Source organism: Juglans microcarpa x Juglans regia, chromosome 3D (genome assembly GCF_004785595.1).
Source record: "Juglans microcarpa x Juglans regia isolate MS1-56 chromosome 3D, Jm3101_v1.0, whole genome shotgun sequence".
NCBI lineage: Eukaryota > Viridiplantae > Streptophyta > Magnoliopsida > Fagales > Juglandaceae > Juglans > Juglans microcarpa x Juglans regia.
In genome coordinates, this window is record NC_054598.1 from 35070973 (window position 1) to 35214980 (window position 144008).

The following is a 144008-nucleotide window of genomic DNA, read 5'->3' on the forward strand; positions in this document are numbered from 1 at the left end:
TTTGTTTTGAGATTTGAACAAGGTGAATTATTTATTACATTTTGTGTAGGAGTTTGAAAAAACTGTAATGATTATATGAAATGAGATGAGATGGTTTGATTTTGTGTAACCAAACCAAACCTTAATGACGTTGTTTTATATGTCTATATATATATATATATATATATATATATATATATATTTAAAAGGATAATATAATATATTTTATATATATATAATAAATATATGGGTGGGCAGGGATCCACACCTAGTACTCTCTAGTTCGATACAAGGCCCAGGGAAGGGTGCCGGGCAGGCCAAATGCAAGTCCCAGCCCAACAACCCTAATTTACATTGAGAAAAAGATTCCACTCCCAACCACTCGAAGTATTAGGATAACATCCTCATATAGAAAGATCTTAAAGCGTTTCTCTAAAGACTCATTTCTTACTATCTTAATAAATTTTTATAGGTATGTTAGATTGTGGTTCATGTTAATTACGTTGACGAGGCCAAGAAGTCTTTCAAGCGTAACTTCAAAAACAAGGGCCAAGGGGTGTGAATCGGCCGAATTTTGCCAGGCTTGTTGTCATGGCCTCATTGTAGGAGAAGGAGATCAGCACGGCATGGAGACTAGGGTTCGTGGCTGAGAGATGAAGTGATGAAGTCGAAGCCAACAGAAGCAACTTGAAGTGTTTAACTCAACTGGGAATGCACCGTTTTGCTGAGGATGAAGCACACTATTTCATCAATTGGAGTTAATCGAAACACACCTTTTCGAGCAATTACTTTATTTCTAAAACATTTCATTTCTGAGTTTGTTATTTTATGTCTGAGTCTATTATTTTAAGGGACACATGTCATTCTTTTATTTGTTTAATTTTCATCCCTACGTGGATATGTAGTGGAACGGAAGGAAAGAAAATCATCTGAACATTGACACTTAAATTTTACTGGAACGTTGGAGGTCAAGGGATCCCTCGAAAGAACCATTTTATCTTTTATTTCAATCAAATTGGCTCTGCTATTTTCACAAATAGTTTTTGCGCATCTTGCAATTCATTACAGACTTACATCCATTTACATTCTCGCCCAACCATTTACAAACACAAGAAGCAGAGTCATTACAATTGGTATCAAGAGCCTAATGTCCTAATGGCTGAGAATATCCGCACCAAACAGCAACAACAAGATATGCTACTTCAACATGTTCAAGCCATTCATGACATTAGAAAGCATCAAATGTCTGATATGCTAAGAACAATTTTAGCGAATCAGACTCAAAACCCCAACCATGAACATCAACAGCGACAAGAAGCAAACCAGGATGAACCAGATGGGGAGCAATGTAGACAGGGACCCAGAGGAGTCAAGCTAGACTTCCTTCATTTTCGTGGGGATAACCCAGCAAGGTGGGTTTTTAAGATGAACGATTACTTTGCATTTTATCAAACACCGATTGCACAAAAATTATTAATGGCCTCATACCACATGGAGGTGGAGGCTCTCACGTGATACCAAGATGCTATAGACACGGCGCAGTTTACAAACTGGCAAACCTTCATTGAAGCACTCCAACTACGCTTTGGTTCTGCAGTGTATGATAATCCGATTAAGGGTGTAAATTCAAATCAGAAAACCGGTTCGGACCTGACCGGATCGGTTTTACCGGTTTTGAACCGGTCCGGTCTAGAACCGGTTCTTAGAATGTGAAAACCGGCCGGTTCCGATTTTACGATTTTTCGGACCGGACTGGTTGATAAAAAATATATATAAAAAATAATATTTGTATTATTGCATATATAAGTTTTATACAAAATATTATATATTTATTAATATATATAAGTTTTATATATTATGTATAATTATAAATTTTTATGTTAAATTTTTATATATAATATATATAATTATATATATTCATATATGAAATAATTTCTTATTATAATTTATAAATTATTAAATAAAATGTTAATACTAAATCATTAAAAGTTTATAACTAATACTAATATTAAATATATAATTTATAACTAATACTAATATTAAATATATTGTTTATAACTAATACTAATATATAACTTATAACTATACCAATAGTCTAATATTAATACACTATTATATAGTCTAATATATTAATAAAAGTATAAAACAGATTTTTTTAAATCAATTTTTTTTATAAACAAATTTTTAATCAAAAATTGTAAAACTTACATTTTAAAAAAACTGAAAAACCGGACCGAAAACCGGTAAAATCGGAAGTACCGGTTTAGGTAGGTAACCGGTGCGTAATCGGTTTTGAAAAATACAAAATCGGTACATATGGGTTCGGTCCTAGATTTTGTCCAAAACCAGACCAAACCGGACCGGTTACACCCCTAGATCCAATGAAGGCTTTCACCTGACTAAAACAAACATCGACTGTGGCTGGTTACAAAGGTCAGTTTGAGGTGCTCTCCTACCGACTCGAGAGATTGTCCAAAAGCCACAAATTGAGCTACTTTCTTAGCAGACTCAAAGACGAGATCTGTTTTCCCATTCGATTGTTGAATCCAGTGAGCCTCAACACAGCTTATGGCCTTGCAAAAATACAAGAGGAATATTGTGTTAGTACCAAAAGAAATGTTAGATCATGGGGAGAAAGAAACAGCTCACAACAGACCACTAGAAGTCAATTGTCAGCTCCTAACATCAATGCATCACAAAATACAAATTCCTCCACTCCCATACGGAAGGTTTATTCTAACCAAATGGATGAGAAGCGTAAATGTGGGTTATGTTATCATTGTGAAGAAAAATGGAATCCAAATCATGTGTGCAAGTCTCCAAAAATATACTTCTTAAAGGCCAGTAACCAAGTTGGTGAAGATCAGGGAGAAGAAGTGTTTTATGACTCGACAGATTTGGGCGAGCCAACTTCACCCACAACACCAGCCGATGAGCCAGACATTTCACTCAATGCCTTAACAAGTACTCTTGCCCAAAAACTATAAGGTTACATGGACACATTGGTGTTGCATCTGTGATTATTTTAGTGGATTCAGAAAGTACCCACAACTTCCTAGACCTGTCTATTATTAAAGAAACCCAAATGAAAGTAAATGGGGATGTGCACCTTAAGGTGCAAGTAGCAAATGGAGATGTGGTGACTACCTTAGGATCTTGTTGTGAAGTGCTCACTAAGATCCAAGGGAGTCGGGACTTGTTTTAAGCCCTCTTTTTTTGTGTTACCCTTAGCGGGCTGTGATGTGGTGTTATGGGTACAATGGTTGGAAACCTTAGGGCCTATTGTGTGGGATTTCTCTAATTCTTCTATGAAGTTTCAGTTTCAAGGGAAATCAGTGAGTTTAAAGAGCCTTAAACTTGATGAAACCACTTTTTGGGATTCCAATAAACTGTTTTTCAGTTCTTGGGTTAAAGGGAAGGGGTTACTATTACAAGTAACAACCTCAAACACACCAATAAATTGTGAGGTGTCGTGTTTACTTATCAAAAAAGAGATTGTGAGATGCAGTGCCCTGAGATTAGACAGATTCTAAACAAATTTCGGCATGTTTTTAATGAGTCAACTAGACTGCCACCAATAAGGTCTCATGATCACAGAATCATACTCAAAGAAGGGACAAGCCCAATTTCTACTCGACCCTATAGATACCCGTATTACCAAAAAATAGAAATTGAGAAAATAGTGGTGGAATTGCTTCAAACAGGGGTTGTTAGGCCTAGTTCAAGCCATTTTTCTTCACTCGTCCTCTTGGTGAGAAAAGTGGATGGAAGTTGGCAGTTATGTGTTGATTATTGCGCTCTTAATTAGGAAATAGTTAAAGCTAAATTTCCTATACCCGTGATTGATGAACTGCTAGATGAGTTACACGGAGCAGCAATGTTTTCCAAATCAGACCTTCGATCCGAATATCACCAAATAAGGGTGGTACCCGAGGATGTTCTTAAAACAGTCTTTCGAACCCATGAAGGCCAGTATGAATTTTTGGTAATGCCCTCCGGGCTTACCAACGCCCCTGCCACTTTTTAAAGGCTGATGAACACCATTTCAGACCATTCCTACGAAGGCTTGTCTTCGTTTTTTTTATGACATCCTTGTGTATAGTGACACTATGGAGCAACATGTGGGGCATTTACAACAGGTTTTGACAACCTTATCACATCACACATTGTATGCAAAGCTGTCAAAATGTCAGTTTCGGATTAAGGAAGTTGACTATTTGGGTCACATTGTGTCGGGCCACGGAGTTAAGGCAGATCCTAAAAATGTGGCAGCTATGATTGAGTGGCCCATTCCCACTACTACTAAATCCTTGAGGGGGTTTCTTGGGTTGACAGGATATTATCGCAAATTTATCAAAGGTTATAGTCTTCTAGCAGCCTCATTAACCAATTTATTGAGAAAAAATGCCTTCACTTGGGATGCCACAACCACAGAGGCATTCCAGGCACTTAAGGTGGCTATAACCAATCCTCCCGTACTCACCCTTCCAAATTTTTCCCAAGTTTTTACCATTGAATGTGATACAAGTGGGCATGGTGTGGGTGTCGTGTTAATGCAAAGGGGACAGCCTATTGCATATCTTAGCAAGTCCTTGAAAGGATGGGCTATTTCCCTTTCTACATATGAAAAAGAGTTGTTGGCACTTGTAACAGCTGTCCAAAAATGGAGACCCTACTTGTTCACCCATCTATTGTTAAAACGGATCAGCAAGCGTGGAAGTTCTTACTTGAACAAAAGGTAGGCACTACCTCACAACAGAAATGGGTCACAAGGTTGATGGGCTATGACTTCCGGATTAAATATAAGAAGGGAAAGGAGAATAGAGTGGAGGATGCACTCTTTAGGAAGCATGAACCAGATTTGGTTCAAGAGGGATTTTTGGTCCTGATTACTTTTCCTACTCCTGTCTGAATAGAGGAATTGAAGGCTACCTACACCTCTTCACCTGAGCTTCAAGACACCTTACAGAAACTGCAAAACAACCAGCAAGGTCCTAAGGGGTATGCGCTGCAACAGGGCTTAATTCTAAAAAAGGGAAGAATAGTAATTGACCCCCAATCACAGTTTAAAGCTAAAGAACTAAGTTTCATCCACTTGGATCCTCAAGCAGGCCATTCAACGTACCTACGGACTTATCAAAGAGCTAAGAGAGATTTTTATTGGAAGGGCATGAAGAAGGATATAAAAAAATTGGTTCGGGAATGTGGCATCTGCCAGGTAAACAAAACTGAAAATGTTTTGTCCCCAGACCTCCTCCAACCACTTCCAATTCCAACACAAGTATGGGAGGTCATTTCTCTAGATTTTGTGGAAGGGATTCCTTCGTCACAAGGAGCCAATGTGATTCTGGTAATTATTGACAGACTGACCAAGTATGGTCATTTTGTGGCCTTAGCATACCCTTACACAACTACAAAAGTAGCTCAACTTTTCTTAAAGGAGATTTTAAACTACATGGGTTGCCAAAGGTAATTGTTTCTGATCGTGATCGAGTATTTTTAAGCTTATTTTGGAATGACTTGTTTGAATTACATGGTTCTACTCTCAATTACACTCCTCTTACCATCCTAAGACTGATGGTCAAACAGAAGCCCTTAACAAGACACTAGAGGGTTATTTGAGATGCTATGCAGGCGCTAAACCTAAAGGGTGGGGACAGTGGCTACCTATGGCTGAATGATGGTATAATACTTCTTACCACACATCGACCAAAACAACCCCTTTCGAGGTCCTCTATGGATACTCTCCTCCTAGACTTATCAGTTACATACCAAGCACAGCAGCTAATAAGGTAGTTAATCAGTTGTTGTGCCAAAGAGATCATATCAAGGCTATACTAAAATAGAATCTTGAAGCATCACAACAAAGGATGAAATTCTATGCAGATAAAAAAAGATCCGAAAGGGAATTTGAAGAGAACGACTATGTATACCTCAAATTGCAGCCCTGCAGACAGAGTTCTATCTCTGCTCATCACAACCTCAAGTTTTCACCGAGGTTTTATGGCCCATTTCGAATCCTTCAGCGTGTGGGTAAGGTTGCTATAAGTTAGATCTACCACTCACTTCCCGTATTCACCCCGTATTTCATGTCTCTTGCTTGAAAAAGAAATTAGGGGCTCATATATGTCCACTTCCAACGCTGCCACCAATGAACTCAGAGGGAGAAGTCCAACCAGAACCTAAAGCGTGGTGGATCGACTCCTTAAGAGGCAAGGAGAGCAGGCAGTGATCGAGGTTTTAATCAAATGAGTTGGGACTTCATAAGAAAATAACAGTTGGGAACTATTATGGAGGTTGAAGGAAAAGTACTCGCACCTTGTGGACAAGATCATTTAAGGGGTGGAGATTGTCATGGTCTCACTGTAGGAGAAAGAGATAAGCACGGCATGGAGGCTAGGGTTCGTGGCTGAGAGATGAAGTCGAAGCCAACAGAAGCAACTAAAGTGTTTAACTCAACTGGGAACACACCGTTTTGCTGAGGATAAAGCATACCATTTTATCAATTGGAGTTAACCGCAACACACCGTTTCAAGCAACTACTTTATTTCTAGAACATTTCCTTTTTGAGTTTGTTATTTTATGTTTGAGTATGTTGTTTTAAGGGACACATGTCATCCTTTTATTCGTTTAGTTTTCATCCCAGCGTGGATATGTAATGGAACGGAAGGAAAGGAAATCATCTAAACATTGATACTAAAATTATACTGGAACATTGGAGGTCAAGGGATCCTTCGAAAGAACCCTTTTATCTTTTATTTCAATCAAATTGGCTCTGCCGTTTTCACAAACAGTTTCTGTGCGTCTTGCAATTCATTACAGATTTACATCTATTTAGATTCTCGCCCAGCCATTTACAAACACAAGAAGCAGAGTCATTACACTTATTTTCTATGGACTGATTTTTGTGTATTATTCAACTCGATCGCAGAACTTTTTCTTTTATATGTAAGATGCTCTTTTTTTAATATGAATATATAAGAAAATATTCTTAGCAAAAATAAAAAAGAAAAAAAAAATCACATTCTTAACAAAACTATTTGAAATTATATTATATTCTTATTAAAGCTAGTCAATGAATTCATATTTAAAACTCATTAATATATGAGATTAAATCTTGAATTGCATTATATATATTTTTTTTATATAAGTAAAATGCATTATATATATATACATATATTTTTATATATCCTTATTAATACCTTGTCTTAACCTATTCAAAGTTTTTGGTTTTATTTTTTACCACTTTTATTTGAAAATAATAATAATAACAATAACTGTTTCAAAAAAAAAATATAAAAATAACTGAGACAAAGCAGAATGTACAAACTTTTCAACAAATACAGCCTACAGGTGTGCCATTTTGTCAATTAAGAGATGAGTGGGCTACTATGACGCCCACCTTTACCGCTGGGCAGTACGCCCAAAGTTTTTTTTTTTTTTTCTTTTCACATTTTTTTAATACATTTAAATATTTTTAAAAAAAAAAAAAAAAAATACACCAATACACTTAAAATCACTTCCTTAATCACTAAATAAAAATTAAAAATTTTGACCAACAGTCAACTTGAGCGGTCAAATGAGGGAGGCAAAATAGCTTTTCTCTTAAGAGATATATACAAGATTGTGTAAGTTGTCTGAAGATTACAGCAATGATCCCTCACACCTTTGCGCCCCTAAAATCTTTCAACCCCTAAAATTTTGAATTCTATAGAAAAGAAATGAAGACTAGCAACAACATTTTACATCAAACACCGCATCAATGAAACCATTTTTCTTTTTCCCACAACAGCTAAATAAATAATGAAATAAATAAGGATCTGCGTGTTCTGAATATACTACCTTTTCTGCAGTGATAGATCCGTGTATGTGACCAAACCAGTGGTTGAAAAATGATTTATCCCATAACCTAAACAGACTCGAGGTGTCCACTGTCTGCAGCATGAGCAAAATTTAATGTCTGCAACACTGGTTCCCAGAGCACTATACCCAACTTGAGGATATCATGCGACAAATTTTTCTGCACGTCGAAAGAAGAATCAAGCTGCTCACGAGAGCAAAGATATTGTATCAGTGATTGTAATTATAGAACTCACCCAAACTGCAGAGGAATGTTCTGATCTTTTGTTAGATGAATGGAAATGTTTGAACTTACACAGATTGTGGTGATTATATAGAACTTATTAGAGAAAGATATGGGAACTTGACCAACCTATTTCAGATAGATCCATAGGTTTTTTCTGTTCTATTCCTTTTCAGCTTAATCAGTCTAATCATCTGACGATGAAAGGACAGTTTAAACCTATTTCCCAGCTCAAGACATGCATGTAAGATATGCATCACAATGTTCAAAAGTAGGTGAAAATTCAGGCACCTAAACAAAACAAATAGGAAAGAATTTCAGGTGTCCTGAGGTTCTCATGTCATGACAAGGATGGAGACCCACGTCACTGTACTAATATGGATGAACAACAGTTATTCATGTTTCAACAAGAAGCAAAGGTATCATTCATGTTTCACTTCTCCAATTCTTTTGGTTTCCACTGCCATCGAGTGTCAGGTATAGAGAGCAGGATTATAAAGAAGTGAAGTGAGTCTTAGTTTTCACCTAATTATCTTTCATGACGATCCTGAGGATGTGGAAAGTCGTCTCCATACAAATGGATGCTCTAAGAGCTTAGCAGCAGTAGGACGAGCATCCGGCTTAGCTTGAAGGCATTGAAGGATAAAATCCCGTGCATCTATTGAGAGAGTATCAGGAACAGGAGGTGGTTCACCCTTTCCAATTTTAAACAATGCTGACACCTGCCAAGTTACAAAAGTAGATGATGCTTTTAACCCCCAAACCAACAGACTCAGATAAATTGTATGCAAGCAAAATGGCAAAAAGCATCTCATGCAGGTTCCATTCAGGGTTTTGCATGAGTAAAGAGAATTATATTTAGAAAAACCTAGAGAAATTGACTATATAAGAAAAATGACCTCCTTGCACTGAATGTACTATATACCATAGAATTTTCTTAAAACCAACCAAAACTAGTAATACACACACACACACACACACACACACACACACACACACATACACACACACACAAGTACTCTAGAAATCACATCAGCATCACCATAACAATAAATCAAGATTGCTTTGGATTGCTCTGGTTCCCCACAGTGGAATGTTTGTTTTAGTAGAGCTGCTCATGATTGGGAAATTGGAGTAATTTTTTATTTTTACAGTTTATTGTATACTTTGAATTTTGGTAATAATGTGGTGGACAGGTTGCTTTGGATGAAGACAGGGAGTAGGAAGTTTACTGTGCGATCATTGTACAAAGTTTTGTCAAGTCAAAATTATACTTCATTCCCATGAAAGTGTATTTGGAAAAGTAAGGTGACGCCTAAGATTGTTTTCTTTGGTTGGACAGCATCCCTTGGGAAAATTTTGACCATGCATAATTTGAGAAAGTCGTTGTAATGGATTGGTGTTATATGTCTAAGAAGAGTGGGGAGTCGGCGGATCACCTTTTACTTCACTTCGAGGTGGCAAGGATGTTATGGGTGGAGATCTTTAATAGAACAGGTATTGCTTGGGTGATGCCCAAGAGAGTGGTTGATTTGTTTGCTTGTTGGCAAAGGTGCAAGGCCAACTCACAAATTGCGGATGTATGGACATGGATTCCTCTATGTATCATGCAGTATCCATGGATTGAAAGTAATGGTTGAAGCTTTGAAGATAAGGAGCGTTCTCCGGATGAGCTTAGAAGTTTCTTCTTCCATAAATTATTTCTTTGGGCCTCATCTTGTGTCCTTAATGGAGCTTGCTTAAATAACTTTTTTGTATCACTTTCTAGCTCCATATTATAACTAGGTGTATGATGTTTGTATACCTCCTGTGCACTTGGGCTATGCTATTTACTACTATCAATAAAATGTTATTTTAATTCTACAAAAAAAACAATAAATCAAGAAGAAGAATATGACACACATTTTCCAAACCAGAATATGGAATTTGACGGGTTAACATCTCCAATACAGTGCATCCAAGGCTCCATATGTCAGCTGGAAGTCCATACCCTTGGTTTTTTCTATTAACAACCTGTTCATGCACAGCTTGATAATCAGAAAAACTGTGTAGAATTTACAAGCCGGGACATACTCCATACAATCAATATGCAATCTCCCCAACATCAAACTGGAGAATTTTAAAATGGTCATATCTTGTAAGTTCAATTTTTTCAAAGGTAAAGAAATGTCCACTACGTATTTTCCCAAAGGAAAGCATTGGAGCATCTAATTACTGCATAAAAAAACTCAGGCTGAAGATTTAAAAAGGCTGGCATTGACTCTAAGTTTGTGATACTTCACCAAGCATGCAGCAGTATCAACCTGTCATCATTGTTAATATTCAAAACACACGTTTCCTCCAGTATTTGAAGCTGGGCATAAAATACATTCAATATTACTGGAACTATTCGTTAGCTTATCTTTCAAACAAAAGGATAAAAGCAAACCTCAGGGGCCATCCAGAATGCAGTCCCCTTGCAAGATAAAAGATCATTCAATTTGGTAGCCTGAAAACAATACAACCATCAATATTTGGAAAGTACACAACCATTTTGGGAAGTCATTTACGACGAGGGAAAAATATCATAATAGAGGAAAGGCAAAAACCTTAGCCAATCCAAAATCTGCAAGCTTCACAGACCCACTAGTATCCACTAGTATATTTGCACATTTGATATCCCTTCAATACAATAAAGAAAGAGATAAGACTTAAAAGATGAATTACAAACAGTAAATATGTTCATGTCTGTCCATATCTCTGCATTATAAGTCAAGATTTCATGCTCAAAACAATTATCAAGGAAACAATTTAAGGTTCAAAAAGGCAATTTAAACAATCTAGTTTCTATCCAAAAAAAAGGCTAGTCAATGGCATAGTGAAGCAAAATTAATATTAAGAAAATCCCCAGAGAAGAACTAGAGAAAATTACACTTTGCACCCCAAATTATCACCATTTTTGCAATATGCATCCTAAGTTACCAAACTGACAATTGAACACCCTACACAACCAAATTTTGACATTTTGCACCCTACATTAAGATCTTACCATTTAAATTGCACTATAAGTCCCCATTTCTCATCGAATAGCGGTGGGGGCTGGGTACCCGCACCTGGCCTGCCCAGACCCCGCCTGAGGCAGGTGGGGCAGTCCGCCCGCATCTGGCAAGTGGGCGCCAACCCCCTGGGAGAACAGGGGCAAGTGTCGGGTGGGGTACTGCCCCACCCGGGTTTATATATATTATATTGCATATATTTTTAAAAAAATTAATGAAACGACATCGTTTTATTTTAGGATAAAATAAAAAGTCCCCCCAGGGTTGTGCACACCCTTGTCTCAACTCTCTCTCTTTCACCTCATCCTCTCTCGCCTGCTTGGACTCTCAAACTCTCTCTATAATGCCCCAAGGGATGCCCAAGCCACATTTAAGCCTATAGTCCAAAAGGACTAGTCAACGATACAATTGAAGTGCCATTAAAACCATTATAAAGAGAAAGAGTTTCTTATTCCCAAGCAATGTGGGATTCCATACCCCATATTGAGTGGTTTTAAGTACCATATTGAGTGATAACGATAGGTGGTGTATTGAATCTCACATTGCTTGGGGCGTTACAAATTGTATGACTAGTCATTTTGGAGTATAGGCCCAAATATGGCTTGGGCCTCCCTTGGGTATTACAAATGGTATCAGAGGCTATATCAACCAAAAATGTGGGACTTAAATCGTGCTACTTACAACGGACTGATTCGACAAGGACGTCGGGAACTTAAGGGGGGAAATTGTGATACCCCATATTGAGTGGTAAAGGTAGGTGGTGTATGGAATCTCACATTACTTGGAAATGAGAAGTTTTTACTCTTCACAATGGTTCCAATGTGGCTCCAGTTGTATCATTAACTATTCCTTTTAGAATATAGATCCAGATGTGGCTTGGGCTTCCCTAGGGGCATTATAAAAGATGTGGCTTGGGCCTCCCATGGGGCGTTACACTCTCCCTCCCCTCGTCACCCCCAGGTATGGACATTGGAGGATCTCAAAGTTTTCCATTTTACATTCTCTCTTCCTTTGAACAGCTCTAAAGATTTTAATGGTCTTAATTTTCATGATTTTCTTGTATCTTTCTAGATAGGCGTTTCTCTTGTCTACATCCTACGTACTTGGTTGCACCCCTTAACACTCTTTTAGTGAAAATTTTTTCTTCTTAGAAAAAGATCTAAATTCCATACTATTGAGACCAAGTTTGGAAAGAGATAGACTAGAGCCAACAAAAATGTGCATAAAGTACATCAATCACTCGATTCAAAGGCCTCAGATGCAAAGGCTAACTGAAAACATGCTTGAAGATCAAAGAAATATAACCAAGTTTTTAATGATATATGAGGCCTAATTCATGATATCCAAGAGATAAGAAATTCTTCTCTCTGCTCTCGGGAGGGAGTATGAGGTGAAGCTCAGGGGGGGACCACTTAAGAGTTCCTAACGGATTTGTAGTGGGAGGCAGGTGGTTCGTAGCTGGGGTGAGGCGGAGGGTACGGTGCTCACGGTGGTTGTAGCAGGAGGAAAGGAACGGGGACATTGCTGGTACCTAGAAACGTGGTGGTAGAACGGAAAAGCTCGGAGGAATTCTGGTAGAAACGTATCGAAGGAGTAGGGTGGCAGAAAATGAATGAGGTAAAGGAGAAATGGGAGAGATTCTGTTTGACGGAGGAGGAAAGGGTAGAAATAGACATTGATGAATCGGTTACAGAGGAAATCCAATATAAAGGGGAGTGTAGTTTGGTTGGTAAAATCTGTGTGGAGCGAAGTATTAGGAAGGAAGTTTTAGAATCAACAATGATGAAAGTTTGGAGAATCAGTAAGCCAACAAAGTTAACTGAGGTGGGGAATAACTTGTTCACCCTGACTTTTGCAAACCATGCAGATAAGCAAAGGGTATGGAGTAGGAGACCGTGGTTATTTGATTCGCACCTACTTGCATTGAAGATGTTCGAGGAATTTACACCACCACAGAGCCTGAAGTTTGAGTAAGAGAGCTTCTAGGTCCAAATGCATGATATTCCTCTTGGCTGTATGAATGAGGACCATGGGAAGAAGATAGGGAATACTATTGGCAAGGTGGAGGAAGTTGACGTGAACTCACATGGCAGTGGATGGGGTAGATTCCTGCGAGTCCAAATCAGGTTAGAAATCCACAAACCTTTGGCTCGAGGTAGATTTATTAATCTTAAAGGAGAAAAAATGCGGATTCCTTTAAAGTATGAAAAATTGCCTAGAATCTGTCTGGCTTGTGGATGTATGGTTCATGGTAAATTTGGATGTGGAGGGGAAGGGGAAGGAAAGAAGCAATATGGGTCGTGGTTAAGGGCTGAGGCTAAATCAGGATTTAGAGGGAAGGATAAAGAAGGTTTTTATGACAGAAGGAAGGGGGATAGTAGTGCTCATACAAATGTGGGAGTTGGGGGGGATGGGAAGGGAGATAAAAAAGATAGAAGGGAGGAAGTCAGTGGGGATTTGTTACCTAGAATGGGAGAAGGGGTTGGATTGGGGGAGAGGGTAGTGTAAGGGGAAGAAGAGGATGTTGTAAAAGACACTCAGGTGGTAGAAGGGGAGAAGAAGCAGGGGCCTAAAGTCGTGGGGATTGGGGGTGGACCAGAACTGTTAGCTGGGAAACCATTGACAAGAGGGTGGAAGAGGAAAGCTTGAGAGAAGAAGCAGGTAGTTGTTAAGAAGGATGATTTGTTGTCTAGAAAAAGATTAAAAGATAAGGTAGAAGAAAGAGAAGGGGAGAGTGGGAAGCATAAGAAAGGCAGATTTAATAATGAAAGTAGAGGGATGGAATTTCACCAAGAGTTGGCAAAGGCTGTTCAACAGCCCTGCCAATCCCAATGAAAATTCTAAGTTGGAATGCCGAAGGCTTGGGAACCCTAGGACAGTTCAGGACCTTTACCATTTGGTGGAGGATAAGAGACCCGATTTAGTCTTTTTGATGGAGACTAAACTAAGAGCAGAAAGATTTGACTATTTGAAGAAAAAATTAAAATGTGAAGGGTGTTTTGTTGTGGAGTCAGTAGGGAGAAGGGGTGGTTTAGCTTTATTATGGAACAATGTGGTTAAAGTTGAAGTTGTTAACTACACACAAAGGCATATAAATGTGAATATTGTAGAGGAAGAAGAAAAGGATAGTTGGATTCTTACATGTTATTATGGGCAGCCAGAAACTGTTAAAAGGGCTGAAGCCTGGGATTTTTTTGAGTCCTAAAAGCCTAAGGCAAATCAAGGGTAGTGTGTAATTGGTGACTTTAATGAAATTGCAACCAATGATGAGAAGGAACCCAAGACAGGAAAAGCTGATGGAGAGATTTAGGGTGGCGTTGGAGAATGGGAATCTTTCTAACCTTGGATGGAGAGGGAACAAGTTCACATGGAGTAATAAACATGAGGATGACACTTTTACTAAAGAAAGGTTGGATAGGGCAGTGGCCAATCCAAGTTGGGCACGTTTGCATAAAGATTACTGGGTGGAGGTTTTAGCAGGAAGATGCTTAGATCATAGGCCTTTGCTACTGACATTGAGTAAGAGAGGTAGAAAAATCTGGAGAGGCAAGAACGTATTTAGATATGAAGTTGGTTGGGCCAAAGATGAAGAATGGGAAGAAGTTATTAGAAGAGAGTGGAAAAGAAGGGAGGAGAGGGGTGAGCTGACTATGAACTTCATGAATCTGTTGGATAATTGCAATAAGGCACTTGGGATGTGGAATAACCAGAACAAAGTGAACAGGGTGAAAGATATTAAAGAGAAAACTGAATACCTTAAGAAGCTACAAGATGATGAGGGAAGGCACAACTCAGCAGAGATTAAAAGGGTGAAAAGGGAGGTTGGGATTTTGCTTGAGCAGGAGGACCTGAAGTGGAAGCAAAGGGCCAAAAGGAACTGGTATGCCTCGGGTGACAGGAATACAAAATTTTTCCATGCTTGTGCAAATCAGAGAAGAAGGAAGAATAGCATCAGTAAAGTGAGGGATGATCAAGGTAGAGTTTTCAGGGGTCAGGTGGAAGTTGATGAAGCTTTCAGATCTTACTTTGAGAGGTTATTCTCTACCTCAAATCCTAGCACAGCTGCTATAGAGGAGTGTCTACAGAATATAGCACCTCGGGTGACAAGTGAGATGAATGAAAAATTAAGAAGACCTTTTAGCAAGTTGGAGATAGAAGATGTTATTAAAAGTATGGCTACCCTGAAGTCACTAGGCCCTGATGGTTTTGGTGCTTGTTTTTACCAAAATCATTGGGCAACAGTGGGGGATAAGGTGTGCACGACAGTTTTAGATCTGCTGAATGGTAAAACCGCTTTCTCTTTAGTTAATCACACGTTTATCGCTTTGATTCCCAAGTCTAAGGAACCTAAGTTGGTTACTGAATATAGGCTTATTAGCCTATGTAATGTAATCTACAAAATGGCTTCCAAAGTGATAGCAAACAGACTCAAAGAAGTGCTGTCAGCAGTTATTTCAGCCAATCAAAGTGCTTTTATCCCTGGTAGGATCATAACTGATAATGTTATGGTGGCTTATGAGGTCTTACATTCGATGAAGGTGAGGAAGAAGGGTATAAAAGGCAGTATGGCTATCAAGCTGGATATGTCTAAGGCCTACGATAGGATTGAGTGGCCTTATGTGAATGCTGTTTTGAAAAGGCTTGGGTTCTGTGATGAGTGGACAGACTTAATTCTGCAGTGTATTAGCTCAGTTTCCTTTTCTGTGTTAATAAATGGTATACCAAGAGAAGTTCTATTTCCCTCAAGGGGTCTTAGACAAGGGGATCCTCTATCCCCTTATCTATTCATTTTATGTGCAGAGGGTTTGAGTTCCTTATTCAACATTTCAGACCTTAGGGGGAACACAAAAGGAATCTCAGTAGTGAGGCACGGATTAAGGGTAAATCATCTGCTCTTTGCAGATGATTGTATTCTATTTGGAAGAGCCTGTGTGGAAGAATGGAGGAAGATGCAGGATTTATTGCTCATTTATGAAAAAGCCTCGGGTCAATTTCTGAATAAGGATAAGACAGCAGTGTTTTTCAGTTCTAATACTCCTTTGGAAGATAAAAAGAAGATTCTATTGGAAGGTGGAGCTATTGTGCAAGGAAGCTATGATAAGTACTTGAGTCTACCTACTATGGTAGGTAAATCAAAGTATAACACATTTAGAAGCTTAAAAGAAAGAATTTGGCAAAAGATTAGCAGTTGGAAGAATTTTTTCCTCTCGGGGGTAGGAAAGGAAGTAATGATCGAAGCTGTTCTACAAGCAATTCCCTCATACACTATGAGTGTCTTCATGTCTAAAAGGCTGTGCAAAGAGATCAATGTAATGCTGTCCAGGTTTTGGCAGAAAAGCCAGCAGAATTCCAGTAGTATACTGTGGAGAAGTTGGGAGAGAATGAGCCAGCCAAAAGGGTGTGGAGGTTTGGGTTTTAGAAATCTTGCCAGTTTTAATACAACACTGTTGGCTAAGCAAGCATGGAGAATACTTCAAAACCCTTTTTCGATGGCAGCCACTATTTTTAAAGAAAAATATTTTAGAAGTTCTTCTCTGCTGGAAGCAAAGTTAGGTAGAGCTCCATCTCAAATACGGAAATGTATATGGAGTTCTCTGGACCTGCTTAATGAAGGACTAAGATGGAGGGTGGGGGATGGCCAAAAGATTAATATATGGGGTCTAAGGTGGTTGCCAACACCATCTTCTTTCAGAGTCCAAACACCTAATCCTTTTCTGAACACTTGTGTTGAGGTCAAGGACCTAATGATTAAGGACAGGAAGGAATGGAATGAGGGCCTTATAAAATCAACTTTTTCTAAGGAAGAGGCTGATCTGATAAGCAGCATCCCTTTAAGTAAGAGGGTCGTGGAGGATAGACTGATTTGGGCCTTCAAAGAAAGGTATTTTTAGTGACAAATCTGCCTACTACTTGGAGGAATCAAGATCAAGAGCCTAAATAGGTGAACCCTCAGAGCATAATGGTCTGGGAAAGTTTTGGAAGAGTATATGGGGCCTGAATATTCCTGGCATTACAAAAAATTTCTTATGGAAGGCAGGGAATAATCTCTTAGCTACCAGGAAAAATTTGATGTCTAAGAGGATTGTTGAAAATGCTAGATGCCCTATATGCTTGCAAGAGGAAGAAACAGTCCTTCATGTACTATGGCAGTGTCCTGCTGCAAACGATGTCTGGTCAGATTCTGTTAAATCAGTTCAGAAATGGAGGGTGGGAGAAGGGGATCTACTTGGTTTGCTGGAAGTGCTAGCATAGAAGCTCTCACATTCTGATATGGAGGAAATTGCAGTAGTGATGAGAGGGCTATGGCTTCGGAGGAACACTTTTGTTTTTGAAAGCAAGCTTCTAAGCCATAAATATGTGATTAGTGCAGCTAGAGACAGCCTGGAAGAGTATCAGACATCAAATTGAAGATAACAGATAACAGACAGCAAGCCAATACAGTAGGTTTGGTTCAAAGTTGGAGCCCACCTGGTGTGAATTGTTTTAAGGACAATTGGGATGCAGCTTTAGATGTGAAGTTAAGAAAGGTGGGTTTAGGGGTGGTAATCAGGAATGATAGGGGGGAGGTGATGGCAGCTTGTTGTGAGTCGAAAAGTTTTGTGGAACAACCTGCTATAGATGAGGGCTGAGCACTAAGGAAAGCAATGGAGTTATGCGAGGATCTAAGGTTTAACAAAGTGATAATGGAGGGAGATGCTCAGGTTGTTGTTAATGCAGTGAACAGCCAGATTGAAGACTTATCTTATTTTGGTAGCATTATTGAAGACTTGAAGGTTCAGTTGAAGGAGTGGCCTAACTGGACAGTGAAGTTTGCAAATAGAAATACTAATGCAGTAGCACATACTCTTGCTAAAGAAGCATTACATATAGGGATAGAAAAGATATGGATAGAAGATATACCAGTTTGTATCTCAGATTGTTTACTGAGAGATTCTTGCAATGTAAACAATGATATTTGAATGAATGAGGAGGTTCTATTTCAAAAAAAAAAAAAATCTGTGTTTATTGTTATACCACTATACTTTTTTGATAGGTACTGCTATACTAGATTATACTTGTGGCATCTAGATTGATAATTGATTTATAATTAAATAGACGATATTTTTATTAAGATTTAAAATTGATTACATTTGTTATTTGGAGTCTAAATTCGTGATTTTTCACCAATGACATAAAAAGGACACTTTTATCACCTGTGAACCACATTTCTGTCATGAAGATACTTCAAACCATGCAGAATCTGTCTTGTATATGTGGAGACTTGGGAATCTCGAAGATGATACCTCTCATAGAGCTTTAAAAGGGAGCCTTTTACAAGCTCTAGAAAGATATAAAGCTTTGACTCATCCTGCAACCACCACAAAGCAAAACATAAGATATGCTTGATTGATGAGAAACTTTATGCAAAACAGGAAGCTATAGCAAAGCATAACCGTTTAAAGTTTAAACCAACTATACAAAAGATCGGGCAAGGTGCCAAGTGCTTGATAATGCAACATCATCCTTTTACAACAAGAATCCTGATATTTGTGGATACAAACACCATAATAGGGTGACATAGAGAACACAGCTGACATGGAAATAACCCTGAAACTAGATGTCAGGCTACAGCTATACGTGCATGTGAAGTCACTATATTGCATGTATATTTACCATTGTTTTAATTGGTAAGCAAATAAGAAAGAGGGTGAAATTACACAATCATAACTGAATGATGAATTGCATATCAGAAAGGAGTACATGTTATTATTTTGTACTTTTAGCATATAAAGCAGTGCACTTTTATAAACATGCAGACAGGAACCAGTGGCCATTAGGCATGAGTATCATGCCAAGAAGTGCCAAACAAATCATTGTGAAGAAGTTACCCTACATATCATGAAATTAATAGGAGAAATTTAAATTTGAAATAATGATTTTGGCCAGCTTAAATACTTCCTAAAGTGGTAAAAGTGGGCAATGCAATATTTTATCATGGGGTCTAGACATGGAACTTAAAAACAACATGAAAAGATCTTGGGGAAAAAAAAAAGTACCTTAGATGTGCCATAATATTGAACTATGTTCTCATGTTCAAATTGACTTAGAAGAGCAATCTCCTGGAAAGGAAGCACAGGAAGAGGAAATGAGAAAGGAAAAAAAACAATAGGATACTTTCCAGTCCCAAAATGATATCTAAATTGTACAGAATATCAGATAATATCAGTGGTCATAAACAAAATATTACACCAGAACAAAACATAAACCTGACTCACCTGTTCAAGTTGAGAAACACTTTGCTTTCCCTGGCTTCCCTGATCAAGTAGTGAAACTTCCTTCACGGCAAAAAAGATTCCATCACTGCAGAGCAGAAGGAAAAAACAAAAATAAGCATCTTGACAAAGGAAAAAAAATAGTGTTGCAATGACTGGTCTTAAGGTGGACCACCAGCTCCTAACCAACCACAGCCAGTAATAGGAACAATTATCCATATTAAGATTAAGGAATTCCAATAAGGAGACAACCAATGATCTCACTACTTCACCGTTCAAAACAATATAATACCAAAATTCGGTTTTTTCTAACATCTAAGATCTACAACACCTTAGTTCCACATCAATTAATGTCAGCATCAGAGATCACTTTAGGCATGATACCAGAATGAGCACCAATATCTGGAGAGTGAAATCTAAATGGAAATAGGGAAAATTCTTTGTCACTGAAAAATCAAAGGTACAAAACATCATCAAAATGCCCAATGAACGGCAATCAACCAGAGTCATGCTCTTAATGCTAAGACACTCATAATAAGAACACTAAACGCACTAATGAACACAAATGGAAAAAAGGTAATCAGGCGCCCTTTTAGGTTTTCAAGCAGATTTTGGATGTGGCATTCTTAAATAAGAAATATACAGCTGTTAGGAAAATCCAATGAACTATACTAAAATGTAAACCCAAAATGAACTGGAAAAAAAAAAACTAAAAAAACACGAATACATACTGTCTGCACTTGCATAATTTTTTTATTTTTTGATAGGTAAGAATAAAATTTTGTTCATAGTGAGAGAGGGTGTTATTCCAATACACAGGAAGTTACTACATGAATCCTCTTAAAAACAAAAGAAAAAAGTGCTAGAAAATCCTGAAAATTAGAAATAGAAAGCGCAACACCATGGTGAGCAGTTATCAATGATACAATGTGTTATAAAAAAAGACTAGACTTCGCTATTGTTTTTTAGTCCACAAAAGTATGCTAGTTTCTTTCTCTCCATTGACCCCATAGTAGGTACAATGGGATCATCTTCCACCAAGGTGCTCACTGATGGTGGCTCAAATCTCAATTGCCCTTTACAACATGTTAGAAGCTCCACCATCGGAGAGGGCATCACCCAATCCCAAAGGCATGCCCATTCACAAAATCAATTTTGCCTTTAGTTCAAAATCAATTATTGCGACAACCATTCTCATTATAATCTTTAGGCACCATGATGGCATCAAAGATTTACTCATAGCTTATAGAGATTTTAGCAAGGAAATGACAACATCGAGATGTGGCGCAGGTCAGAGTAGGGAAATCTATCGATCTCTGCTTGTGGTGGGTTTAGGATTGTGGAAAGAAATGTTAAGGGTTTGCAGTTTGAACGCAGCACAGAAAGATTGAAATCAAGGGGTGAGAAGGGGGTGGAACGCCGGATGACAAGTTGCAGAATTCATTGAATTCCCTAATGGGGCTGGGGTCTAAACCGCAGCTTAAACCCGAGTTGGGGGAGCACCTGCGGCTTCTCGCCATCTAGGCCCCTCCTATCCAGTTCCCAGCACAGGTAGGGTGCTACTATGGACACGTTCAGGTAGGGAAGGCACATCTGGTTGCCCCCTCCTACCCTTTGTACTCAAGCAAAAAACAAATATGTAGCAGCAGCAAATTTAGGTATTTTATGGCTTACTTTGATGGGTCATTTGTTTATTAAATGTGCAGAAAAATACATGGGATTCTACAGTTTTGATATGTAAGGCTAAAGGCCTGATTTGAGGTAGAAAGAAAGGAAGAAAATAAAAGTTTTGGACTGTGACCTGCCAGAGAATTAGAAATTCAAATCTAAGTTGTCTGTAACTTCTTTGAATCTAATCATCTTTTTTATAAGTAACAGGAATTTCATCTCATAGTGCAAAGGCACAATCCAAGTACATAGGATGTATACAAGAAAGACGCCTATCTAGGAAGTAAAAAATCATCCTTTTTGAACGTTAATGTGGATCTCTAACTGTTAGGGTTGCAAAAAGATAATGCCTTAACTGGAATTAGGGTAAACCCCATAGATAGGTTGCTCTGATATTAGCCTTACCCTTTAACAAGGAGGAAAGCATCAATACTTTTTGGACTGCTAAGTTACCGACACACACCAAATTCAATAGATCCTGAACCCACTTCTTCACCTCCTCGCCATTTTTAAAGGAGGAGAAGAGGTGGAATTTGAGCTAGAATACTAATAAAATACTTGCTGCTAGGCATTTCAACTCTATCAAACCCATCCCCACCCCAATAAAAAAGAAGGAAAATTTACATCATTGCTAATAATGTATTATGGCAGAAAACTTACTGAGAGATTCCTTCATACACTGATCCAAAAGACCCGCGTCCCAGAAGCTCACCCTTTTCCCAACACGTGATAGAAGGCCTAACTCTCCCATTTGGAGAAATATTCGACATACGCTCCGTGCTACTGCTAGAACAATCGTCATCATTCGACGTGGTAAACGAACACGACTCCGACAGCGCAGCCATCTCCCCAACGCTTATCACATTCTCCACCTTTCCCTTTTTCCTTTCCACCTCAACTACTTCTTCCTCTTCTTCATCCTTCTCCACTTCTTCATCGGAAGAACTATGGCCACCATGGAAAATTCCCGAAAGACCTTTCTCGGCATCCGGCGCCAAGTCCTTCAAAAGGTCCCAAGTAGAGCACGCATCATCGATGACCGGAAGCCTCATTGCAGGCGGCGGCTTAAGGACCGGTGGCGGCCGAATTCCTTTAATTCCACTTCCTCCAACACCGCTGTCACAACCGCCGCTTAAAGAACACCCAGTTAACTCGGCGGGGTCTGCCCGAGTCAACTCAGCTACATCCCCAATTCTAGTACCATCCACAGCTCTCACACGCAATTCAGCTACAGCTTCACTTTTCGCCGTGTATTTCACGTCCTCTCTTTTCGGACTCTCCAAGTCGAGAGCTCCCCACCTAGGTAGAACATCCGAAGAAGAACGGATCTTTAGCGCATCCCACTCCACCGCGGGTATCTCAAATTCTTCGGGCCCGGATAGTCCCAACCTCCGGCATATGACATCGATATCGCCGTCGTTTCCTTCCACTCTGAAGCTCGTACGGTCCGTTAAGTCGAGAGATCTAGTGTGGAGAGAAGAAGACGTAGAGTCTTCGAGTGAGGAAGACGAGGAAGCAGCGTCGTAGTCTATGTGCTTTGCCGCATTACGGCGCTCGAGCCTCGGTTTCCTCCTCCGATCCATGGCTCCGGCTACCTTTCTATGACTGAAAAATCGAGGTAGGTGATGCATGTGGAGCTAAGCCCATCGACGGCACACCGCCTGGGTTTTGTTGGTAAGAAAAGCGCGAAAATTGCCAGAAACTTGTCCCTGTGTATTCTCTCCCTCCTTAACGAAAAACCTTAAGCCGAACCAAAAAATAGGAAATCGATCATACAATTCTGTAACTTAATCGATAAAGTTCAAAGAGGAAAGGCGAGCAAGAGTTTAATTTGGAGAAGGGGATGAGAAAGAAAAGAAGAAGGATCACCAAAAGAAACAGAGGCGAAATGGTTGAAGACAGAGACTGGTAAACGCCGTCGGAAGAGAGAAAGAAAACGCGGTGTCACGTGGACCGGAGAGAGTGGGATGACTGGGATCACTGACTTTGGATCGGCTGCATTTTTCTTTTTCTTTCTCTATTTTTTTGTATTTTCTTTGGTGTTTGTCTGTCGTGCAACAAATAAAGGAAAGATTCTGTATTGTATTACAGTGTGCACCCCACGCCCACGCCAATCTCTCGCTTGCCATGCCATTGGGACCACAAACGTAGATAACTAGACCGTACCATTGGATTACGAAAATGTAAAATCATAATTTATATAATATTTTATTTAAAATATATTCTCATATTAAATTATCTATTTATTAATTACAATATTAATAATTTAATAATATTTTTCTTAATTTATTTTTTTAATATTTTACAACTCTATCAATTATATATTAATTAATAATCAAATTATAATTAACATATTATTTGCAGAGACATGGAAAAAGTCCTAAAAAAAAGATAGAGAGAAATTGTAAAATTTTTAATCATAATTAACATATAATTAGCAGATACAAACGTTAAAAATCCTAATTAATATGTAAAAGATGTATGAGGGAGTTAGCCTTTTGAAAGAAATTGTAGAAAAAGAAGATAGAGATGAACACTGTAATGGTTTTAAAAAATTGGTTTTAGAAAATTATTCCCTAAAACAATGTAATTTCTGAAAACTTAAAAATAAATTTTACAATACTTACTTTGTTTCCCAGACAATCAAAGTGCAAAGAGAGTGTTTATGAGGGAAGAAATAATTTTTTTAAGAGAAAGTCTAATTTGCCTTTCTAATTTGACACCTCCATTTGACTGCTAGTCAAAAAAAAATTTTTTTTTTTTTTTTACTTAGTGGTTAAGGAAATGATTTTAAGTGTATTGGTATATTTTTTTATTTTTTAAATATATTTAAATATGTTAAAAAAATGTGAAAAAAAAAATTTTACGCTGGGCGGTATGCCCAGAGGTTAAAATGGGGCGGCATAGTAGCCGCCCCCTTTTTTTAATGCTTTTGATCTAGCTACAGTACACATCAAATATGACTCAAGGACTTATTTTACTGTAGCTAAAAGTAATTCTATCACTACTCTTTGCATAATTCAATGAGAGTGCTCTTTGACTTGTAACTTAGAAACTATTAAAGTGATTATTGGCCTATTTTGGCGAGCATTGTTATTGATTCATATGAGATTTTATTGTAAAGATGGCTCTCTTAACATGGTACCATCAAATAATATCGTGTGTTTATTAAAAATATAAAAAATATATTCAAATTAGAAAGGCGTCGAAAAATTCAAAGAGATGAAAACTGAAACTCGTTTTGATAGTGAAAGTGTTTTATCTCATCTCATCTTTTCTCATTTCATCATTATAACTTTTCAAATTTTCACACAAAATATAATAAGAGAAAATCTATTCTTAGTCCAGTTTGGGCATCACACGCCACACGAATCTGATGTGGCAAACCGGTCTAACTTGAAATCCGGTCCAATTAAAACCAAATCTTGAGTCCCTCTCTCGTGAAGCCTCTCCCTCCCTAAATCTGAAATATCTTTCCTCCTTTCAGAAATCCCTCACCAAAATACACATTCCCCCGTGAAAAATCTCTCACCAGATCTTTCTCCCCTTGTGAATGAATCTGACGAGACCAACCCCTAGACTCATGACTGCCCTCTGTTCTTCGCTTCCTCTCCATTTTCGGCAACCTTATTGACCCCAAATTATTCATCTACAAAAGGGCCTCAACTATAGCTCCAACATAGTGGTTTCTTTCCGGAGAATCACTGCAGTCTTGTCTAATTTGTGTATATTGTATAGGGTTTATAAATTGACTAAAGATTTGGATTTGAAGAGGATAACTTTGATCTGGGTATTGGTCATTTGGTCCCCAATGCTTGTGATTGTGAATCATGTCCATTTCCAGTACAATGGATTTCTGTTGGGGTTTTTATTCATATCGCTTTCATATTTGGAGGAAGGGAGAGACTTGATGGGTGGGTTTTTCTTAGCGGTTTTGTTGTACTTCAAGCACTTGTTCGCATTGGCAGACGATGGCGCTGTGATTTGGGTATGGGTATGGCTATGGGTATGGGTATTTAGGTATTAAAAGGTCTAACTGAAATGCATGTGTTTCATTAAAAAAATAAAAAGAAAATGTGTTTCGTTTAAAAAGATAAAAAAAAAAAAAAGTCGCATCTCAGTTTTGTGTGGTGTATACGAGAAGGAGGAAGATGAGTAGAAGCTCTCATATAATAAATAATTCAACTTTTTCAATTCTCAAAATAATAATAATATTAAAAAATAATATTTTAATAATATTTTATTCAACTTTCATCTCAACTCATCTCATATCAATTTATTATCGAAACGGTACAAGTTCTCTTTACCCCTTTTGTATTTGTGTTTTTAGTTGTTAAATTTTGTTAATAAATCACGTGGCACTATATGAGCGGTAAATTTCATATGGCCAAGTAGGATTATTCTAATTTGATTTAGAAAGATAAATTTTGAGTTTTTAATCTTACAAATCAAATCTTATAATTTACTTAAATAAATGTATCTTTGATTATTATATAAATAAGTTGTTCCTTTTATGTATTGAGGGATTTAGATCCATGATCAATAATGCAGAAAGTATCGATGCTATCATTGAGGTTTCAGCAATAAGAGGGGGAACAATAATCAATCATCTAATGTTTGCAGATGATTACATAATATTTTATAAATCCAACGGGCCAAAGTGGAAATATGTGGAACACATATTGGATAGTTATAAACAAGCATTTGGATAAACAATAAACAAGCATAAGACATCTATTTTTTTTAGCTCCAATACAGTCCAACTACGAGAGATATGTTAGTACAAGAGATAGGATCAAGGGTGAATTATGATAAATACTTGGGATTATCTACAGCAGGAAGATCCAAATATAAATCTTTTCGAGAGGTAAAAGAAAGAGTATGAGAAGGGATAAATAATTGGAAGAACCACTTTCTATCTCAGGCAGGCAAATAGATTGCCGTCAAAGCTGCCATATAAGCTATCTCCACATATGTTACGAGTGCATTTAAGCATTGTGCAAGGATATTTCAACTCTTATGGTTAGGTTCTAGTGGGGACATATAAATCAAGACAAGAAAATCTAGTGGAAGAAGTGGAGTGATATGGGTACTTCAAAAGGTGTAGGAGGGATGGGATTAAGAGATATTGAGAGTTTTAATCAAACCATACTAGCCAAACAATTTTGAAGATTACTTACTAATCCTATTTCTTATGCAGCTAAGATTATGAAGGAAAAAGCTGTATTTTGACAGCTAAACTTGGTGAAAATCCTTCATATATTTGGAGAAGTATATGGGTTCTAGAAATCGGATTAATGAGAATATGATATGGAGGGTCGGGGATGGTAAGGAACTAAATATATGGGGAGATAAATGGTTACCCACTCCTTGTTCTTTTGAAGTTCATCTCTTGTGTAGATTTTTACAAGAGAAACAATAATAGATGTGTTGATAGACAGATCTGGAGGATGTTGGGATTATAATCTTATCCAAGAAATTGTGGATGAAAGAGAGGCTAAAATAATTTGTAGCTTACCTTTGAGCAAGGGGGTCTGAAGATAAATTGATTATTCTTAGTGGGAAGTGGAAGGAGAATAGTCTAACAACAAAAGAGATACAGTGTGGTGGAAGAAAATATGGGAATTGAATGTTCTAAATTCTGTTAAAATCTTTATCTGAAAAGCTGTTAGTGAAGTTATTCGAACAAAGTGTAACTTGTTTAAAAGAAAAATTATTGATTACTCTCTTTCAATTTGTGAACAGATTGTGGAGACTGGTTGTCACGCGTTATGGAGCTGTATGGCTGCATCTAATGTATGGGCAGATTCTTTGAATTACTCAGTTCAAAAATGGATTTGTAGAGAAGATGGTTTTTATAATTTTTTTTTATCGGAACAATGCTACGTACAGTCTCTATTTGAAAATTGCAATGCAAGTTTAGGTAATTCTATTTTTAAAAATTTTTAAAATTATAAAAATATCCCTCCTAAAAGAATATTTTTTTCTCATTTAATAAAAAGCATGTACATACAATCTCCAAATAAATAAAAACTGCAAATAGAATTTCACTTTTTTTCATGATATTTAGCCACATCAATATGTAAAAGTTCTATTTTTCTAAGATTTTTTTGTGAACCTACACTTTTCTTTTCTCCCATAAAAATATATTTAAATACTTTTAAAAAGTATAGATAAGGGAAGTCTATTTAAGGACGACGGTCAACAATAAATATTTAACATATATTTTTTCAATAATTTATAAATTATGACTTTACTCTTTATAAAAAGTATTTAGATAAAAAGTTAGAAGATTTTGACCTTTGAACTTATACGTTTTTTTTTTTTTCTTTGCATTGACTAAAGTATAATAATAATAATTACAACTATACGTTTCGATCTCTAATCAATCTCAACTCATCTTATCTAATCATTACAATTTTATTAAATTTTAACATAAAATATAATAAATAATTTAACTTGTTCAAATCTTAAAATAATAATAATATTAAAAAATAATATTCTAATAATATTTTATTCAATTTTTAACTTTTATCTCAACTCAATTCAACGTCGAGACACAACTCCACTTGAGTTTTTTTTATATCAAAATGACTTTTCTACGAAAAGACATATTTATTAGAATCACATAATTCCTGCCTATAGTTTATAAATTAATGTTGTCGTGAGCTTTTATTCATCTAAATTAATTGTCCGGTGGCTTCATTGATAATAATGAATATTATTGAACTCGTCATCGTTTAGACTATAATAATCATAAATAAACTTTTAAGAGATCCTAATCTTAATGAAACAAATTTTCCTAATTATCTATTTAAATATGAAATCTTAGGTCTCGTTTGAATACAAAAACAGTTTCATGTCATTTTATCTCATTATTATAATTTTTACAAATTCATACACAAAATATAATAAACAATTCAACTTTTTTAAATCTTAAAATAATAATAATATTAAAAAATAATATTACAAATAATATTTTACAATATTTTATTCAACTTTCAACTTTCATATAAAATCATCTCATTTCATCTCACTATCCAAACGAAACTTAAATTTGCAATTAACAACATTGGAGCACAAGGAATATCTTATTTCCATTTTTTCTCCATCTTTAAAACTTATTTAGAAAATTTTCATTTATAGCGTGACAAATCCATTGGTTTTAGCTGTACGTGCGTGGCATAGGTTTAGCCATAACCTTGCATCCTCCAATGTTAGGTTTTCAGTGATTATCTATTGAATAAAAAATTATATTGAATGAATTCTAAGAAATTTCTATCTCTATACTTTTTTTGTCCATTTAATTAAAACAAGTTTTTACAACTTCCAAGTTGTTCCAACTTTTTTTCTTTCATTACAAAATTTTTATTTTTTAATGAAATATATAAAATATTTATTATAAAACTAAAACTTAGAATGAGAAATAATTAGAAACATAAATTATATCGATTGAAAGTTCAAATAAAAATAACTCTTATTCTTAATTAGACACTCTTAAACTCTAAACTCTAAGGCCTGATTTGGATAGTGAGACGGGATAATTTGTGAATAGTAATGAAATGATTTTAAGTTAAGATGTTTATGAGATTTTAAAAAATGTGAGAGAAAAAGTTAAATAAAAATATTATAAAGTTATAATATTGTTATAATATAATTTTTGTTTTGGGATTTGAAAATTTTGAATTGTTTTTTGTATTTTATTTAGAAGTTCAAGAAAGTTATAATAATTAGATAAAAAAGTTGAAAATTGAAAATTGAAAATTAAAAAGTATTTGTACTTGAGTGTTTGAATACTAAATAAGATGAGTTGATGAATAGCAAATTATGCAAATGGATGGAACTCATATCGAGAGACCTACACATTCAAGTCAAGCAGGTATGAGATGGAGAGTCGGAAATGGAGGTAAAATTAAGACATGGGGGGGATAATTTGTTACCTACTCTTAGCACTTTTAAGGTGCAATCACCAGTGAAGCTTCTGAACCATGATGAAACAGTTAGGGAGATGATTAATCACCATAACAGGAGCTGGGATATATGCAGAATTAATTCACCAAGTGATGAATGAAGAAGAAGCAAAGGTTATCTGCAGTTTACCTCTAAGCAGGTTAGGTTCTGAGGATAAACTAATTTGGGGGATGAGTAGAAGTGGATTTTTTAATGTGAAGAGTGCATATTATCTAGCAGTTAAGAGAGAGAAGCAGGTGGAGGGAGAACAATCAGATAATAATCGAGCTAAACTAGGGTGGCAATGTATATGGAAGATGAGAGTGCCAAATACAGTTAAAAGTCTTCATCTGGAAAGCAGTTAATGAGGCCATTCCTACCCAAAAAAAAAAAAAAAATTGTTTCACAAGAGGGTATTTGAATCAGTACTTTGCCCCATTTGTGAACAAGTAGAGGAAACTACTTGCCATGCATTGTGGAATTGTGGGGCAGCATCTGATGCATGGGCAGAGCATTTTAGTGTGCTACAAAAGTGGCAATGTACAGAGGAAGATTTCTGCAGTGTCTAGGAAAGAATGTCCCCAAATTTGCAGATACAAAAACTGGGTGAGGTAGCATGTGTGCTGAGGAAAATATGGCTTAAGAGTAAATAAGTTCTTTTTTGAAAGAAAGTTTGACAGTCCAAGGGAGGTGTATAGCAATGCTCTTACTTAGTTTGACAAACTCCAGCAGGCTCAAGTTGATCCATTTATTGCAGCAGATAGAGAAACAAGACCAGTCAATAGAGCAGGAAGATGGAAGAAACCAGAGAGAATAATTTTGAAGGTTAACTGGGATGCAGCAATAGATGAAGAATTGAGCAAAATGGGTGGAGCCTGGAGGAATAGTCATCAGGAATTCTGATGGTGATCTGATAGCAACTTTATGCAGACCCCAGCTAACTGTTACACAGCCAATCTTAGCTGAACTAAATGTTCTATGGAGGGTTTTAATTTTCAGCTTGGAAATTGGCATGACTGAGGTGGAGTTCGAAGGGGATGCTCTTGCTGTGAGCAGAGAAGTTAAAAGATCAAAGGCAAAGTACTGCTTGGGGTATGGATGGACAAAGTAATAGAAGATATCATGGAGTCAGTGTTTAGAGATAGACCAAGCTGGAAATTGCAATATACATCCAGAGTGAGTAACAATGTAGCTCACCAATTAGCTAAGTTAGCATTAAAATGTGAAGAAGAGGAAGTCTGGTTAGAAGAGGGACCAACTAGTATCGTTAATCTCATTCCATATGAAAATTTATGTACTGAATACTTGTCAAAATGAATGAAAGGAAGCTATTTTCTTTTCAAAAAAAAAAAAAAATCAACTATCTAATAAATATTTTTAATTTAATGAGGTTTTGATATGGCTAACTTTAATGATGTTTTTTATGAGAATCCTATCTCTGAATATCTTCAATAAATAAATACTATTAGATTGTAAGATCATTAATTAAATATTAACATTATCTAATAAAGATTCTGTGTTTCTATGCATAAATTATTTTTTTAATTTATATAATATTTATAAAAATCTTTTTACATATCTTTCCGCATTGTTACTATATTAAATTAAATCTTCTTTATAAAAAAAATTAAATCTTCTTAATTCAATATTTTTATTATTTTATGTCGAATCAAATTTTATTACGTTAATAGTGTGTAAAAAATTATATTTGTCGACTTACAAGTAGGGGAAAAAAAAAAATTTAGCTTATATTTAAATGTTGAACTGAGTTGAGTTTTTTATGAATAATAGTGAGTTTAGATGATAGAGTGAATTTTGTGTAATCCACCTAAGATGAGTTTAGATGTGTTTAAATATTAAGATGTATTTATAAGAAGTTGAAAAAAGTTATAAGTCCAACGTATAAAGAATTGTTGAGTTCAAAAAAGTTGTAGGTCTTATATGCAAAAAAGTTTTGAATTGAAATGAATTTTGAAATTTGATAGTTAAATATTTAAATATTATAAGAGATCTAAATTTGAGTCGAAGTCAAGAAAAAAAATGAAAAGTAAAAAATAAAATGTTAAATTTGACTTCTTTTTTTTTTTTGATAAAGTTAAATTTGACTACTTGAAAGGAAAGAAATGAGTCAATATTGCTTGCAGTAGAATGTCGTGGCTTCGAAAATAGTGGGCGCATCTAGCTGGTTCTAGAAAGTTTCTGAAGCCCTTTTAACATTTGTTTATTTTTAGAAAAGATTTTATTTCATTTTATTTAATTATTATAATTTTTTTAACTTTTAATAAAAAATAAAATAAATAATTTAACCTTTTCAAATCTCAAAATAAAAATAATATTAAAAGATATATTTTAACAATATTTTATTTAATGTTTTAATTTTAATTTTAATTCATCTCATTTCATCTGTAAAAAGAAATCAACCTCTTTTAAGATCTCAAATTCCTGAAATTAGAAATGTCAAATCAAGATTAATGCATGATATTTTTAGAACTTTCCATAAATAAAAAAACAACATTAATGAGCTGAATTTTCGACCAAAAAGAAAGGAGGAAAAACGCATAAATATATTTTGAAAGAAAAATCTTATATCTTTAATTTTTACTCTCCCCGAAAATTATTCATTTGACTAGTAATTGATTAAATTATGTAGCCTATAAATTGATGTATCAAACTCTAAGTCTACATTTGGATAGTGATATGAAATGGAATCATCTGTAAATAATAATAAAATAGTTTGAATTAATATATTTTATGAGATTTTAAAAAATAGAGAGAAAAAGTTAAATAAAAATATTATAAAGTTAAAATATTATTACAATATAAATTTTTAATATAATTTTTATTTTGAAATTTAAAAAAGTTGAATTGTTTTTTATATTTTTTTTTAAGTTTGGAAAAATTGTAATAATTAAATAATGAGTAGATAAAAAATTTTATAATTTAAAATTGAAAAGTATTTGTATTTGTGATGTTTGGATATTGAGATAAGATGTGATAAAATAAAATAAGTTTGAAGGGTTTTGTTATCCAAACCAGGCCGAAGGCCTCATCTAGATAGTGAGATGAGATGAGATTATCTGTGAATAGTAATAAAATGATTTGAGTTTAGATGTTTTATAAGATTTTGAGAAATGAAAGAGAAAAAACTAAATAAAAATATTAAGTTAAAATATTTCCATAATATAATTTTTTAATATAATTTTTATTTTGATATTTGAAAATGTTGAAATATTTTTTATATTTTGTTTGAAAGTTTAGAAAAGTTGCAATGATTAAGTAATGATTACGTCTCGTTTGGATTGAGATCTCATCTCATTATTACAACTTTTTCAAATTTTCATACAAAATATAATAAACATTTCAATTTTTTTTCAAATCTCAATTTAACTTTTTTAAATTTCAAAATAATAATAATATTAAAAAATAATATTTTAACAATAAAATTATTTTATTCAACTTTTAATTTTTATTTAAAACCATCTCATCTCATCTCATCTCATCATCTAAACAGTGGTGGAGTGGGAGGGGTAAATGAAAATTTGAAATTAAAAATTATTCATATTTATGATATTTATATATTGAGATGAGAGAAGAAGCTCTTGCTATCCAAACTAAACAACTAACACAGACATTAATTAAATAATTCTCACATGTGTAGCCTGGTTTTGTTTAAAGCTGCTGTGCGGTTCTTTTTCCTGATGGCATTTAAATAAAGTAGTAATTAACTTATTCTTAGCTAAATTGTAGAAATTTCTTTAGAGTTAATTTATTGAATTATCATGAGTTTGTTGAAATTGCAAGAAAGAAATTGATGAAATATTAAGGTATTGGCGAGGAAGTTACCAAAGTAAAAAGAAAGTATTTTTTTGCATAATTTTCCAAGTATCGGTCAGAAGAACGAAAGGTGCCAAGAATATTTAATTAATTTAAATGCTTATACCGTGAGTAGAAAAATTAATTAATTAATTAATTAATTAGGTGAAGAAAATGAAACTTGTTCTTTTGTTACCTTGGCATTTATTATTTTTAAATTTAAGTATTTATTATCTTTTATATTTACAATGCTTAGCAACAAGTTCGAATTTGGAAGCGAAAAACCTAACACGGTAAAATCTTTTACATTTGAGTTACAAGGTACTCGAAGAGTTTTTTTCTCCAAACGGAAATCTGATCAAGGATGCAAAGGAATTGATACGGCATTTTCCAGAACTGCAAGTTCAACATGTTTAAAGGGATGGTAATAGGGTAGCTCATACTTTGACACGTTTTACTTGAAATGTTGATGATATTATTATGTGGTGGGACTCTCCCAGGTTTTGTAGATCATGCCCTTTGGTTTGATCAAGCTGCTATGTATTGACTTTCTTATTAATGAAAGTTTGTTTATAAAAAAAAAAAAAAAAAAAAAAAAAGCTAGTTAACAATAAATATAGAGTAGTAGTGTTATATGTACTTATAATTTTACACACAATATTATACGTACTGAATATCCACCCCCACTTTATCAGTTTTTTCTTTTTAATTAAAAATTTGAATTTTAAAATTGTTATCGTTTCAAAAGCTGATGTGTTAGCACATATCGTTATATACATAAAATTGTAAATATAAATAACATTTTCTATAAATATATTGATGAGTTTTACTACACATAAGCTAGTGTGTTAATACATTACTTATAGTGAGATTCATTATTACTTTAGAAAACTAAGACACTAGTCCTTTTTTAATATTGCTAATGTAAAAATTTCCACATTAACAGTGTGTTAGGTGTATAAAAAATAAGACTTATAAATATATTTTCTCTATATTGATATCTAATATTATTTTCCTCACACAAACAACAAGATGACTACAATCATAGGAATATAAATACTTGGAAATGCAATCTTTATTTTACTTGTTTATATATAATTGTAGGCATAGATCGTATCTCTTATTGTGAATTTTGTGCATTATATCCTATATTGTTAAAATTGACATATTATACTCTTCAACTATTAAAAAAATTTGACTCTATAGTTTTGATAATTTGAAGGGTGAAGTGTAAGAGTTAAAAATACTTATAATTGGAAAATGTGGAAAGTGATTACTTCGTTTACTTATGGGTGCTATAAAATAATTTTGAGTAATGTTACTATGCCTCGTAATTCATATCACGGTTCAGTCCCAATTTGAATCACTATCATACCGCCGAACCCGCTGATGGTATATTAGTTTGGCTTAATATATATGAAACGACGTCGCTCCACTTAAATTTAAGTGGAACAATATTGTTTATGCTTATAGTTGCGTTTTAAACACAACTGAAATGACGCTGTTTGGTATTAAATCAAACGGTGTCATTTTAGTCTTACTGTATGAAAAAAAAAATAAGTGGAACGACGCCTAAAATCAAATGGCATCGTTTCAATATTATATCGTCTTCAACCTCCATTCTTCTTCCCTGATCAATTTCCAGATTCTCTCATCCCCCCTCTCTCTATCTCTCTCAAACCACCATTGCTGCTAGCTCAAATCGAGAAACCGATCGTGAACTGTTAGAGAACCACCGAAGTCGATATGACCCATTTTCTCCTCCCCATCGATCGGTTACGGCTGGTTGCTCCTCCATATTTCCTCTCGTCAGTCGGTATCGGCCTTGCCCAAAAACCGTGCCGAAGGCATCAGTTTTCACCCATACCATCCACTTTACTCTCTTAACATGGTACCGCAAATGTAGTATTACGTGACTTATTAAAAAAATTAAAAATAAATATATATATATATATATTCAAAATAAAATAGTGTTAAAAAATACAAAATTAAGAAGATTAAAACCTTAGCTTCTCTTTACTATTTTTATGTTTATATTTTTTATTTTTTTAATAAACCGCATAGCACCACATTATGGTGCCACGTTAAGAGACAAAATTAATGATATAAACTAAGGAGCATAATAGAATTTCTCAATAAATTTACAGGCCGATGTGTTAGTTTTCTCATGAGTTAAATGTTTGCTAAGTATACCTACATTTTATAAAAAAAGAATTATGTGGAAATAAATGTTTGCTAACTATACCTACATTCTTCGTAATATACATTCACGCCTCTCGCAAGTTGCAACAACTAATGTCTTCCCCTCCCTGCTCATAAAAAGAAATTAAATAATGAATAATTGTTTCCTTTTTCTGACTAAATGCAGTTATTCTTATAATTTCTCTAGGGTAGTGATACTACCCACTTACTATTTAATTTTTTTTTTATCATTTCCTTTTAAATATTGTTTTAACATTCTTAATCATTAAAAAAATATATAATTTTACTAATAGTCACTTTCTTAACCATTAAATAAAATAACAAAAAAATTAAAAATAAAAAGAGTAATAAATAAATAATAAAAAAATAGTAAACCTATCATTTTCCATTCCTCTAACATAAGCCACTGTCAATGTCACGTGACTCGTTCATGTCAACAAGAAAAATACAACCATGTTCCCATGATTAGACAGGAAGATGAATGCTTTGAACACTGAAATGATTTTAGATAATATGAATTAATATGTGAATAATACTATTTTATAGATATCATTAATATGTATTTGAATTTATAAAATAAGTTAAAATATATTTAAATTTTAATAAAAAATTATAAAGATAATAAATTTCATCAATAATTTTATTTTTGAGATAAACTCAACCCAAAGATAGCCGTAATCACCCAAACATAGCCTAATCAATCATGTAAGGCCATGTAACATAAAAGGGAAATTAATTTTCCAAGGGAGAATATGTAATCAATTATGACCGTACGAGGGGTTAACATTGTGTTTTGACTTTTGGATAAACAATTTTATAACTTTCTCTTTCAAAAGATACTAATAGATTTTACTTATAAAAAAAAAAAAAAAAAGATACTAATAGATTTTATTATATTTAATGTTTCGTGTTAGAATATAAATACGAGTGTTATATTTATTTATAATTTTATTTTTCAGATGTTCCAATTCAAACTAGGAATTAAAGACAACATCTTTATGGTCAGATTTCTCATTATTTTTATGTCCAATTTAATTCAAATAAAAACAGAGATAGAATGAGATTTTTTTCAGTTTAAATGAGATAAAGATAAATACAAAATGTTTCATAATTGAAAAAAGAGCATCGTCGAAAAGAAAATGGTTTGTAAGGTTATGGAGTATGTAAATCTAGTATACTTTCTTTTAAAAAAAAAATTAGACAAATTTAAGACCCATGTGAAAATAAATATTTTTTTAATGTACACCACATTTTTTTTAACGAGTGTACGAGATTTGTATATACTAAAACTAATATAGCATTACTCCGGTGAGCTGTGAAAATATATGTCACTCAATCAAAGAAAAATAATGAAATAGGTTCTAAATATTTTTTGAAATATCTCATCCAAATTCAGATATTTTAAAATTTAAATTTAACAAATCAAATAATGTAATGTAGAATATGTGTGATGTAAATGCCTTTTAGATATAATTATTTATTATTAATATGGCTTTCAAAATTGCGATGAGATTTTTCTTATTAATATTACGAATAGTGTAAAAAATATATTAATATTTATTTACGATGAATGTTATACATTAATTACTATTCACTCTCACACTTTATATATATAGTTTATTTTTTATAGAGTGTAGAGATATTTGTCATAAAGTATAGAGTAGTGAATAGTAAATAGTGGTTGATAAAAAAAATCATTCTTTAATTTGTATTTTTTCTCTTTAAATTTGATCATTTTGTCAAAAAAAAAAAAAAAAAAAAGGTAGTTAAAAAAGAATTCAACGCTGGCCCCAGGCCCCCAAGTGGACCAGACCATAGGTTGTGGGAAGATAAAAACATAGACCATTAAAAATAAATAAATAAATAAAGTAAAAACTTTAAGGCAATAGGGTTGGGGGAGGTCCAAAGCAGGGTAAAGAAAATAATATATATAATATATATATATTATATAAGAGAAAGAAGAGAGGAAAATATAAATACACGAATTTTCTCTCACAGAAGAAGAGGCTGTTCTTCATACGTTTCATTCTCACTGGACAAAACTAACTGAAATCTCGCACCCCTTCCATTCTATATATCTCCTCTCTCTCTCTCTCTCTCTCTCGATAACATATTTCCTTTCGTACGAAACCAAAACCCTAATCCCTATTCTGAAACCCAAAATTCATTTTGTTCCAATTTTCTCTGCCGCTTTCGCTTTACACAGTCCCAAAAATTCTTGTTTGGTTCTCTCTGTGAGACGCATTGTTCTGGTTGAGAATACACTGAGGCGGTTATTGAGGCGGTTATTGAGACGGTTACGTTTTGGCGTAATTATCATCGACGGAGCCTAGGGTTAGTTCTCCGTCTCTATCGCTCCCTCCGCGAGTGCCTTTCTCTCTCTGAAATTCCCTGTATTTAGGGTAAGAATTTCGTGCTATTCAAACCCTAGGTCCTGATAGTAATACAGATACATGTGGAGGCTCTAGGGTTTCTATTTTTTACATATTTGCTTGGCCTTCAAACTATAATTCTGTTATTCGTTAGGGTTTCTTCTCTGTTTCATGGGAGTGAACTCCTGTTTAAGAACCCTGGGCTTTCTTGTTCTTCTTCCATTGTTGAATTAGTTCTATTTTTGTGAATCGGTTCGATTTTTCTCCGCAGAGATGAGGGTCTTCTGAGCGTGTTGTTATCATCTGCCAATCCATTTTTAATTAAAGATGGAGATGTAGATAGACTTTTTTCTTCGATACAATTTTCTTGCATTGCCTTTGTTCTCGTGCTCTGGGTTCCCACCTGCGAAAAATTTTCTTCTCTTGATTGAAAAATAGATGCTATTAAGCCTGGGTTTGATGAAGGACCTCTTGAGTTCACAAAAATATAGGTGAGTAAAGTTGGGGCAGTTACGTCCCGAAGTGGTGGTGGTTCGTGGTTGTGAAGCTGGGTTGTTTATTTGGGGATACAACCTAGTATCTGTGCAGAAGGGTGACGGTTTTCGTTCTCTGGGTCCACCCCGCTGTGAAATTTTTCTTATCCTGATAAACATTCTACGGACATACCTAGTTGTGAAAGTATAGAAGAGCCCATCAAGGTCATACATATATTGGTTAGTGTGTTTGGAGAACTGACTGGCTTCATTGGCCATAATTATTAAGTTTAGTTTAGGGTGAGGAAATTGCAGAATTGCTGTCAAAACTTTGTGATTTTGCGTTGAAAACTGTGGAAAAAGAGTGGAGCTGGTGAAGGTGAGAAGTGTTGTTTGTTCCATTTTTGATCATGTTCAGTGCTCCTTATGGAAAGAAGTGAACCCACATTATTTCCAGAATGGTTGAGAAATACTGGAAGTGTTACTGGGGGTGGCATTTCAGCCCACCATTCTGCGTCAACTGCTGCTCATTCAGGTACTTTTCTACTTGCCAACTTGTACTTGCAATCATGTTGCTTTTGTAAAATATACACATGTCTATGCCTGTTTATGTTTCTGATCGCATGCTCTTGAGTTTGTGTGTGTGTGAATATATATGCACCAATATGCTTGCATACATATATATGTTCATGTGTATGCTACTACGTACTTTTAGGCGTGTTGTAAACTGGTGCTTTCAAAGCTTTTATCTTTGGAAAAGCACAGAGTCCTAGGCATGTTTAATAATTGTGCTCTCACTGCTACAGATGGTCCTTCATTGGCTCATCACACAAGAACTAGAAATTCTAAGGGCATAAGTGATTTTGATGCCCCACGTTCTGCTTTTCTGGACCGGGCATCTTCATCAAATTCACGGAGGAGTTCTACTAATGGTTCTGCAAAGCATGCATACAGTAGTTTTAATAGAAATCACCGCGACAAGGAAAAAGAAAGGTCAAGCTTCAGGGATCACTGGGACCATGACTCTTCTGATCCTCTAGGAAGCATCTTTCCCAGTAGGGTAGAGAAGGACAAGTTGTGGCGTTCTCAATCTATGGTTTCCAGGAAACAGGGTGAACCCTTGCCCCGAAGAGTTGCTGTGGATTTTAAAAACGGCAGCAGTAGCAATCACAATGGCAATGGTGTGCATTCTGGGGGTACTGTTGGTAGTAGTATGCAAAAGGCAGTGTTTGAGAAAGATTTTCCCTCACTTGGTACTGAAGAAAGGCAAGGAGCACCTGATATAGGAAGAGTTTCATCTCCTGGTTTGAGCTCAGCTGTTCAGAGTTTACCTGTAGGTAGTGCAGCTTTGATTGGTGGGGAGGGATGGACATCAGCGCTGGCAGAGGTGCCGACCATTATTGGCAGCAGTAGTAGAGGATCCTTATCTGTTCAACATACTGTTTCTGCCACCTCAGGATCTGGGGCTCCGAGTGCAATGGCCGGTCTTAACATGGCTGAAGCCTTGGCTCAAGCTCCACCACGAGTTGGTATTACTCCTCAGGTAATTGAGCAAGTTGCCTGAGCCTCTCAAGTTAAGTAACCCATTCTTGTGGCTGATCTAATAAGACATATTTCTTCTACTTGCAGGTCTCTGTTAATTCACAGAGACGTGAGGAACTGGCTTTTAAGCAATCAAAGCAATTAATACCTGTTACACCTTCGATGCCTAAAACCTTGGTAAGATGGTTGCCCTCAGATATTTGTGTATGCTAGTTTATTGTGGAACTAATCTTATAACATATAAGGCGGTTAGAATGTTTGTCAATCTGAACTTTGGATGCCATTTGCTTATCATTTTTGTCATTTGCCTGTATATTTTTGTTGAATATTGTATGCTCAGCCAAACTCAGTGAAAGAAGCTTACATAGGAACTTTTGATGTTGGAAAATTGTAGATGTCAGCCTCTTTTAAGTGTAATATTTAGGCATAGTTAATGTACATAGGATTCTGGATCAGAGTCGATGAACCAATACATGTTTAAGAAACAGTCACAATTCTTTAATTTTTTGTGTTATTTGCCGTTGATGTCCTATTTAGTTATGAAGCATTGTTGCCATTACCTTGTTGGAATCAAACTTCATGCACTCAACTGATGGAAGGCATATGGAAGGCACACCTGTTGGTCGATGTCTGTCCTTGTTCTGATATCGTGTTCCTGTTTCATTTTATTTTTATCTGGTGGGTTAATTAAAGTTCAGAAATATGTTTCTTGGATCAATGCTCTTACAGATCAGCAAACATGTTTTTTGTTAAGCTCACACTATCCATAACTCTCAAATTTTTTCTTATATAGAAAACAACTATCAATTTTTCTTTTTATTTAAAGAAAAACAATTAATCTGGTGTGAATGCTTTAGCTGTTTTTGTGAATATAGCATAAGTTTCTGTAATTGGCTTCTTTCTAGTCTGACTTTTTTCGGGGGGAGGGGGGTTGTAAAGTTTTGGCTAAAATACATCTGCCCCTTTTTACTGCGAATCCATGTTATATCGCTGCTATCTTTACTGATGAAAAAAGATATATTGTTGCTGGATAATATAGTATTTATTTGCTAAAATAAAATTTTCCCCTTCAAATAAAAGGCATTTACTCTTTTCATCCTAAACTATTGATGTTGGCACACTGCACTCTCCAGCTATTTTTTGAATAAATGCACCCCTTCCACTTATATAAAACTGGCAAATAGCAATCTCAATCCAATTTTGATCTCAAAGATGAATGAGAAGTAAGTGACATGACACGTCCTTCACTTTCTGATTTCAGGGGAGAATGCACATTGCAACTCTTTGTGAAAGTGTACTGTGTATGTATTAGTATTGGTAGTTTGGAGTGCAGAGTATCTGACGCCTATTAGTTATATGGTGAAGAGTATATATTCCCCTATTCATTTACATAAAAAAAAAAAAAAAAAGGAGTTTTAAATAGTGATTTGCTTTGTGCTAACATCATCTTGGTATTTAAATATTGCTCCTTGATAGACTTAATTTTTGGTATATGTAGGTTTTTTTTTTCAAGGTTTCATAAAAGAAGCCTCATTTATGGTTTATGGAGTAGGAATAAGTATATATAGATTCTTTCTATCTTCTTTCATGTGTGTAATTTCTTTTGTTAAACAAATTCAATTTTTGGTCTATTAAAGTTAGAGAGCATATGTGATTCTTTTACTCTCTCTCTCTGTCTGGGGTAGGGCTTTGCATGTTAAGAGTATTTGCAGGAGTATGGCGTGATATATATTTGTTTACCTTCCTTTATCAGATGAACAATTTAGGTTGATGCCAAACAAGTTTTATCACATACATCTATATGTATGTCCTTGATTCTGTGACTAGGAGCTTGTACTGTTACACTTGGCTACTTAGAATATTCATCTTTTAGTTAAGAGTATGATTAATGGCATGCATCATAAGCATACACAGTACAAGATAGATGAGATGGAAATAATAATAATGTTTTCTGTACCTGTAAAAGATAATAATAAGCATGCTTTCCTGGAAAGTGTCCTTCCTATGTTGTTAAAAATGAACCAACTTACCCATGGAGGGTTATAGCGCTTTTCATTTAAAGGAGTATAAAACTTGCCCAGTTTACTGTAGCACAACAGTTTTGTGGAATTGTTATTGGGATACTGCCTTTTTAGTTATTAAAATGAGCTTTTTCGTTTTCCATCTATATACATGCTTGCGAAACATCTTTGGTTTGAAATTCATGATAAGTGTGAGGCTCTGCGATATCGAATGATTCGAATGGACTTGGCTAGTTTGCAGCTAACATCAGGAGTTTCCTCCATTGGTCAATTGTAATCGATTTCAATGGCTTGAATAGCCATGCTTTTCTTGTATCATTGGACACTCATGCTTAGTTGTCGCTGTTGTATATGTCCCGTGTACTTGGACTATGCCCATTTATATCCTCAATAAAATCCTTGTTTTAGTGATCAACAAAAAAAATAAACATTGGGAGTTTCCAGTTTAGATAGATTTTTTTAATTAAAATCTATCTAAGCATACACACACAGATTATGATTACCATTAGGTTGTCTAATGCTAATTTCCTTTCCAGGTCCTCAATTCTACTGATAAATCTAAGCCCAAAACGGTGGTCAGAGCTATGGAAGCAAATGTTTCTGCCAAGAGCGGGCAGCTTCAGCCAACTTCCTTGCAACATGTTAGTCAATCTCCTCGTGGTGGACATAGCAAGTGTGATGCTTCAAAGACATCTCATGGGAAGTTTCTTGTTTTGAAACCAACATGGGAAAATGGTGTTTCCCCCACTCTGAAGGATGTTGCTAGTCCGACACCCAATTCTGCCAGCAAAGCAGCAGATAGCCAGCTTCCTGTTACTCCATCTGTTGCATCTTCTCCTTTGCGGAGCCCACACCACCTTAAGAATCCTTCTTTGGATCGCAAAGCAGCTGCATTGAATCTGAAATCAGGATCTCCTTTGGAAAGGAAACCTTCCTTGTCTCAAGTACAGAGCCGGAATGATTTCTTTAATCTCATAAAAATGAAAACTTCAACGAACAATTCCACAGTTCTCCAAGAGTCAGGCCATGTTATTTCCTCTCCCACCGTGGAGAAATCTGATGTAGTAATTGGGGAAGTAGTCAGTGCCCCTGCAAGTCCCCATGCTACTAGGAATGGTGCTGAGATGACTAGCGATGGTGATACATGTGATGAGGTTCAGAGGTTTGCTGTTGGAGAGAACAACATGAGTTCCAGTGAAACTGTTTATCCAGATGAGAAAGAGGCTGCTTTCCTTCGTTCCCTTGGCTGGGAGGAAAATTCTGGTGAGGATGAAGGCCTTACAGAGGAGGAGATCAATGCTTTTTATCAAGAGGTAAAGAAGTCTTGGCTTGTACAGATTTTAATGTTATGACCTAAGAACTGGGAGCAGTCTAATTTTAGATTTCCCATCTAATGACTCGTGTATTGAATTGGTCAGAAGGTAGAGCTAAATCGGAGTTATAAATCGACTAAAATATCCAATCAAATAATTTTATGGAATTATTATGTTGTCCATTTCATTTCTTTTGAAGGGAAGGGGATTAGTTTTTGTTTACACCTGCACTCTTGGGTATGTCAAATTAGGTTTTGAATAGTAGGGCTGCGTTTGGATGTTAAACTGAGTTGAGTTGAGTTGAGATGATAAAATATTGTTAGAATATTATTTTTTAATATTATTATTATTTTAAAATTTGAAAAAATTGAATTGTTTATTATATTTTGTATTGGAATTTGAAAAAGTTGTAATGATGAGTTGAGAGGAGTGCCAAAATACAAAAAGTCGAACAGCTGTTATAATATGTTTGATGAAACTACTTTGCTAGTGCAGTTTACTTATTTTATGTGTACACATTTTTGTGCAGTACATGAAACGGAAGCCGTCCTTAAAACTATGCCGAGGTATGCAGCCAATACTTTCAAAGCTGTCTGAATCTCATTTGACAAGTTTTGGTGGAGCACCCTCTGAGTTGAGCTCGCCGCACACTGGATCAGAAGCTTAATCTACTACTTCTCGCCTAAGAGATTCAAGAACTTACCATTTTTTTTTTTATGGCAGATGGTTTCTATTTTCTTTTCTTTTCTTTGGTTTTGAAGAAAGAGTGGTATGAATGAAGAGGTTGGGTTTTGGTTGGAAGTCTGCATTTTGCATAATGCAATAAATGGAAGGTGCCCCAATCCTGTCTCCTAGAACGGGGAATTCATTTTTTTTTTAGGTTTCAAGGTCGGCTGGGATGGATAGGGTTAGGGAATATTTTGTCTGTAGTGGAAGATGCTTTGGAAGTAGCATCTTTTGGGGGGTATTTTGGTTCTTTTCTTCCTTTTCCTTTTAAAATAGGGTTCAATTCTACAAGATAAAGTTTATGTTGTTTTTGGTCAATTTTACTTTAAAAAAAAAAGGAAATCAGAAAGTTTTCATTTTTAGTTTAACTTATGCTGTATACGTATTTCTGTAGTATTTTCAGTTAGAGTAGATAATGGATATAGCTAGTTTGCCCAAATTACACTAATTATAAGTAAATAGAAGTTGGGTCATAAATTAATTTCTTGAGGTAGCATAAATGGTATAATTAATTAATTAATTAGTGAGCGTTACTGCCTGAGTAGAGGCCTGATATAATGCTTTGGAAAACTGATTAGAAATATGGCCCTTAAGATGTCACCTTATACAGCCAAACCAGTTTGAACTTTGAAGTGCATAATTAATATTGTTATCCATTGCTCTAGGGAAATACGTGGGAGTGTAGAATAAGGTCCCGGAATAATTGCCTTGTTTATTTTAATACATCAAAACTTGTGTTAAGGGTCTTGCATCTTTTGGATTTACAGACTTAACTTCTTAGAGAAATGCTTGTCATGAAATATCCAATTGATGGCCAAAATGGACGAATAGGCTGCATATTGGGATATACTAAGAATCAGAAGTTGTTCTCACCTTTATATATTTACGTATGCTGTTCATAAGTTTTCCTGCTTACATGTTAATGTCTTTATGTTATTTTTTTATATCTTCAAATTAATGTGTTCAGACATCGTTTATTGTAATAACTTTCACATATTCCTGCGTTGGCTGCAGCAGCTTGGTTTGTTGCAAGGATGCTTATGTATTCGTTTGTTACATTGAGGTAAGGAAAAAAACATTTTCCTTTCATAATACTTGTCATTTGGTGTCCTTGTCTTACCATCTTGGCATGCCTGTTATAACGTGCATGTCAATTGTAGCGACGTTGACCGCGACGGCCATGTCCTAAATTACTTTACAAGTCTCAATCTCGTTTGAATTGAGAAATGATCTCAATTCATCTCATCTTATTATTATAATTTTTTTAAATTCTTACATAAAATATAATAAACAATTCAATTTTTTTAAATCTCAAAACAATAATAATATTTTAAAAATATTTTACTCAACTCATCTAAAATTATTTCATCTCAACTCACTAACCAAACATCACCTATCCCAAACTATGATCGCTCCCAATCGATTTTGGGCCGTAAAAGGGATATAAAATGACATATTATCTAGCATGAAAATAATATAAATGATCTTCGCTGTTTTTACTCACAAAATATTATTATTTTTCCTCAGAAAACTCTTAATCTTTTATTTGGATGATAAATTTAGCATCTGTAAAGGACAAGGAAGCCTCCAACTTACTGATAAATGAATGTTGGTCAATCATTAGCATTATTGCCGCCATAATAATCCCTCTTTCTTATGTATTATAGAATTTTCAAAAGAGTAAATTATTTGACAACTCAACTTGTCGGAATATTTTGTAGAAGTCGTTTTCATCCAAGAGTGTGAAAAAAAATAAAGATATTTAAACAAATATTTCTTATTAAATTTTGAGTTGTCAAATGAAATGCTACTTATTATTTTCTTAAATTATAGCTTTCGATTACTAACACCGAGATTTAAAAAAAAAAAACGTCATTCTTGTTTTGAATAAATTTTTACTTAAATGGCTGATACGATCAAATACTTAAAATGTGTTAAATGAGGATCAAAATCTCACTTTAATCTCGTTTGAAATTATCATCAGACTTTTATTCGAACTTAAATAATTAAAATAGAAGTTAAATATATGTTTAACTTTTAAAAGCTTTCTCATCCATGAGAAACTTTTATAGGAGAAATCACACCAACATTGTTCTGGTTCCAAAAAGAAAACTCCAATGAAGTTCATCACTTTCGTCCAATTAGCTTATCAAATGTCTGTTATAAAATCATTGCTAAAATTCTTGCAAACAAACTCAAACTCATCCTCCCAAACATTATCTCCCCTTACCAAGTAGCTTTTGTACCAGGTAGGCTTATCTAGGAAAATACTATCTTGGCTCAGGAAATTTCTCACCACCTTAAGAGGAAAAAAGGTCAAAAAAGACAAATGGCTATTAAAATTGATATGGAAAAAAACTTTTGATTATATGGAATGGCCTTTTATCTTTAGCATCTTTCGAAACTTTGGGTTCAAACAAACCTGGGATAACTGGATAAAGGAACGTATTACCACTATAATTTTATTATATCACCATCAATGTTACTTCCAAAGGTTTCTTCAAGCCATTGAGGAGGTTAAGTCAAGGGGATTCTTTGTTCTCATTTCTTTTTATTCTGGGTAGTGAGGTTTTGACAAGACTCATTCACAATGAAGAATTACAAAACCATATCAAAGGCATAAAACTTTCCAGTAGATGTCCCTCCTTATCTCATATGCTCTTTGCAGACGATATCATTCTCTTTGGAACAACTACTACTCAGACAACTAGGGCCTTTGCAAACTGCCTAAAGGTTTACTATTCTTGGTCAGATCAAAAAGTCAATACTAGGAAATCATTCATTCACTTTAGGAACAATACTCAAGTAAATACAAAACATGCAGTGAAATAGATTTTAAACCTAAAAAACCTCAGCTCCAAACAGCAAATATTTAGGTCTCCCACTGATTGTTGGGTCAAAGAAAAAAATCTTCCTTACTAAAGTCTACGAAAAAATTCAAACAAAACTTCAAGGTTAGAAATCTAAGCTGCAAAAACTACTCACATTCGTGCAATAGTTAGTGCAATTCCTTTCTATGTGATAACTACAACAGTGATTTCCAAATCTGTCACAAAAAATCTAGATTCAATGTTTCGAAGATTTTGGTTGGGAAATGATTCTCAAAACTCTCATAATTATATGCCAAAATCTTGGAAAACTATATGCACCCCAAAAACTATGGGAGGTCTTGGTCTTAAACAACTTTCCCTCTTCAATAGTACCCTTGTTTCAAAATTGGCTTGGTGTTTTTTTACTGACTCAACAGCATTCGGAAAAAAATTCTAACTGAAAAATACTCGAGGAATTCAACATTCTTAGAGGCAAATCCAAAAGGATCTGACTCTTGGATCTGAAAATGTTTGCTTAAACAAAAGGACTTTCTAAAATCTAGCTATTGTTACCAAATCAATAACGGAATGAAAGCTAGAGTTTGAATTGATCCATGGATTCCCATACTCCCTCGTTTCAAACATGTCCCAAATCAAAACAACAATCAATTTGATCAAAGCACCACTGTTTCTGAACTCACTCTTTAGGAACCTTGAATATGGAATCTTCTCCAATCAATGTTTAATATTGACACTGCCATTGAAATTGAAAAACTTCCACTCTCTAACTTTAGATCTCCTAACACGGAGGAAAAAATTAAATGGATTCATCACACAACCTAAAACTTTTCAGTAAAATCAGCCTATTCTGCACTTGATCTTAACCAAAATCATGCCCAGAATGAGAATGTCAACGGGAAGAAGCTATGGAAAATTAAAATGCAAGACATACTCAAGCTTTTCCTTTGGAAAGTTAGTCATAATATTCTCCCAACTAGATCCAACCTAAAGAGGATATTCAATATGGAAGTTGACCAACTCTTTTTTCCTTTGTGTAATTTGGAAGAAGAAAGTCTCAGCCATCTATTTTTGAAATGCATGTATTCGAGGATTCTATGGAGAAATGCTCATTGATCCTTAGATGTCTCATCTTTTTTTGATCTAATTGTCCTAAATTGGATTCAAAATATCATAGACTCCTCTATGAGTTTTTATTTACGTGCAAGTGAACAATACTCCTTTAAAATCTTTGCAACACTTGCAATGGATAATCTCTAGTTCCTAAGAAATAAAGTTGTTTAAAATCTTGAAAATCCCTCACTGATAGACTTTCTCACCAAACTAGCAAAGAATTACTCTGAGCATAAAAGCTTTTGGTCCCTAATAAATTGACAGGTTGAAAATGAGAGTCATTTACTCCATAAAGATCACTACCTCCTCTCCTTTGATGTGGTTGTAAGGAAAAATGGCAGCATCATTGTTGCTATTGGTAGATCTGATTCGGGTACTACAATCATGGTTAAAACATAATACATTCTAAGTACTAATCCAAATATAAGAGAAGCTTCTGCAGCAAAAATGATTATACAGGAAGCAGTTTTAATGGGCTTGAACAAAATCATAGTAGCAGGAGACTATAGCATGGTAGAACAAGTTATCAACAATTCAACTCTTTCATTGGATTGGAAAATGCAGCCAATTATAAGTGATATCAAACAACTACTTAGCAACTTTGAAGATTGAAAAGTTGTTAAAATTCAACGGTTTGAGAATTGATGTGCGCACAACTTGACACAATGGATAGCTTCAACGCAGACTCTTAAAAACATACCCTTCCCACCTAGCTTATTGAATTTTCATAGAAAAGATCCTCTCATTGGTTTGTAATCCATATACAGAAACTTATTTACTGTACTAATTATCTAAAATAAATGCTTGTTTACAAAAAAAAAAAAAAAAAATGTTTAAATTAAATATTTTTTTAAGAAAAAATATAGTCTATCTCCCAATTTAAACAGTTCAATTTGACCGCTTGCATAAATTTTTATTTATTTATTTAATGATTAAAAAAATAATTTTAAATGTATTAATATATATATTTTTTTATTTTTTTAAAATATTTAAATATATTAAAAAAATAATTTAAAAAATCCAAAAAATAAAGGGAAGGTAATTTGAGCGCTGTAGGATAATTCGACTTTTTTTTAATAAATAAACAGTAAATACTCACAATCTTTAGATTACATGTTTTTTTTTTTTCTCGAAGAATAATTATAAAGATAAGAAATGACAGTTAAACGTCAACTCAAAATTGAGTCACAGACGTCAACTGTCAGCCTCGGGCAGCTGCCACGCAATCGTTCTCCTCATCAGTACCGACCCAGCTGTTGACTCCTCATTTCTTTTCCCAGGAAAAATAATCCTTCTTTAAAAATCTTCCTGAATCCCTGATTCTGGGAGATCGAGGAGAAAGATACCCCATTTGAGAGACCGATAAAGAGAACTTTCTCACTTTCATTATGGCTTGGTTCAGAAGCCTAATCCGAGTTTCGGCCGTCCAACCCAGAAACGCAGTTTCCAGCCCATTTTCCTTGACCTCCACACTGCTTTCTCTCAGATATTTGAGCGGTGAAGCGAGCAATCAACCTCAAGACCCACGGCCAGTGCCGATCCAGTACTCCGGCCTTGCACCCACCAGGCCGGGCGAGAAGCCGAGGGTTGTGGTTCTGGGTTCCGGGTGGGCCGGGTGCCGGCTCATGAAGGGTCTCGATACGGAGCTCTACGACGTCGTGTGCGTCTCGCCGCGGAACCACATGGTATTCACTCCTCTCTTGGCCTCCACCTGCGTCGGGACCCTCGAGTTCAGGTCCGTCGCCGAGCCCATCGCCAGGATCCAACCCGCCATCTCCCGCGAACCCGGGTCGTACTTCTTCTTGGCCAACTGTACAGGCATCGATGCCGATAAGCATTTGGTATGTGAACTTTCGGATTTGTTGCATTGTTTGGAAAAAAGCGCGTGACTAAAATTCGAGGGACTTTTAACTTTGATTACTTTTCGGGAACGACTTGTGGAAAAGCACTTGTGAAGTTTGATTTGACATCAATCCAATGAACGAAAAGATTGAATTGTGATTGAACAGTAGTGTAGTTATCGACAGATCAGAAGTTTATTTGTAAGTTTTTATTTATTCGTTCAAACATTGTCATCCTTTCGGGCAATGACTTCTTGGACTACATTTTATGGACGGCTTTACTAGAGGTAAACTTTACAGTGACGATTTGTTTTTGGAGAAAAATGTTTCGAAAATTTATTGTGCTAGGTTCTCAAATTCTAGGCTTCCTTTGTTATAAAGGTTTTTTCTTTTTGCCCGGTTGGATTATTATATTGGATGGCTCTAAGCTATAATAGTTACATAATTCCATTTCATTGCATTCGGGACCGTTTCAAAACCGCTTCAGGCGGCAGCTCCCCTTGTGGGGGAATGGGTGGGGCCAATTCACTGGCTCCATTTTTTTTTTTTCCTTTTTCTTGTGTTGTATTAGCTAAATTGTGATGATTTTGGGCCTCTCACCCCTTTTCACTTTGTATCTTATATATAGAAAAGAAAGTTATATAATTCCTTCTTATTCGGTAACTAACTTTGTTGGGAACAGTCTGCAAAAGGATCCAATAAGGGAAAAAAGTCCAATTTCATGAAACCGCGATCATAGTTGAAAGGAAAAGCAATTGTCTTTTGCTTATTATCTTCGGATTACATGATAAGCCCACTGAATAATCTAGTTGAACACGTTGGGGTCCAAAAAATCTTGAAGGTTTGAATTGCAGAATGGTTCAACTCTAAGAAATTGCGTTTTGGATATTGAAGGTGCACTGTGAGACTGTTACTGATGTACCAGACACCTTGGATCCTTGGAAGTTTAAGATCGCTTATGACAAGTTGGTAATTGCTTTGGGGGCACAGCCCTTAACTTTTGGAATCCAGGGGGTTAATGAACATGCTATTTTCCTCCGGGAAGTTCACCATGCCCAGGAAATTCGTCGGAAGCTACTCCTAAACTTGATGCTGTCTGATGTGCCTGGTATGTTAATGCAATAATTTTTTTCCCTCTCTTAAATTCAAAATGATGTAAGCTTTAACTGAGAATGCTACTGTTCCGGTTGGGTTGGAGGCAGGTATTTCAGAAGGAGAGAAAAGCAGGCTTCTACACTGTGTGGTTGTTGGGGGTGGTCCCACAGGAGTTGAATTCAGTGGTGAACTTAGTGATTTCATAAAGAATGATGTCCACGAAAGATATGCGCATGTGAAAGACTATATACACGTTACTTTGATTGAGGTTTGTTCTAAAACTAGTTTAAGCTGTGAAATATTCTTGCACGAATATTTTCTTTAATTCATGCACCATTGCCAAAAAAGGGAAATTTTGAGTAAATTGTTCTTATCTTCTCAGGCAAACGAGATCTTATCTTCCTTTGATGATCGCCTTCGACAGTATGCTACTAAGCAGTTGACAAAGGTAAGAGTTTATAGATTAATAATGATCATTTGTTTGCTTGTATCCTAAACATATTCTTTTGGACTATGCATTGAATATTCTAAAATTAAAAATTCATTTAAAAAAAAGGGCTTAAATTGAGAGTTCTAATCTGATATTTTTGTGGGAAAAAACTCATTATATTTCTAATTGTGAAAGATAAAATCCAAGCGGAGGAACCCTTTTTCTCTGCGAGGAACTTGAGATTTCTCTAGGATATTTAGGACACCTCACTCTAGCAACAAAATGAGGATATTTGACAACTATGGGCATGGCAATCGTTTTTCGTAAAATTCCCCCCTCCCTCCCCCCCAAAAATCAACTCACAAGCACCCACACAATTTCAGTTTGGATCTATTCATCTTTCATCTAGTAGTTTCCCTCAGTCAGGGGTTCGTCTTATCCGTGGGATTGTCAAGGATGTTAAAGCTCAGAAGTTAATTCTTAATGATGGAACAGAGGTTCCGTATGGACTGTTAGTATGGTCTACAGGTGTTGGTCCCTCTTCTCTTGTCAACTCTTTGGAAATTCCGAAATCTCCAGGTGGACGGTTAGTTGCTAATTTCTTTTGGCTCCTGAAAATGCATTTCTTGCACATCACATAGGTTTACTGATTAATTTCAATAAATTTGACTTTTAGTATTGATAATGCTTATTAATTATGATTTATTACCTCCCATATGTCATATTTTTCTTTTTGTTTTATTTTTTTTTGTTAGCTTTCCATTTGTGCTTTGTTGTATAACAACTTTCATGTTTATTTGGCTTATTTCCCTGTTTTGCTCTCTCCCTTTCAGATTCATTTTCATTGATATATATGCTTTAAAAACAGCTTATGTATTGCGGCTAATTAACGAATCCTATCGTGTTTACAGGATTGGTATTGATGAGTGGCTCCGTGTTCCTTCCGTGGAGGATGTGTTTGCAATTGGGGATTGCAGTGGGTTTGTTGAAAGTACTGGAAAACCAGCCCTTCCAGCTTTGGCCCAGGTAAGGTTTGAATTAAGAGTACTGCTACAGTCCCAAAGAGATTATATAAAAATAATTTCACAAACTAATGTGATTTCATATAATTCGTAAGATATACTTTACAATAAAAGTAATTTTACAATTTGACAAACCATATCATGCCATATCAATTTGTGGAATTACTTTTGTGTAATCTATTTGTGGTTAGAGTATTTTCCTTGAATTAAACCCTTTCTTGGATCCAAGGCCGTTTCTAAAGTCAGAGACATTTTTTCAAGTCAAAGACGGTTTCATTCCCAAACATTTAATATCTACAGTATTAAAACTGCTTAAAAGTTTTTTACACCCCCAAAACTTGAAAAACCATATTCAAAATAAATTTAAAAACTAATTTGAAAAAAAAAAAAAAAAACTGCACACTGCAACCACCTTGTGGTAGCTGCCACCACGAGGTGGCCAGAATACTCTGGCTACCATGGCTGCCCGATCTGGCAGGCTGGCCACCCCACGGTGCCACCATGGGGATGGCTGGGTGAGTTTGAGAAGCTTTTTTTTTTTTAGTTTTAAAAAAATTAATATTACTTATTATATCATCTCGCAAAACTTCTCTTAAAAATTTTCACATAGATCCCACCACTTTTTAAAAACTTTATCAAACTATCATCTTAAAAAATTGTACAAGTATTTAACACTATTCACGAGCACTCTTGCACTATACATGAAACCATCTTACATCCAAACAAGTCCGAGTCTTTTTATAATTCAAACTTAAGGGGCTGCCTCCAATTAAAACAGAGGTGGATAACTGCTAGGGGTTGGCTCAAGTGGTAAAGGCATTGGTCCAGGTTTAAGGTTCGAATTCTCTTGGGTGCAAACAATTCCCAAGATCCATCGGATTGAGAGATTTTTCCTTTGAATTCTCAAGGTGCACTTGTGAGAAATTCTTTGCCAAGGGCCTGTGACCCTTGGGATTAGTCAGGACGTTGTTCTTGGATACCCGGTGCCAATCTAAAAAATAAAAATGAGGTGGATGATATGAAATGATGCTTGACATCTATTGACTACATTGCTATATTTCCCAAATAACTTGTTCAGCCAGATGCACAACTCTGGTTTGAAACTTCCTAGCTATACTTGAGATAGTGATTTTAAGTGTCTAGTAGCCATTGTTTTGTACGACTAAAGATGCTGTTTCATTCTGTTTTTGTACCTCCTTTTGAGTTTTGAAGGTTGCAGAGCGGCAAGGGAAATATCTGTCGCATCTACTAAATAAAATTGGTAAAGCTAATGGTGGGCATGCAAGCTCTTGGAATGGCGTGGAACTTGGGGAGCCTTTTGTTTACAAGCATCTGGGAAGCATGGCAACGATTGGCAGATACAAGGCTCTTGTTGATCTCAGGCAGAGCAAGGTGAGTTGTTAGTAACTCACGAACCTTCTCTCTTGAGCTGTTGAGTTACATTGGAAAAGACTGATGGAGCAATGTTACAGGAAGCAAAAGGATTATCCATGGCAGGATTTGTGAGTTGGTTCATTTGGCGCTCAGCATATCTGACACGGGTTCTAAGCTGGAGGAACAGATTTTATGTGGCAATCAACTGGCTCACAACCCTCGTGTTTGGTCGTGATATTAGCAGAATCTAGATTAAGAAATACAGGTGCCTACTTTTGTCTCTCTGTGCTCCTGCAGGCTGGATGATCGGTTTGCTTAGTTTTGCAACTCAAAATGATATTTTTTTTACTACTTGCAGGTCACCAGCTATGATTTTCTGTGGTGATTTGATGAGCATACTGCAATTAATTAAATCACTGGATCTCCTCTCCATAGATAAATTCATGGTGCAAGTCCCTTTGAATAAAAAGACTTGCCTATAATTTAGGTTATTCTGGCACGGGCGAAAAGTGAAGCGAACAATAAACATGTTTACACCAAAAAAACCATATAATGGCTTCTGTTTTTCTTCCTCGTACAATACCCGCATTCCACTTAAGTTGGGCTGCTGTTAATAGAATACATGCTACTGAAGTCTGCTGTTAATAAGCCTGCTGACAACTTCGAAGACGTGATCATGTTATAATCCTCTCAGATTAATCTAGATGATTTGATTTGTTTCATGAAGTATCATGTGTTCTACCCAGCTTTTTTCATCTTGGTACTTGTCATATGTCTGACACCTTTTAGATGAGATGGCGTGTTTGACACGGCTACTTCATCGGATAGAAATAATGAAGGACAAATACAAGTTGTTGGTACTGTTTGATTTGTAGAAGATGAATGAATGAACTGGGCTCATCTCATAGAGATAATATGGTTGTGTTGTTTGCTACCTCGACGCATTCCTTTCTCTCTCTAGCATCCTTCCACACACAAAGAATAGAAATGCTTTGGGATCCGAAGTTAGGTTTTGAATTTGTGTCCCGAATGAGATTTTTTTTTTTTTTTTTTTATTTAAGGAAGTGTTTTTTATTTTTTTAAAAAAATGTTTACGATGATTACAAAAATACATAAAAAAAAATTACTTTTACCTTTTCGGTGGGTTCTCGGGCTACATCTCTCGGGAGATGTAGCAGTACTTCAGAAAGAGAGCGCATAACTCTAGCCTGATTCAAGATTGACATAAGAGTAGCTGTGGCTGATGAAAAACGTGATCTTACCAGTGCGAAGTTTGAACTCATAGCTAACGTCGTTGGTTCTCTGTAACACTGTTGATAATGGATGGAATGGAATAGTAGAATAGATAGGAAAATTTGTAATGCTTTCTTCGAGGGAAAGTGCCTCTAGACATAGATATGAGAAAATAGGGTTTTTTAATTAAAGATTTTTCAAATACTCTATCAGGTTACAGGTTCCAAACATAAAGGACTCTCCATTGGGCCACAATGGCCTTACATACGGACGTAAATGGAAATAAACTAACCTTGGCGCATGGCCTTTTACACTGACTCAAATAGTTAAAACACAATAAGATAGGAGGCCCATTAGCACCCAGCCCAAGCTGGCTAATTGAAGCCCATCGACTCCACTATCACACTAACACACGGCCTTTGCAAAAACACAACCCAGCCCTTTGTCTAAGACAACAAGTCAAGTTCTTGTACTTCACTATATGACTCAAACACAAAACACACATACACACACACACTTCACTTCTTCTGTCGGTCATTCTTCCATAGCTTAGGGTTCACTTCCAGCTTCACGTCGCCGTGTCTTCCTCCGCCTTGTGATCCTCTCAATTGGCCAGCGCTATTACATATCTCCCCCATTCAGAACACCTTACCCACAAGGTGGGAGAAATAGTCTTTAAGCTTGGAGTACCATTCCCACGTTGCGTCCGCCACGGTCTACCCTTGCCACCAAACCAAAAGCTCCACCTGAGCTTGGTTGCTGATCTTATCCATGCGCCGGTTCAAGATCTCTTCCGGTTTAGCCTTGACCATTCCCTATCCATCTACTGGTGGTAACATGGGTAAGGCAATGATTCGGTTTCCTACCTTCTTTTTTAATTGAGATACATGGAATGTGGGGTGGATTCTTGAATATGATGGTAGATCTAATTTATAAGCCACCTGACCTATTTTTTGTGTAATGCGAAAAGGCCCAAAAAACCGAGGGGCTAACTTGAGGTTGCGCCGCTGAGCCACCGTGCTCTGCCTATAAGGCTGGAGCCGCATGTATATTTCTTCACCCACATTAAACTGTCGTTCCTTGCGTCTGAGATCTGAGTACTTTTTTATTTGATTTTGTGCATTGAGGATGTTATGTTTTAGCATCTGTGAAATCTGGTCCCGAGTCTTGAGAGCAGTGTCTACAACTTCTACACGTGCTATTCCCAACTCATAGTTTAGTAATCGAGGAGGTGGTTGTCCATATAGAGCCTCATAGGGAGTTGTTCTGGTAGATGAGTGCTGGGTTGAGTTGTACCACCATTCCATGAGGGGAATCCACCTCACCCAATCTTTGGGCCTGTCCCCACTGAAACAACGGAGGTAATTCTCCACCGTCTTGTTTACAGCTTTCGTCTATCCATCCGTTTGCAGGTGGTATGTCGTGCTTAAAGAGAGATGAACACCCTGCAAAGAGAAAATTTCTTGTCAAAACTGGCTTGTAAAGGTGTTGTCATGGTCAGAAACAATAGACTGTGGCAGCCCATGAAGTTTGAAAATATGCTTAAAAAAGAGATGAGCAATATCCCTAGCTGTATATGGGTGTTTGATAGGGATGAAATGGGCATATTTGGTCAGCCTGTCGACCACTACCCACAAGGCATTGAATCCTTGGGAGTTAGGCAAGGCCTCCACAAAATCCATGGTTATATGCGACCATGATTGAGTCAGCACGGGTAGTGGCTGTAGTAGCCCGCTAGGTAGGGTGTTGTCCACCTTAATGTGTTGGCACACGTCACAGTTTCGGATAAATGCCTTAACATCCTTCTCAAGGCCTTCCTAATAGAAATCCCTCCGCATTCAATGAATGGTTTTATCATAACCTGAATGACCTCCCCATAAGCTACTGTGCGACAGTTCTAACAGCCTGTTTTTGAATTCCTCATGCTTGGGATATACAACATGCTCTTGTACAACAAGAAATCCTCCCTCATGGTATACTTAGGGCCCAGCTTGCCCTCCGAGAGAGACTGCATCAAGTTTTGGACTTGTGCATCCCCTTCACACGCTGCCTTCAAATCATCAATTCACTGCACATTAAGGAACGAAATCAGCATTAGTTTAGCCTTCCCTTCTATATCCCTTCTTGATAGGGCATCGGCCACTCTATTCTCTACCCCTTTTTTATACTCCACCACGAAGTTATAACCCAACAACTTGGTAATCCACCGTTGTTGCATTAGGGTGTCCACCTTTTAGTCCAAAAGGTGCTTGAGACTCTGCTGGTCAGTGCGCACCACAAAGGCTTGCCCCAATAGATAATGTCGCCACTTAAGAACGGATGAGACAAGGGCAAACAGCTCCTTCTCATAAGTGGACATCATAAGGGCCCTTCCCTTTAATGCTCGGTTGAAAAAAGCTAAGGGTTTACCCTACTGCATCAAAACAACCCCAATGGTGTTGCCTGAGGCATCGCACTCAATATTAAACGGCCTTGAGAAATCCAGAAGTGTTAGAACTGGGAGTTGGGTGACGGCCTCCTTGAGCTTGTGAAAGGTCATCCGTGCCTCCTCACTCCACTTGAAAGCATCTTTTTTTAACATTTGGGTTAAGGGAGAGGCAATCCCCCCATATCCTTTTATAAACCATCGGTAGTAACCCGTTAGACCTAAGAAGCCCTTCAAGCCCTTAAGGGATTTGGGTAGTGGCCCATCTTTCGTGGCTAATAGCTTATCGGGATCTGCCCGTACTCCTTCCGCTAAAATTAGGTGGCCCAAATAGCCTATTTCTTTGCACCCAAAGTGGCATTTGGATCTCTTGGCGTACAGCTTATGTTGCCGTAGAATTTCAAAGGTCACTTGGAGGTGCCGTACATGGTCCTCCATTGTTTTGTTGTACACAAGTATATCATAAAATAAAAAAATAAAAAAATAAAAGTATGAATTTCTTCAAGTAAGACCTAAATATCTTATTCATAAGACTTTGGAAAGTGGATGGTGCGTGTTAGCCCAAAGGGCATAACTAAGAATTCATAGTGGCCTCATGCGTCCTAAACTCTGTCTTGGGCACATCTTCTAGTTTGACCAAAATTTGGTGGTAGCCCGATCTCAAATCTAGTTTAGAAAAAACTTTAGCTCCATACAATTCATCCATAAGCTCTTCCATCACTGGGATGAGATATTTATCCTTAATAGTGGCCTTATTTAGGCCCCAGTAGTCGATACATAGCCTCCACATACCATCTGCCTTACGGACCAGTAACACCGGGGATGAGTAGGGACTTTGACTAGGCCGTATAACCCCCGTAGAGAGGAGTTCCTGCACTATTTTTTCGATCTCTTCCTTTTGGTAGTATGGGTAACGGTATGGCCTTAGGGAAATGGGTTTGGTTCCGGGTTGTAAGTTTATGACATGGTCATAAGTTCGGGATGGGGGCAGTCCCTTAGGTTCTGAAAACACATCAGTGAATTGTTGTAACAGTGGTTGTAATACTGCTGGAACTTCCTCTATAGTTGTTGAGTTGGTGGTTTTAGCCCCTCCCATCACTTGTAATATGATGCCTTTTTTTTCCAGGCCATCGGGCCTCTTAAAAAACCCTTCCTCTATCATTTTAGCCTCTGCCAATCCGTGGATGGATACCGACCTCCCTTGGTACTGAAATTGCATCACCAGTTTCTCAAAGTTCCATAAAATTGATCCTAAGTCTCTTAACCAATTAATTCCCAACACCATGTTGTAGCCCGCCAATACCAGAACATGAACATCCACTAGAAAAACAGTTCCCTGAATTAACACCTCGACCCCGTTGCATTTGCCATCACTAGGAAGCAATTTACTATTTGCAACCCTCACTTGCACCCTCTCCTTGGCGTCAAGAGGAAGTTTATTTTTATCTATCACTACTGGGTCCAAGAAACTGTGAGTAGACCCTGTATCCACCAAGATAGTAACCCATTAGTTGCTAATTTTTCCTTTCAGATGCATGGTTCTTGGGCTGTGAGACCCAGTAAGTGCGTGGAGTGAAATTTCTGGGCTGTTTTGGGTTTCAACCAGATCGGTTGGGGTTGTTTCCTTACTTGGGTCATCATTGCACAATCTGTCCCCACAAGCAGCCATAGCTAAATCAACTTCCAGCAACACATCTTCCAATACATACAGCTTAGGCCTTTCGCACTTGTGCCCCAGGTGCCATTTTGAATCACAATAATAACATAGTCCCTTCTCCCTCCTCTCTTGCATTTGTTGTTGGTTGATTTTCTATATGGGAAAAGATGGTTTTGAAAATGGCTTATTGGCATATGGTGGGTTTTTTGGATGGGAAAAAGGTGACTAATTGGGAGTTTTGAGGATGCCTGGGCCTAGGGAGTAGTTATGGCTAAATCTGGTTGGGTTTTTCTTGATGATGTTGTTTTTTTCTTCTTGGATCTTGGTTAAACTTTAGGCTGAGGTCAAGTCAGGGGGTTGAACATTTTCACAATCAACCGGATGTCATCGCTTAGTCCGCTAACAAAACAACTGAGTTTGTAGGGATCTGCCGATGCCTTTAATCCGTTAGCTAAGGTTTCAAACCATGCTTATAATCCTCTACCGTCCCATTTTGTCTCAATTTTGTCAAGGCCTCCATGGGGTCATCATACACACTAGGGCCAAATCTTACTAATAATGCATTAACAAATGTTTCCCAATTTGTAATCTGTCCAGATTCTTCTATTCCTTGGAACCAAGTGAGGGCCTTACCTTCCATGTGAAATGACAAGTCTAAGTTTGTGTTGTGGCAGTGTATTATAGAAAGAAAAAAAAAACCGATTCACCTTGTAAATCCAACTTACAAGATCCTCTCCATGAAACACCGAAAAATCAAGTCTGATGGTGCAAGCTTGGACCACGCTGTATGGACACTGTGGGTCCGACTCCTTCTAATTGTGGACACCAGAAGAAGAGTCTCTACCGTTGTTTCGCAGTTGCATTGCCACATTCAAGATTGCTAGTTGTTGTATAACTGCCTCAAACTGTCATTTAATGGTTGTTACCTCTGTTCCCAGCTCTTCTATTGTTTTTTTTTACAGCATTGAGACCTTCTTGTAACTGAGTCATTCTTGGGCCATCAGCCATGTTTGTAATATTTTAAGTAACAGAGAATCGGTGTTTGCTGATACCACTTGTAACACTGCTGATAATGGATGGAATGGAATAGTAGAACAGATGGAAAATTTTGTAATGCTTTCTTCGAGGGAAAGTGCCTCCAAACGTAGAGATGAGAAAATAGGATTTTTTTATTAAAGATTTTTTGGATTGCTCTATCAAGTTACAGGTTCCAAACATAAAGGACTCTCTGCTGGACCTCAATGGCCTTACATATGGACTTAAATGGAAATATACTGACCTTGGCGCATGGCCTTTTACACAAACTGAAATAGCTAAAACACAATAAGATAGGAGGCCCATTAGCACCCAGGCCAGGCTGGCTAATTGAAGCCCATTGACTCCATTATCACACTAACACACGGTCTTTGCAATAATGCAACCCAACCCATCGTCTAAGACAAGAAGTTAGGTTCTTGTACTTCACTCTCTGACTCAAACACAGAACACACACACACACTTCACTTCTTCTGTCGGGTCCTTCTTCCATAGCTTAGGGTTCACTTCCAGCTTCACGCTGCCATGTCTTCCTCCATCTTGTGATCCTCTCAATAGGCCGGCACTATTATTACATTCTCTAAGGCCTTGTTTGGACAATGCGATGAAATGAAATGATTTTAATTAAAAATTGAATAAAATTTTATTTTTTAATATTATTATTGTTTTGAAATTTAAAAAAAAGTTAAACTAGCATTTCATACATAATCCTAACTATTTTATGCTTCTGTATTAAATCATCTTGCGCTCGTTGTTTTAAATTTCTCTAGTTTTCTGGCCATTTAAACTGTACGCGTTGCTAATTTGCTTTGTCTTCAACAAATTCGGAGATCCTGTTAGTGGCACATGTGACTTGTGAGGGTATATTTATAATGGCATTTTTCGGTGGTGCTAATGATAATGGGAGAATCTCCCCCAAACTAATCGTTTCTTGAAGTAGTTTCCACCGTTATTCTTGAAAGTCAGCAGTATGTCCTATAAAAGCAGTTTACTAGTTTAAAAAAAAAAATGTCCTGTAAAAGCAGTGTGGAAGCCAGATTAAGTTTAGACGCATTCTGCACCTTCAACCACATCGACTTTGGACCCTCCAAATCTGAGGCTATCAGCAGCTCAGGAGTCAGGATGCCTATACCTTCAGCTATAGGCAAATGAGTGCAGGATAGATAGTGGAACCAAACCCAAAAACACATAAGAAAACTGGGGGTTGTGCGTAGTAGAAATCAAGACGTGACCCTTGAAGGAGGGTTCTTTTCTCTTCTTCTTCTTCTTTTATTTTTATTTTTTAAGTCGGCCTTGAAATAGTCAACAGAACAGCATGAAATTTGTAAGTAAAAAGGATCTACATCAACCATCGCAAATTCAAGAGTTGCTACATGAAATTTGTAAGTAAAAAGGATCTACATCAACCATCGCAAATTCAAGAGTTGCTACTTTGATGCTTAAGATTGTTACAGCATAAACATTTACAGAAAGTGAAGTATTTTCGATCTCACCAATTGAATAAGTAAAATGATACACGTACAAATGGGTAGCCCACTTGTAATTTCAATCACATACTGGAAAGCATAAGGATTCACTTATTCAATCACAAACTGGAAAGCATAAGGATTCACTTAGTTTACTCTGGATGAGAAGTCCAATAAATCAGCCCACTGCATGAAACAAAATTTGAGTTATCGAAAAAACTAGCATGTAGTACAATATTCAAGAAAATATTTATGACGGCGTTGAGTCAACAGTCAGAATAATAACGAGATGGAAAGCTTCCTACATCTCCCTTTGTCTTCAAATATAAGAATTTGTTTGAAGAAGAAAAAAGAAATATAGAATATGTAAAATTTATGTCATTGGAACTTGAATGTCCTTGTTTGTACATGCCTACATGCATATCTGCTCGTGTGATTTTTTTTTTTTTTTTGTAAGTATATCTGCTCGTGTGATATTTGGGATGGCAAATTGCAATTAACACATTCAAAACACAAATTCTTTACAAATATTAAAATGAATCCTTTCCAAGATGAACTAACCAGAAAATCTAATAAGAGAAACAAATTTAAAGGTGATTGCAGAGCAAGGAAAAGCGAAGGAGAAATGAATTTCTGGATAAAATAAATACTTCTTCACTTGAAAATAGTACCAACATGATAATGTGCTCTAGAAGGAGGGCCGTCGCATTTAGAACTAGGAGACAAAGTGCAAAAATGGATCAATCCTAAGCTGAAAGACCTTTTTACCTGACCAACACGAACACGCATTGCAAGACACCTGCAGTTCCCGTCCAAACAGAAGGGCCGGTCTTTACGATTGAATCTTGTATCAATAGGCCAACTGATGCCGCTAGAGATACGAAGGACACAACATATGCGAAGAAAAGCCAAAGCTTCAATCTGTTGCAATAATGGAAGGATAAGATCCATAAACTCAGTCAAAGCAAACCGAAGAGAATTCAATTTCTTAAGTCAACTTAATAATCACGCATGGACAGAAATATAGAAATATCGAAGTTTGGAGGATTGTTGCTTTTGCGCTTAATGTGGGGTATCTGGTAGGAACGTAATGCCAGCACATTTGAAGACTGTAAGAGGACGTGGTAGAGTTAAAAAGATTTAATATTCAACTCCCTTTATGTTTGGTTGGCTGGATGAAACAGCTTCTAGTTTCTAGCTTTCTAGGATTTTTGTTCTTTTTTATACTTCTCGCTAGTTGGGTATGCCCTTTTGTACACTTCCTGAGGATGGCAATCCAAATCCTAACCCCACTCCCGCTCCCCATGCTCTTTCAACGTTCATAATCCCCTTAAAAGAGTAATGTTCATGCAATTAAAAGGTGAAAGTTACTCTCACCAAGCACAAATGGAATTCTTTGCCTTCAGCACTCCACTTTTTAGGTATTAGCATCACTGAATTTATCTGAGAAGTATCCATCAACGAGTAAAATTCTAGACACTAATATGAAACTCAAAGGTATATAAATTGCTCAAAAACTTCAATCCTTATTACATACAGCATTGCTCCAAGAACTTCTCATAAATCAATATCAATCTCATAAATTTTTTATTGATTTTTGTGCATGTAGCTAGTGTAGACCAATACTCATATTCTTTTTTCTTTTTTTTTTTATATAACCAAGGGTGTCCGGGCCAGATTGTGCGCACCTCAACTAATCCCACGGGGCCCTGAAGTTAACGACCAGGTAAACCTCCAGTGACCCTAAGGGGACTCGAACTGATGATCATTGGGGAGCAAACCCAAAGACCAGTACTCATATTCTAAAAGACACACAATGATTTTTCATTACTTCATGTACATCCTAGTGCAATTAGCTAGTGTAACATTAAATCATAGCTTTTTTTATTGGCACCAGGTGTCCAGGACAAAGTCCTGAATAATCTCAAGGGCTCTCGACAAAGAGTTTCTTGCAAGTGCAACTTAGGTGATTCGAGACGAAATTACCTCAGTCCGATGACCCTAAGAGTGTGAATACTGAGTTTTGATCCCAAGAAGTCCATTTATATGGCTTGACCACTACATACCCTTGGGATTCATAGCTTGTTTGTTAACAAAATACCGCAATGCTGTTTTTGACAAACTGTAGAAACCCATCATAAGTCATTACATTTTGCAAGGTGGTAAGGACCATGTGGAATGATTTTTTTGCGGGAATTTAACTGTCATGGGTCATGCCTCTTAGACTGATCGATTTCCTAGTAAGCTGGAGAGGCCTCTGAGGTAATTCACATGTGGCAGCAATCTAGAGAATGGTTTGTATATGGAGGTCTAATAACCACAAGTTTTGTACAGTTAAGGCCTATTATAGCATCCTGACAACACAACTTGATATTATGCCGTTTCCCTGGAAGAATATTTGGAGGTCTCGTGTGCCTTCTAAAGTAGCTTTTTTTGTTTGGAGTGCTGCTCTTGGGAAGATATTAACCACGGACAACCTGAGGAAGAGAGGATGTGTAGTGTTGGATTGGTGCTATATGTGCAAGAAGAATGGAGAATCTGTGGGCCATCTCTTATTACACTGTGAGGTAACAAGGGTGTTGTGGGATGAGATATTTCAAAGGGTTGATATTGCTTGGGTTATGCCTATGAGGGTTGTGGATTTGTTGGGTTGTTGGTCAAAGTTGCAAGGCTGCCATCAAGTGGCAGCAGTGTGGAAGATGATTCCGTCATGTATTATGTGGTGCATTTGGATAGAAAGGAACGCGCGGTGTTTTGAAGATAAGGAACGCACAATGATCGGGCTGAAGAATTTCTTTCTTCACACTCTAATGTGTTGGTTTTCCACTATTGTATTACACGGAGATAATGTCCAGGATTTCTTGTCTTTAATTTATCGTTCTTAGAATGTAATTAGGAGTTCTTATGTATACTTCTTGTACGCTAAGCCTATTTCATTCATATATATAATATCTATCTTCTACTGATAAAAAAAAAAAAAAAATTTCGGGAGAGAAATGATAAAAGCTTCAAAAATCGCGAGAGAACAATGGAGGAGCTTAAAGTTTTCTTTTTTTTAAATCATTGCTCTTATGGGCGGGGGCCCTCGTTTGTAATGGGCTAAATGTCCATGATTTTCTACTTTCAATTGTAAACTCTAGTTAGTTACTCCATGTATACTTGGGCTTTGCCTACTTTTAATGAATAAAACCTCTCGATTACCTATAAAAAAGGTCATTACATTTTCAACGGACACAAGCTTATGATGATATGAACATCGTTAAAGGGCATTCGATTAAAAGACCAATGAATCGGAAGCAACAATATCAGAAAATTAAAACAAATAACCAGCAGAAGCAAGCACATGGGAGAGGCAGAGATATTCCAGACCTCCACTCGCCTTCCTCGTAGGGAGAGTAGTCAATGTCTTCTTTCCTAACGCAATTGAACATCAGGGCTGCAAAAGTTGCAAATATGCCTGCAAACCCAACAATCACTGTCATACACATAATCGAAAACCCTAATAATAATATAAATACACCCAAAGACTCGAATAGAAGAAGTACCAGGAAGGTAGTGGACGAAGGAAACCTTGACGGAGCTGCAGACGACGGCGTCGACCCAGAACCACCAGCCGGTACCGAATACTGCTCCCGCGACGCCCGGCCCGAAGATTGCCCACAACTCGGAGAAATCCATATGTAGCGATATTCTGAGTCGGAAGAACGAATCGGATCTCGATGATGTGCTTGATTGCAATCTGTTGTTTGAATCTCGAGCTTGCTACTCGAGTTCCAGCCTAATATGAGTTGCGAGTTGCGGATTGCGAATTGCTCCAGTTCCAACGTCCTTCCCAAAATGCTTTCCCTAAATGTTTATTTTAATTGTTTATTTAAAAACCAACTTCCATTACTTCGCATTAAAGATATGAAAAATGTTCATAAAAATATTTAAAAAATAATAATTTTATAATTATAAAATACGTAAATACTATATATTTAAAAGAAAATTTAGTATTATTTATTAATTATTTGAAATAAAGATAATTAAAGAAACGATAAATCATGTGATAGATGATATGATACTTCTATTCCATCCCAAATATTATATAATTATAATTATTTATATAAAAATTTCTTATAACAGGATAAAAATACTATATATTTATATTTTAAAACTACTTTAACAATGATTCATAAAAATTCGAACTTTCGATATTTATTTTTTTTTAAAAAGTAGCATCTTCTTTCAATGAATATCAAAGCCCAGAACTAATCAAGAAGGTGCCATTCTTGTCATGGTAAAATCCTTTCAACCAATACTTCTTATTTTAAAATTTTAATATTTATTATATAATTGAGTTTTAATTTTAAAACAATAGAAATCAAATTTGAGAAATGCATATATTTGAATTTAGAAAAAAATATGAATTATTAAAATTAAGTGAATTCCAGCCCATGGAATGCTTTAACAATGCCTAAATATCTTGAATTACCTACACATGTGTATATTGTTCATTAGGAACCTAAATAATTGGGTTTGGAAGGTAGTTATAAACTCGAGTTTGGAAAAATCAGGTTACCCACCCACTCATTGCCAAGAGCGAGTATTGATGGGGGTGGGCAAAACTTCCAGAGACTCCGTCTCTGGTTGACACCCATTTCGACTCCAATGAAGTCAATAAACTCAAAATTTGGATTTGGAATTGGAGTTACTCGAAGGTGAAAACTGACCCCTTCGGTTCGGTTTTTGGGCTAAACCGACGCTGATTGAAAGTTAATTTTGGGGGAGAAAATCGGCCAATACCTGTCAACAGGGGGAGAAACACCAGTCGAAACCGTTGCTTCATCTGGCGGTTCACAGTCGGTTCCCAGACCAAGCTTCCTCTGAGAGAGTAGAGAGAATGTGTGTTGCAGAGAAGAGAGAGAGAGAGAGGATGATAACAGAGAAGAATGCAAGGAAGAAGACGAGAGGAGGAAGACAAAGTTATTTTGAAACGATGGCGTTTGGTTTAAACCAAATGGCATCGTTCTACTTAATTTTTTTTTTATTCTTTATGAATTAAATGACGTTGTTTGGTTTAATACCAAACGCCGTCGTTTAAGTTGTGTTTAAGCTTGAAACGACGTCGTTCTACTTAAACTGCTTCATTTTAAGTACATAATATATATAAAAAAAATAGTTTATGTAGTCGGCCGGTTCAGCGGTTTGAACTAGGTTCGAGCCGACGCCGAACTGGCCGATATCGGTTTTCTCTTTTTGTTGCCGCACGCCGATCGGTTCTCCACCGGTTTCGGCCAATTTTGAGCTCTGGCGGCCAGTCTGAGTCGGTCTAGGTCGGTTTCTCGATTCTTTGTACAGTCCTAATTACTCCTAAAAAAATGGTTGGACTCTGGTATTTGTACTTATTATATTTGATATTATAATATAAGTAATAGGTAGTTGAGTGGCCTAATGGTTGGGAAACTATTTTGCAAACCTTCTTACGAACGTTCAAGCCCCTCATGTACAAGACAATCATGTTTTGCATACTTTTTGTAAGAAAAGGAGAAAACGACGCATTTTTCTCCTCCTAAATATAAATATATAGTTATTTTAAAACTCCAATTCTTCTTCGTACTCATTTCCTCCGCCGACATTGTTTTATCTCTTCTTATGTTTTCTTTCTTGTCCTCGATCGACAGTAGCTAAAACACTCATTCTTTGAATCTTTGTTCTAACTTCTATCTCTCAGCCTCACATTATCTTTTTCTTTAAGTCTCTCATCTTGTCTTTGTCAATCGTCATCTTAATTTTTACTCTCATTGTTGTTTAGGCATGGCCGCATGGGGCAGATAAGAGCGAAGACAGAGGAATCCGCATGCTTCATTATCTAAGTAAGAAATTTATTTAGAATCTTTTGATGTTGTTTCGATGCTAGAAAAGTAGTGAGAAAATAGGGAAAAAAAACTAACTCCGAGTTGGGTTCCAACTCCATCAACTCCAATCGGAGTCAAAATTCACTCTGATTTAGAATTGGAGTTAGAGCTCAACTTGACCTACGATTTTAGTCAAAGTTTGGCGTTCTGACTCCGTTGGAGTCGAAGCCTAGCCTTAGTATGGATATATGATGCGGATATTGAGTTTCAAACCCGGTAGTGCAACCACACAACCATAATTTATTTTATTTTTTAAAAAAGGTAGTTTATGCCTGATCTAGGTACTTGAATTTTTTAAAATAAAAATTATTATTATTAAGAATGAAAGAGTTTTTTTTTCCTTTTTTGCAAAATTTGGTCCACATAGATATTTGAATTTTTAGACTGCGTTTAAATGTTGAACTAAGTTGAGTTGAGATGATAAAATATTATTAGAATATTATTTTTTAATATTATTATTATTTTAAGATTTAAAAAAATTAAATTATTTATTATATTTTGTATTAAAATTTAAAAAAATTATAATAATGAATTGAAATGATTTTAAGTTCCAAACGTACCTAAGACTTGAACTCTTTGAACTCTTCTGGGTACCAACCCGAGTTATAATCTAGATTAATACGCGTGGGTACCCTGGCCGTATTTTTTGGGTCCAAATATGGATATATCTGTCTACCCGAATTCCTACTCGGATAAATTATGCCAATTCCGTACAGCCTAACGTGTATGAGACGAAAGTGAACAAATTTTGGTTATTTGTTTTGAAATTAGTGTATATGAGGATGATATCCGTCCTATTCGGATGTATTTTTCAGCCCACCTAGCCCACACTCAACCCTTTTATTTAACTCGCACTGGCCATATAAGCACGAGGATGGGGTAAAGTTATATTTGGTTATTAGTGAGTCACACTACTTCGTTACTATTTATTATTTATTATTTTTTTATTATTTTTTACAGTTCATTTGAGATTAACTCAATATACAAACGTAGTCTTAATCCAAATCAATATAGTTTCTACCAACAGAAAACACCACAAAATTGAAATAAAATGTGAATAAAATAAAAAAAAAATAAAAATAAAAAAAGGATAGCAATTACTTGGTCGAGGATGCTGCGAATCCCATACCACATTTGCTTGATAATCATTTTTGTGAGACTCACCCTCCTCGTAGGGTAAGAAGTTTATAGTCGGCTCATTATCCATGCATATTGAGCAAACGGAACAAGTCACTACTGCCCAACCTTAATTATGAATAATATTAATATGATATAATTTGATTTGTAAGATTTAAAATTAAATTATACCACACAAATAATATGTAGTATTAACGTTATGTTTCGTACTCTTTTAAGTCAAGTTCTGACAACTCAAGTATTCAAAAATAAGCCTGCAAAAAATAAAGGGGAAGACAACTAAAGGAGGGCGGCTTTGGGGCTTGGGAGTGTCCGATGTCAAAGTTAATAAATATTTTTGAAAATTTATAAATAAGTGAAAGAGTCTATGGATCAAAGTCTTTTCTCGTACTTGGAGCTTTCTATTTATATTGTGGGTTGGGGGAGGTGCAGATCGTCTTTGTCTCTACAAAATTTGTGCCCCTCCTACTATTTCTTTTGTCAGAGTCTTTTAATGCGGCGTGACTCTGCGACTGCACCATTAATGTGGCGTGTAGCTCGGTGGTGGCACGATTAATGCGGCGTGATTTCTAGGCCTTGCTTCCATCCCTTGTGAGTCGTAGATGTTTTGACGTCAATGGATCAAGGGTCTTATACATTTTCCGATGCGTCTCATGCAAGTCCTTAAGTTTAGAATGTGGTCGTGCGATGTCAGACTGACTTGTCTTATCGGTTACTTGACATTTTTTTTCTAATAGATAGCCTGCTCCCTGTACGATCTTGGTGACGCTTGGACCGAGCACAGGGCCGAGGCCCAGTGGACGGACTTTGTAAGGTAGGAAAAATCTCCTTACATGTGGTATACAGATTTTACAGATTTTCAAATAAAAATATTCATTTTTTAACTTACTTTCTAACTAATACTCGGCGCTATGCAAAATTCATTATAGGAAAAGAAAAACGTGCTGCTTCGTGTGTGGTGACTAGGATTGAAGTGGAATTCATATGTCTTTTGAGAAATAAAATCTGAAATATATTTAAGAATTGAAGATCGTGTAATGCAACAAATGGTTACTTAAATAGTACTATAGAGTGTAAGGGGTGGGGTAAGTGAACGATGGCAATTCATAAAGTAGGAATGTTGGTGTTGTAATTAAGAGAATAATAAATTTAAGAAATCAATAAAATAACGAAGTATTTGAACCATTGATGAAAACAAAATGTAGATCGTTTATAAAGTCAAGCTCGACTTATGTTCAATTTCAAAATAAACAAAAAAGATATGGAATAGTCAATAGATAGCTCGACTCCACTCTATTATAGCCCTAAAATGACCATATATTCTTTCCATGCTCATGATTACGAGTTCAATTTTGATGTTGATCTCAATCTAATTTACAAACCATGCCAATAGTTTGCTGTAATTGTAAACAACAATAATCGTAGTATATTTTTTAATAGTGGGTTTCATTTTTTCAAAAAACAGCACAAAATTTGTACATTATTTTTCTATAAAAAATATACTAGTCAAATGGAAATGTAGATTTAGGCTGCGTTTGGATGTTGAATCGAGTTCAGTTGAAATGATAAAATATTGTTAGAATATTATTTTTTAATATTATTATTATTTTGATATTTGAAAAAGTTAAATTATTTATTATATTTTGTGTTGGAATTTGAAAAAATTGTAATGATAAATTAAGATGAGTTTATGTATCAAATGAAACTTAAACTTAAAAAATATTAGAGTTTTGCTACATATATGTTGGTGTTAATATACCACTTACAGTGAAACCCGTTTTAACTTAAAAATCTAAAACATCAATCATTTGTTAGCATAACTGATGTGAAAAGTGTGTTAAAAAAAATTGTGTGAAATAGATTTTCTCAAAATACTAAAGCAAGATCTACATTTATATCGTGTAGATGACAGATTTGTGCTACTCCTCAATTCAATAGAAAATCAAAGAGAAATAAATTTGAAAATCTAAAAAGGTGAATTGGATCGACCTCCCAATGATCGGTTTTGACTTTTGAGGGATGGAGGGAGAGCTAGCGTTACTCCGTTCAATTTCAATTTCATGGGGAGGGTGATGGGATTAGGTGAGAGCAACAAAAGGAAATAAAAAACACTAAAGCCCATTCCTTTCATTTTTTTTTTTTTTTTTTCATTTTTCACGTTGTGACGGGGCATCCACTTGGCCTGAAAAACTTTTCATATATAGACCATTCCATTTTCAGATATCATCTGAAGAGAGAGGCTAAGGACCGGACTTGGTGAGTTACCCATTTTTACACCATCCAATATTAGTCTGACACATGCATTTCTTAGGAAGTTTACAATAGAATTGGATGTAGAAAAAACCCATGTAAGTCTCACTTCACTCTCCCCCTACCCGGTCGATCTCTCTCTCCCCCCTCTCCCTCTCTCTCCATTGAACCATAGATTCTCTCTCTCTCTCTATATATATATATCTCCCCAAATCGAAGGACACCATAGATCTCCCTCTCCGAAACCGAACGATAGAACTTGCGATCTCCCTCAGTCGATCTTGTTGAAACCAAACGATAAGCCTCATGTACTAAGTGAGATATGGCAATTAGGATTTTTCGAATGCTAAATTAGGGATAAAGGGAGAGGGTTTTGTCGGGGGGAACTGGGGGAGAGAAAGGAGAACATAAGAAGTTGGGAGAAGAAGGAACAGAGAGAAGGGTTATGTCGAAGAGCTGAGGGGTTGGGTGGGACAATGGGAGAGAGATTCAATAAAATGCACGAGCAATTTGCTGTTGTAAATCACTTACATGTCAAAAGATAATTCGAAGGTGTAAAACACTTAGGTTATGTTTGTATAGTGAGTTAAAATAAGATAAGTTGAGATGAAAATTGAATAAAATATTATTAGAATATTATTTATTCTTATTAGTATTGTTTTGAAATTTGAAAAAGTTAAATTGTTTATTATATTTTATATAAAAATTTATGAAAACTCTAACGATGAAACGATATGAGATGGGTTGAGAGTCAATGTTTTAAAAATCGTTTCGTACCAGCCGGTATGACCCAAATTTACTATTTTGGAATAGCACCCGACACGATAGAAATAGATGTTTCATACCAGATTAAATATTGGTCATTTCGATAAATAACAAACAATACTGGCCCATTTTTTAATTTCACCCAATATAGAAAAAATGGTCCGGAATGTTAATTGAAAATGAATGGCAATTTTGTAATTAAGAGTGAAGTCAAAAGGCTTTTCGTAAATATGCTTTTATGAAACTCAAAGCCTAAGAGCACTAGTATTAGACTCATCAAATTCATATTCAAATTTTGATGAAAAGTACATATTTTTCATATATCTAAAATTTTCTTATCCATAACTTCACATTAGATTAATCATTGAATTCATTAAAATAATAATATAATATTATTTTTCTAATAATAATATTTTATTTTTTTTCATATTTTATAATTACACTAATCATATATTAATTAATAATTTAATTTTATTCTTACATTATTATTATAAGACGGTTAGAGATTAAATGTGAATAAAAAAGACTATCAAAGATTAAAAGTAAATAAAAAAATAGATTTGATGAGTAAACAGTAACCTTTCAAATTTGAAGAAATATATACGTTTACTATAGTTCAAAATTTTACATTTATTTATTTAACTAATCTAATACAATTCTTTTTTAATAAAATTAATTATATTTTATATTTAGTTAAGATTTTAATAAAGTCAATTCCAATGCTCTAAGGGGTGTTTTCGATTTTTTCTAAAAAATCATTTCCTTCAGGCGTCATCTCTCTCTCATATTTGTTCTTTAGATCTTCCTCTGATCTTATCAAAGTGTGCAAGCAACCTCGTACTATGGACAATCTGTCAGCTTTGGTTTAAATAGCTGATGTGGTACTGTCGTTACAGTGACCTCACCGTGAGATGACTTTATCAATTATCACAGTTAGAAGTATTATTAAGTTTTATAGATAACAAATTTTACTCATCATTCTTATACTTAAATTTTATTTAGAAGTTAAATTCCTCTCAACTCATCTTAACTCATCATTATAAAATTTTTAAATTTCAACATAAAATATAATAAACAATTCAACTTTTTCAAATATCAAAATAATAATAATATTAAAAAATAATATTTTAACAATATTTTATCATCTAAATTCAACTCAACTCAACTCAGTTCAACATCCAAATGCAACCTTAGAGCTGTATAGGAACTGAGAAAACCAGCCGTCACCAACTCAGACTCGCTGAAACCAGAAGGAAACCAGTCAACTACCGGTAGATATTAGCTAAAACTGATGGTTCAAATTGGAATCGAACCGACCAATTATATATAATGTATATTTTTTTATATTTATATGCGTATAAATGACGGCGTCATTTTAAGTTTCTATTTTGCAAAAAAATAATATGAAAATGACCTCGTATGGTTTTTTTCGCTGTACCTCTTTGGTTCTCATCTCCCTCAACGCTCTCTATCTCTCCCTCTCGTCTCCCTCTCATCGCCCTTTCAGGCTTTAAGATCTCTCATCTCCCTTTCAAATTTATCGTCTCCCTCACAAATCGCGCATCTCCCTTTTAGTTAACTCTGGTATCAAATCTCTTAACTCCTTCTCAAGTCTCATCATCTCCCTTTCGTCTCTCTCTCTCATGGGATGATAATGTATTGTTTAATTTGTTTATGGTGTTTTTGGCGTTAGGGGATGTTTTGGTTGCTTGAAATTATTTGAATCCGATTGTTGGTTACTTGGTTGAGAAATTTGTATGCGATAGGAACCGATGGGAACACCGATACACCGACGACAATTGGTCGAAACTACGCTGCCCGATTTTACCATACTTCATTGACCGGTTTCAGTCGGTATCGTCCCTTGAAAATGGACCGAAACTGAACCCATACGGTTAATTTTCACCTCTACTCACACTATACATCACACATAATTTTTTTATTTTTTTTCTTACCAAATGTTTGATGTATGGATGATGAGCAGAAAAAATCAATTAGTTTATGAAAAATAAAACTAAAAAAAAAAATTAAAAAACTAAAAATAATATTTAAAAAATAAAAATAAATGTGGTATATGGTGCGCGAGGATGATGAGTAACAAAACTCTTTACTAATATATGTTGTTAAGATTTAAAATAAGAAGTATTTTTGAATTTCTCATGTATATATGTTTTTAAAACTTATATTGTTGTTAATTTGAAACATGGTTTATATATATAATTAATTTATACATATTTAGACTATTCCGAAATGGTATACCAAAACGATATCGGTATTAAAATATTTTGTTCCAATGTCTCGACTGAAACAATCATTGCAACGATATTCAAAACTTTGTTAAGAGCTCCTCTCAATCCAAAACCGAGCTAAGGGCTTGTTTGGAAATAGATTTTGTCTCATAAATCTCATCTCATCTAATCTCATCTTATTTCCAAACATAATTTAAATACAAAATTTTCAAACTAATCATTATAACTTTCCAAAACTTCCAAACGAAAAATAATTTAACTTTTTCAAATTCTCAAATAAAAATAATATTATAAAACTATATTTTAACAATATTTCAATTTTATAATTTTGTATTCAACTTTATCCATTTACTTTCCCAAAATTCAAAAAATACACAACTCAAACTATTTTAGTAAGACCCTGTTTGGATGTTGAGTTGAGTTTTTTATGAATAATAATAAGTTGAGATGGTGAAGTGCGTTTTGTGGGATCCACTTAAGATGAGATTAGATATGTTTGGATGATAAGATAAATTTATATGTATTTATGAAAAGTTAAAAAAGGTTGTGGGTCCCTCGTGTAAAATGTTGTTGAATTTAAAAATATTATAGGTCCCACATATAAAGAGGTTTTGAGTTGAAATGTATTTAATGATTTGAGAATTGGTTGTTTGGATTATAAACTCAGCTTAAAATTAGATTGAACTAAATTTATGTCAGTTTAGTCAAAGTTTCAAACAGTCTTATTGTTAGTCACAAAATTCTCATATTATATCATTTCCCAAATGACGCTCAGAAATGGAGGCCACAGTTTGAAGACAAACACTTACATGAATTTTAAAATCAAAAGTGACACGTTGATACGGTGAATGAGTTCATTTGATAATAGATTGCCTTCTTTCTAGAAAGAGAAGCTCTTCATTCACTCTAGAAAATCCAAATCTCTAGAAAGTGTGCCTCCGCCGGAGAGAAGGGTGAGAACTGTGATATGTTTTCCACCATCCTCTCCATCTCTATTTCTTTTCCACTACTACTGTGTGAATATGCTTTCAAGGTAGTGTTTTTTTTTTCTCTTCTCCCCTCCACATGTTCGGTTTTCTTCAGATCTATTGTACTTCGACCACCATCAGTCGACATGCCCCTTACCACACAACCCTATTGTTGTTGATCTACTGGGACGACTTGGAACCGCGCCAAAAATCTTGGCGTGTGACCCTCATGCGCGGTTTGCTTCCTTGGTCTTCACGCACTGTCCCGCCTCGACGACTCCGTCGGCTACACACACTATACCAGTACATTTCCCACCTCAAGATCTTTCATATTTGACCCACCTCATCTCCCAACTATCGTTGCGTGGCTACCATGCGCCACCATATAAGCACAAAAGACATGATTTGTCGCAGATCTATCCATTTGATGCTGGTCTTTCTACTATATTATCGTTCTTCCTAACTGATGATCTTAAAAAGGAATTACGAACCTTTCCAAAAAATATCTAAAGATAATAAACTATAGTACACCCACAATTTACACCGCCTCCAGCAATGACGTACTTAAAAATCATCTTTTAAAATAATGGCCTCATTGTACGGTACGAGTGATGACCAAGAAATTAATCCCAACTAATTTTATTTTCCTTCTTTTCATCATTTTGTTATTATATTGAAATGTTTGTTGGGAAGCTCCATCCCTACTCATGTATTATCTTTTTCGTATATAATAAAATTTGATTGCTGAGTAAAATTAAAAAGTATTAGTTCATTTGGCCAATAGAATAATGACACGTGTATATTTTTATCGATACGCGAAAGCCGATCTATGGACGTCAGAGCACGCTGGAAAACCCCAACTATAAAACATCTTCCAAAACGAACCTACCCCAATGCCTGCAAAAAACGCGAATCTCTCTCTCTCTCTCGGACCCTTTTGAAAGCGAAATCGAACTACGGAAAAAACAAATCAGTCTTAAAAAGTAACGGGATCCGAAGGAAAATACGAACCACAATAGCTGCAAACCCTAACCCTAGCCGCGACTTACACCCCGTTCACTCCACTCCTCCTCCCCCTTCTCGTTCTCCGTGCACGTGAAGACGTTAGTCAGAGATAAATTAGGGTTGGGTTTTTTTTTTCCTTTTGTGTAGATAAAGGTGGATGTGAGGTGCCGAAGCCGAGCTAGATTAGGATTAGGGTTAGGGTTAGGGATAGAGTTAGGGTTTCGGTGATGGAATGCGTAGGTGGTGGTTGTGGACGTTGTCGTTGTTGCTGATGACCGGATGCCAATGTCACAGGTGGAAGAAGATGATGGGTAGGGGTGCGGACGGAGGTTGCGGCACCGTGGAGAGGCCTTGCCCTGTTTATAGGGCTCCGCCCAAAATTCCGGCGATCCAATCTGAAATTCCAGACAAGCAGACTTCAGCAGACATTGATTTTTACTCGCAGGCTAGAAAAGCGCTCTGCGAGCGCTCGCCCTTCGACGTTTCCGAAGATAATTCGGCTATCAGTTCGCCCACCTTGCCCAGAGGGTTGGCGAGTTTCTTGTGGAGGAGCTCGGATAGTCGGAGGCGGCATAAGAAGTCCCATTCGGGCGCGGACAAGAAGTCTTCTCGGTCCACTCGGGGTTCCAATTTTTGGTTTGAGACGGAGGAATACTTTAGACACCTGACATTGCAAGATATTGATTCATTGTTTGAGATATCTTCTCCTTTTAGTGCTTTAGCTACTAAGGAATGTATTCTGATTCCGTTTTCGGAAAATGCTCGGAGGACGAACGTTGATAGTTGTGGAAATGAGAATGTGAATGCGCATGGTGAGAATGGGGACGAAAATTTGGTTGTTAAAGAGGAGTTGAAGAGTGAGGGTGGGCAGTCCATGAAAATTGATAGCGTTGGAGCTGACGCTTCGCCTCAGGATGGAAAAGGTAGTTCCGAGTCCCATATTTTTGGCGGTTTAGAGTGGCTTTTAGGAACTAAGGAGAAGGTTTCTTTAACTTCGGAGCGGCCATCAAAGAAGCGGAAGCTTCTCGGTGGTGATGCTGGGTTGGAAAAAGTTTTAATTGCACGTCCTTGTGAAGGGAATTCATCTTTGTGCCAGTTTTGTTGTATGGGTGACACGTGCAAGGAGTCCAACCAATTGGTCGTTTGCAGTTCGTGTGAGGTTGCAGTACATCAGAAGTGTTATGGTGTGCAGGAGGATGTGGGTGCAACTTGGTCGTGTGCATGGTGCAAGAAGAAGAGTGATTGCAGTGGTATTGGTTCATCGAAAACTTGTGTTCTTTGCCCCAAGCAGGGTGGTGCTTTAAAACCTGTTCATAAGAGTGATAAAAGTGGTGAATCTATGGAGTTTGCTCACTTGTTCTGTTGCCATTGGATGCCCGAGGTCTATATAGAGGACTTGACGAAGATGGAGCCAATCATGAATGTGGGAGGAATAAAGGAAACTAGGAGAAAATTGGTTTGTAACATATGCAAGGTGAAGTGTGGCGCTTGTGTTCGGTGCAGTCATGGTATGTTCCGTTGCTTCCTTGCTTTATTCTTCATTTCTACGAGCAGAACATTCTAGTAATCGGAATATGTGGCCTGCTTGTGCATCTGCTAGACCTCTGTTTTTGGGTCATATTTGGGCTGATACAAGTACATAGTGTTGTAAGCTTATATCTGCGGATCTTTGAAATTTAGCATGTTTCTTGGGAAGCGGAAGAATGGTGGTTACCTGGTCTTTGTTCTAAATGAATTTTGTGACTGATGTATAATTTTTCGTGACTTAAAAAATGTAATAAATGACCTTTTTCCTAAGTGTTTAAGGCTATATATTTCTGTGTGCATAGGTTTTTCTGGCTATTTGCTGTTTGAAAATGCAAAGGTTTTTGTGGCATTGGAAGATTGGAGTTGGTTGAACTTTTTTTGTTTACAAGCTGTATTCGCTTCCTCTCCTGCAGTCCCTGTAACACATGGAAATCTCTTTAGTGTCTAATGACTGATTCATATCAGCGTTGAAATTGAGTTAGTCAAATGATAGTTAACAAAGTGGGGGGCAGGGACAGTCCTATGTTCCTTAGAGGGAAACAAAGGGGAAACGTCTCCTTGGGTGTGCTGAATCAACGTTCAGGTTTTCTAGGGACTTCGAAAAAAGCTCAATTAAGATCGAAAACAAAGTAAATATGGAACTACCTATAGCTTCTCGCGTACAAGTTGAAGCCCTAAGGTGGTGTTTAAAACTGCTCTCAGGTTCTTTTTAACAGAAAATAGTCCAAAATGAACTGCTGAACATGTTCTAAAAAACTGCAAGAATGTTAAAAATAATGCATTCTGAGTTTTGAAAAACAAAACCATTGAAAATATCATGTTTTTAAGTCTTTTAATTTTCTGCAATTTGCAAATATTTTTGAAAAACTATTTTCTGAAATTACAGCCGAATAAAAATTCAAAAAGAATCATTTAGGACCTTATATCGATGAATTTTAAAGTGAACAGATGGTAGCTTCTTTTCAATATTTTGGTTGCTTGCCCAGCGTCAATAGCTCAATCTGTACTTGACATTGTCTTTTCACTCTGCCTTACCCTTTCATATGCACCAGATTGCTGAACCTGGATATTGACTCAATAATTCTATTGACAACTTTCTTCCTGTTGAAGCACCCAATCTGTACTTATCATTTCTGAAGTTTAATTAGCCGGAAAACTTCATTTCGTTGTGGCTTTCTATGTCTATGCCTGTGTTGGCCTGAATGTTTGCTTGTTCACTGGCATTATAGGCTTTAGGTGCTGTGCCCCCCCTTCTCAGACTTCCAGTCGCAACTCCCCTCTCTTGTAGGAGGTTATAGGATTACATTGCATCAAGCTCGTCCCTTCCACTCTTTGGTATGATTTCTTCGTAACAGCTTGGATGGCTCATGAAAGCTCCCTATTCTCCAACCGATTAGAATTTTAGGGATTCTATTCTTCTTTTTCTACTTGCTTGCTAGGTGGGTTTATCATTTTGTATATTTTCCTTATACTTGGTTTGTGCCCTTCTGTGCTTTAATAAAAACTGCGTTACTTTATAAAAAAAAGTATGATTTCTTCCAGCTCTTCCCTTATTGTCATCATAACTTAAATTATCTTCTATTGATAAAAAATAACTTAAATTATTTTTATGTCCAATTTGAAGAGGTTTATAGTTTTGTTGTTTCGACATCCTCTTTAGTTGGCTTATTGCACTAATTGGTCTTTTGTGGATTATTTGCTATACTGACATGTTTTTATTTTTTTTTATTTTTTATTTTTATGCTTTTTACTCTTTCCAAAATTTTATCCAAAAAAGAATGTACCCTTTTTTTTTCCTCTAATTTTGGTATTTAATTGAGGAAAAAACTGCCTGTCAATTTGCACTTTTAGTCACGTTTTTTTTTTTTTTTTTTGATAAATACTTTTAGTCACATGTAGTGTTGCTAAATGGGATCTTATGCTTTAACATTTATCTTATTTTGAAAAATTGGCAAGTTAGCAGTTGGGGACATGATGCACGGTTCTGTTGACCATATGTTTCAAGATGTGCAATTGAATTCATCCTTGTTTTTCTTATGATTATAATATGTGCAAAATAAATTGCAGTGTTTCTGTTGTACTCATAAAATAAAGTGGGAAATAGGTTGTGCATTTTGATGAAAAACTCTTTTTTATCAGTAAGTTATTCACACACCCAGTTCTCCTGACCTCATACTTGACATTCCACCATATTCTTAGAGGGGAGGAGTTGTCTTTTAAGTTTGCTTTTGTGATGTCAAAACAACTGTTCCCCCCCCCCCCCCCCCCCCCCCCCTGCGGGTGGTAAAGAAGAATTTTATTGATGAGAAAAGTAGGTAGGCATTCAAAACACTTGTATTACTGTTTCTTAGTGGGTGCCTATGGTTCTTTAGCGTGCAACCAGAATCAAGTAAACAAACTCTTAAACAAGGAGAAATTTAAATTCTTGCTAAAACAGAGATAGATATGTATGCTTAATAATACAAGTTTCTAATTATCAGAAAATAATACAAGTTTCTGAAGATAAATACAATATGCCTTGAGCCTGCACTGGTAATTAATGTTTGGGCTGAGTTGAGCCTCTTTCCTTAGCAGTTGTAGTCCTAGTGCCGCTTCTTGCTTTATCCAGATTTGAAGATAATTAAGGTTCAATTACAGTCATTCAATTAGAGCCCATCTTCTTTTTGATGAGTAATAAATCCGTTTAAAAATGGAAAGAAACTATGTATACAAAGAGATCTTCAAATGTTACTCTAAATTTTTTTTTGTTTGATCGGTAAACAAAATTTTATTGATCATAAGAATAGGCAAAAGCCCTGGTATATGAGACATATACAAGTGCATCGCCTTAGCGTGCTAGTTCAACAATACAAGAAATTCATGAAAACTCATTCTACTGAAATCAATTACAACCAGCCAATTAAGTAAAGTATTGAAAAACAATTTCCTATGCTCTTCCATTGATCGCTCTTGATCTTCAAAGCTTATGTCATTCTTTTCCCTCTAAATGCACCACCATAAGCATATTGGGATCATCTTCCATATTGCGGCAATATGAGAGTTACCTTCTGAAGGCCTCTTCAAGAAGGTAAGAGATTGATCACCCTTCTCAGCATCACCCAAGCTAGTCCCACCCAAGTGAAGAAGTTGTTCCATAATGTTGTGGCAATTTCACAATGAAGTAATAATGATCATCTGACACCCCACTCTTTTTGCACATACAACAACACCACTCCATGACAATGAATCTGAAATTTCCTTAAGTTGTCGAGTGTTACATCTACAACTAATGAGATATAAAACAACAAACACCCTACTTTGCATGAAACAACTATTTGGTCATAGAAATATATTAGAAACACATTTTTTTGGATAGGTAAACAAAAAATAAGTGACTATGAGTGAATTTAAGGAAGCTCCACTGAATATACTGTTGTTCCATTCAATCATAATGGAAACCAACTAAAAATTGTCTTTACAGGATTCCTGCATGAAACCGTAAGTTTTTTACCCTAATGAGCACCCGATGCTTGATGCTTGGTCCTTGTGTAAAACAACTCTCTCACTTGCCTTGTACAGAAAAATGCCATTTTTTGTGAATGTTCAGTATACTCTAACTGGTTCTCGTGTTTGTACCCTAGGTTATTGGGTATTCACAAAGATGATATATGTGTGTGTCCTCCCAAAAAAGAAGTGCAAACTAAGCATTGTTCAATGTTGTATAGGCCAGAACTCTCAGGGGATGCATGTTGAAGCCTTGATGATGCATGCCTTGTTACTTATTGTAATGCCTTTAAAGTGTCCTTTAATTTTGTTATATGTGAACATCTATTGGGATTTAGCATTTGTTTTCACAACATTTCTCAACTCATTTCATTTAATCATTACAACTTTCTCAAGGTCCCACACAAAATAAAATGCACAATTCAACTTTTTTAAATCCTAAAACAAAAATAATATTAAAAAAATATATTCTAACAATATTTTATTCAATTTTCAACTTTTATCGCAACTCATCTCACCTGCAAAAACAAACTAGGGTCGTCTAAGCTTCTCTCAATTGAACTATATAGGTTGTGGAGGGCATACTTTTGCAGGTCTTTGGTTTTCAACTTCTTAAATGCTTATTGTTATTCTTTTAGTGGTTTCTTGAATGATTCTCTTATCTACCTTAAAAATCATGTTTGCTTCACTGAGCTCTTTTCATTGATTGCGAGTTCCTCTTGGTGCTGGGTAAAATTGGCTTTAAGTGTTGGTTCGTTTCAGACCTGTTTACACCTTCTACTGCTATCCTTCCTCTAGTAATGGTTTGTGTGTATTTTTGTTTGGTTTTTTTGGTGATAGGAACTTGCAGAACTTCCTTCCATCCTATATGCGCGAGGGAGGCAGGATTCAGAATGGAGGTCTGGGGAAAATATGGATGTGATAATGTAAGCCATCTCGATTTGCATCCTATATTCAAAATTTTTTCTTACAGTTGCCAATACTACTTTTGATGCGCTATAGCTGTTACTACATCATTCTCCTCTCTCTCTTCAATTTTATTGAACCCTTTTTTTTTAAGAGCTGGCTATATGGTAGGATGAGGCTTTCTGATTATGGAGACCTATCTATTGTGGATATTTCTACAGGTTGAATTAAGGGCTTTTTGCTCAAAGCACTCTGATGTACTGGAGAGTAGCAGCAGTTCACATGCAGGTGATCCCTCTTTGGCTGTTGGTGGTGACTCCAATGTTGCTAACCATCTTCCTGTGGCAGTCTCTGTGAACAAGTCACCCAAGTTGAAGATCAATGGCCGAAATGGAGATAACGATGCAGCCCATATGGGAACGTCTGATACTATCTCTGATAAGTCAGGTGATAGTGAAGTACAACAGATAGAGTGTTCCAATTTTGGAGTAAATGCCAAGATTATGTTGGAATGTGGTGACGCACAGCAACTCATTAATGTGGGAGAACTTGAGAGGAGCAATGAGGATGTTAACCTATATGCATCCCTTGATGTTGCACTGATTTTGAAGAAGGTACTTGTGTTCGCACGCTTTGGGGTGGTCAATTCTATAATCTGTATTCAATTTAGGTTGGAATTGTAAATGTTAATGGCTTTTTAATTTTGCAGTTGATTGATCAAGGAAAATTCAATGTGCAAGATGTAGCATTGGAGATTGGCATTTCACCTGATTCATTAACAGCAACACTCTCTGTAATACACTTAACGAGTTATTTTTTTAATTTAATTTAATTTAAATTTAATTTTTTACCTTGGTGACTAGTTTCTGACCACACTTTTTAGCATATAATTATTTTGCTCTTTCTTTTATGTATTGTCTTCACTTTCTCTGCAGGATGTTGGCATGGTTCCTGACTTACAAAGCAAAATATTCAAATGGCTTAGAAATCACACTCATATAAGTACCTTACAGAAGAATTTGAAAGTTAAAGCAAATTCAGCAAATTCATGTGAGGATGAAGTTGGGACAGCTTTTGAATCTGATGTGTTAACAGTATCGGAGTCTCATATTCCAGATCCTGTTACTGTTAAGTCAGTACCCCTACGGAGAAGAACCAAAAGCAACATTAGGATTTCGAAGGATAACAAATTAATATGTTCGTCAGATGATATTTTGAGTGACAATGGAATGGTGATGGATAGGATTAAAGTAGATCCAATCTGCAGCAGAGATCCATATAATAATTCAAGTAAATCATCAATCTCCAATGCTGCTGAAAAGGTAAGTCATTTTATAATCTGTTTTTTTTTTTTTTTTTTGCAATCTTATACTTATTTGCTTGGAGCTTTTTGTAAGTTTGGTTTTTTTCAGAGATTATGTTTTGTTTGTTGGAAAGAAAGAAATTTAATCGGTGCTTTTGGATTGGGGATCATGCACGTTGGTTTTATCCTCTAGTAGAAGTTTGACATGGGTTCGTGCTGAGAATGGCAAGCTTGTTAATACCTTTTACATAAAATCCCATACTTTGTTCTACCAGTTCTTGGTAACTGTGTCAATACTGCTTGAACTTTCCTTCATGTAGTTATTACCTTGATGTCATTTCATGGGCGTATTAATTTTTCCTTTCTTCATTTCTAAGGTTCTTTTATTTTGTCATTGTCGTGTCGTCCTTCTGTTAGAGTCGCACTTGGAAGTTGTAGCTGTGGATCATTTGAGAAAACAAGGAGAAAACATTAGCAGTAGTTTTATATTTTATTTTGATCCTCCCTTCAGTTTCTTGCTGTATGTTCCTCTATTGTTTGAGGCTTTGCCACACTATTTTGTTTATTTCAACTGAAAATTTCCACTTAAGCTTTTATCGAAAATTTCTACTATTATTTTTATCCTGGTGAAATTCTATTCAACAACACATTTTTAGTTTTGATGTCATTTTGTCATGGATATTGTAGGTATATAATCTGTTTTTCCCCTGGAAAGTTGGTTTTGGTCAAGCTCTTTATAGTCGGGTACCTTACAATGACATTCCGTGTCCTCTAGATTCTTCCACCCTAACTAGTTCGAGTGATATCGTGAACCCTTTTATCTCTTGCCCACTTTTGAGTTCTGAAAGTGGTGCTATTGTTTGCAGATTGGATCCTTTCATCTGATTGTGTGACTTAACTGGTCACGGTGTGTATGATTCAATGTATGGTCTGATGTTTCTGCACCATAGTGGGATCCGTTCGTATGCCTAAGGTCACTTGATGCAGGCCAAACAAACTCTGATACCAAATTCGATGTAGTATAGGAATAAGAAAGGAGCTCTAGGTTGCTGTCTTGATAGAGTTCGGGTTTTTTTGTATCTAAAGGCTTGAAATATTGATTTGGTTTAAAAAAATATGGAATCTTGATGGATATTGTTCTCGGAAAAAAGAGTTAATAGTTGCTGGATATTTGTGGGAGCAGCTTATTCTAGGGTGTAGTGGAAGCTGGGGTTAAGGTTTTGCGGTGGGTACATGCTCGGGAGTTTGGGATTTTTAAATGTTTAAGGGAAAAGGTGGGCTTTGGAGGGGAAACAAAGGGGATAAAACTCAAGTTTGGGGCTGCTGAAGAGATGATGATCTACAGAATGATTTATGGTATTAAGCATTGGGGGTTTTTAAAGTTGAGGACTTGGGAAGTTGTTAGAAACAAAAAAAAAAAAAAAAAAAAAAGGAAGAATAATATAATTTGCTAACATCCACATCTAGGTGACCTAAACATCACACCTAGGTTATCCTTGGCACCGCACCTCGGATTGGGGTTATATCACAATCCTCTTAAGAAAGCAAAATTCTCCTTTGTCTGAATTACATTGATATATGTATAGCCAACTAAAATCTAACCCTAATAAGATTTGGAATCTTGGGGCCTTGGCTTCTTAGCTTGAGCTGAATAACTATTGATACCCACAAATAAAACCCAATAATATACGAGGCCAATAATATAAAATATAATCCATTGGATTTCGATTATATGGATTATATTCACTCCCTTCAAAGTCTTGGGGTATGACTCCCTTCAAGGTCTAAGGTTCAATATCTCATGGGTGCAAACAATTCTTTGGGGCCACACCCCCTGGTGAAAAGCCAGTGATTTAACCAGTTTCGTGTAGGAAAACTTTCGAGGGTGCGGTGCACGGGACCGGGGTTTTCTCTGCAGGGGTGGGTCCGAAGGACCCTGCTTTGGAGAGGTTCCCCGACATTAAAAAATATATATATATATAATCCATTGGACTCGATACCCTTTTTTTTTTTTTCAAAAGGCATAGTCTGAGTACCCAGGAAATATATAATAGGAAGATTTAACTAGGAACAGAAAAGAGATGATAATCCTAATGGACCCAATACGGTTCATTCCAGATTTCCGACAATTATTTGAATGCCCATGATTCCTACAATAAAACCAGTTTCTTGCTACTTGTGTCACTCGTATAAAGTTGTGGCAACATGGCCATTTATATAATTGTGAATCCACATAAAATTCGACAATATGTTTTTATTTTAAACAAAAACAAGTTTCTTGCTGCCTGCATCACCCATATAAAGTATGTGGCAAATCTTTTATCAGAGGGACCATCTATTGAGTTGATGGCATTTCAGAAGAAGTGAACTTTATGAAGTCATTAAAACAGAAACTATTGGAGAACTTAACTATAAAAAAAAAAAAAAAAAAAAACTAACCATTGGAGAACTTTACAAGCGATAGAACCTACAATAAAAAGCGATAGAACCTAATGCAAGTGATGTTTTTATTGTGCATGGAGCTACAATAAAAGGTATAACATCGACAATTACCCAACGTTATTTGTTTCTTGAGTCCTTCAGTTCTTTGATTTTCTAGACAGGATTTCCATTTTGCTTTACTAACATTGAGGTCAAATTTATGGGTGCTTTTCTCTCTCAAAATATTTTCTCTCCGTACACTTCCTGTTTCGTTGGGTTTTTTTTTTTCTTTTTCTTTCTTGTTTCGTTGTTACTGGTGCATTAATGGCAACAGTCCCTTGAGGAGTTTAGAGTTTTAGTCTAGTCTGGGTACCGTATTGGTTGGTCTTGATGGGGCTGTGCAGGGAGGTTGTTATTGATCATAAGGTTTTTGAGTTTAGAAAGGAGAATGAAAGGTGGTGGAGAATCACAGAGAGTAGTTGTCGTGCGGTGAAATACATTTCCTTGGATCATGAAGCCTTGGGGTGGTTGGGCTTAATGGTGAAGGAATGTGCAGCATCACTGGGTTCTGCAGAGTTCCTGAGAACTCGTAGAAAAGGACATATGGTGTTAATGGCATGGACAGGAAGTAATTATTTTGGCAGATTTATTATCCACTCGGAGTTTGGGCATGACAAGAGAAGAGGTCTGATTGTTGTGTCGGAAGGAAGGAAGGGGGAGGGGTGGAGAAATTTTGGAGATACAGTGAAGGAGCTCAGTCCTCGTTCCTCTTCCTCTGTTTTGAATAGGAGAAATAGAGCACCTAGTGCTTTCTAGGCAGGAAACTTGAAGTTGTTCAGGCAAGAAGGGGGTGCTCCATTGTTGATAGCAGCTGGTTCATGGTCGTACAGTCCGGTGCTCCAAGCACAGAAGGTTCAGTCGCGAGGTGTGACTGCTGTGGTGCCAGCCGTGGCTAGTGCAGAGATCGTGGAAGATTGTGGGGGAGTTGGCAACGTATGGTTAGGGTCAAATGAGGAAAGTATACCAAGGGTATTGAGTAATATGGAGGAAAAATTTGGGTCTTTATTGGATGAAGTTTTCTGGCTAAAACGCAGCGTTAAGGGGAAGGAGGCGCTGTAGTTGGGTTTGGGCTGTGAAGGAGATGGGAGGGGCTTGGGCTGTATTTCGGGCCAGAAGGAGTTGGGCGTTGGAAAGGGGAAGCCCGTGTGTGGGCTCTGGCTTGGGCTCTGGTGTGGGCCAGGCCTTAGGCCCAAAATAAGGCTGGCAACCGAAGCAACGGGCGATGCCCGTAATATCAGCCCTTGGCCCTAGTCGATTGCGCGTGGCGCCAATAAGCGCCTTGCCGGCTCCCACACCGGCACAGAAAGAACCGCCGGTTGTGGTCGACCACCACGGGGTGCCGGTAGGGTCTTTTCGACGGGAAGATATGGAGGACGGCGAGTTAGCAGAGGATCTGGTTGTAATGGAGACTTCGAGGGCTGTTTTCCCGTTGCCGTCAGCTGGGTTTTTGTTGGAGAGTGCTCAGTCTCTGCTGCGAGTGGTGGTCGAAGGAGTAGATGTTGCTCCTGTGCAGTTATCGCCGGCAGAGGATGGGTTTTTGGTGGAGTTCACGTCACTGCCTCATGAGTTATCATTGGAAAATACACAGACAAGGCTGTGTGTGGTGGATGGAGGCCCAATGGTGATTTCGGTGCAGTCAGTCATGTTGGAACATGGCTTTTCATCACTGGGGTCTCCGATGGGTCTTGTTCCTTCCAGTGGGGAGTCAGCTTCAGTGAGTGGATTAGAACTGGCTTTATTTTCTCCCACCAGCACTGGGGAGGAAGGGGCCATCCTAACTCCTTTGTGTACACTCCCTCCCAGCTCTACTTATGGGAGTTGTTCTTCAAATTGGGTGTTTAAGAAGGTAGAGGAGATTCAAGATGTCATTGGGATTTTGTTTGGAGGTTACGAAGAACAATTCAAGGCTCTCCTTATAGCACTTGAGGCTAGTCATTCGAAGTTAGCCACAAAGCGGGATAGGGAGCTTAAAAGGCTAACTTGTTCCATTAATTATGATGTGAAAGAAGGGACAGATCGAAAGGGAGGGGCAACATAGTTTCAGAGGAGATGTTATTGAGGAAGGGCACGGTTATGGCAAACCTGGAGAGGGTTTTGTTGTAAGAGGAAACTTCATGGTGTCAAAAATCCATGGCCTTTTGGTTGAAAGAAGGTGATAGGTGTACAACGTTCTTTCACGAAGTGGCTAATTCACATTGGCGTAATAATGCTATCGTGTCACTTCAATCAGGTTCTCAGGTGTTTTCTTCCCCTCTCTAGCTAGAAAACCATATAGTACATTACTATGAGACTCTCCTCACATAATCGTTTCCTTGGGAGGCCGAAGCTTGATGCCTTGCATTTTGTTGAAGAGGGGATTTACAAGGTCATATCTAGAATGGCTAAAGATAAAGCGCCGGGGCCGGATGGTTTTTCAATAGGTTTTTTTCAAACTTGTTGGGACATTGTGAAAGGTGATGTTGTACAGGGTTTCAATGAATTTCACTCTCTTCAAAAGTTTGAAAAATCCCTTAATGCGACCTTTATTGCTCTCATTCCTAAGAAACACGGGGCTTTGACTATTGAAGACTTTGGGCCTATAAGCCTGGTCAGTAGTGTTTATAAGATTATCTCGAAGGTTTTTGCTAACCGGCTTAGTCCAGTGTTGGAATAGATTATTTCTAAGTCGAAATGCATTTATTTGTGGGAGACAAATTCTTGACTCAATACTCATTGCAAATGAGTGTGTGGAGTACATATTACAGGAGGGAGGTTTAGGTGTTCTGTGCAAGCTTGATATGGAGAAGGCATATGATTATGTGAACTGATAATTTCTATTATACTCACTTGAGAGATGTGGTTTTGGGGATAGGTGGATTTCATGGATGCGTCATTGTATTTCAACCGCCCGATTCTCAGTTCTGGTTAACGGCACATCGGCTGGTTCTTTTGACAGTTCGCGGGGTCTGAGGCAGGGAGATCCCCTATTTCCTTTTCTTTTTGTTATAGTTATGGAGGTTTTAAGTAGGATGGTGCATGCTGTTGTTGGGGGAGTATTTTTATCTGGCTTTCAGGTGGGCAATGGTTTTGGTGGCCCTACTATCATCTCACACCTTCTTTTTGCATATGATACGTTAGTTTTTTGTGAAGCGAATGGAAGCCAGATCCAATCTCTACGAGCACTGTTACTTTGCTTTGAAGTAGTATCAGGTAGGGGTGCTACCCGCCCCCAGCCCCCGGAGTGCGGGGGCGGGGGATTCCCCCGGATAACGGGGTGCGGGTGGAGGGGGTCCTCCGTCCGCCCCCCCCCCCCCCCCCCCCACGAGACAGTTGCGGTGGCGGGGGATGGAGGGTGCGGGGCCCTGCTGCCCACCCTGAGTATCAGGGCTAAAGGTGAATCTGGGTAAGTCCGAGATGGTTCTTGTGGGTGCAATCTCTAATATCTACAGTTTAGCAAGCCTTCTGGATTGTAAGGTGTCTTCTTTCCCAATGAAATATCTGGGCCGGCCGTTGGGAGCAACTTTCAAGAATAGAGCTATATGGGATGGGGTGGTGGAGAAGATAGAGAATAGGTTGGCTGGCTAGAAATGGGTGTATTTGTCAAAAGGGGGCCACCTCACTCTTATCAAGAGTACTCTCACTAACCTCCCCACTTATTTTTTATCTTTGTTTCCTATGCCTGTAGTGGTGGTGAACAGAATGGAGAAACTCTTTAGGGCGTTCTTATGGGGAGGCATGGGGGTGGAGAAAAAATTTCATCTGGTGAGTTGGAAGACTGTATGTGGCTCAGTTGTGAATGAGGGGTTGGGTGTGTGTAACTTGAGAATTTTTAATAAAGCTTTACTAGGAAAATGGCTTTGGAGATATCATGTGGAGGGGGGATCATTGTGGAAGGATATTATTGAAGCTAGATATGGTATTGGGTTGGGTGGTTGGTGCTCTAATGAAGTGAGAGGGGGGTACGGTGTGGGATTATGGAGGTATATAAGGAAGGGGTGGCCATGCTTTGCAAATTAAATTCGTTTTGTAGTTTGTGAGGGCAATCGAATCAGATTTTGGCGGGACGTGTGGTGTGGAGATCGGGCATTGGAAAGGATTTTTCCGGCTCTATACCATATTGCAGCTAATAGGGAGGCCTCAGTGGTAGACGTGCAGTTATTTTCTCATGGTATGCACCAGTGGAATATACTTTTTAATAGGGATTTCCATGATTGGGAATTACCTAGTGTTTCAGTTTTTTTCAGCTTATTATATTCCACGGAGACTCCTAGGGCATAACGAGATAGCTTGAAGTGGATGTCTAATAATCACAAGATATGTACAGTTAAGGCGTTTTGTAGCATCTTGGCAACACATCTTGACAATACTCCATTCCCATGGAAGAATATTTGGAGATCTCGAGTGCCTTCTAAAGTAGCTTTTTTTGTTTGGAATGCTGCTCTAGGAAAGATATTGACCATGGACAATTTGAGGAAGAGAGGTTGTGTATTGGTGGATTGGTGCTATACGTGTAAGAAGAATGGAGAATCTGTGGACCATCTCTTATTACACTGTGAGGTATCAAGGGCGTTGTGGGATAAGATCTTTCAAAGGGTTGATGTTGCTTGGGCTATGCCTATGAGGGTGGTGGATTTGTTGGGTTGTTGGATAAAGTTGCAATGCTGTCACCAAGTGGCAGCAATGTGGAAGATGATTCCGTTGTGCATTATATGGTGTATTTGGACGAAAAGGAATGCGCGTTGCTTTGAAGATAAGGAAAGTACAATGACCAAGTTGAAGAATTTTTTTCTCCTCACTCTAATGTGTGTTGGTTTTCCACTATTGTATTGCATGGGGACAATATTCAGGATTTCTTGTCGTTAATTTATTGTTTTTAGAATGTATTTAGGAGCACTTATGTATACTTCCTGTGTACAAGGGCTATATCTATTTTATTCATATATATAATATCTATCTTTTACTGATTAAAAAAAAAAAAAAAAAAAACCATTGAGGTCAATATCTCTTGTGGGTGCTTGAATTGTGTGTTTAGCTATCCCTCTCCCTAAAAAGAACATTGAATTTAGCATATAATTTAGCATATATATATGTTTTTTTTATAAGTAAGAAGAATTTATTAATCCATGTAATTAGGCAAAGCCCAAGTTCACAAGAAGTATATAGGAGATGAACCTAGTTACAAGCTAAGCGCTGTGAAAAAAGCATAAAAGTCATTAAAACTAGTCCCTAAGTTTTGAAGGGAGAAAAAGTGTTGTCATATGGAAGATGATTCCTTTGTGCTTGATGTGGTGTCTTTGGTTGGAAAGGAATGAGAGATGCTTTGAAGACAAATAATGCTCAATGGGAGAACTTTGGGATTTCTTCTTTAGCACTTTGTGTTTGTGGGCTAAGGCTCTTGTATTGAATGATGATTATTTTCAGGATTTGCTTTAGTCTCTTTTCGTTTATAGTGTGAAGTAGGTATTTTCTTTGTATATGTCCTATGTACTTGGACTTTGCCCATTCTTGGTAATAAAATTTTCTTATTAAACTATTAAAAAAAATATTTTCTTACTAACTGTAAAAAATAATAATAATAAAAAAAATGTATAAAAAAAGCAATTTTCTTATTCTCAATGAGTGTTCCCTATTATCAAAACAACGACCATTCCTCTCGTTCCAAGTACACCACATTAAATATAGAGGGAGGTTGAGATATTTCATGGTTAAGGAAGATACCTTATACCTAGAATGCTAGCCAAGTTCTCTGCATCAGGAATAATTCCTAACAGAACCAATTATTACTTTGCTAGATTTATTTTCAAACCAGAAACAGCTTCAAAGCACCATAAAAGTTCTTGCAAAGAACTAATCTGGCCTTGGTCGACACAAAACAGCTTCAAAGCACCATAAAAGTTTTCGCAAAGAACTAATCTGGCCTTGGTCGACACTACAAAGAATAAGGGTATCATATGCAAATAAGAGATGAGCAATATTGGTGTGCCAATGTTTGTATCCTCCACAGAAAACCCATGGAGAAAGGACCATATACAATACCAATAATCATTTTGTTGAGAGCTTTCATAGCAATAACAAGAAGTTGGGGAGATAGTGGATCTTTGTCTCATCGGGAACTATTGAAAAAAGCTTCTTGTTGTGCCATTCATCAATATAGCGGAGTGAACTTTCAAAATACAATGCGCTATCCAAAACCATTTCTCCCCAAAGGTGGCTATATGGAAAACGTAGACTAGGATCAATAAATGCAACACAACAAGGGGCGGACCATCATAAGCAGATAAAAGCAAGAAATTCCAGTTCACTAAATCATAGGCCTTCTCCATATCCAACTTGCAAAGTATCCTCATTTCTTCTGACTTTTGCCTGCCATCCAAGCATTCATGAGCAATAAGCACCAAATCAAGGATGTCATCTTCTTACAAAGTGGATTTGGGGCTTCAGTACAATCTTCTCCATTATTGGGCTCAATCTATTTGCCAAGCCTTTTGATAGAATTTTATACACCCCATCCACAAGGCTAATGGGACAGTTATCTCTGATCTTTACTGTACCAGGTTTTTTTTTATAGGTAAAATAAGAATTTATTGAATAAAATAAATAGGCAAAGCCTGAGTAGACATGAAGTATACAAAGAGAATAATCAGTTACAAGTTAGGGGCTAGATTGGGGATACCAGAAAATCATGAAAGCTCCATTAAGAACAATAACAAAAGCCCACAAGGATAAAGTGTGGAAAACTCTTCTTGTACCAGGTTGTTTAGGAAGGAATGATTGCTACGAAGGTTGCTTTGAGGCTTTTTTCAACCCTTTCATTAGCACAGAATTCTTGAAAAAGACCCTTGTGATGTCATCTTTAACCACTTCCCTTCAGGTTTGGAAGAATTCAAAAAACAAATCCATTGAGACTTGGAGCTTTGTCACTATCCATGCTTTTTACCACTTAATCTCCATCTCTTCAAAAGGCCTCTCAAGCCTCCCTACTCCTTCTTGGTCTATGGTTTCAAATAGTAAGCCATCAAGCTTAAGTCTCCACACGAAGTGTTCAAAAAGTAGGTGCTGATGATATTGTAGAATATGATCCTTGATTTCGGGTTAATTTGAAGGGACTAACGTTTCTCAAAGCTTGTTGTGTGGTGAAGATAACTAGTAGGTGCACACAGTTTGGAGTTGTGAGGTACCATAAGCTAGACTAAAAGATGATGCATGATGTTTTTATGAAAGAAAGTATGCTATTTTGTTTTATGAAAGATGATGAGGAATCTAGACAGGAGAAAAAAGAAATACAGTTTTATGAAAGCAAGCTGAAGTTCATGCATATATACTCATGTTTATTATATAGTCATGTTTATATTATCTGTGTATGTTTGTGGCATAACTTATTCATATTTCTAGAAATCTCATCGTGGTAGTCCCACTACCATTCCTACCCTGGAATGGTAGAACTATCCATCATCATCATCATCTCAATAGCATTGTACCTCTTGTGTGGGTTAGCCACTCGATGAAAGAACTTAGTGCACTTATCCCCTTGCCTCACCCATAATGCCCTTGAATTTTGCCACCAAGTAGGTAACCCTTTCAAGGTCTACAATCACCTGAGTTTTGCATGATTTCCCATCTTCAAACAGAGCTTTCACCTCCTCCACACCCTCCAGACCTTGTAGCTCCTCCAAGAGAGAGTTCTTTTGACATTTCACATTGCCAAATATTTGTTCATTCCATACGTCATATCTTTTTTCAATGCCTTCAGTTGCAAGCCTTGATGTAACTTGGGATCCTTGGAAGAGGTAAGAAGACCTCTGTTGCATGATTTTATCAATAAAACTTTTAGATTTCAACCACATGTTCTCAAACTTAAAATATCTACAACCCCCTTGAATGCCCCTGCAATTTAGGGTGATGGGAAAATGCTATGAACATAAATTGGGAAGCCGTTTTTGAATTAGATCCGAGAAATGTGCCTACAAATAGGTAGATACCATGAATCTATGAGTTCTTGATTATGATGGGTTATCTTGATTGTTGGACACGTGAAAGAGCCACCTACTTGAGAGATATATGAAAGGTAAGTTCACCATAGCTGAGTTGATGCTGGATTCGCCTTTCCCTCTTGAACCAAGTGACATTGTAATCTGTAACGGCCTAATAGAAGACCCAAACCACATGGCCTATACTCCAAAAAGACTAGTCAATGATATAATTGGAGTCCTATTGGAACCTTATAAAAAGCAAAAACTTCTCATTCTCAAGCAATGTGAGATCCTATACACCACCTACCCGTATCCTTATTATGTGAGGTATTACAATCTGCCCCTCTTAAATTTTTGATGTCCTCGTTGGGCCAATCCATTGTTGGTGGCACGGCTCAAGTCCCACATTTTTGGTTGGGATAGACTCTGATACCATTTGTAATGCCCCAATGGAAGGTCCAAAATACATGACCTATACTCCAAAAGGACTAGTCAATGATATAATTGGAGCTCCATTGGAATCTTATAAAGAGCAAGAATTTCTCCTTCCCAAGTAATGTGGGATCTCATACACCACCTACCATTATCCTTATCATATGGGGTATCACAATTGATTTGGGTCTTCTATTGGGGCGTTACATAATCACTTCCTATGTGCCCTAGAAACTCATCTCACAATAATCTTATTGTGTTATCAAGATTTAGGCCATATACACCCTCCATCTTTTAAATTTTTAAAGGAATCCGGCCCCATCTTCTCTGTTTGTTGTCGGAGATGGTTATACTTCTCGGTTTTGCATCTTAAAAAGCATGCTCAGTTGAAATTAGGAATGTGAGAAGGAGCAACAAGAGCCATGCAGTTGCCCTTCTGACAGTGTCATAAATAGGTGGTTTATTGTTAGAAATGTACCTGTTGTCCATATATGTTTTTCAAATGTTAAACTATTTGCCGAAGTTTTCTGGAGTTCTATTTACACATTTCAGTATCCTAGATCTTATACGTTTAGTTTTATAAAACATATGTTTTACAATTGATTTTTCATTTTTGTTTGCAGGACTCCAATGAGGCTGATGAGGCTGAAGATTCTTTGCCGAAGTGTTCACCTAAATGTGAAGGTTTACCTCTTTGACTCCTCTCTGACTCCTTATCTTGGTTTACTTATAATAAAAAGAAAACTTCTTTGTTGGTCTAAAAGTTGTTCTAATTTCTTTTGCCATGGTTTTAAAACTTGTTCATGTTCTTGGTGACCTGTTCAGTGTCGGGTTTTAAATTTTCGTATTGATGTGTTTGAATATGGCAATTGTCTCCATGCTTGTTGATTATGTCTAATCTGATATTTTGAATCCTATTAAATTCTGTTCTCTATTCCTCTTATCTTTCTCAACTTTAGAAATTGGAGGAGTTATTAACAGTAAGATACGATTCTGGTTCACTCATGGAAAAGATGTGGTTGAGGTTTTTGGTATTTCCTTTTAGCATTAGAAGTTAAATCATTTTGGCTCTATTTGTTTTGGTCAAAAGTATTTCTGGGAAAGTGTTCAATGGTACCAATCAAGAAAAGGGAAGGTTTTCAATGGTAAGAAATAATTTTCAGCTGCGGAGCAGACCTCTTCTGTGGGGGAAAGCTAAGTGGAGATTGAGATCAGAAAGTAATTTAAAAATATTCATAGTGGGCTTTTCTGTGGGCAGTCCTTCGTATGGCAGCATTAATGTTTCTCATCTACTCTTTGCGGATGACACTTTAATCCTTTGTGAGCCAAATTCTGATCAGATTCATTCTCTACGGGCTCTCCTGCTATGTTTTGAAGCCGTATCAGGCTTTAAGGTGAACTTATCAAAGTCTGAAATGATTCCTGTTGGTATGGTCAATAATATAAGGGATTTGGCTAATATTTTGGGCTGCAAAGTCTCTAGCTTGCCTTTGAAGTATCTTGGTCTCCCTTTGGGGGCACCTCACGAATCCAAGGCCATTTGGGATGGGATTATAGAGAAGATTGAATGTCAATTGGCTTGTTGGAAAATGGTTTATCTGTCCAAAGGTGGTAGGATCACTTTAATCAAGAGCACTTTATCTAATATCCCAACCTATTATCTATCTCCTTTTCCTTTGCCTATAGGAGTGGCTAATAGAATGGAAAGGATATTTCATGCTTTCTTGTGGGGCGGTTTGGAGAATGAGTAGAAATTCCATTTGCTTGAGTGGGATAAGATTTGCACTCCTCTTTCATTGGGAGGTTTGGGGATTAGAAAGCTGAAAACTTTCAATAAGGCTCTTTTAGGGAAATGGCTGTGGAGTTATCATCAAGAAGGGGATGCTCTTTGGAGAATTGTTATTGATGCAAAGTATGGGAGTTCTTGGGGTGGTTGGTGCTCCAACGAAGTAAGAGGGGCATATGGTGTGGGAGTGTGGGAATTCATCCGTAATGGATGGGGGGAGTTCAGAAATTTCAGATTTGAGGTGGGTAGGGGAAACCAAATCAGTTTTTGGCATGACTTGTGGTGTGAAGATGAGGCCTTGAAGCATGTTTTCCCTTCTCTTTAGAATTGCTTCGAATAAAGGTGCTTCCATGGTTGATTACTTGGATAATATTGCTGGCTTTATTCAGTGGTCAGCATGTTTTATTAGAGATGTCCAAGATTGAGAAGTGGGGGACATTTCTGATTTTTACAGCTTGCTTTATGCTTTAAACATAAACTCTGGAGGTGAGGATATATATTTTTTTATAAGTAAAAATATTATATATATTAATAACAATAGGAGTAACCAAGTATTTTGGGTAGGTTTCATGGGATTTTTGGGTCATTAGGGGCTGTCTTGTATGGGCTAGGTGTTTTCTTGTATACGTCCAGTGTACTTGGTTACTCCTATTGATTTACGAAGAAAGCCACCTTAAGAGGCACCTTGCATCTCCAAATATTTTTCCAAGGGAAAAAGTCAGTAGAAGAATGTGACGCCAAGTTAAGAAAGCATGGTATCGATGCAATGGATTGATGCTTTATGTGCAAAAGATGTGGTGAATTGGTGGATCATCTTCTTCTTCATTGTGATGCGTTGAAGGCTTTGTGGGACGAGGTATTTGCTAAGGCAGGAATTGCTTGGGTGATGCCTAAGTGGGTGGTGAACCTCTTGCCGTATTGGAGAGGGATTCTAGGAAATTGTCAAATAGCAACTGTTTGGAAGATGGTACATCTGTCTTATGTGGTGTATTTGGAATGAGAGAAATGGGTGCTGTTTTGAGAATAGAGAACGATCGGTGGAAGGGATTAGAACTTTCTTTTTTCATACTTTGTTGCTTTGGGCTTCAGTCATTGTATTGGATGGGAATGACTTTTGTACCCTTTTTCAGGGTTAGCTTGTAATTAGGTGTTTCTCTCTTGTACACTTCTTGTGTATTTGGACTATGCCTAATTATGTTTTTAAATAAATTTCTTACTTAACAAAAAGAAAAAAAACAAGTATTTTGTAAGTTAAGATACCTTAGCAACCAACTTTTTTAAAAGGGTGCAAACAACTGGTGTCATTAGAAGTATGCCTAGGTCCTCTTAAAGTGCAAAGTGTCTAGAGATAAAGAATGTAATGCTATTGTCAACATCAGTGTCGGTTTGCACCCTGGGTATGTTGACCTGAGCTAGTTATGTTATGATGGTGTATGAGGGTGCTGGAGAGGAAGATAGAGATGATTGTTTGTTTCTATGTTGATTGAAAATGACATTTATAAGATAATTCTTTTGAAGAGCAAAGAGACCATGGAGTTGTGAAAGATCCTGATGCTGGAAAATCTCAGAAGGTCAGTACTGACTGGTGCTGCATGTTAGACGACCAGTTTGGTGGAGATGCCAGTGTGCTGCAAAGAGTGATTTTTTGGGCACTTGTAAGGTGTGAATTACAGCACTGTTCCACTGTCCTGCATGGAGTGTTTGGTTAGAAAAAAATAGATGGATAGTCTGGGGCTTTGAGCTACCCGCGACTTTGTTGAGTTTTGCTTTTGAGTTCACACGCATTGGCTGCTTTCATTACAAGATTCTTCTTTTTCCTCTATTCAAATTTTGAGCACCCATTTTTTTCTTCTTTTGTATTCGTTGTATTTCTCGCTGTTACCTTGGGTGCTTCTGATTTTTACAGTGTTTTTTCGTGGGGTCTCCTTTGATACAAATAGCATTTTTTGGACAGGCAATGCAGCTAGAACCTCAAATTGCAACCTTCCCGAGAGGGTTCAATTGGAGGAGGTTGCCAGTCCTGGGCAGAATGCTCCAATGAATGGAGAGCATATAAATTCAGTAGTCTCTGATATCATGTAAGATTTGCAAAGAACCTCTTTTCATCTGTTGAATGTAAAATATTTTTTTTATATTGTCATTGTTTGAGCCCTGGCACGTTACATTTTGTTATTCTAAATGATCTTCTGTGATTTTTTTTTCGTTATTTAATGTAGGAAAACCGAAGCAGTTTCTAGTTTTTACATCCACCCATATATTAGCAAGAAATTATTGCAGATGGAATTGGGGATGCTTTTAAAGAATCCAAGAAACAATTTTGATGGTAATGTCTCTTCTGTTCTCTTCATGTTTGTTGGATAATTCTAACTGGTGCTTCCCTTGGCAGCTTCAAGGGAGAGTGAACTCTCTCGGTTGGAGGCTTCTTCCAATGCCAGTGTTTGCTGTAATCACCTAAATCAAGATTCAAAGTGCAATAACATGATTTGCAAATCTGATGGATTACATTTAGACCAGTTGATTACGGCTATGAAAATGGGAGTTTTAGACTCATCTCCAGAAGATGAAGTGGAAGGAGAAATTATTTATTTTCAGCATAGGTTACTAGGCAATGCGGTTGCAAGAAAGCAGTTTACAGGTCTCTTCCTTGTCCTGTCTATCCTTTAGAATATTTCGGGATTTTAATTTACTCATTTATTCTTCTACTGTTTTTGGTTCCTTACTACAAGGAGTTTTGGGAAGTAATGTTATTTTTTTTTTCCTGATTGGCAACTGTGACATGTAACCTTAACTATTGCATTGGGTATGAATTTTTTTTGCAGATAACTTAATTTGTAACGTTGCTAAGAATTTACCACAGGAGATTGACATGGCACGGTGGCAAAGATGGGACTCTGTGCTTGTTAATCAGTATCTTGGTGACCTTAGAGAGGCCAAAAAACAGGGTAGGAAAGAGAGAAAGCATAAGGAAGCACAAGCCGTGCTGGCTGCTGCAACTGCTGCTGCTGCAGCATCCTCTAGGATTTCGTCATTTAGGAAAGATGCGTATGATGACCCAGCTCAACAGGAGGTTATTAATTTATATCTCTAAAAATTTTACCCTTTGCGTGGGAAGCAAATAACTTTTAGTGTTGTGATCACTTTGATAATTTACATCTCTTTTTCTCCTTTTCAGAGTTCAATGAGTTTGAATACCTCTAATAGTGGGAGGTCTGGCATCAGCACGCAGTTGATGCCTCGGAAAGAGACGCTTTCAAGGCTTGCTACCCCAAGGATTTCATTAGAAAAACAAACTGATTTTGTTAATTCAACATCTGATCTTTCTAAGGAACATCCTAGATCGTGTGATGTCTGCCGTCGGTCTGAGACATTACTAAATCCGATATTAGTCTGTTCGAGTTGCAAGGTTTTCTAGCCTTAGCCACAAATTACTCCTTGAAAAACTTGATGTTCTCTCTGCTCGAGTTTTAATGATATCTTTTTTTACAGGTTGCTGTTCACTTGAGTTGCTATCGTAGTGTTAAAGAATCTACTGGGCCATGGTACTGTGAATTATGTGAAGAGTTATTATCATCTAGAAACTATGGAGCTCCAACTGTCAATGTTTGGGAGAAGCACTTTTTTGTTGTGGAATGTGGTTTATGTCGTGGCACAACTGGTGCTTTTAGGAAGTCTTCAAATGGTGAATGGGTCCATGCCTTTTGTGCCGAGGTGAAGTTTTTTCTCCTTGTCTATTTGATTCACTATTATTTTTCTTCTCTTATACTTAATTTTATATTCTTTCTCATATTTTAGTGGGTCTTTGAATCAACATTCAGAAGGGGCCAAGTGAATCAAGTTGAAGGAATGGTATGTGTATGTTAAGTTGTGAAAGAATCACATTATATATCAATTAGATTGGTAGTGTGAATGTGTGCTTCTGATTATGTTTCTAGTGTTTGAATCTGGATGAGGCTTGGTACTTGTGCTTTGTCCTTAACATTTGTGCAAGTTTTAGGTGTAAGTCTGCAATATCTTTTTTTCTGACACCTTACTTTTTTTGTGATTAAATGCAGGGGACAATTTTGAAGGAGGCTGATGTTTGCTATATCTGCCGTCGCAAACTTGGTGTCTGCATAAGGGTTAGCATCATCAGAAAGTTTTTTGCTTTCGTCTTCAGTATTGGACTTCATGGACTGATAAAAAACAAATCTTCTATATTGGACTGCATGGGGCTCTTTCCAAGTGAGATCATTGATACTTAACCAATCATGATTTCTTTTTCTGCAGTGTAACTATGGTAACTGCCAGGCCACATTTCATCCAACATGTGCCAGGAGCGCTGGCCTATACATGAATATAAAGAATTTGGGTGGAAAGTTTCAGCACAAGGCTTACTGTGAAAAGCATAGCTTGGAGCAGAGGGCAAAGGTCTAATATTTTCTGTGTAATTTAGGTGCATATTTTTGGTCCATCATAAATTTTCATGTCCTGAACAATCTATCTGTGCAGGCTGAGACCCAAGAACATGGGATTGAGGAGTTTAAGAGAATCAAGCAAATTAGGGTAAGGGTTTTCTCTAGTAAATAGTTTATTTTGCTTTAGCTTGTTGTGTTGTTATCTGGTTGTACACTTATCTGTATTTTGTATTTACACTTAAAGATTCATCCAGGCAGGTGTGGTTCATGTTGCTATCTTTGCTTAAGGGGCTGAAATGTTGGGAGTTTTGTAATTACTGTCTTGAAGTTATTTCTTTTTTGACAAGATAATTTTATCATTGAGCAATAAGGTACTATCTAAGTGCACGGGGCGTATACAATACATACACCTAGTTAGGTGTATCTATGATAAAGTGTTCTAAGTAGAAATTCTTTAGCTCCTCCACAGCCTTTTACAATCCTTGAAATTTCGGTCATTTCTCTTCTTCCATATGTACCATTTTTAGACAAATCAGGATCATCTTCCACTAGGCTTCACTATGTTGACTGTCAAACCAGCCTTCCCAGCATTTTTTTATAGGTAATCAAGAAATTTTATTCATAGGAAAATGAGGCATAGCCCAAGTACACGTGGTGTATACACAAGAAGTACCTAACTAGGGGTTTACAGCCGAAAGTAGAAAATCATGGATATTAAATCCATTAAAATAAATGACCCCGCCCATAAGAATAGGGTTTTAAAGAAGAAACTTTTAAGCTCATCCATTGTCCTCTCGCGATGCTCAAAGCTCCTATCATTTCTCTCCCGCCAAATGTATCAACACATACATATAGGGGCCATCTTCCATATTGCTGCCACTTATGGATTACCTTGGAGTCCTCTCCAGCTTGCTAGAAAATCCACCAACCTGCGAGGCATAACCCACGGTAATCCTATTCCCATAAAAAAATATCCCACTAGGTTGTGGCCACCTCACAATGTAGAAGCAGGTGATCTACAGATTCCCCATCCTTCTTCCACATGCAACACCAGTCCACCACCATTACATGACGTTTCCTAAGATTGTCTGTAGTAAGAATCTTGTCTAGGGAAGCAGTCTAAACAAAGAAAGCTGCTTTCGGAGGAGCTTTCATCTTCCATATATTCCTCCATGGAAAAGTAGTCATGCCCTGGCTAGTTAGAACTTGGTAAAACGATCTAACTGTGAATCTACCTTTCTTGGAGTGGCTCCAACTGATCTTATCTATGTTGCCCTCATTCACCCTGATGGAATATAGTAAGGCAAAGAATTTGGAAATAACCTGTGACTCCCAATCTTGTGCTACCCTAATGTATCATACCTAATTTAATCTAAGGAGGCTAAAGAGATCTTGTCTCGAAGCACTAATGTCACAATGGAGTGATTGATGATACATTGTTTCTCCATTCCTTCTATATATACAGCACTAGTTTATCACCATAACCTGTTGCCTCCTTGTTATCCAATATAAGGATTTCCATAATGCTGCCACTCAAATGAAGAATGCCACTCTCATGGGAGCTGTATTCCAAATATTCTTCTGTTGGGACTTGGAAATGAGAACTTTCATATTGAGCACAAATATTTAATCTCTATCAGCATCTTCCAAAGGTTCTCTCTCTCTCTCTCTCTCTCTCTCATTAGCATGGAGTCATAACTACTTCTCCAGCAAAGCCCTGTTGAAAGGGATCATTGTCTGCATCTCCACGCATCCACCTGTTACTAAGAAGCAGACTTTGGTCCAACTTACCGAGTGAAATTTCTGCACCTCCACCCCATTAAAATCCCTTTTCTAAACTTTCAATGCGGTTGGCTATACCTGCTGGAATGTGAAATATAGACAAAGTAAGTGGCGCTCCAATTTGATGTACTCTCAATTGGCGTGATTCTGCAATGGTTTCCACCGTCTTCATTCTGTCTTCTCAAGAATGCCTTTCCAAAGCTATTTCTGTCAAGTGAGAGGAATATGATTTGTTTTGATATACTTCTGTTTACACTCATTTGTTAGTCCTTTCATTAGGTGCTTATTTGGGTTCCCCATTCTTGGGTTAATGTGACTCAACTCCAATTCCTCAACACTTTTTTCTTTTTTTGGGGTAAATTGGTAACTACAATTTTTGCTTTAAGGTCTAAGAGATTGCTAAGGAAAAATTCACGCAGTTCAATTTGAAAACATTGGCTGGGATTTAATGAAATCCACCCCGTGGAGTACCCTAGGAGTTCTAGAGGATCTTGCTCTCCATGTATAATGCTTGTATGCTTTAGCTGCACCCCTTTTAGTCATCTTTTCTAAAGGAATCTTGTCTTAGCTAATATTTGTTTTCAAGTTTTTCATGCCTGTTGATATGGCAAATTGGTTAAACAAATCGCAATTAAATTTGTTGTGGGGCGTGGTAGGCGATGTATATAAGTACCATTTGGGAAACGGTTGAGTTCCCCGGTTAGGGACATGGGTAGTAGGAATCTGTTTTTATTTTCCTGAATCTAGCTTTTGTGTAAAAAGGAGTTTGGAGATTTGCGATAGACTTGATTTTCTTTTGAGGACTGGGGTGAAGAACCGGGAAGGGTTGGGTTAATGGGGTTTTTGCTGAAGTTAGTGGAGTGAAAGGGTAAAGCTTGTGAAGAAGTATTAGAAGTGACTGGGATGCTTTTTATTTGTTGCTAGCAGATATAAATCTGGAAAAAATCATCTTTGAAGACAAATCCACATGCAATGCTTCATTCAATTTAATGAACCCTGCTTCCATTGCCATCAACACAGTTGGCACACCCTAATAAAATCTGCCAGCAACTCGGAATAACTTTTCCACAAACCTCTCCCCAAAAACCACCAAACGAGTCTCCTATCTCCTCGGTTAGCCATGGCCCTGACTATCCAGAATTTTTGCACCAATAGCCAAGCTCTGTAATTGATCCTGCCCCACACCTGTTTTGCATGATCCTTCTCCAAGGGATATCGGTTATGTCGTTTTTATCATGTGATTTAGGTCTTTTCATATATATACTCTGTAGCTACAAGTTGAAAGGTCAGGCAGTGTACTTTGTTCCTAGGTCCCATTTGTCTTCTATCTGTCGACTCACATGGGCTTGGCTGCGTAATTTTGGTGAAACTTGAAGGATTAGTTATTTTATGTTGAATTTATTTCACTGCTTGCAACATCTTTATATTTATGAGGTTCTATGTTTCCATTGAAACCCACCTTTTTATAGGTTCCCCCCCATCATGAATCAGCTTCCTTTTGGGTGTAATCTGTAAGCTGGCAAGTTATTGATCTAGATCTACCTGCAAATAGAAGCATCGTTTACTACCAAGGCAAATTATTGTGCATAGGGGTGTGAATTTTTTCGGTCCAGACCGGTAAAACTGACAGGACCGGACCGAATTCACCCATACTCGGTCTCAGTCCATGGTATCTCCAAAACTCGGTTTTCGGTCCAGTCCCAGGGTCTTTTTTTGGACCTGACCGAAACCGACCGAATCACTTGCATATAAATCATATATATAATATTATTTATATCATAGTTGTATAAGTTAATTATGTACTTTTTTCTAATCTATCACCATTGACCATAGAAAATGTAAAATAATATATGCTATCAATTAACTAATATATCATACAATAGATCACATGATAATATATGTTATTATATGTAGATACATGCTCTACTAAAGTACAAAGTTAGTTACTATTAACATCATAAATATAATTATAATTAATTATTTTTTAATGAGTTAGTTACATAACATTAAAGAGCTCATTTAATTTTGATTTTACTGATTTAATTATTTTTTGTATTAATTTATCTACCAAAAAAAGAAGAGGAAAAAAAAATGTTCCTAGCTCATATGGACCGATAGCTAACAGTCCGATCCGGTCCTTGGGGATAATCGGTCCGGTCTGGTCTGGAAAAAAGGTGGACCAAAATTTTCTGTTCGTGACTCCGAATCAGACCGGACCGATTACACCTCTAATTGTGCATTAGTTATGGTTACTATCAAGTGTTTCATGCGATTCATACTTTTATCCTCTTTCACTGATTTTTCATGAAACTACAGTTCATATTTCTTTATGTTTGTTTGTGCAATTCAAATCCCATGATTGAATCCTTTTATAAATACTTTTGTACAGGTTGAATTAGAGAGGTTACGCCTTATCTGTGAGAGAATAATCAGACGTGAAAAAAAGAAGGTAAGTGATTGTAGATTAACAGTATATTTCTGAGTAACAGTACGTACATAAACATGTATATGTGATTATGATCAGAAGTGCTCTATAAGATCCCTACTCTCTTTGTACCATTGAGCCACTGGATCCTTACCACTGTTTTGTCTCAATCCTTTGAAGTTGATTTTATTCCTAGAATGTTTATAGGGAATGAGTACAGACAAAGGTATATTTATCTACTACTTGAGTGATACTTCAATGGCATTACTGGAATGATAAAAGAAGTCAATTATCATTTGTAAAATATTTTGTTCGTAATGCTGAATTGTGATTTCAATTTCTCAAAAACGTCATTTTCTGCTGCACCATGTCTCCCACAGTCCCACTCATAGTTAGATCCTGGTACAGTCAAAATTCTTGATTTCTATGCCTGTAGCATAAAAGCAAAAGCACTTCAGGAGTTGTTGGTGCTGGCCAATGCTAGTAGAAATGGCAGTGAGATATTTTGCAACCTCATCTTCAAGCTTAGCGGATGCAGCAATTGCTGTTAAAATACTTAGAGAAACTAAACAGGAAGAAGAAAGTGAGAGGTAGCAATTGCTGTTAAAATAATCGGAGAAACTAAACAGGAAGAAGAAAGTGAGAGCTAATTACAACAATCTATGGGGTTTAAATTGCTTAGGTTTTAGGATATGATTTTAGTAAAAAGATAGAGGGAGACAGAGCTTGAGACATCGAGTAAGAGAACGCTCATGACTTTTTTTTTTTTTTTTTTGTATATGGGCATATTTGGGTCTTCTCTCTTTGGAATCACAGTTGCTGTTACCCTCTTGCATCTGACAACGTTTATTTATTTATTTATTTATTTTTTATTTTTAATAATATAAGTAAATCAAGGATATTATTAAAAAAAACTCAAAAAGCATAGTTTGAGTACACAAAGTATACAAGAGGAACACCTAACTAGGAATAGGAAAAGAAACAAGGAAATTATGAACACTCTGTCCAGTTAAATCTCTAAAGGCTGTCCAAAGGATCAAAGTCTTGAAGAAAATGTTTTAAGCTCTTCCATCATGCACTCATGATCGTCATAGTTTCTTGCATTCCTGTCCCTCCAGAGTCCAAATACACAACACTAGACATAAAGGGACCATTTTTCATATAGCTACAATTTATGGGTTGCCACAAAGCTTCTGCAATTGGCCAAGGGGTCTAGTATTCTTCTAGGCATAACCCAAGTTAACCTAACCTGATCAAGGAAAATATTCCGCAAGGAACTGACAATATTTCAATGGATTAAGTGATGGTCTACTGATTCCTCACTCTTCATGCATATACAACACTAGTCTTGTCACAAAGCTGCCCTGGAGGGTGCCTTAGTACACCAAATACTTCTCCCAGGCAAGGAATTACTTTCCTGAGATAACAAAACCTCCTAGAACAATTGAACAATGATCTTCCCTTTCTTGGTAGGGCCCAAAGAATCTATTCTACATCTACTAGGCATAATCTAGTAGAATACAAGATGTTTAAGAACTCTGTGAAGGTGTTAATCACCTAGTCATTAAGCTCTAATAAAGCTAATTCTCCACTAGGGAGATCCATAGGAGAACTCCCTGAGGGCTTCTGCAGATGCGCAATACTATACATCTCTATGAAAGCTTCTTGAGGCCTTGTTCCCACGCCAAAAGTCATGCCATAATTGAATCCTTGAGCCTTCTCCCACTTAAAGCCTAGTATGACTAGAAAAAAACCTTCAGTCCTTTCATGCTATTTATCCATAACCTTATCTTACCTCCCAACCCAACCACAGCCGAATCTCGAACATGAGGCCTCCCCCTCATGTTGGTAACAACAAAGCGATTTCCTTCGGAGGGCATGTTAAACAAAAGCCATCGCCATAAATAGTTTCATCGCTTCACTATGTGATTAGCCACACTTGTGGAAAGGAGAAACAAGGATAGAATGTATGTAGGTAAGTTAGAGAGGGTGCTCTTGATCATGGTGATCCCACCACCCTTCAACAAATACATCCTCTTCCAACCACCAAATGATGCTCAATTTTCTCAGTACTCCATCCCAAATAGACAGCTGTAAAAGAGGCTTCCAAAGGTTGGCCTAGATATTTCATAGGCAAATAGGATATCTTGCATCCCAATATGTTCGCCAAACTATCTAAATTAGAAACATTCCCCACACAATCTTTGACTTAGCCAAATTTACTTTTGACTCAGAAACAGGTTCATAGCATAGAAAAAACTTCCTCAAAATGGGGATGTAGTCTAGGTTTGCCTCACAAAATATCAAGGCATTGTCTGCAAAGAAGAGGTGAGATATGTTAAGCACCTTGGGATTCTTGGCCGCCGTAGCAAAACCCAAGAGAAGGGCTACATCAGCAATAGCTAATAACATTTTGCTAAGGGGTCACATCGTGTGGGGCTTTGTAAGCATATAAGAAGAGGATGGGATCATAGTTTTGAATTCCATTCTGGTTTAGTATTTGGTACACTATACATCCTCATTCCGTTTCGTTCCAAATCCCGTCCCATTCAGGTCCATTCTGACCCGTTTCGGCCAATTATGGCTTGTCCTGGACTACATTTCATTTCAAACTATTTTAATGGCAATTTTGTAATTTTCTTGAGTTTTGGATGACATGTTTGTTAATTTTAAAATCCTATATGGCATTCATGTAATTTTAAAATCTAAAAGGGATTTATATAATTTAATTATTTTTGTAACTTTAAATATGTCCCCTCATTCTTCCTTTTTATTTATTTATTTTAAATCTCATTATTTTTAATAATTTCTCAGTCTTTATTTTATTTTATTTTTGTGTCTCAACTCAAGCTTTTGATTTTTTTAATATTATCTTTTGACACCAATATCTCTTCCTTTTTTTTTAATGTTTTTAACGTATATTCATTTTAGAAATATTCAATCCTTCCATATATACATATATAGACACACAAAAATACATATATGATACATACTCCCGAAATGGTACGCTAGAACTCACCGGTACCGAAATATTCCATTCCAATACTTAAAGCAGAATGATCACTGAAACGGAATTTAAAACATTGGATGAGATACATTCTTTAGATACACCCACTTTGAAGTGGTAATAGGGCCCGCAAGGAAGTTTATCCAAAAATTCTTATCTATAAAATACAATAGAGATGGAAATTTATCCAGAAATCTTTGGTAGCGACAATGCAGAAAGCCTCGATTGAGGATCTTTCAGACTTATCCAATGGTGTTTCCCCATGGAATGTCACTTTCTTTGGAGATGCTCAAGATTGGGAAGTTGATGCCTCTTCCGGAGTTCTTCAATCTTTGGTAGTACGCATACCACAAGTCCATTTCTGTGGAAGAGCATTTGGAAGACAAAGGCTCCCTTAAAGGCAATCTTCTTTGTATGGAACACTTCCTTGGGAAAGATTCTCACATTAGACAACCTAAGGAAACACTGAATCATTTTCATGGATTGGTGCTGCATGTGCAAAAAGAGTGGGAAGTCCATTGACCATCTACTACTTCACTATGAGATTGCTATGATCCTATGGGATGAATTATTTGCTAGGGTGGGACTAGCTTGGGTGATGCCGAGAAGGGTGATCGATCTCCTAGCATCATGGGGAGGTCTTCAGGTTAATTTCCACATTGCAGCAATCTGGAAGATGGTTCCATAATGCCTATGGTGGTGTCTTTGGAGGAAGAGAAACAAAAGAAGCTTTGGGGATCGTGACCTGTCAATGGATGATCTTAGAACTTTTTTTTGTAATACTTTACACCATTGGTCAATTGTAATTGATTTTAATGGTGTGAACTTTCATGAAATTCTTCTATCACTAGATTATCATGCACATGTGAAGTTCTTATATATATCTCATGTACTTGGGCTCTTGCCTATTCTAATTATCAATAAAATTGTGTTTGCCGGTAAAAAAATTTGCTAAAGACCTCTATGACAATAACAAAGAGTAGCGAATATGGTGGGCACCTCTATCTCGAGACTCGAGAGCTAGTGAAGAAGCCAATTGGATTACCATTCATCAATACAGAACATCATGTTGTAGAGATACATGCTCTATCCAAGATCGCCATTTTTTCCTAAGTCAGCATCTTCTGAGAAAATAATACAAGAATTCCTTGTTAACATGATTGCTTGTAAGGGAGGCCTTTTGTGTAAAGCAGTTGTGGATTTGAAATTTGGTTGTGCTTGGGGCGAGTGGTGTTCTAATGGAGAGCTCATGGGCCCTATGGGGTGGGGTTGTGGAAATACATCCAAAGAGGTTTGGGGGCTTCTCTACTCATACTAGACTTGTGGGTGAAATGCCTATAGGATAAAATTCTTGTATAGCTTATGGTGTGGAGACGATGGCATCAAGTAAGCTTCAGAGATCTTTTTATTTTATGGGTTTCAAAACTACGAGGATTAGAGTGCAAGTTTCTATACTTCAGGGTTCTTTTTATGATTTTCCCTTTCATAATTAGGCAGTCTGGTTCCAATTTCATGCTTTTTTCCTGCTAGGATGCTGTATTATTTTGCTGAAAGAGGGTTAGATTTTTTTTTTTCAGAACTTAACCCCCCAGGGGGCGGATTTTTTTTCTTGTGGCTTCTGCTTACTGCACCTCTCTTCTACTGGTTGTTAGTCACCCCATTCCAATTGGGTGGTTTTCTTGATGCCTATGCTTCTCATTGTTTCCAAAAATGACCATTTTCCAAACACTAATTTATGTCATGTTAATCTCTTTTGGATTAGTGGCTTCTACCTTTATGCTGTGTCTGGAACTTGTATGAACTTTTCCCCCCTTTCTGAATTTTTGCAGCGGGAGTTGGTTTTGTCTTCACATGATATACTCGCTTGTAAAAGAGATCATGTTGCTCGTTCTCTGCTTGTTCATAGTCCCTTTTTCCTTCCTGAAGTTAGTTCTGAATCAGCTACAACATCCCTTAAAGGGCACACTGATGGGTATAAATCATGCAGTGATGCAATCCAAAGATCAGATGATGTTACTGTCGATAGCACAGTTTCTGTCAAGCACCGGGTTAAAGTTCCTGTGTCCATGGACAGTGACCTGAAGACAGATGATGACAGTTCGACATCCCAAATTTTTCTGACCAGAAAGCTTACAGAGAGGGCACCGTTTTCTGGGAAGCAGATTCCTCATAGGCCTTCTGTTGCATCTCCTAATCTTTCGGATGATGCCGGATGGAGGTCAAAATCTAGAAAGGTATGGTGCATTTTGGAATCATTTACATTGTTGTTTCGTTTCAACTATTTTCTAGTGGAATTTGGACTCACAAATACTATATTTATTAGCAGCATGCTGAGACATTTGAAAAAGAGCTCATAATGACTTCAGACCAAGCAACTATGAAGAATATGCGGTTACCCAAAGGATATCAGTATGTTCCTGCTGATATCCTTCCGACTGGAGAGCAGATCAACCAGGATGCTTGTTCTGGTGAGCCGGTGGATCGTCATGGATAGAGTGAGGCTTCTTCTGGGTTTTGATTAGCCTACTTAGGCTGTAATCCAGCAATGACAAATCTTCTGCCCAGAGGCTGCCATCTTCCTCTGGATAGAGAATGGCAAAAATGAACGCCAAGATTGGAGGGTAGGAGGGTTCTGGCCAGTGTGCTCATAAATAGGAGCAAGCTCTGGTTTGGGCAGAGAAATTTTGACAAAATTGTTGTATATTCATTATGAGTAACTGTACAGTGGGTGAGGGTTCATTTCGTTTACATGTATTGGAAGGATTGATGCTTGTCTCCTGTCGAAGAGGTGGGATGGAAGCTCTGTTGTCTATTCTATACGAGGGAATTAAAGAAAAGCGTATCACCTACTGTGCCTGCTCTGTAAAAGTTGGGTGTATATATTCCTTAAATATGAGATGGCGCTCTGCTACATATTGATTAGTGCATTTGTTTCAAAATGTTACCTTGTGTTTTTAGTTGGTTGATTGACTGCACTTTCTTGGTTTTGCTAACATTGTTCCAAAGATGACAACTCTCTCTCACTCACTCTCACATGCAGTTTGCCATTGCAGATCCAAGAAGCAGGTGTTGGGGATGGCTTAGAAATCTGGAGGAGGTATGGTTGTTGCATCATGCATGTAATAATTTCTGGGTTGAAAAATGTATGTGGTCAGGGCCCCAAGGATTTCAACTCACTTGTTGCAGTACGGATGAGGGTGGCTGCTGCGTAAAGGGTGAGTATGACAATCTGGAAAGGAGGCTGCGGACCCTCTTCATATATATATGGCTTCACTAGGAAAAAGATGTAGATGTATAATTTGCACTTGTTTTTAAGTTTTTGACTTGTTCTTTATTTATTTATGTATATGCAATGAAGAGACAAATTTCTTCTCTACAGGTATTGATGGTTGATATTAATTCAATGCAGCTTATAGTATTTATTTACTTGAAATGTGGTGGATGTAAAGCTAATTTAGTTTTTCTTTGATAACAATTTTACTCTCGAGTGTTCTACCTTCCGCAGATCTGTAATCATGGGTCCGAGGCGTAATGCAACCTTGAATTCATACCGGATGGTCTGGGTGGCTTGTAGTGTTGGATTGAGCCGATTTTTCTTGGCCCAACCCTTTTTTTTTTTTTTTTTAAGGAAAAGGCTGAAAATTGGCCCAACCTTGGTATATAAACATTTATCATCTATATTTGACAATCTATCCACCAGATTAATATACGGACTATTTCTTGAGAAAGCCTTTTATTTTAGTGTCCGCAGTCTCGAGCTCTTTCGAAACCTCGTCCAGAAAATGGGTTCGATAGAAAATTCACTGAATAGCGGAGCGGTGAACGACTACACAATTAGTGGATAGAACTACAATATATATATATATATATATATATATATATATATATAGTCATGATATGATATTATTCATCGGCTATTAATAATTCATATTTAAAAAAAAAATCGTAGATAACAGTAATAAAAATAAAATATGACCATAGTATATAACATTTATTATCTATATTTAAGTGTAATAAAAAGTTCTATCCACCTCTACTATGTATAGTGTATAACATTTATTGAGAAATTTTTGAAAATAATATCTTAATATTTACTTATCGTTATATTTCAGCGTTTTTCCCCCCGCAGGGGGGGGGGTGTTTACCGTCCCAGAAGAATCCACCCTCGCACACTAGGGTGGGGCCCCCGTCCGCATATCAGGGCCAGGGGCAAACACCTTATCCGTCCACCCCTTGCCCTGCTCAAATGGATCCATAACTTGTTTTTGGGCTTGAAAAGGCCAAGAAGACATTTTTGAGCCATTTTGGGCCCATAAATGCCATTGTACAAAACTAAAAATTTAAATTCTAACTCTCATGTTTAAATTTTTTTTTAATAAATAATCTAAGATATTACAATAATACAAATTAAAAACTAGTATATTTCTAAGTTGCAACTAATAATTCTAAGCTATTACAATAATACAAATTAACCTGAAATTATTGCAAATTAATCTAAAAATATTACAAGTTTTCACATAATTTAAATGAATAATAACAACATAATATAATAAAAAATTATAGCAAGAATACAATTGACTTATGATATCATTTCACATTGTTCCAAATATTGAATTTTGGGTGGTCATGGTGGTGGAAGAGTGAGTGAGCTGTGCTGTGAAACTGTGAGATCATAAAACTTGAAACATTAATAGGAAGACAAATTAGAATTACAAATAAGAAACAAAAATCATAAATGCTATAGATATGTAAAAATTACAAATATTAAAAGTAGTAACCAATATGAGATTGAGATCAAGATGAATTCTTTGGGATTAAGATTGGGCATATGACAGTGAGACTATAAAAAGTTAAAAAAATACAAGCAAAACAATTAAAATTATAAACATTATATAAATACAAAATATAATTAAGAGAGAAATTATACAAACCAATGGCAACGGTAGGTCCAATACACACAAAGTCATGTTGTAGCTAATGTAGCACTACCCTTATGCATCGTAGTTGACCCTATAATAATTAAATTTAAAATTAATACTGGTTCAATGAATAAAAGTAAATTAAAATAATATCAAAAACCAATCAATAAATTAAAAGCGATTATTGAATCCAAGCTAATCAACACCTTTCTCTAAGTTGGCTTCCTCAAAAAACCCCACAAATTGGGATACTTTGATCCAATTTTGAGTGCAAATCAATGCCTACATAATGGCTGAAGACAATGGACTCTGGAATGGATTCAATATGCGCCCTCTAGTGCTAAAGGTCGACTTTGAGACTACGGTACTAATCGGGATGGCCAAAATACTACGGGCAATCTCTCTGACGATAGGATACTTGACCTCATTGGTTTTCTACCAAGATAAGATATCAAACTCTCGCGTAAATGGGTGTGAATCCGATGCCAAGTATCTATCCAACTTTGACTGAGCCTTTGCAAGATGATGGACCACGGGGTCCTACTCCAACCTCTCACCCCACTCCAACCTATGCATTTTTCCTATCTTGACTTCAGGAGGAGTAGGTGCTGAAATATTACCACCCCTGAACACGGCAAACTTATCAAATAATTTACCAATGATTTCTCTAACTCTTGTCACAATATGATCCACCCATGCCTTCCTATGTGCCAATCCCAAACCATACACCATGACATCAATTTTGTACTAGGGGTCAAGAAAAACAACCATATATAGGAAAATGTTCATCCTATTCAAATCTCCCCAATACTTGTCATATTTAACCCTCATGCTCAATGTCATTTCCTACAACCTAGTTTGGTCACTCGCACATGTCATCCAATTCTTTTTTCACTTTACGTATTTGCTGACAAAAATCATTGGATGTATGGTACAAAGAAATAGAAAGCTTGGTTGTGACATGGTAGAAAAACTTCAAAAAGTTTACAAAAATCCCAACCACCTCCAAATTATCATTAATAGGCTTGCCTAGTCCCCCATCATCTTCAAGATGTTTGATATATTGAATGTCTTCGTTACCTAATAACTTAAAGGCGCCCTTATACTCTTAGGCTATCTCCAACATTAAGAAGGTTGAGTTCCATCTTGTAGGAATATCAAGACAAAGACCCTTCTTGCATTCAATACCCGTAAACCTCACAGCAACCTTGAATTTCTCAGATTTAGCAGGTGAAGATCTCACAACTATCGGTGCACTTCTCACAAATGTTGAACGAATGGGTTCAATAGAGTTCACCGACTAGCATAGTGAAGAACTGCTATGCAATAATCGTTTCATTTTTAAGTAGAGACAGAATTACGATACATACACACACACACAAGTCATGTTAAGATATTATTCATCAATTATTAATAATTCCTACTTTTAAAAATAAAAAATTCATAGATAACTATAATAAAATATTATTATAGTATATAACATTTATCATCTGTATTCGATGATATAATAAGAAATTCTATTCGCCACCTATATATATAGTGTATAAAATTTCTTGAGAAGACCTCAAAAAAGATTCTCCAATATTTACTTATCATTATATTTCAATGTCTGCAGCCTTGAGTTCTCTCAAATGCTTGTCCAACAAATGGGTTCGATAGAGAGTCTACCAACTAGCAGCGAAGAACGACTCTACAATAGCCGCTACATATTTTAATGGAGATAGAATTATGATATATATATATATATATATATATATATAGAGAGAGAGAGAGAGAGAGAGAGAGAGAGTTATGTTATGATATTATTCATCAACTACTAATAATTTATATTTCTAAAAATAATAAATCCATAGATAACCAGGACCGGCTCTCTAATAAGGCGAGTTAGAGCATTGGCAATGGCCTAGCCAAATGCCAATGCAAGTGTATAATTTAGCTATATGTAAAAAAAGCCATCTACATTGGACTAGCTAAAAGTCCAAAGTTAAAGACTTCAGCTACAGTAAAATTAGTGGACTCTCCAAACATAGCGAGTTACTGTTCATGGTTTAAACTAGTATTTTATTATTTTCATCTATCTTCCCACGTTATTTTCTCTTTCTTCGTATATTTCCCTCGTTTTCATTTCTTCATCCCGAAGCACACATCTCCTTTCATCATCCCGAAACAGACATCTCCGTAGCCTTTCGTCTTCTTCACCCGCGCTCACCAAACAGGCCTGCGTCTTTTTCAACCGCAAGACGCCTTCTCTTCGTCGTCCTGCCGTCGTCTTCCAGCCCAAAAAGTAATTTCTCTTCCTCGCTCCTCCCTCCCTCTTCTCTGCTTAGAATTCTTCTCCCCCTTCTCTTTCTATTTTCTCCCATTTCATCAAGTGATTTTTCTGTGTTAGGGTTTGCGCGTCCAGAACTCTGTCATAAGGTTGCTATGCCCGTGAATCCTTGTCCAAAAGGTTGCACATTTCCTCTACAAACTGAACTTGAAAATCATGATTGAGGTATTTCCGTGAAACTGATTTGAGATTTCTGACTTTTGGTTTGTGATTTGGGTATTTGTCTATGGTCTGTGATCATGCGAAGTGTTCAATGATTTCCGTATTTTGCTTTGAGATTTCGGTATTTTGGTTTGTGATTTGGGTATTTGTCTGTGGTCTGTGATCATGCGATCTGTTCAATGATTTTGATATTTTGCTTTGAGATTTCGGTATTTTGGTTTGTGATTTGGGTATTTTTATGCTGGAATCTGAGTTGAGATTTGGGATTTGAGATTTTTGTGCTGGAATCTGGCCTCGGAGGCAAACATGTTTAACTCTCAGAAACAACTTTAAAGACTAAAGTTTAGTGGGAAAAAGATTGTATCAGTAGATCAAGTTTGGTATTTTTGGTTTGAATCTGGTATGAGAACATTTCATTGATTTCAAGCTTGTGAACGTAAATCTAGAGCACATTTTCTTGCAAGTCCCACAACCCCTTTATGTATGTTGGAGACTCAGTACCACGCATTCTCCTTTATGCATGTGATTGAATCCTTTGTTGCATTTTGCTAGATAGGTGGTGTCAGAATGTTATATTTGTCTTTGTTTAAGAAATAGGAGTGTTATATTATCATGTTTCTGAGTTTATTTGATGTTTTTGAGTTTATTTGATGCTTATCACAATATAGTTTTACAATGCTCATCATCTAGTTTTACAATCCTCTTGTCACACTTCTTTTAATTTCATGAAGTTTTGTTTAAACTAAAAAAACTGAGATATAAAGTTAGGATTTCACCTTTAGATATATATATAAATATATATACATATATATATGTTGCATTTGTGGAGTTCTATAGTGTTGATATTGGCAAATTCAATCACTATAAATATATAATATTTTATTATTATTTGGACTTTAAGATAGCTAGTCCAATATGGACTAGTCTAGCTATAAATCTATGTCATAGCTAAAATCTAACATCCTAGCTAAATTTTAGACTTGGCAATGGCTAGGCCATTGCCAATGCTCTTAGGCGGTTGCCTAAGGCCCCATAGTGAAAGAAGGCCTCAAAAAATACTAAAAGAAATAATTAAGTAAAAACATTTTAAAAAAATATCTATACGAAACAAAAAAAATTAAAAATTCTTGTCTAAAATAAACAAGCCAACAGTAAAAAAAAATGCTAATAATTATAAAAAGAAAATATAAATTTCTATTGAATTACAGACGCTGCAACTTCTCTTAGGAAAGCCAAAACTCACAATAATGACTGTAATTTAATGGTTTCAATCTATCTCTAAGAAATCCAAAAAAATCCAACAGAACATCTCAAAAACTCTACTTTTATACCTGAAATCTTCAAATCTTATTTCATACCTTTTATATTTCACTCTCCATTCTCTAATCACTCTCTTGCATCCATTCTCATCTTGCTCATATGCGCTGACAGCCTCTCCATTGTCTCCAATCACACCATCAAACGTTGAGCAGCTCTGTTGTGTAGCCTGTGTTTTGAAAGGTAAATGAAGCTGAATCGCTAATTAATCAAAATCTTAAGCTGTCGTTTCATGTTTGTATATAAAGTGAAGTGTTTGTTTTATATATATTATATATGCGGTGAACTGTGAGTCTGTGAAGGTATGTGGCAATAAAATAGCCACGTCAACGTTATTGTTTGAAAGAATTTTCCAGAACATCCATGGGACCATGTCCCCCCTCCCCCCCCCCCCCCCCCCCCCCCCCCCCCCCCCCCCCCCCCCCCCCCCCCCCCCCCTCCCTTTTTTTTCTCTTCTTCAATTAATCGATGCTTCACAATTTGCATGGCCCATGGGCTAGGGCACCTATGAATTATTTTTCAAACTTTTATTCTTTCTCTTTTAATTTTTCTAGTCTCTAATTTATTTGTTGATTTTGGATATTAACATTAAGATATTTTATTTTATTGTGCAGATTAACAATTTTATGTAAAAGTGAAGGTCATTTGTTATATAAAAGTGGATCTCGTTTGCTAAATCAGGTTCTATTGTTTTATATTAATATTTATTTTTTCTAGAATATTCATAACCATATTAAGATTTTATATAGTGGATATTGTTCTTTTCTACTAGAAAATATGTCTAATAGAAAATATGCACTTGGATATGAAAAACTTAAAAAAAAATAGAAGAATAGAAAAATTGATTGAATCTCAAAAAAGACCTTTAAATAAATTTGTTACAACCAATAAACAAAATATAGTAGAAAATTTAGGTGAAACATTTATAGATGATCAAGAAACACACCAAATAAGACCACAAGATGACAAAATAAATCAAGAAATACAACAAAAGGGATATGGAGATAATGAAACAACACAACAAACCCAACTAAAGGGATCTGAGGATAGTGCTCAAGCATGTATTGCTCCAATTATTGATGGAGAATTTGGGAAAAGTACAGAAACAAATAAAAATACTGAAGACATATCTGATTCTATTCCTTCAAATATTTATGACTCAGCTTAATGGAAATATGTTGATACAAAATTAAGAGATTTATTAGTAAAAAATGATCCAATTAGATATAGCGATATAAACTTTCCTAAGGATGAGAACTCTAGATATTTTTCTACTATATATTATATACGAAACTTATCAAATGAGGAGAAACATGATAGAAAATGGCTAGTGTATTGAAAAGACTTGAATAGAGTATTCTGCTTTTGTTGCAAGTTGTTTAATTCAAAACTTAATATAAGCCAACTAGCTAATGAAGGAACCGATGACTGGAAAAATCTTAGTGCTAAGCTTAAAAGCTATGAAACAACCAATGAGCATATTACTAACATTACTGCTTGGCTTGATTTAGAAATGAGATTATTAAGAAATAAAACAATTGACAAAAAAGTCCAAGAACAAATTAACAAAGAAAAAGATCATTGGAAAAAAGTGTTATTGAGAATTGTTGATGTAGTAAAAACCCTTGGTAAAAATAATTTACCATTTTGAGAACAAAATGAAATGATCTACCAAGAAAATAATGGAAATTTTTTAAGTCTAATTGAAATGATTTATGAGTTTGATCCAGTAATGCAAGAACACATTCGACGTATTCAAGATGGTGAAATTCATAATCATTATCTTGGGCATAATATACAAAATGAATTAATACACTTGCTAGCAACTGAAATTAAAAACCATATTATTAAAAAAATAAAGGAAACAAAATATTTTTCAATTATACTTGATTGTACCCCAGATGCAAGTCATCAAGAACAAATGTCTCTCATACTAAGATGTGTTAATATTTCAACAAGCCCAATAAAAATAGTTGAACATTTTTTAGAATTTATTAAAGTATATGATACAAGTGGAAAATGTATTCTCAATAAATTATTAGATGCAATAAAAAGTCTTGAACTTGATATCAATAATGTTCAAGGACAGGGTTATGATAATGGGTCTAATATGAAAGGAAAATAATAGGGGTGCAAAGAAGATTGCTTGATATAAATCTCAAAGCATTTTACACGCCATGTGGTTGTCATAATCTTAATCTTGTTATATGTGACATGGCTAATTTTTGTCCTAAAGCTATATCATTTTTTGGAATAGTCCAACGTATTTATTCTTTGTTTCGTTATCAACAAAGCGATGGAAAATTTTACAAGATAATGTGTCAATTCTAACTCTTAAGCCACTCTCACTAACACATTGGGAAAGTCGAATTGAAAGTATCAAAACAATAAAATTCCAAACTTCACAAATAAGAGAAGCTTTATTGCAACTAGCAAAAATAACTGAAGACCCTAAAACAAAAAGTGAAGCTAATTGTTTAGTAGGATATGAAATTGAGAACTTCGAATTCATATTAGGCATGACCATATGGTATGATATATTATTTGTGGTCAATATTGTAAGTAAAAGTCTGCAATCTAAAGATATGCATATAGATGTTGCCATTGATCAGTTAAAATGTCTTATTTCTTTTTTTCAAGATTACAGAGAAAATGGATTTAAATCTGCTATGATTTCATCGAAAGAGATTGCAATTAGTATGGAAATAGAACTTGTATTTAGAGCACAACGAATAATTCATAGAAAAAAACAGTTTGATGAAAATGTCAATGAAGAGATAACACAGTCTGCTGAAAAATCTTTTAGAATTAATTATTTCTTATTTATAGTAGATTAAGCAATTTCTTCAATTCAAAATAGGTTTGAACAATTTCAAATATATGAAAATATTTTTGGTTTTCTATTTGATATCAATAAATTGAAATCACTTGACGATGGTAGTTTGCAAAAAAATTATCTTTGTCTTGAAAGCATTTTGAAATATGATATTGATGGTTTAGATTTATTTTTTGAACTAAAAGTTTTAAAAGAAATTTTACCAGTAGTAGAAAGCACTCCTATTAATATATTAAATTATATAAAAAGACTTGATTCTTTTCCAAATACATGTATCGCTTACAGAATTTTATTGACAATACCTATTACTGTTGCTTCTGTAGAAATAAGTTTTTCAAAATTAAAATTGATAAAATCTTATTTAAGATCAATAATGTCGTAGGAAAGATTAAATGGACTAGCCATATTATCAATTGAGAACGAGATATTAAAAGAAAAGTTTTTGAAATTGATCTTATTTCTTTATGCAATGAGTATAGTTCTATTAAAAATAAAGAAAAAAAATGCTATCATGCTACTTTTGATAATAAAGAAAAATTACGTATTAAAAGAAAATAGAAAGAAAAAATGCATGATATGCAAAAGCATATATTATTTATTGATTTTATTGAAAACTATTATATTTCAAAAAAGGTTTCTCAAAATAGTTTAAATATGGTAAAAAAAATTTAATTTTGTTACTAAAAAAAATCTATTATTCGATCAAGCCATCCACCTTTTAAACTGAGTTTAACATCCAAACACACAACTCTCAAATCATTAAACTCATCTCAGCTCATAACCTCTTTACAAGTGGAACCTACAACATTTTTCAACTCAATACTTTTTCACACGCGGAACCCACAACTTTTTTCAACTTTCTATAAATACATTTAAACTCATCTTAACATCCAAACACATTTAAACTCATCTTAGGTAGGCTTCACAAAACTCACTCCACCATCTCAACTCACTACTAATTATAAAGAACTCAACTCAGTTCAGTATTCAAACGGGACCTAAAGCTTCTCATTTTAAAATTTCTATTGTTGATTCCAATGTCCCTATTTCTATCAAACAAAGAAGATTATTTAACAAAATAATTTCATCAATAATTCTTTACATGTTATTGGTCAACAATTCGACTGTATTGAAGAAAAAATTGAAAAACCTACATCTTCTATTAAAATTGAAAAACCTTTAGTTAACTCACCCGAAACTTGGCAAGATTTAAGTTTCAAGGCTAACCAAGCTAGAACAATTGAAAAAATTGACCAAATGTTTTTTGACTTACAAAGAGTAAAAACTGAGACTACCAAAACTTCTTTTATTAATATTGCTTGTGTTGTTAATAGTAAAGGCAAGAATGTAATCTCTGATGAAGACATAGAAACTGAATCTTCTAATTTCTCTACAGATCAAGATATTGCTTTAATTGAAGAAAAATTTGAAAAATTTGATTTAGTAAAACCTGAGATAAAAAGGTTTTCAAGAAAACCTAATCCCATGAATTTTACAAAAAACTGATATTCCAAACTTACTCCTCTTGATTTACAGTTTGAAGTAAGATTTTTCTAAGCACAGTTCTATTTTTCTTCTGATAAGCTTGATGAATAGAACATTGATGTATTATCTTAACATGAAATCCTCGATACAATGAATAAGATATCTATGGTTGCTAATGCTTATGTTACTAATCATAATCTTACTCATGTTGAAATTGTTGATTTGTTAGCTACTGAATTTTCTGATACTTTTCGTCATTGGTGGGATAAGTATCTTACTGATGATTCAAGACAAACCATCATAAATTTTGTTAAGCATGATGATTTTTATATAAATGGTCATGTTATGATATTATTCATCAATTATTAGTAATTCCAATTTTTAAAAGTAAAAGATTCATAAAAACCGTTAATAAAAATAATACATGATCGTTGTATATAACATTTATTATTAATATTTGACGGTCTAATAAGAAATTCTAACATGCCAACAAATGGGTTCAATAGAGAGTCCATTGTGTAACGCAACGAAGAACGACTCTACAATAACCACTACGTTTTAAGTGGAGACAAAATTACTATATATATAGATATTGAGTTATGGTATGATATTATTGTTCATCAACTATTAGAAATTCCTACTTTTAAAAATAAAAAATTCATATATAACGGTAATAAAGATAAAATATGACAGTAGAAGATAACATTTATCACTATATTTGGCGGCTAATAAGAAATGCTATCCACCACCTCTGTATGTGGTATATAACATTTCTCGAGAAAGTCTTGAAAAATATACATCAATATTTACTTATTGTTATATTTCAGCGTTCTTAGCCTCGAGCTTTTTTAAAGTCTCATCCAACAAATGATTTCGATAAAGAGTCCATCGACTAGCATAGTGGAGTACGACTCTACAATAATCACTAGATTTTTTTAGTGAAGATATAATTACAATATATATTGTGCCATGTTATGATATTTTTCATAAACTATTCATAATTACAATTTTGTTTCTTTTAATAATTACAATTTTTAAAAAATTAGAAATTCATAGATAACAATAATAAAAATAAAAAATGATCGTTGTATATAACATATATCATTTATATTTGACGGTATAATAAAAAAACTTATATCCACCACCTCTATATATTGTGTAGAATATTTCTCGAGAAAGTCTCTTAAAGAATATCTCAATATTTACTTATTATTGTATTTCAAGGTCCATGATGTCTAACTATTTCGAAATCTTGTCCAACAAATGGGTTTGATAGAGTCCTAATAGGGATGTAACCGGTTCAGTTCGGTTCAATTTTGGAGATGTTTTAGAACCGTATCAATGTAAATCAGTTTTGAAACCAATTCAACACAAAACCGAAACTTTCAAATTTCGGTTCGGTTTATAAGTGTGAATTGTCCAACTCCAATTTCTAATCAAGGATAGAAAACTATGAATTTCAAAAATTGTCAAACTACAATCCCTACTCCACTTTTTTCTAAAAATACAAATACACTTCATGGTAATAATACAATGATATTTAATATACTAAAGTATTAGTCTATATATATATTATAGTATAAGTACATAATTAACACATAGTATAATATTAAATTTGACTATAGTTTACATAAGTTCTAAACATTTTATATGATTATATATGATCAAATGTGTAAAAATGTATTTATAAAAAATTATATATTATAATTTATTATACCAAAAATGTATTAATCCTTGATATATATATATAGTAATTTTATATTAATAAAATAATATCATATTCATATTCATATTTATGATTAAAATTTCATATTATATTAATTAGCATATATTATATAATATAAAAATTATGCATAGTATAAAAATATAAAAAATATAAAAAATTATATAATATATATAGAAGTATTATATATTTAGGTTCACTTTGATCCAAAACAATTTTCACAACATGAAAATTGGGGCAGGACCGAATTTGATTTGGTTTTTGTTCTTAAGAATTGAAACCAACCGAATTGGACCGAACCCACGGTTCGACCGATATTTTGACTTTTTTTTTCACACTAAATTCAACGACTAACTAAGCAGAGAATGACTCTACAATAACGACTTCAGTCTTTAGTGGAGATAGATTTACTTTCTATACATATAGGGTCATGTTATGATATTATTCATCAACTATTAGTAATTCCAAATTTTAAAAATAAAAAATTCGTACATAATGTTAATAAAAATAAAATATGATTGTTGTATATAACATTTATCATCAATATTTAAAGGTCTAGTAAGAAATTTTATCCACCATCTCTTGATAAGGTGTATAACATTTCTCGAGAAACCCTTGAAAATGATAGCTCAATATTTATTTGTTGTTAAGTTTCAGCATCTGCAATCTCGAGCTCTTTCAGAACCTCATCCAATATATGGGTTCAATAGAAAGTCAATCGACGAGCATAGCTAAGAACGACTCTACAATAACCGCTACATTTTTTTAGTGAGAGATAATTACGCTGTATATATATATATTGTGTCATGTTATGATATTATTAAAAAATTATTAATAATTAAAATTTTAAAAATTAAAATTTTATAGATAACAGTAATAAAAAAATATGATCGTAGTACTATATAACATCTATAATTTATATTTGATTGTCTAATAGAAATTCTATCCACCGCATCCACATATGTTGTTTAATATTTCTCAAGAAAGCCTAAAATAGGATACCCCAATATTTACTTATCGTTATATATCATCATCCATGACCTCGAGTTCTTTCGAGATCTCGTCTAGCTATGGGTTCGATAGAGAATCAATCGACGATCATAGTTGAGAACGACTCTAGAATAATTGCTATATTTTTTAATAGATAGATAATTACGATATATATATATATATATATATATAGTCATGTTATGATATCATTAATCAACTATTAGTAATTCCAATTTTAAAAATAAAAAAGTCATATATGAATATGACCGCAGTATATAATATTTATCATCAATTTTTTACGATCTAATAAGAAATTCTATCTTCCACCTCTATATATAGTGTATAACATTTCTTGAGAAAACCTCGAAAAGGATATCCAAATATTTACTTAACGTTATATTTCAACATCCACGGCTTCAAGCTCTCTAGAAGACTCGTCCAATAAATGGGTTTGATAGAGAGTTTAATGAGTAATACAATGGAGAACGACTCTACAATAACCACTATGCTTTAAGTGGAGATATAATTATGATATATATATATATATATATGTTGTGTTATAATATTAATAATCAACGATTTAATAAAAAATTCTATCCACCATCTCTAAATACGGTGTATAATAGTTCTCGAGAAAGTCTCGAAAATGATAGTCCAATATTTACTTACCGTTAAATTTTAGTGTCTGCGACTTCGAGTTCTTTCAAAATCTCATCCAACGTATTGGTTTGATAAAGAGTCCATCGATGAGCATAGTTGAGAACAACTCTACAATAATCGCTACACTTTTCAGTGGAGAGATAATTATTATATATGTTGAAGAATAAACTAATCTAAATTATTTTGGCTTGCCATCAATCTGTATAGCCTTGTTTATTTATAAGCAACAACTTCAAAACATTGTTGGACTAGAAATCTATAAATAACAATAGCCTAGAGAAGTAGTTTGACTTGGAATGATAAAATATGACCGCAATATATAACATTTATCAACTTTATTTGACAATCTAATAAGAATTCTATCCACAACACCTATATATGGTGTATGACATTTTTCCAGAAATTGTTGAAAATGATATCTCAATATTTATTTATCATTATGTTTCAAAGTCTACAATCTCGTTCTCTTTCGAAGACCGACAAATGGGTTCGATAGTGAGTCCACCGACTAGTCTATAGGAGAACGGATCTACAATAACCACTACGTTTTTAAGTGAAGATATAATTATAATATATATATATATATATATATTGAGCGATATGATTCATCAACTATTAGTAATTTTTATTTTTATGAATAAAAAAAATCATATATAAAAATAATAAAAATAAAATATGATCTTAGTATATAACATTTATCATTTATATTTGGCGGTCTAATAAAAACTTCTATCCACCACCTTTATGTATGGTTGTACATTTCTCGAGAAAGTATTGAAAAAGATACCTCAATATTTACTTCTTATTATATTTTAGCGTCCTCGGCTAGAGCTCTTTGAAGTCTTGTTCAACAAATGAGTTCGATAGAGAGTCCATTGACTAGTATAGCGGATAACAACTCTATAATAACCACCACACTTTTCAGTGAAGATATAATTACAATAAATATATATATTGTGTTATGTTATGATATTTTTCATAAACTATTAATAATTACAATTTTTAAAAATTAAAAATTTATAGATAACAATAATAAAAATAAAATTGATCGTTGTATATAACGTTTCTCTTATGTATTTAACGATATAATAAAAAAAACTTATCCACCACCATTATATATGATGTATAAAATTTCTCGAGAAAGTGTCTTAAAGGATACCCAAATATTTACTTATCGTTATATTTCAGGGTCCACGACCTCTAACTATTTCGAAACCTCATCCAACAAATGTGTTCAATAGAGAGTCCAAATAAAGGTGTAACTGGTTCGATTCAATTGGATTTTAGACAAATTTTTGAACCGCACAGATGTGAATCAATTTTGAGAATCTAAGAATTGATACGAACTGATTTATCATGAAATCAAAACTTTCGATTTTGGTCTGGTCCGGTTCGATTTACAGGTGTGAATTGTCCAACTCCAATCTTTTCTCAAGGAAGGAAAACTATGAATTTCGCAAACTGCCAAACTACAATTTCTACACCACTTTTTTCTTAAAAATACAAATACACTTCATGGTAGTAATACTATGATATTTACATATACCAAAATATTGGTCTATATATATATATATTATAGTATAAGTACATTATTTTATAGTAATTAAAACATACTAATATGGTATTGAATTTAATTATAGGTTACATAAGTTCTAAACTTTTTATATAAGTATATATAATCAAATGTGTAAAAATGTATTTATAAAAAAATATATATTATAATTTATTATACCAAAAATTTATTTATCATTTATATATATAAAGTAAGTTTATATTAATAAAATAATATTTATATTCATATTCATATTTATGATTAAAATCTCATGTTATAATAATTAACATAAAATATATAATATAAAAATCATAAATAATATAAAAATTATATAAAAGTATTATATATTTCGGTTCAGTTTGGTCCGAAATAATTTTTACAACATAAAAATGGGAACCAAACTAATTTCGATTTGGTTTACCAACCGAATCGGACTGAACCCACAGTTCAACGGATTTTTTGACTTTTTCTTTCACACTAAGTCCAATGACTAACCAAGCAGATAATGAGTTTTATGATATAGAGTCATGTTATGATATTATTTATTAATTATTTGTAATTCAAAAATTTTAAAAATAAAAAATTCATAGATAACATTAATAAAAATAAAATATGACTGCTGTATATAACATTTATCATCAATATTTAACAGTCTACTAAGAAATTCTATCTACAATATCTAGATAAGGTGTATAACATTCTCGAGAAAATCTTGAAAATGATAGCTCAATATTTATCTATCATTAAATTTCAGCGTCCATAGCCTCGAGCTCTTTTAAAACCTTGTCCAACATATGAGTTCGATAGAGAGTCAATCGACAAGTACAGTTGAGAACGATTCTACAATAACCGCTATATTTTTTAGTGGAGAGATAATTACGACTACAATAACTGCTATATTTTTTAGCAGAGAGATAATTATGATGTATATATATATTGTGTAATGTTATGATGTTATTAAAAAGCTATTAATAATTATAATTTTAAAAAATTAAAAAATTGTAGATAACAATAATAAAAATAAACTATGATAGTAGTATATAACATTCATCATTAATATTTGACAGTCTAACAAGAATTTATATCTACCACCACTATATATGGTGTATAACATTTATCGAGAAACCCTCGAAAATGATATCCCAATTTTTGTTTATTGTTATATTTCAGCATTTGTGACCTCAAGCTCTTACGAAACCTCGTCCAACAATGGGTTCGATAGAGAATCCATCGAGATGTGTAGCGAAGAACGGCTCTACAATAACTGCTACGTTTTGATTGTCTACTATAAATCCTATCCACCACCTCTATATATGGTGTTTAACATTTCTCGAGAAAGCCTAAAAATGATATCTCAATATTTACTTATCGTTATATTTCAGTGTTCTACAGTTTTTAGTAGAGAGATAATTACGATATATATATATATATATATATATTGAGTCATGTTATGATATTATTAATCAACTATTTGTAATTCCAATTTTAAAAATTAAAAACTCATATATAAATATGATCGCAGTATATAACATTTATCATATGTTTTTTTACGGTCTAATAAAAAATTCTATCTACCTCCTCTATATATGGTATATAACATTTATCAAGAAAACTTAAAAAATGATACCCGTATTTACTTATCGTTATATTTCACCGTCTACGGCCTCAAGCTCTTTAGAAAACTTGTCCAATAAATGTTTTCAATGGAGAATACCGAGTAACACAATGGAGAACGACTCTACAATAACCACTTCGTTCTAAGTTGAGATAGAATTAAGATATATATTATATATATAGGGTCATGTTATGATATTAGTCATCACTTATTAGTAATTCTAAGTTTTATAAATAAAAATTCATTAAAAATAAAATATTACCGATGTATATAACATTATCATCTATCCACCATATCTAGATGCGGCGTATAGCATTTCTTGAGAAAGTCTCGAAAATGATAACTCAATATTTATTTATAGTTAAATTTCAATGTCCACGACCTCGGAACTCTTTCGAAATCTAGTCCAACATATGGGTTCAATAAAGAGTCCATTGACAAGCATAATTGAGAACGATTCTACAATAACCACTACAATTTTAGTAGAGAGATAATTAGATATATATATATATATATTGTGTCATGTTATGATATTATTAAAAAAACTATTAATAATTAAAATTTTTAAAAAATTAAAAATTTATAAATAACAGTAATAAAAATAAAATATGATCGTAATATATAACATTCATCATTAATATTTAACAGTCTAACAAGAATTTATATCTGCCACTACTATATATGGTGTATAACATTTATTGAGAAACCCTCGAAAGGGATATCCCAATATTCACTCATCGTTATATTTCAGCATCCACAGAAATTCTCATCCAACAATTGGATTCGATAAAAAATCCATCGAAAAGGACAACGAAGAACGTCACTACAATAACCACTACGTTTTTTTAGATGAGATAGAGTTATTATATATATATATATGTATAGAGAGACAGAGTCGTAATGATATTATTCATCAATTTTTAATAATTCATATTTTAAAAAATAAGAAATTCGTAGGTAACAGTAATAAAAATAAAATATGACTGTAGTATATAACATTGATCATCTTTATTTGATGGTTTAATAAGAAATTCTATCCACAACCCCTATATATGGTGTATAACATTTTTCTAGAAAGTGTCGAAAATGATATTTCAATATTATTTATCATTATATTTCAGAGTCCATATTCTCAATCTCTTTCGAAGACTTGTCTGACAAATGGATTCGATAGCGAGTCCATCGACCAGCCTATCGGAGAAACGGATCTACAATAATCGCTACGTTTTTTAAGTGAAGATAGAATTACAATATATATTATATATTGAGCGATATTATTCATCAACTATTAGTAATTTTAATTTTTTTAAAAAAATCATATATAACATATAAAAATAAAATGATCGTAATATATAAACATTTATCATTTATATTTGACAGTCTAACAAGAACTTTATCCATCACCTTCGTATATGGTTATAATATTTCTCGAGAAAGTCTTGAAAAAGATACCTCAATATTTACTTCTTGTTATATTTCAGCGTCCATCGCCTCGAGCTCTTCAAAGTCTTATTCAATAAATGAGTTCGATAGGGAGTCCATCAGCTAGCATAGCGGATAACGACTCTACAATAACCGCCACAATTTTTACTGGAGACATAATTATGATGTATATATTTATTTGGTCACGTTATGATATTATTCTTCAACTATTAATAATTATTCTTGTTTTTAGAAATGAAAAATTTCTAAACAAACATAAAAAACAATTCAATTTTTTCAATTCAAAACAAAAAAGAATATTAAAAAATATGTTCTAACCCTTTTTAACTTTATAATTTTTTTATTTAATTTTTTCTCTCTCTTTTCTAAACTCTATAAAAAATTCAACTCAAATCATTTATATTATTGATAAATTATCTCACTACTACTAACATATTTCTCGTCTCTAACTTAAAAATTCAACATCTTCTTCTCAAATTGAATACAAAACAAGTCATCTATTTTCATTTTAAAATGAAGGGCTAGCACTAAATACACTATTCTTCATAAGAATTCTTTTTGTCACAAAACCTAAACTCAAGTTTTAAATTTGAGAGGAAGCTATTGGTTTAGGTGCTGTTTGAATTTAGAAATGAGATGAGATATTTTAGATGAAAGTTAAAATTGAAAATAATATTATTAAAATATTATTTTTTAATATTATTATATTTTGAGATTTGAAAAATTTGAATTAGAATTTAAAAATGTTGAATTGTTTATTATATGTTGTGTAAAAATTTAGAAAAATTATAATAAGGAGATGGAATGAAATGAAACACTTTTGAATTCAAACGAGACAATCTTAACCCTTTATTTTAAAAGCGAGTAACGTGGCAACCCTAAGAGGAGATCCCCGGTTAATATGTCACTGGAGGCAAGCCAAATCCTGCGGTGTACAACATTTCTCCTGAAGCCTTGCATACCACAATATTTACTCTTCTTTTCATTTCAGCATCCACGAGCTCTTTCGATCGAAGCGACGTCCAACAAATGGGTTCGATTGATACTCCACCGACTAGCTCAGCGGAGAACGACTCTGCGGTGACCGCTACGTTTAGTGGAAACACAATTACGCCGGAATCGGACGCCATGAAGAAGCGGAAAGCGTCTATACTTCCGCTTGACGTTGGTACTCGCGTCATGTGCCGTTGGAGGGACGGAAAACTCCACCCGGTCAAGGTTATCGAGCGGCGCAAAATGCATATCGGTGGGCCAATGATTACGAGTATTACGTCCATTACACCGAGTGTAAGATCCTCTCATCTGTCACCTTTCTTGTTAATGTTAGGGATAGGTTAGGGTTTTGGGTTTGAAGTTACTTGAAGGGAAATTGTTTTTTGTTAAATGTAATTGAGTGCTCTGGTGCTTCGTATTATTCGGCTTTGCTGATATTTTTTGATTAGGGTTTAGGCTTACGATTGGCTTTTGGTGAACATTTGGTATCTATATTGCAATAGGTCTGTTTAGGTGGTTGTGTTAATAGTTATCTGAAGTTTTGGTGATCAGCTTAGATGAGCTGTGTTTACTGGTCTTGCACTCGGTAGAATTGTAACTTTGTGATTAGTTGCAAATGTTGTTATATGCAAACGGAATTGAGAATCGAGCCACGGCTGCCTTTGTTTTTGGATTAAGGCTTTTGAAAGTTCAGTTGCAGCCAGTGTTGTTTAGTGTGTTGTGCTTATTAACAACTTGTTGAAAGACTCTTCAGTAACATAAGGAAATTTATTTAGCAATAATAATAAAAAAAACATTTGGAAATTATCAAGTTAAAGGCTCTCTCTGGATAATGAGGCGTTTGATAATTTTTTTATAGATAAAAAGAAATTTATTAAACCATGAATTAGGCATAGCTCAAGTACACACGAAGTATACAAGAGAAAACATCTAATTACAAGCTAAGAACTAGAGAAAGCAACAAAGAAATCATGAAAACAGGTCCCATCTAATGCAATAGTCAATTCCAACATAATAACGTATGGAAGAAAAAATCTCTAATCCTTCCCAACAAGTGTTCTCTATCTTCGAAACAACGTTGTTTCTCTCGAGCCAAAATACACCACATAAGACATGGAGGAACCAAATGGCAGCAATTTGGCGATTACCCTGAATTACTTTCCAGCAAGCCAAAAGATCCACCACCCTCCTAGGCATCACCCAAGCAAGACCAATCGTGTGAAAAATATCGTCCCATAGAACCTTTGCTGCTATGCAGTGTAGAAGTAGGTGATCCACAGATTCTCCATTTCTTTTGCACATGAAGCATCAATCCATAATGAGACAACGCTTTCTCAAATTATCAGTTGTCAGAATTTTCCCAAGAGAAGCCAGCCAACCAAAAAAAGCAACCTTGAGCACTTTGCTCCTCCAAATGCACTTCCAAGGAAATCATTAGGGGATTGATACGACATAGCCTTATATAGTGATTTGACTGAAAGTTCTTGTTCCCGGGATGAATCCAAAGCAACCTGTCCTCCCCACCACGCCCATATTCAAGGCATACAACATGCTGAAATTATTATCAGGCAATCATTTATGAAACAATGAAGAAAAATCAGTTGCTTTCTGGTATTGGTGCTTTCAACCCTAGAGGTTCTAGTTTAAACCGTTTCAATTTACCAGATTTTGGCCAATGGTTACTGAACAAATAGGTGTCTCCTCTTCCATTACAGTTGTGTGTTCTGTTTACCATTTAGCGAGTGAAAAAATGGGCATATGCTCATGTTAAAATTAGTGCAGAGTATGTTAGGTGCATTAGTTGTTCATGGAATTATGGTCAAGGAGGATATAAAGGAGGTTTGAATCAATTTACTTATTTGAATTCGTTGAATGCCTTCTGAAATGTATGTTGGGATTTCATAAGGCTGTCATGCATATGCATATGCATATGCATATGCACATGTTCACTATATGGCACAAACTAAGATTGTTTTATATATATATATATTTTTTCATTTGATATCCTAGTGATGTTCTTATTTGTGCTATAATCCCTTTATTTGAACAAAATGATTTTTTGTTACCTATGGTTTAATGTATTTCTATCTCTAAACTTTCAACATATGGAGATTGAAATCTTACTTTTAAAATGTGTTTCCTATACATAATTTATGCTTTTTGACAGTCAATAGGAGGCTTGATGAATGGGTGAAGCTTGAAACAACTTCTTGATTCTGTAGAGACTTTGTATGAGAAGGTAGAGACAAGGTAATGATTAGTGAATGGGTTACATTCGACCTTTTCTTCCTCTAATATTTTGTTTGGTTTGTCAAATCATGAACGAGAATTGTTTTTAATCTCTGGCACTTCTTTGTGTATTGAAATTGTCCTTTTCTGATACCTGCTCATTTGCCTGGTTCCTCGCTATTTATTTCTCCTTTTAATACTGATTGGATTAGTTTTGCTTGGTTTTCCAGTTACAAGCTTGAAAATGACACGCCACCAAACGAAAGATTGATGAACACATGTAAGTAAATACAAGTTTTTTGTAATAATAGGTAAATATAGAAAAAAAGCTTTCAAATTTGGTTGATATTGTTGGTCCTTATGTATTTCCTTGTAAATCTATATTAAAAGAATCTGATATAAAAGCTTAAGAAGTAATCAAAGGATGTAGTGACAAAAGCAAGTTGAGATTTTCAAATTATCTTGATTGAAATGAAAGTGGACCTGAATACAGTGTTCTTTTATTTTTCAACTGGTAGTTATCATTGTAAGATTTAAGGAAAGCGCTTTTTATATCTCCCGTAACCCCCAAAAAGACTAATCTATTTAATCTTCATAGAATCAGCTATAGCTCCAGTCCAGCTAGTAAGTAGTGGAGTGGGACTTAAACACCCATGACTACTTATAACCTACTCACTCATGGGTTATTCATATTTCCAATGTGAACTGGGATGCTACAAATCCCCAACTAAACCTTATTTATATATCACATGGTTCCTTCCTAGTTGATCTTATATGTAACATCTTATAAAAAAACACTAATCCACATATGCTCTATTACCTAAAAGCTAGTCTATTTGAAGTTTCACAGACACTTAAAACCTCATTTCATTAAGCAATGTAATGTATACCCATGACTATCTTTAATGCTTTCACTCTTTGTGCTTATTCATATTCCTAATGTGACGCGGTTGTTACAAACTCCGCCTCTTAAACTCTTCTTTTTTTTTACAAGTAAAAGTAAAATTTTATTGATAAAGGCATTCCTAAGTACACCCTGTATACAATGAACATGCCCAATTACTCTAAGTGCTAGTGAGGGATAAAGCAAGTCATGAAATTGTCCGTATACAAATATAAGTGAAGCCCAAGAAAGTAAAGTATTGTAAAAAAAATCGCTTCAGCTCATCCAAAAATGCTTCATGTCTTCAAAGCACCTCTTGTTTCTCTCCAGCCACAAGCACCAAATAATGCAGCGAGGATCACTCCACACAGCAGCTATTGGGCATCCCCTAATCCTGTCCAGCACCTTAGAATATCCCTAACTCTTCCAGCATGACCCAAGCCCCCCGTCTGGTTAAGGATCTCATTCCATAAACACCTGGCCACCTCACAATGTAAACAACACTCTTAAACTCTATTAAACCTTTATCACTTGCTGGCCTGATGAATGGTTCTGGTCTTGCCCTCATTTATCTGGTTAATGCAACTTGCCTGTTCTAGTGCCTCTGATACCCTATGTTAACAACCCAGAATGCAATAACCACATCTGCCAAACCCAAAAATGACTAGTCATTTGAAGCTTTGTTGCGTAAAAATTTTAGAACTCCCTTCCAAACAGTTGAACTCATCACCACCTCTCGTACGAAGTTTGAGGTATTACATGCATGCACCGTGGTCTTGAATTTGACCTCACTCTCACCTTTCATATGAGAGAGCTAACCTCATTGCCTTGATCCTGAAGAAAAAAAATGAATTGGATGGATATATATTGAGAAGCTTGTGAGACTTTGCACCTAATTTTCATTTTTAGATTACTTATAAAAAAAATAATTTAGGTCATGGCGTCATATCTTGAATGATGCACTTTTCTACCCCACCCCTATCTTCTATGCCCATCTCTACTGTCGTCTTTCTCTTGCACACACGCACAGTAACTCTTACACACAGGAACAATATGTCATTTTCTGTAGAAATATATAACTTAATCAACATATACCAAATATGAGGTACTGCAATTGAGTGTGTAGGCTGATTTTCTGGCTTAATCCGCCCCATTACAAGCCATCTTGATGTTTTATTATATAATCTAAATTACCTTTACAATTATTTTTAGCCATGAAGAGCTTGATGCGCCAGCCTCGAGAAATGAAGAGTTCACAAAGGAAAACATAGCAACTATAAACTTGAAATACGAATTGAGACATGTACTTTTCTCCCTTTCCACCAGAATACAACGACTGCTTGAAGCTTTACTTTTGTGAGTTGCCTCAATTTCATGAAGCGCAAAGAACAGCTTCAAAGGCATAGGTGAGCTGTGCCTCATGTTCAACTTTCTCCTCCTATATTATTGGTTTGTTTACATGTTTCCTAATAATGCAAAAGGAGTTTGTTCCAAAACATTTTTTTTTTTTTTATCAGTAAACAAATTTTATTGATAAAAAAAGTAGGCCAAAGCCCAAGTATACTGAACATATACAAGAGCAACGCCTAGGCATGCTAATTTAGTGATACAAGAAATTCATGAAATGTCATGCCATGAAAGTCAATACAATCTACCAATGGATAAAGTATTGAAAAAAAGGTTTCTAAGCTCATCCATTGACCGCTCTGGCTTCAAAGCTTCTTGCATTTTTTGTAATGCATTGAAGCATTGCATGCCCATGCTCTAAGCTACCTGGTGCTATTTTCCTGGGCTCTGAAATAGTATCAAGGTTACCTCTGCATCTATTATATTTAGCTTTTTTCTGTATCTATTAGATTTAGGTTTAGCTTGCTAGTAGAGCATGCAAAATTGGGAAATTCTTGTTTAACTAACATATCCATAATTCTGACTCTTTTAACACTATATATCTACCTTATTTCATCCAGATGTCTTTCAGTGAGAAAAATCTTGGCTATTTTTGGATTGTGAAGCTGGTGTTCAGACTTTGCTAAATCTATGCAAGTTTGGACACCTCAACTTCTCTGAAGTTGTCTTTACTTTTTAAAGGATATTCAAACTAGATTTTGTTTTTTGGCTTGGGGAGGCAGGGGTATCTCTTCTCCAAACATTTCCAAAATTTTTCATTAATTCATGATTGCTAGTACATGTGAATCTCTTTATCGTGTCTTCAGCGCTCTTCAGCTCAACTTGAGCACCATATGCAAATTCACACGTGGTTCCAGTATACATGATCCACGATCTGGGTTGAATTGTCTTAGGGTGAAGTGCTAACATGTTGAAGGTTTTATGGATGAGATTTTTGTTAGGCTTGGTATTGCCTGTGTGATGCCTAGGAGGGTGGTGATCTATTGGCTTGTTGGAGAGAATTCAGGGTAATTGTGAAATTGCGGCTGTCTAGAAGATGGTGCCATTGTGTCTTATGTGGTGTATACGGAATGAGAGAATGGACGTTGTTTCGAAAATAAGAACATTTGTTGGAGGGATTAGAGATTTTTTCTTCCATACGTTGTTACATTGGGCATTGGCTATTTAATTGGATGGGACAGTTTTAATGATTTCCATGCTGCTTTTTCTAACTCTAGCTTGTAATTAGTGTTTTCTCTTGTATACCTTCTTTACTTGAGCTCTATGCCTAATTATGTGGATTAATAAATTTTCTTACTCGTCAAACAAAAAAAAAAAAGATTTAGAATGCAATTGGTTCTGTAATGATTACATATTTATTGATTTTGTGCTTTTGCGATTACATTAAAGTGGTTTCATGGCTGGGATGCTCTTTGTTTATATTGTTGAAATTGGTATTTCTGCATTCATAGATGGAAATCACATTGAGCTTTTTCTACAAGGCATGTAGATCTCTTGCTTTAGAGGTCTTCAATAGATTGAAATGGTTTATAACTAGGTACTGCAATGTATTGAGGATCGAATAGGGATAGGAATTTTTATGTGGTTACATTTCAAATTTTGTTACTGTATCTTCTGTTAGTGATTTTCATTTTTTTTTTGTTGCAATCTTAGGATGTTTTCACTATTTAATTTAATTTTTATATGCAGAGGAAGTGATCTTAAGCATCCCCCTGGTGATGAGATATACGAAGTGGTACATTGTCAATGTTCGAGGTAAGTAATTTTTTTGTTTTTGTTTGGTTAATAAGTTTTAGTATCTTATTCTTAAGTACATCGGTGGTGTACTCCTTTGCCTTGGAGTTTCCTGCCATATATTAGAGTTCATAATCAAATCCCTGCTTCTTTTTCTCCCCCCATGTTTTTAGTTTTAAAATTCATATCTTGTTTTTTTTAATTCATCAAATGAAAATGCATATCTTGTTTTTCAATTGAGATGATATATGATAATAATGTGTAATTTGTATATCAGTTGGTATCCTTCTGATCGATATTTTTAGAAAAGAGACCTCATGTTAACATTTTAAGTAACTATATTGGGTTATAGTAATTTAGAAAATCCCATCATGTGCTTCATATAATATAGAACAGTTTCCCTCCCTATTTCTCATCTTCTGTTCATTATTTTGTGTTTTGTAGGACCTTGCTGTTGTATATGCACAGATCCCAAGTTTTTAGTTGATTGAAAAAAAAATCTTTGACACAATGTTTTGAAACAGGTTGATGGCAAAAAGAACAAGGTTTATGGGCAGAATCTGTGTTATTTGGCAAAATTGTTTCTTGATCACAAGACCCTATATTACGACGTTGACCTGTTTCTTTTCTAATTTGTGTGAATGCGATGAGCGGGATGCCACATGGTTGTTATTTTTCCAAGGTAATATTAATGCTGCGCATGGTTCTAATTATTACTGCTTTTTTTTTCTTTCTCATCTTCAGTGCTGTCTGAGTGAAGTTCTTTTACCAGTCTCAATGCATGATGGAAGTACTATGACACGTGTATAATTTATCTTGTGTATATCAATTCTATTTCTTGTTTTGGCTCTTTGCTGCAAATGCATGTAAATGAATTATTGGGTGTTGTAGTTTTTTCTGATATACTTCAAACTCCCAAGTTTTAAAAATTTTAATGCAGCATGTTTAATAATGCTGAGTAATTGCTATTTCGCAAGGTTAATGATATGTTGCACTTGACTTAGTTCTTTGCAAATCCCAGCATACCCTGGTTGGGATGGGTACATCCACCTTGGTGAGTGCGGCAAGGGCAAAAGATGGAAAAGAAGAGTAGAGGTTAAGAGTTTATTCTATACATATAACTTGTTCTTTTTAATGTTTTGTGGACTCTGATTCTGGGAGTAAAAGTTGTTCTAAGATATAGTGGTAGTGGCAATGGAAATTTTTATATTCTCTTTTGAAAATGAAAGTTTCTGATGGCCTCTTCTCTTGTAGTTGACGATGCTCTGATGTTGAAATGTAGAGACATTCGAGGGCAATGCTGTGCTACAACATAGAAAATAATATAGCTAGGATCAAACTGTGATTTAAGTGGGAGGCCATGGCGGTGGTTGCTGTGCTAGTCTCCCCGGGGTTTAGGTCCTTGGGTGAGTCCTAAGGCTCTGCCTAGGGTGGTTTCCCCGTCATTAAAAAAAAACATAGATAATATCTTTAACCTCTTCACTTTTTGTTGCACTGTTGTTGTGTGTCCATCTTTGATATTTTATGCTTTGAGCGCCCTATAAACCATTTGATCCCTATTTTACAGACTATTATCGTGGCTAAAGATAATGGATAAGCAGGGGACAATTCTCAATAGAAAATGAATGTAGCTTCTTCCAAATCCTGAAATTAACGTATAGCTATGTATTTTGTGTCTGCTTATCCAGGAAAAGCATTCAGAGGAGTCTTATAATTTAGCGTGCATCCTCACCCTTCCTCCTTATCAAAGGAAAGGCTATGGAAAATTTTTAATCGCCTTCTGTAAGTTCTGTGCCTTTTATTTAATTTATCTGTATTTTTTTCAGAATCTACTTAATTATATTTGCTGTTGGCACATCTTAGTTTCTACTTTGCATTTCTTGTCCTGTGTCATGTATTTTAAGCAGAAAGAATTGTTAAATCATTTCTTGTGTGGAGCAGCATATGAACTTTCTAAAAAGGAAAATAAGTTGGCACGCCTGAGAGGCCCCTTTCTGATCTTGGGCTGTTGAGCTACAGAGATACTGGACCCGGGTTCTTTTAGACATCTTGAAGAAGCACAAGGGCAATATATCCATAAAGGTTTGCTTTTGTTTGCATGTTTATTAAGATCAAGACAAATTTGCCTTTGCGGCTCAGTTGCATATATTCCTTCTTTGAAGTTGTTTGCTGTGTTCAGACATCCGCCAGAAATTCTTTGGAATTTAACTTCTCATATTGTTCCTGTTATTTTATCAGAAATTAATTTACAGAACTAATATACACAATAATGGTTTTGCAAAAAACTAGGAGCACTGTAAGGGTGGGCTCCATACACTGAAGAGTTGAAAAGTCAGGATATGTCTAGGGATATAGTTGAACCTGATGGTTGCAATATACTAGTGTTGAACCTGATAAGTAAATACAACAAGTTTTGATTTTGAGCTTTGACTAATCACTTTTTGGCATTACCTTTTCGATGCTTTTCATATATGTATTTCTGGCGTTATATCCTTGGTTATTATTTTATGAACACATTCGAATCCCTTGATTCTGCTGTTATCACTGTTTCAGTATGCGCTATTGAATCCTATGCTTTTCGCAGGAGCTAAGTGACATGACAGCCATTAAGTCGGAGGACATTTTGAGCACCCTTCAGAGCCTCGAACTGATACAGTACAGGAAAGGGCAGCATGTCATATGTGCTGATCCAAAGGTCTTGGATCGTCATCTAAAAGCTGCTGGTCGTGGGGTTTAGAGGTTGATGTCAGTAAATTGATTTGGACCCCATATAAAGAACAAGGTTGATGGCAACAAAGTCAGTCATCCAGATGCTTGCTGCCTGTCTCGACTTGTAACTGACCCCTCTTGTATAAACTATAGGCTTTAGGGTATGAAACTTGGGAGTTTTTGGTGACTTTTTATTGCCATTATTAATGTTGTGACACCTTGTATGTATCGACAAAAATTATTAGTATATTCTTACATCTGTAGACCTAGGCTACAATTCATATATCTTTTTTCAGTTGATTCAAAACTGCTTACTTCCATATTCGATTTGATAAAGCAAGTTCCTTTCTCTTTGTCCATCACATGCTGTTGAATATCTCATTTGGCATAAATGTATAGCCATGAAATAAATCTGCAGGATTCTGAGTTTGGCTTTAGATCCGAATGAGGAGTTGTTTATATGCTTGCAGTGCCCTCCCAATGATGAAACAAATCTACCCAAAAAATAAAAATAACAAAAAAATGGTGAGGGAAAACCTTGTGAATGGATAAGTGAGAATTACAACTCATCGAAATATACTGTCCAACAAAACTTATGTTCGTTCTTTTTTCCGTCAAAAAGGAAGAAGGCAGAAGTTGTAGCCTTGTAGGGTATGAGTTGTTAAGAACTTCTTGTTTAAAAAATAAGGGGTATGACTTGAGCTTTCATGCCCCATGTTGGTGCTGCCACTGCATAAGCCATCTTCCCCGTCAGACTTGCTTGGTTGGTTGGAGGGTTTTTCAAGCGCTGTTCTTGCTGCATATGCGTCGTAAACCAAAGCAGTCAACTCATTCTGCAATCTCACTTCAGAAAAGCGCGACAAATGAGAATAACTTTGCTCGTGTCGTTCTGGCCATACATTTGGTATGGTTTTTTAATACTTGATCAAGCATCAATTACCCTATTGATTCCGAATCGTGAGACGGTAACCTGATGTCTCAGGCTTGATTTTGTTATGAAAACCTCTTTTAAATGGAGTACAAGGACACAAATCTTTTTGGTATTGTTCTAAAATCCATGCATTGAGCACAGATGGACATTAGTATTTTCCAGTCACACCAATTGACGAGGTACCATTTAAGTAGCTTCTTATACTACAAGAAAATAAGCCTTTTGCGACAGTTTTCATTTAGCCGCAAAAGAAATCGCTGCGAATGAACCTTAATTGTGACATTTGTCATTTTGCTATTGAATTCCAGGGCGAAGTTGGGAAATACTCATGAGAATTCACTGTGTAATCTTTTACGGCGACTTTATACATATTGTGACCATTTTTGTCACCGCAATAAACATCACTAACAAAATATAGTTTTTGCGGCCACTTAGTGTATTATAATGTATCGTTCACATCTTAATGTATCGTTCACATCTTTTGTGTGTTTTAGCTATGACAGCCATACAGTTTCACTAGTATTTTTATTTTTATTTGTAAATGATTATTTTCAGCAGAGTTTAGTCTTTGAAAATAAGCAATTTCGTTGAATTTGCATTGTCGGTATAAGTTTTTTGCAACGACATATGCGATTATGTGTACCATTTTTCTGGCGCTTATATATCTATTTGCGGTAGTTTATCAGCGCCGCAAATAACTATGTTTTTGTGACAATTTTTTTAGAATCGTTGGTAAAAAGTTGTTGTAAAGCAACTTTCACATCTAACATGTGTTTAAGCAGAAACGTTTGAGAAAAACTAATTCCGGCGATTCTCGCCACTTTTAGCAATGAAATATGGCGCTAAAAAATGTCATTTTTCTTGTAGTGAATTATATTAACCACTTAATTAAAATGTTACTTAAAATATGCCACATCAGCTTCTGTGACTAGTAGAGATGAAAAATATCATTCTCCTTTCCAGTTCAATTTTCCATCCCATTCCGGTGTTTTGCATTCTTTGTTCTTTGCTTCCAGCTTGTTCAAATGAAGATTGTTCTCCCTATGCATATATAATATATATATATAATATATATATATAGTAGTGTTGCCGGAGAAAAGAATATTACTTTCAAAAGTAATGTTAGATACAATCGTGGAGTACACAAATGACACGCAATCCTTTTGAAAAAAAAGTAGGATCCGTTATTAAAAAATTAATTTTTTTTATGTGGGTCTCGTATTTATTCACTTTTTTCAAAGGGATTGTGTTGCACTTGCTCAATCCACGACTGCAAATATCATTTCTTTACTTTCAATGTTCCGATTCTAATATTTAGTGTAAACTTTCTTGAAACCTATTCTCCCTTCCTGGTACTCTGCTCCTTCTATGACACTTGTGATGACGGATACATTAATGTTACTGAATTTCATTATTGTAGTAGTGGACCAATGGTAGCTTTTTCTACTACCATAAAGAAAATACCAAGAGGGAGTAAGTTATATTTGTGTTTGCAACTTTGCTATAGCTTGGCTTGTCGGTTTGATTTGCATAAAGCCAATTTTACATGTAAAGAAACTTCTGGGAAAGCCTCTGACCATACTCTCTGCAGCAGGATCTTATGGTGACTTTTCTTATTTATTATGTCAACAAAAGCCTGGATCTACATTAGAACAGTTATGACATAGATCATGATCAGCAGCAGCAAACTGTGCACACAGAATCAAACAATATTCCATATTGGAAAATAAGGCCAAAAACATATACATTTACATAATTTTTTCTTTCTTAGGCATCATCTATCTCATCTTCCATTGATTGAAGTTTTCTCGTCAAACAGTGGTAGGTTGAAGATGATGCTTAGGATGATGAATCTGTCGAAGCTGTAGAGTTTTCAGTGCTACCCCACCAGATCTCCTCTTCCAAAGATTGTCCACTTCCTCCTTGAGGCTTTTGCACCCGCTTGATCACCGGTAATGGAGGATCCAAATCAACGATGCTAATAGAAACACATTTCTCACTACTATGATTACTCTTGAGCCCGCGCACCACTCATGTTCACTCGTCTCCGGCTTCGACATCTTACAGTGGTGGCCGGGCGGTGACGATAGTGGCGGCGGTGGTGGTTGTGGCAAGGTTTTTACAAGAGAAGAGTTTCTTGAGCTTGGAGTACTTGACAGAGTCGTCGCTGTTGCTGCTGCTGCTGCTGTTAGCATTATGTTTGGTGGTGAGAGTGAGTTTTTGAGAGGTAGGGAAGCCAACTACTCTGTTGTTCCTCTTGACCTGGCCCATGCAACCGATTTTTGGGACAAAGGATCGTCTGAGGACACCGAGCGATCTTCCCATTCGGAAGTATTGCCACATCTTTCATGGAAGTTCTTGAACATAAAATGGGCAAGAATGTAGTTCTTGAATAGAGATGCAGTCTTGGTGGTGGAAACGATTGTATTCATTGCCCATGTTTCCCTTTTTCTTCTTTGGTGTTTGGTGGGAGAGAGACACAACTATAAATACATGGGATGCTGATAAAGAGAGTGGGCTTTTGAGATTGTTTTCTTTGGTGTGTTTAGGTGAGATCAGAATGGGAATGGGAGCTAGAGAGAGGTTAAGAGAGAGGAAGAGGGCATTGAATCTATCCAAAGTTTCTTAATTTGGTGGTCCAAGCATGGAGAGGGAAGTGTTGATATTATCAAACACAACAAAGATGTTACTCAAGCAACAATGAGGTTACCCTTCTATCTCTCCTGTTTACAGAGTCCTCTTTTTAAATATAACTTCCAACCAAATGAATAAGACCAAAACAGTATCTGTTGAATACTAATTACTTGTAGACATACAAAGTGGACCATTATTTTTGGCCACTTTTGGAGTAGTTGTATGAGTACTTGGTAGAAAAGCTTTTCTGTATTGCTTTCATTTTTTACCCTTCTACTTGCAATTTTGGTATAAAAAATACAAGTTCCACACACTACTGATGTGGCAATGGTTGATTTGTACAAGAAGATTAAAATTTCATATTTAAAGTTTTCCAATTTGACATGTTAACGGTGCGGAGAATGTCTTTTACAACTTATTAGTATATTCACCGCACCGACTTACAAATTATATTTCAAGTCAGTAAGAAAGAAATACTTTTTATACTGTTTACACAATAAATTTGATTTGTAAGAGATTTAATTTTAAAATTTCTCATACAAATCAAATCAGTTCAAGTGATTGATATAAAATAATTTTTCATAAATTATTCTTTATTTTTTTTATTTTGGTAAGTAAATACAGAGAAAAGGTGCCCGGAGGATTATAAGGGGGTCCGTCCGGGCTTGAAGTTTGAACAGTCTACAAAAGGGTATAGCCAATCGATCAATACCAAGCTAACAAGCTACTTGTTCTACATCAATAGGCTGACCCAGTGACCCTCGTTTTGTCTCCTTGGTGCCTAAATCAATAAATCAACTCCAAACAATACAAAGAGAGGCATGCCGCATTACTTCCATACCTACAGGCTACATATATTCATGTTCTTTGTATTCTTTTTACACCATTTTGTAACATTTTATAGGGAAAGCTTGCTATGAATTGTCAAAAAAAAAAAAAATCTAGGAGTGACTCATAATCATTGATAAGAGAGTTTAGGTGATGGTAAATATATATATATATATATATATCTTATTAGAAATATTTTCGTAAAAAAAAATTTCATAAAAATAAATTTACAACTGATACAACTTGATATGATACGTTAGATTGTAAAATTATTTTATTGTAAAATAGATTATTATATAAAATTATGTTAATTATAAGTATATTTTCATTAATTTTTTTTTTTACTAAAATAGTTATGTATTACATTCGAGTACATGCTATATACACCTAAAACAAAAGTCTTGACCATAAAAGTAAAATAAAATAAAAAAACAGTCAAGAGGGTGCAAGAAATGGGAACACATATTATTAGGTGGAATCACGTTTGCCAAGAAGCAATCCATCCACGGACTCATTATTATATTTGCAATAATTTAAAATAATGGTAAAGATTGGAAGGAAACTGTCACAGTGACAGCAAGTTTGTCATTTTCATCTTCGTACTACTGAGCTCATTTGCCTCATCATTCTCCCTCTTTTCCTATGTGGAATGAAGTTATCCAAACCCAATAAAAAGGATTGCACAAAAATTAAAATGAGAAAAAAAAAATATTTCTTTCGCTTTAAGATCTCGAGCACGAGATAGATCGATAGGTAAATAAACGTGGATTCTATAATATTTTTAAATATATTTTAGTAATTTACGCGGGGTAAATACTATAGAATTCATTTCATATATCCATCTCTTTATATTAAACTCACATATCGATCAATAGCTTTATAAAATTTAAATGACACATAATTATATATTGGATCTTCTATTATGCTACTTATTGTATATCTTTAGACGTGTTCTTAGAACTAATTATATATATTTTAAAAAATACACTAATTTTCTAATCCATAATAGTTACTCTTAACTATTAAAAATAAATAAAAAATAAGCGATAAAATTAGGAGGCAAAACCACAGAGATACTATCATTTTTTTAGGGTACTACCCGCCCCCTATGGGCTGGGGCACCCCCCTGCATGGGCCGGGTGGTGTTTCATCCCGTCCCCCGCCCCCGACTTTAAAAAAAATACTAATTTATTTTATTTAAAAAATTTATAAGTACAATTAATTAAAAAATACATTTTAGATCTAAATTATAAATTTAAATTTTAAATATGACTATAATTTAAAAATTATGTAATTTTAAATTTGCTAGTGTATATTGTATAAATTATAGTGTATTAGTTTTTAAACTATGTAATTTTTAAATTTACCAATATATATTTGTGAACAAGTCTAATAAATTGTAATATATATATATATATAATTTATAAAATAAAATATAAAAATAGTAGCAGGGTGGGCCCTGCTACCTACCTCTAATTTTCTTTGTAATTATAAATTTAACTTATCCTAAATCGAAATAGTAGCCTTACCTATTTTTTTTAAAAATTTTATATATTTTTTAGCTGACATTTTCTCGGGAAGAAAAAACCATATCTTTGCAAGTCACACCCGTAAAAAAGGTTCTTTTAAAAAAAATGGAGCGGAGCAATCTTCAACGCCTGCCGTCAACGGACGGTGCCTGCCAGCCAAATCGTTGTGTCCCACGCTAAGACGGAGTTCCCATAGCAACCGTCCGATAGGGGAATCCGAATCCAGATGACTGATATCAATACAAATTGTGGACCCAACTAATCTACACATCAGTGTCCACCGTTGATGTGGATCTGATGATAACAAAAAAGAAATGGAAGATGTGATTAATAATGGTAAAATCCCCGTCGGAAACGGTCACATGTGGACACGTGAATATCAAAAGGAAAATTGAATATGATCTGG

General features: G+C 35.6%; 6 protein-coding genes and 1 pseudogene across 18 annotated transcripts; 4 read left to right on the plus strand and 3 right to left on the minus strand.

Moving 5' to 3' along the window:
* Positions 1 to 7855: 7855 nt before the first annotated feature.
* LOC121256679 (mitogen-activated protein kinase kinase kinase 1-like) lies at positions 7856 to 23032 on the minus strand. Of its 2 annotated transcripts, none has more exons than XM_041157533.1 (9): positions 21678 to 23032; positions 19353 to 19437; positions 19134 to 19196; positions 18291 to 18445; positions 10651 to 10723; positions 10491 to 10550; positions 9965 to 10075; positions 8588 to 8784; positions 7856 to 7999 (listed from the first exon to the last, which is right to left on the minus strand). In XM_041157533.1, the coding sequence occupies exons 1-8, from the start codon at positions 22646 to 22648 to the stop codon at positions 8599 to 8601; spliced, it is 1704 nt and encodes a 567-aa protein (XP_041013467.1). In that variant the 5' UTR covers positions 22649 to 23032; the 3' UTR covers positions 7856 to 7999; positions 8588 to 8598. The 2 variants fall into 2 exon arrangements, with proteins under 2 accessions (XP_041013467.1, XP_041013466.1); XM_041157532.1 differs by having other exon boundaries at positions 7856 to 8023.
* Positions 23033 to 36950: 13918 nt separating this feature from the next.
* On the plus strand, positions 36951 to 43797 carry LOC121256680. 2 transcript variants are annotated; one of them, XM_041157535.1, is made up of 6 exons: positions 36951 to 37316; positions 37793 to 38362; positions 38634 to 39370; positions 39457 to 39546; positions 41927 to 42703; positions 43233 to 43797. In XM_041157535.1, exons 2-6 carry the CDS (start codon positions 38254 to 38256, stop codon positions 43368 to 43370), a joined length of 1851 nt encoding a protein of 616 aa, XP_041013469.1. In that variant the 5' UTR covers positions 36951 to 37316; positions 37793 to 38253; the 3' UTR covers positions 43371 to 43797. The 2 variants fall into 2 exon arrangements, with proteins under 2 accessions (XP_041013469.1, XP_041013468.1); XM_041157534.1 differs by having other exon boundaries at positions 36951 to 38362.
* Positions 43798 to 48553: 4756 nt separating this feature from the next.
* LOC121256682 (internal alternative NAD(P)H-ubiquinone oxidoreductase A2, mitochondrial-like) lies at positions 48554 to 53545 on the plus strand. Its single transcript, XM_041157548.1, has 8 exons — positions 48554 to 49211; positions 50106 to 50319; positions 50414 to 50574; positions 50689 to 50754; positions 51159 to 51322; positions 51648 to 51762; positions 52971 to 53150; positions 53231 to 53545. The coding sequence occupies exons 1-8, from the start codon at positions 48759 to 48761 to the stop codon at positions 53381 to 53383; spliced, it is 1506 nt and encodes a 501-aa protein (XP_041013482.1). The 5' UTR covers positions 48554 to 48758; the 3' UTR covers positions 53384 to 53545.
* A 3230-nt stretch (positions 53546 to 56775) lies between these two features.
* Positions 56776 to 57228, minus strand: LOC121255264 (uncharacterized mitochondrial protein AtMg00860-like). Its single transcript, XM_041155541.1, has one exon. The coding sequence runs from the start codon at positions 57226 to 57228 to the stop codon at positions 56776 to 56778; it is 453 nt and encodes a 150-aa protein (XP_041011475.1).
* A 3665-nt stretch (positions 57229 to 60893) lies between these two features.
* On the minus strand, positions 60894 to 73658 carry LOC121256685 (transmembrane protein 50A). Its single transcript, XM_041157550.1, has 5 exons — positions 73646 to 73658; positions 64494 to 64794; positions 64318 to 64405; positions 61717 to 61869; positions 60894 to 61134 (listed from the first exon to the last, which is right to left on the minus strand). The coding sequence occupies exons 2-5, from the start codon at positions 64624 to 64626 to the stop codon at positions 61101 to 61103; spliced, it is 408 nt and encodes a 135-aa protein (XP_041013484.1). The 5' UTR covers positions 64627 to 64794; positions 73646 to 73658; the 3' UTR covers positions 60894 to 61100.
* Positions 73659 to 75102: 1444 nt separating this feature from the next.
* On the plus strand, positions 75103 to 110112 carry LOC121256681. Of its 11 annotated transcripts, none has more exons than XM_041157539.1 (20): positions 75103 to 76727; positions 81070 to 81155; positions 81357 to 81423; positions 81484 to 81749; positions 81845 to 81928; positions 82071 to 82457; positions 93924 to 93984; positions 96993 to 97164; positions 97303 to 97409; positions 97473 to 97721; positions 97906 to 98153; positions 98259 to 98489; positions 98573 to 98794; positions 98879 to 98932; positions 99139 to 99204; positions 99353 to 99493; positions 99575 to 99628; positions 103652 to 103711; positions 108524 to 108928; positions 109735 to 110112. In XM_041157539.1, exons 1-20 carry the CDS (start codon positions 75452 to 75454, stop codon positions 109969 to 109971), a joined length of 4473 nt encoding a protein of 1490 aa, XP_041013473.1. In that variant the 5' UTR covers positions 75103 to 75451; the 3' UTR covers positions 109972 to 110112. The 11 variants fall into 11 exon arrangements, with proteins under 11 accessions (XP_041013473.1, XP_041013474.1, XP_041013479.1 ...); XM_041157545.1 differs by having other exon boundaries at positions 75104 to 76727; positions 81357 to 81749; positions 109735 to 109791; positions 109881 to 110112; XM_041157544.1 differs by having other exon boundaries at positions 75104 to 76727; positions 81357 to 81749; positions 109748 to 109791; positions 109881 to 110112.
* An 18516-nt stretch (positions 110113 to 128628) lies between these two features.
* Positions 128629 to 137987, plus strand: LOC121256686 (annotated as a pseudogene).
* The last annotated feature ends 6021 nt before the right edge of the window (positions 137988 to 144008 follow it).

Excerpts from the sequence above, each read along its gene's own strand:
- LOC121256679 (XM_041157533.1), bottom strand. The coding sequence starts at position 22,648 with ATGCATCACCTACCTCGATTTTTCAGTCATAGAAAGGTAGCCGGAGCC. Across the intron at positions 19,197-19,352 it reads GTGTTTCTCAACTTGAACAG|GAGATTGCTCTTCTAAGTCA; the intron begins GTGAGTCAGGTT and ends CTTCCTTTCCAG. Across the intron at positions 8,785-9,964 it reads CATATTCTGGTTTGGAAAAT|GTGTCAGCATTGTTTAAAAT; the intron begins GTGTGTCATATT and ends GTAACTTGGCAG.
- LOC121256680 (XM_041157534.1), top strand. The coding sequence starts at position 38,254 with ATGGAAAGAAGTGAACCCACATTATTTCCAGAATGGTTGAGAAATACT. Across the intron at positions 39,371-39,456 it reads GAGTTGGTATTACTCCTCAG|GTCTCTGTTAATTCACAGAG; the intron begins GTAATTGAGCAA and ends TTCTACTTGCAG. Across the intron at positions 39,547-41,926 it reads CTTCGATGCCTAAAACCTTG|GTCCTCAATTCTACTGATAA; the intron begins GTAAGATGGTTG and ends TTTCCTTTCCAG.
- LOC121256682 (XM_041157548.1), top strand. The coding sequence starts at position 48,759 with ATGGCTTGGTTCAGAAGCCTAATCCGAGTTTCGGCCGTCCAACCCAGA. Across the intron at positions 51,323-51,647 it reads CCGAAATCTCCAGGTGGACG|GATTGGTATTGATGAGTGGC; the intron begins GTTAGTTGCTAA and ends TCGTGTTTACAG. Across the intron at positions 53,151-53,230 it reads TTGATCTCAGGCAGAGCAAG|GAAGCAAAAGGATTATCCAT; the intron begins GTGAGTTGTTAG and ends GCAATGTTACAG.
- LOC121255264 (XM_041155541.1), bottom strand. The coding sequence starts at position 57,228 with ATGGAGGACCATGTACGGCACCTCCAAGTGACCTTTGAAATTCTACGG.
- LOC121256685 (XM_041157550.1), bottom strand. The coding sequence starts at position 64,626 with ATGGATTTCTCCGAGTTGTGGGCAATCTTCGGGCCGGGCGTCGCGGGA. Across the intron at positions 64,406-64,493 it reads CTTCGTCCACTACCTTCCTG|GCATATTTGCAACTTTTGCA; the intron begins GTACTTCTTCTA and ends TTGGGTTTGCAG. Across the intron at positions 61,135-61,716 it reads TGCGTGTTCGTGTTGGTCAG|TGGGCTGATTTATTGGACTT; the intron begins GTAAAAAGGTCT and ends TGTTTCATGCAG.
- LOC121256681 (XM_041157536.1), top strand. The coding sequence starts at position 75,452 with ATGCGTAGGTGGTGGTTGTGGACGTTGTCGTTGTTGCTGATGACCGGA. Across the intron at positions 98,795-98,878 it reads TCCATGCCTTTTGTGCCGAG|TGGGTCTTTGAATCAACATT; the intron begins GTGAAGTTTTTT and ends CTCATATTTTAG. Across the intron at positions 99,494-99,574 it reads GCTTGGAGCAGAGGGCAAAG|GCTGAGACCCAAGAACATGG; the intron begins GTCTAATATTTT and ends CTATCTGTGCAG.